Source organism: Vulpes lagopus, chromosome 12 (assembly GCF_018345385.1).
Source record: "Vulpes lagopus strain Blue_001 chromosome 12, ASM1834538v1, whole genome shotgun sequence".
Lineage (NCBI taxonomy): Eukaryota > Metazoa > Chordata > Mammalia > Carnivora > Canidae > Vulpes > Vulpes lagopus.
The window spans coordinates 4,598,125-4,740,581 of NC_054835.1; the positions used below are offsets into that span (position 1 = coordinate 4,598,125).

Genomic DNA, 142,457 nt, shown 5'->3' on the forward strand with positions numbered 1-142,457 from the left:
TGGTTTAGCGCCTGCCTTCGGCCCAAAACGTGGTCCCAGAGTCCCGAGATCGAGTCCCGCATCAGGCTCCCCGGGGCGGGGGGCCTGCTTCTCCTTCTGCCTATGTCTCTGCCTCTCTCTCTCTCTGTCTTTCATGAATAAATAAATAAAATCTTTTTTTTTTAATAAATAAAATCTTAAAAAAAAAAAAAGAGTGAGGGAACTGAGGGATGCCTAGGTGGCGCAGTCATTAAGCCTCCCACTCTTGGTTTCGTCAGCTCAGATGGTGATCAGGTCCAGATTGAGCCTGGCATTGAGCTCCACGCTCAGTACAAGTCTGCTTGAGATTCTCTCTCCCTCTCCCTCTGCCTGCCACCTCACCCCATCATTAAATAAATAAATCTTTCTTTTAAAAAGAGGGAACAGAAGCATAGAGAAAGGAAGTTCCTTCCCAAGGTCACACAGCCATCTCGGGTGCAGCCAGGCTTAGATTGAGTCTGACTCCAGAGCCAGCCTTTAATCACATGTTCTGATGCCTATCATAGTTCCTCTGCAGCCAAGAGAGAATTTTAGTGATACCTACAAAGATTGGAACTGTAAAACACAAATGATAATTTAACTCCAAGTGTTAAAGGAGTCAGATAAGACGGATGCCTCATCAGCAGCTAACATCCTCATGGCATTTCCCTGGGCATTGGCCAGGGAAAGATTGTGCAGCTGAGGCTGAGCCTAGTGCACAGTGCACAGCCTAGAAACCTGCTAAATATTCTTGTTGTGATTTCAGCCTTAATCTTGAATTTATAATTATTGTGTATAGTAAAGAAAATCATCACTGGTAAAAATAAATCCAACCTCTAAGTAGACACTTAGGTTTAAAAGGATGTTCAATTAGGAGAATGTTCATGATACATTGTTAGTGATTTACTTAAATGCAAACTTTTTTGCATTTTAAATGCAAATAATATATATATATATATACATATATATATATATATGGATCTAAATGTTGTTTCTTTCTTTTTTTTAATGTTGTTTCTTTCAAAAAGATATCCATACATTAAAAAAGACCAAAGTAATAAACAAAAAGGCTAACTCTGGGCACTAGTACTATGGATTATTTTTATTTTCTCATTTGAGCTTTTCTATATGTTCCAAATTTTCCAAAATGAAGTAGATTATATCCATAATTTAGAAATTATTTATTTTTTCAAAGGTTTCTGAGTATAAGAGGCATTAGATTTCCATAACAACCTCAAGTTTTGTTTTTCTTTTAATTTTCTTTCTTCATTTATTTATTCCTTCAACAAACACCCACTGGTTTTACTGAACTGGGCTCATGCTCAGAGTGGACCAGATGCAGATTCCCTTAAGGAGCTCCCAGGGCAGCAGGTGGACCAACAACTGAACAGACAGACAGTCCTATACCACAATTGTGGTTCATCTCTGTTTCCCAGTTCCTGGGATGGGGTCCAAAATAGTTAGGGGCTGCAGAAATACTTGTGAACCAATGGGTAGAATCAGGGAGACCCGAGTTCAAATCCCAGCTCACTGAATTCCTGTTTTGGCTTCTGCAAAATGGGGGGGGGGGGATAATTCCTACCTCATAGGGCTGTCTGAAGGCTCAGTTAGCATGTGAAAAGTCTTCTATACAATGACTGAGAAGTAGTACTAGGCCCTCAACAAAGAAAAGAAATACTTTATTTCAAATCGGGTAGATTATGATGGTGTACCAAGTCTGGAGTCAGGCCTTCCTCTGCAACTATCTGGAGCTTGACTAGAAAGAAATTTGGTCTAAAATTTGGAGAAAAGTGTGCAGACTAGACTTCTACTTATCTAAGAAGGGGCATTATATTTTAAAATGAAAGGAAAAACCAAAAAGTTGAAGCAGCAAAAGTTACTGAAAGGTAGAGGAAGGAAACAGGGTTGATGGGCAGAAACAGAAGTCAGGTTGTTTCTAATAGCCCATGTTTTGTAGACCTGACTTGGAAACCAGGCAAATATTTCACACAATCATAAAATAATGTCAACTGTTTCAAAAATAATTCCAGATATAAAAAGCAAAACAAACAAACAAAAAGCTAACTTATAGTAAGTTGTGATAACCACATGCTGAGGAATCACTCCATGACTAACGCACAGTAATTTTAACTGTCTATCCCTAATAAGGTATTTCCTAAAGGCAAAGCAAAAATAAATAAGTAAACTGCAAAAGAAAAAAAGACTCAATAATTACATTGTTGGTGCTATTGATGTTCTTATCGGAGAACATTATGTGGAAGTGGGGCTCAGCAAGTAAGTATATCTTTCACTGGGAACTGGAGAAAAGGACACCCAGCATGCAGGAAAGGATATACAGATTTAAAATAGATGAAGCTAGGGACACCTGGGTGGCTCAGTGGTTGAACCTCTGCCTTTGGCTCAAGTCGTGATCCTGGGGTCCTGGGATCAAGATCCACATCAGGCTCCCTGGGGAGCAGGAGAGCCTGCTTCTCCCTCTGCCTTTGTCTCTGCCTCTCTCTGTGTGTCTCTCATGAATGAATAAATAAATAAAATCTTTTTAAAAATAATAAAATCAAATAAATGGATGAGGCTAAGTGGAAACACTATAGTCCTGAATTTGAAGTATCACTATGAACCCATGAGACATTTTTAAATAAGTATACTTTATTTTTTTGAGCAGTTTTAGGTTTACAGGAAGGACAGAGAGTTCCCATATGCCCTTCCTCTCCCTCTATCCCCCTAGTTTCCCCTTTTATTAACATCTTGCCTTACTGGGATACATTTGTTACAACTGATAAGCCAATATTGATACATTATCATTAACTAAAGTCCATCGTTTACATCAGGCTTCACATCTTTGTGTTGTACCTCCTGTGGGTTTGGACAAACGTAGAATGACATGTATCCACCACTCTAGCATGGTACAGAATAGTTTCCATGCCATAAAAATCCTCTGTGCTTGGGGTGCCTGGGTAGCGCAGTTGGTTAAGCATCTGATTCGTGATTTCAGCTCCTGTGGTCTCCAGGATCTCATGATCTCCAGGTCATGAGATTGGGCCCCGACATCAGGCTCTGCGCTCATCGTGGAGTCTGCTTGAGATTCTTTCTCCATCTCCTTTTGCCCATCCCCACCGTGCTCTGCCTCTGTCTCTCTCAATCTATAAATAAATAAATAAATAAATAAATAAATAAAGTCTTTAAAAAAAATAAAAATCCTCTGTGCTCTGCCTTATTCATCTCTTCCTCTTCCCACCTTCCAACTGCTGGCAGCCACTGATCTTTTTATTGTCTTCATAGCTTTGCCTTTTCAAGAATGTCATATACCTGAAGTCATACAGTATGTGGCCTTTTCAGATTGGCTTCTGTCACCTAGCAATATATATTTCAGGTTTCTCTATGTCTTTTCATGCCTTGATATCACTTTTCTTTTTAGCACTGAATAACATTCCACTGTGTGGATATATCATAGCTTATCTGTTCACCTACTGAAGGGCACCTTGGTTGCTTTCATGTTTTGACAACTATGACTCACGAAATATTTTATCTTTAAAAAAAAAAAAACTGTATTCCCTAGCTCCATCCACTAAAAATACCCAGAAATAGTGACCAACCTGCTAGCAATGAGCATTACTTAAACCTCCACTGTGGTCTCTACATACCACCCCCCACTCCAAGAAACCCTGGTTTCTTGGAGAAATAGCGGCTTCCAGGCAGAATATATACAAGATGAGTCTAGGGCATCTTGTTATTCCAAAAAGCAAGGAAGTTATCAAAGTCTTCTGGGGTCAGAAGTCCTCGGGGGCCAACCTATGAGGCTCTTTCTGGCCACATGAGATCATTTGAGCATCAATAGGAACAATAATTGCAGAGGATTAAAAAAAAACAGCAAATAACATTAAATCCCTCTGTTCATCGTGATACGTTTAAAACTCAATTAACAAAAAAATAACTCCAGGGACACCTGGGTGGTTCAGTGGTTGAGCATCTGCCTTTGGCTTGGGTCATGATCCGGGGTCCTGAGATCAAGTCCCACAGCAGACTCCCCATAGGGGAGCCCTCTGCCTGTGTCTCTGCTTCTCTCTGTGTGTCTCTCATGAATAAATAAAGTCTTAAAAAAAAAAAAAAACCTCCAAGGTGGAGAGGTGTGGACAGAAGGAAGGAGGGAGAGAAAGAGAAGGAGGGTGGTAGGGAGGGGGAGGGGAGACTACAGATTGAAAGAGGCTTAAGAGACATGTATGGTCTTTTCTGTAAGGCATAAAAACATTTACGAGACAATCAGGGAAATGTAAACATTGACTAGGTATGTGAGATGATAATTTCTACAGGTGTGATAATGGCATTATGGCTGCCAGCTTTTTTTAAAAAAAGACATCCTTATTAGGAGTGGCTAAGTGGTTCAGTGGGTTAAGCATCTGCCTTGGGCTCGGGTCACGATCTCAGGGTCCTGATATCGAGTCCTGCATTGGGCTCCCTGCTCAGTGGGGAGTCTGCTTGGCCCTCTTCCTCTGCCCCTCAGCTCATGCTCTCTCTTTCTTGCTCTGCTCTCTCTCAGATAAATAAATAACATCTTTAAAAAGAAAAAAGGCATCCTTATCATTTGAAAAGATAAACCAAAATAGTTATGATTGAAATATTAGAGAGTCCAAGATTTGCCAAACAATCCATTGGTACATTATACTCTCTACTTTTATTTATGTTTGAAATTTTCCAGAATAAAAAACCTTATCAAAAATAAAAAATAAAAGCACTTTTTACCAAGGCAGAAGCAGGATCTCTTGTGTCTCTGATGTTTTTATGTGGTCACCTCTGTGTAAATGTGGCCTGAATGGCTATTCACTTTCCAATACTCTTTCTTTCTTCTAAGTACCTTATGGTGAGTTGGTGTTAACCTGCCTGAGCAGGAGGGGACATGGGTGATGCCCTCTCCGCATATCAGCTGCACCCTGGGAATAAGCACCAACCACTGGGTAGAGGGAACCAAGCTGAGTTTGCAGCCAACTTTCATGAGCGAGGTAGGAACATTATAAACCCAACATTTCAGGGCGGGCTCCTCTCTGGGTCATGTGCAGCACTGGGTGCTCACAGACAGATACAAGCCAGGTGGATGAAAGCAGGCTCATGTAATGATTAAGAGTCTGGGCTCTGAAAGACATGGATTAAAATCTCAGCTCTCCCAGCATGTGCCTTCACCTTTCTGAGCCTCAGTTTCCCCACCTGTGGATTGAGAACAATCTGAGTACCTTCCTCATAGGCTGTCATATGGATTCAGCATTAAGAATGGTGGTGTACTGAGCTCAGCCAGGCTGGAGCGGTACTCAATACATGGTGGTCACTGCTGCTCCTACTCCTGCTGCTGTTATTATATATTAATTATTAGATAGCCAAAATATAAAGTAGGGTTTTCCCCCAAAATTATTCCTTATATTTGCTTCCTTACAGGGTATGCTGTGTTATGGAGCACTTTCTCAATTATTTCATTTTGACCAATGCAATGCTGTTTGGGAAAGATGCATTATTCTGAAATGACCTCAATTCATGCTCATTTTGGATGTTAATCACAGTAACCTGACAAATGGGCTAAAAGAGATAAAGTAATTTTGTGTAGCTTTAGAATCTCTCCTGGGAGTGTGGCCTTGCACACACAGGGACTGGATGCTGTTTCAAACAAGCCTTTTACAGTCCACTTTATAAATGCATTATAGAAGCTGTACAGATTATGAATTTATGCCAACAAGCAGAGTAAGTATATAACCTGTGGCATAATGTTTGGCAAATAGGTATCTGTGGTGAGGGACAATTAGAGCACCACATGTGATTTTGTATGACAAGCAACTTAGAAGTGGACGCTGATGACAAAATGCAAAATGATGCTGGGCATCTTGAAAAGTGGTTTAGTCAAGACAAAGGACACAGATTCAAAAATGCAGGTGAAGCACAGGCAACACAAGCAAAAATAGATACATTGGATTTGAAGATTAAAAACGTCTGCTCAGGGGTGCCTGGATGGCTCATTTAGTTGGTTAGGAGTCTGCCTTCGGTTCAGGTTATGATCCCAGGATTCTGGTTTCAAGCCCCTCAGTGGGGGGTTTGCTTATCCCTCTGCTCCTATCCACACTCATGCGCTCTCTCGCTCTGTCGAATGATTAGATAACATCTTAAAAACAAAACAAAACAACTTATGTTCATCACAGGGCACAATCAACAGAATGAAAAGGCAACCCAACTGTATGGGAGACAATATTTGCAAATCATAGACCCAATAAGAGGTTAATATCCAGAATATATAAAGAATTCTTACAACCCAACAACACAAAGCACCAAACATGGGCAAAAGACTTGAACAGACATCTTTCCAAAGAAGATACACAAATGGCCAGTGAACACATGAAAATATGCCTTGCTTCACTATTCATTAGGGTAATGCAAATCAAAACTGCAATGAGATACCTCCTCATGCTCATTAGGATGCTACCAGTAAAAAAATAAGAGGACATGGAGAAATTGGAACTCCTGTGACCTGCTGGTGGGAAAGTAAACTGGTGCAGACACAATGAAACACAGTATGGTGGTTCTTCAAAAAATTGAAATACAACTGCCATATGATCCAGCGATCCCACTTCTGGGTATATATCTAAAAGAATAGAAAGCAGGGCAGCCCAGGTGGCTCAGCGATTTGGCGCCACCTTCGGCCCAGGGCATGATCCTGGAGACCCAGGATCGAATCCCACATCGGGCTCCCTGCATGGAGCCTGCTCCTCCCTCTGCCTGTGTCTCTGTCTCTGTCTCTGTCTCTCTGTCTCTGTCTCTCATGAATAAATAGAAAGCAGGGATTCGAAGAAATATCTGTATACTCATATTCATAGTAGTCTTATTCACCATAGCCAAGGGATAGAAGCAACTCAAGTGTCCATCAACAGATAAATGGAAAAACAGAATGTGGTATATATGTACAGTGGAATATTATTCAATCTTTAAAAGTAAGGAAATTCCAACACATGCTATAACATAGATGAACCTCGAGGACATAATGCTAAGTGAAATAAGCCAGTCACAAGTGAACAAATATGCATGATTCCACCTATTTGAGATATCTAGAGTAGTCAAACTCATAGAGACAGAAGTAGAATGAAGTGGTTTCCAGGGGCTGGGAAGAGGAGAGGATAGGGAGTTAGTGTTTAATGGGAATATGATTTCAGTTTTGCAAGATGCTTAGAGCTCTGGAGTTGGATGATAGTGATTAATGCTCAACAAATATGACTCTACTTAATGCCACCAAACTGTATGTTTAAAAATAGTTAAGTGGGGAGCACCTGAGGGGCTCAGTTGGCTGAGTGTTGGACTCTTGACCTCAGCTCAGGTCTTGATCTCAGGGTCCTGAGTTCAAGCCCCACACTGGGTTCTGCACTGGGTGTGGAGCCTACTTTTTAAAAAAAGGTTAAGATAGTAAATGTTATGTGTATCTTATCACAAAAATAATAAAAAGGAAAAAATACAAGAGCTTGAAACTAAACTGTCTCAGAAATTACAAGAAAAATAATTTATTTATAATTATTATCTTTTTCTCTTTTTGTTTTAAGGCAGGAGGCAGAGGGTGAGGGAGAGAGAGACTCTTAAGCAGTCTCCATGCCCAATATGAAGCTCAGTCTCATGACCCTGAGATCATGACCTGAGCCAAAATCAAGAGTCAGATGCTCAATAGACTGAGCCATCCAGGCATCCCCTATGCATTATCTTTCTTTCTCTCTCTCTTTTTAAAAAATATTTTATTTATTTATTCATGAGAGACACACAGAGAGAGGCAGAGACACAGGCAGAGGAAGAAGCAGGCTCCCTATGGGGACTCCAGGATCACGACCTGAGCTGGAGGCAGATGCTCAACCACTGAGCAACCCAAGCATCCCTATATTATCTCTTTTTAACCCATCTGTCAGGTTACTGATATAAATATCTAAAAGTATAATAAAAATTGTGATTGGGATGCCTGGGTGGCTCAGCGGTTAAGTGCCTGCCTTCAGCCCAGGACATGGTCCTAGGGTCCTGGGATCGAGTCCCACATCAGGCTCCCTGGGGGAAGCCTGTTTCTCCCTCTGTCTGTGTCTCTGCCTCTCTCTCTGTGTCTCTCATGAATAAATAAATAAAATCTTTAAAAAAAATTGTGATTGTAATTTTGCAGGTAATACCCACCTTGTAAATGTAATATTTTAAGTAGGCATGTGACAGTTTCAGCATCTTCAGTTTATATACTCAAACTGGCCAAATACATTTGGGGTATATCTTCCCACTAAAGAAATATGAGGGTGCTTCTCATCCCTTCGCATCTCTTCTCACATGCTCAGGGCATATGTGGAATCCTCTGGCATCAGGACTGTTTCTCCCAGCCAGGCTCTCCTTGGGACAGCCTGGCCCTCTCCAACATTCTGGGCTCCCCTACAGCCTAGAACCCAGCATTCAGGCCTCAAGACTCTCACAAAGCCTGCCCTACTCCCCAGTGGGATTCTTCATAAATGCAGAGAGTATTTGGTATCTAAAAGGCTCATGTTTGGGATCCCTGGGTGGCGCAGTGGTTTGGCGCCTGCCTTTGGCCCAGGGCTTGATCCTGGAGACCCGGGATCGAATCCCACATCGGGCTCCCGGTGCATGGAGCCTGCTTCTCCCTCTGCCTGTGTCTCTGCCTCTCTCTCTCTCTCTGTGACTATCATAAATAAATAAAGATTAAAAAAATGTTTTAAAAAAATAAAAGGCTCATTTAACCTGACAGATGGGTTAAAAAGAGATAATATAGGGATGCTTGGGTTGCTCAGTGGTTGAGCATCTGCCTCCAGCTCAGGTCGTGATCCTGGAGTCCCCATAGGGAGCCTGCTTCTAAAAGTGTTTGTTGTGCACTTTTTAATATTTTTAAAAGAAATGGCTGGAAATGAAGTTTTAATTTTTTTTAAGTTTATTTATTTTCAAGTAATCTCGACACCCAACAGGGATCCCAAGATCCCATGATCCCAAGATCAAGAGATGCATGTTCTCCCAATTGAGACAGCCAGGTGTCCCGGGAAACAGATTTTTAAATGTGTTCCTTTATCTCAACACTCTGAAAACAGTTTTCCTTTCACAGGGTCCCCTTGGGGCTGTCATCTTCCAATTGGCCCCATAGTGAGCTCCCAGGATGGGAAGCTGGCCTGCCGGTCCTCTGCTCACAAGTGGCAGACAAGGTAGCCTTGAAGGTGGAATTCTGACAGTCACCACTAGGCACTGGGTGCTTATGAACGGGACCAGGGCCCTGGCCGCATCCGCTTGCCCCCTTGCACTGTGAGACCATCACAGCCACCCCCCCCCCCCCCCCCCCCCGCAGAACTGCCTTTATGGCTGCCTTCAAGACTCCCCAGAGATCATTCCCTCCTTTCCTCATGTTCTCTCATCCCCACCTCCAGCCTCTTAGCTCCTCCCAGTCTCCAAGTCTCTGCTGCCTTAGTCTCCCCAGACTGTTCCACCCTCCCCCAGAATCTAGCAGGCCCAAGTCTTCCTCTGCATCTTCTCTAGCATGGGCTGTGAATCCACGCATCTTCAATCTTATCCTTAGTGCTCCTGGGTAGAAGGGAAGGGAGTAAGGGGGATGAAGGAAATAAGATGATCATTCAGTACAATCAGATTCATCTTCTGCCATGAGAATCCATTTCTTGCCTGGCTGGAGTCCCCAGCTGCTCTACATGGGAGAGGCAGATCCCCAACCATCAAATGAGCACAATGTGGACCACGTTATATTTCAAGGGCACTTGTCCCCTCTGTGTCTTGTAGAATCCCTTCCATTGCTTTGACACTGAGTGCTACCCTCCCCATCACTCCTCTCTGATACTTCCTGGGTTTCTCCTTGAGACTGTGGGGGGTGGGGGTGGGGAGCTTCCATCTTATCCTGAAGGAGCCACACGTGCTGCTGTAAACACTGAGGGGGACCGAAGCTGGTCCAGAGGGCAAAAGAAGCCTTCTGGGAGGCAGTGATGTTTACACTGAGGTGAGAAGGATGAATAGGAGTAAGCTAGGGAAAAGGAGCAAAGACAGCCTTCCAGGCAAAGGGAAGAAACAGCCTGATCACACACTGCAAGCAGGAGAGAGTATGCGCTGCTTGAAAAGCTAAAGTAAGCACAATTGCTCTGTGAGTGACACAGGGAGTAAGGGGGAAGGAGGTGGAGATGAGGCCAGAGAAGTGGACATGGGCCAGGAGGCCTTAGAGGCCACTGGGAGGATCCTAGACTTGGAAGCTTTTCCTGGGTTTGGAAAAGCTCTTCCAGGGAGAATAACTCTGCCAGGCAGATTGTGTGGGCTGATGTGTAGATGGAAGTCCGGACGCGGGGACCAAATTTTCTGCCTCCTCTGTGTGCTGGGAACAGTTGCAAGACTACCTGAATCCCACAGAGCTCAACAGCACGCCCAGCTCACCACCCTTCTGAGGCTGCTCAGTACCACACGTGAGAGCATAAGGGCAGTAGCTACTGGCCTGGCTTTGCCATTTAATGACCTTGAGCCAGGCATTTCCCCCTCTCTGAGCCTCGCTTTCCCCATCTGCACAATGGGCATTGATGCCAGCTACCTCACAGGCTTTAGAACTCTATAAGATCACAGATCTTGCAGGCTTCACCAAGGGCCTGGTATCACAAGTCATCAATAAAGATGCGTTAGTATCGTCGCTACTATTAGTATTGTTGATGCTTGCAGCTTATCCCAATTCCTGAGCACCGTTCTGTCTGTTGCTTGCTGAAATGTCTCTGGATCAGATACTGCCAAGCCCTGGGACTGGGATGCTCTACTTCTTTGCATAAATGTGCATATCGCACTGAGGAGAGCCCCTCCTTCTACGGAGGGTCCAGCGGGGTTGCTCGGGGGACACATTCCAGAAAGAATAACCGTGTAACATGAAACCCTGAATCTGGAAACACAACCTCTATGGGAAATTAGAGGGTAAGGTCTGCTCTGCGGACCGCCCAGCCTCATTCCATACAAAAGGGATATTGAGACCCAAAGGCCTGGTCACTTGGCCTCCTGCCGGAGGCCTTACCACAGTCAGAGAGATCTTCCTAAAAGAAATCAAACTTGGCCATGGCACGGTGCTGTTGAAACCCTCCTGTGGCTCCCCACAGCCCTCAGGTTCTAGCTTATTCTCTTCTTCATGACCAACAATGCCACGTGGTCAGCCTCCTGCCCACACCTGTAGCCACATCCTTGTTCTAACATAGCCATACATGCTTCCAATAGAGCAAGTTCTTTCCTGCCTCAGGACCTTTGCACACCAATGACCCTCTCGCCCTCTCTATCAGGTCACTGCCAATTCTTCCAGATTCAAAAGCCCACAGACCTTGTTGAACCTCCAAATAGTAGTGGGAAGTAGTAATATCATCCCTATTTTCTAGCTAAAGAAACTGAGGCCCTGAGAACCACCACGTGGCTACTCAAACTAAACTCCAAACCATGTCAGCCAGACTCCAGAATCTTTGCTCACCCAAGAGGAAGCACCTGATTACACCTCCATCATAACAGGAGAGTGAAAGTGGCTGAGCCACTTGGCTCCATTGAATCAGAATAGGACCAGTGTGGCACAGAGCAAAGACACTGAAGTCACAATTAATGCATTCAAAACCCAATATGGCCACTCGTCCACCTGTGGTTTAAGGCAAGACATATGACCTCTATGAAGCTCAGTTTTCTCATCTGTGAAGTGGGGCGCACTGTGAGTATTCAGGAACCACACATGGGAAGCGCCTGGCATGTGGTACATTCTCAGCGGATGGCATGACACCACCCTTCCTTGATGCATCTGGGGAGGCCGCACCAGTCCAGACCAGCCCATCCCAGATGAAACTTGCATCACCCGAGGTTAGGCTGCCGGGGCCTGGGAACCATCCCTGCCCTGTTTTCTGTTTTGGGTTTTGTGTTTCCCAGCGTTTCCTTTGGAAAAAGTCCAGCTTCCTCCCTGCTGGAAGGAGGCAGGAGGGAATTGTTCACGCCTGGGCCTGGATGCCCAAGGGAGCTGTGTGGGGAGGTGACAAGAGCCTGGGGTTTGGAGTCCAGCCAGTCCAGGTCTGAATCCAGAATCTGACACTGAAAGGCTGTGTGACCCCGGGCAAGTGACTTTACCTCTCTGCAGAAGATCTCCTCACCTGTTAAGAGGTCTCAGGACTTCTACCTCAGAGAGTATTGAACACAGATGAGGGACTGGGATGAGAGAAGATTCTGGATGTACTTCCTCAGTGTGTATACAGTGATTCCTTTTGAGGAGGTGTTGAAGATGGGGAAGGAGCTTACATCAGGAGTTACCACTGCTAAACAGAAGAGGGTGGGTGTCCTGTACCAGGGGGAGGGAAAGATTGGGGGGAAGGGGGAAAGACATAATTCAGCTCTAGATTATCAATCACCCTGCTGGAATGAGGGTCCAACATGATCACACCTCTGATTTTTCAGCAGAAAAATCTATATTTTCACCCAAAAATCTCATGATATGATAAGGAGTATATCCTGTATGATTCCACTTATATATAGTTCAAAAATAAGGCAAAACTCATGTATGGTGCTGGAAATCAGGATAGTGCTTTCCTTGGAAGAGGGATGGGTAGTGCCCTGGGAGGGAGCACAAGGAGAGATTCTGGAGAGCTGGAAATATTCTCTTGATCTGGGTATTGGGAACATGAGTGTGTCCCCTTAGTAATTTTATGCTTTGCGCACTTCTCTATGTGGATATTATACTTCAATAAAAATGCTAAAATAATTTTAGAACAAATAAATCAAGGCTGCAGTCCTGGGAAGAGAGATAGTATGGGCCCAAGCTGAATGCACCTGCAGGCTGCATCCTGCACACCAGCAGAGCATGGACGCTCTTAGCCCCTGACACCCTGAACTGAGTCCTCGCCCTTATGGAGCACTTCTGCTTTCCCAGACACCCAGGAGGACCGCCTATTCTGCCCCGCCCCAGCTGCCTCAACAGAGCGGGAAGCCACATCTCTGTTCAATCTGCCTGTTTGGCCAGATCCTGCTGAGCTCAAATTCTAGAGAAATAGGCATAGTCTGTCACTTCAATGATAAAGCGACACCCCAAGACCACCTTTATTTATTATCCATCTCACTTCATTAAGAATACCCAGGGCACAGTAACCAAAAGGCAGGCATAGTTCTGTTTCCAAGAACACCTTTCTAGAATCTGGATTTCACAAAGCCTGCCACCAGCCCTGAGCAGCTCCCAGTCCTGAGTGGCAGCAAACTCAACTGGCAGCATCCCTGGCGCCCACAAGCCCTGGTGTGAGAGGGTTGGCGGTGGGACTGCCCCCGCTCCGCCCCTCTGCCTGCTCCGGATATCTTAGTTTTATTTTTATTTCCACTCTCATTCTTTTCTTTTCTGAGGGCCAACAGAAGACGCACACGCCTCCTATATAAAGCGGCACTCGCCAAAACAAATGCACATCAAATGCATTTATTTGCACAGACACTCATAAAAACTTTACTAGACACCAAATAATTACAGGAAGGGGCAAACCTCCAACTCCGCCAATCCCCAGCGTTTTGAAGTGGATTTAAGATAAAGATCAAATAGGATGGGTGCTGGCCTCAGCATCACACCCAGCCCCCTTCCCAGCTAGAGACCCTCAGGGTGGAGACGAATGAACTTTTTTTTTTTGCTTTTGTGAATTTGTGTCCAATTCATATAAAATGTTTTTCTGAAAGTTATTCTTAGTGTCCTAATGGGACTTTTATGGCTTCATATACAGTTCTTGGCTTTTTCTTTGTTCTGGCTCAGGTTCTTGGTAGGGGAAGCCCCTAGTTCTAGATGGGTTGCTGAAATAACTCAGCCCATCCATTTGGCAAGAAATGCAAAGATGCTTCAGGAAAGTGCCTTTTAAAAAATAAATATAAATGGCACCTCGAGAGTCCCTCCCACCTGGTCAGTTTTGATGCACTAGGCTGAAACCCCTAATTCTGTTGCCTTCCAAAGCAACTTTCAGACCCAGGATTCATAGCCAGGGCAATCAGAGAAGCCTGAGGCTGTCTGTGCTGGACATTGGGGCACCCCCCTGGGGCACCCCCCCCACAAGCCTCCTGCACCCAGCCCACAGCTGTCTGGATCTGAGTTTTGCCTGCCCTAAAGAAAAACAAATGGCTGAGCTCAGCATGTGTCTTTCCATCTCAGGTCCTGATAGGGAGGGGAGGAGGCAGCTGTGATCTTCCCAAGTCCCAGGGACTCCTTTTATCCAATTATTTGCCAAATATTTATAGAGGCCTACTATGTGCCAGGCACCATGGTAAGCACTTATATTTCACCATCTCAACAATCCTGTGGGATAGATGCTACTACTCTGCCCCCTTTACAGATGAGGAAGCTGAGGCACAGACAGAGGGCAGCACTTTCCAGAGTCCCATAGCCAGATCCTGAACTAGACCTTGGTGACTCCCCAAGACCTGCTCTTGACCACTCCAATGTACTGCCTGGCCAGTGGAAGACCTTAGCTGTGAGCCACCTGGCCAGGGCACTGTCCTCTCCTGTCCTGAGGACAGACAGAAGGCTTTAGATCTGAGCCTGAGCTCTTAACCCGCCAGGGAGGAATTCCATGACTAATGTCCCACACTTTGCACTTGAAAAGTCATAGGCCTGTAGCCAGAGACCCCACTAGCTGGTTGAGGTGGGATTGGGCCGCAGGAGGATAGAAGGACTCCGCCCCGGGGCTGGGAAGTCCTCCACACTGCACACAGGCATGTACCAGCACAAGGCCTCAGAGCCACTACACTGTATCTCACCAACAAAACGCTGCCTAAAATCCTGTTCTCTGCCACGTCCTTCTCACTAGCCTTAGAAAACCCCGGATGGGAAAGTGAGAACCCACTCTCAGCCCTGGGTCAGCAGGACCCCAGCTTGGGCCTCTCCTCAATCATCCCTCTTTTTTTGACCTCCACGTGGTTCAGGGGCTCTGTGAGCTCTCCACAGGCACAAGAAGACCACAGAAACTTTTCTCTGGGCTGTGGGAAGATGACCGGGTTACTTACCACACACACTCTTCTCTCTGCTGGCTGAGAAGGGGCCTGAGCCTTTGCTCCACATGTCCTGAGGTCAGGCCTGCTGTGGTCCTCAGGAGAGAGCATGGTCCCCACTGGCTCTGAAGGTGGGGGCATTCCACCTCTGATATTGCTGTCCTACCCCACTTCCAGAGCTCCTGGATTCCCAGATCCCAGCTGCCACCAGGGAATAGTGGGCCCCAAGCCAGGCCATGTGTTGGGGTGGCTCTGGTCCAATCTGCTTCCAGCAGATCTGAGGATTGTCAAGGCCAATGGTATGGGGGGGGGGGTATCACTGGACAGGTCTGAGCGCTCACTCTGGCAACCCTGACAGCCCTGACTCTCCTGCAGGGTGGAATTGGGCATCTGTGCAGCCCCTCCTCCTCGCCTTCATGCTCCCCAGCACTCACTCCGCTGGGCATTGGCGGGTACTTCATCCCTGCCCAGGATCCTTGCTTCTAGCTGGGGTTGTAAATTGGGAGGGGACTTGGGTTCAGCTCTGGTCAGAAGCACAGATGGGGAGGATGGACAGGACTCCACTGTGGGGAGGGGGTGGTCGTACGGCCGCATTTGGAAGGCCAGTAGCAGAGGCAGGCGCAGGGAGTGCAGGGCCCCAGCAAGGGGGTATAGGGAAGGGCTCCGTGGAGATGAGGCATCAGCAGGATCGTGAGAGCTGTGACTCCCGCCTAGAGCTTCCCTCTCAGTTCTTGCTTCCTTCCAAGCAATTCCAAAGAGCCAGGCTGGGTCTTTCCTTAGGTGGAGAAAATCTGAAACTGTTTCTGCGGCTGAAGTCCAAGCCACAGAAAATCCCAGACAGGCGGGAGCGCCTGGGGGTGAGCCGCTGGGGGCGTCACAGGTCCGTGGATGCCCCGGGGGGCGGGGGGGGGGGGGGGGGGGGGGGGCGGTGGTGGCCAGATCCCGCTGGCTCGATCCCGCTGGCTCTGTTGCACCGAGCAAGATGCCGCTAGCTATCTACAGATGGCACCTGACGGGGCCTAGGCTCCCCATTCTACCTGTCCAGCCGGCCACTTCTTCAGCAAGGGAAATGGTTGGGAGGGCAGGAGCCGGGACTGTGCTTGAGAGAGACCTGGGTGTTCTGCGCCTCTGTGTTTGGAGGAGCCAGACCGGGGACTCAGCTGGGAGAAAGAAGGACCCCGGAGCAGGGACAAAGGGCAAAGAAAAGGACTCACATGGCGATGGATCAGAGCGTGGAGGTGTGGTGAGGGGATGGACTGACACAGAGCAAGGGGGATGTGGAGCGGGATCCCAGGTTTGTGGGCTGAGCAACCCCAGTCCTAGACCAGAAAAAGCAGCCGCTGCCTGGGCCGGACAGGTACCTAGAAGCCTCGGGTGACTCTGAGCACCTTCTGTGGCCCTCCAAGTGTCAGCCCTGGTGGGGTGGGCTGTGACTCCGGCAGGGGCGTGGGGGTGAGGCACCAAGATTGTATGTGCCCCAGGACACCAGAGCAAGGCTGCTAGTACGTTCTCCTGCTCTGAGAACTTGCTTTTGGGTGGCCCTAGGAACGCGACCCCAGCTCAGTCTGCGGCCCCAACTCAGCTCTGGACATCAGACCCAGGGTCACAGAAGTCACAGAGGCCAGGCCACAGGGGCCCCCATTTGGCTGACGGGGAGAAATGAGGAGAGGAAGAGGCTGGTTACAGGGAAGGTGGGGGAGACGGGAGGAGGACGGAACGCTGCATCCAGAGCGTGGGGTCCGGGATGAGTGCGCAGGGCCTGAGTTGGGAGCGGATTCCCAAGTGCGCTCTGAAGGTAAAAGCGAGGGTCTGGGCCTGGAACCGGGCCGGACCCTCTAGCCCACAGGCAGCCGGTGCAGGAACGCAACGCTGCCAGCAGAGGGCAGAATGCGCCCGGTCGGTTCGCCAGTGGTGCGCCGGGCAACGCGCGCCCGAATTTTGCCTGCCCGGCTTCTCCCACAGCTCGCGCCCCGGCCCCCAGTTGCCCGAGGAAGGCAGCCCAGGCCCAGGCCCAACCTCGGGAGCTCAGGGCCTTCCAGGCTGCACAAGGACAAGGCACCAAGGGCGTATGAGAGAAGCCACATAGCCCCTCACCCACCGTCCCGGAGACAGACACACAAAGACGTGGAGAAATGCACGGAGCACGACACCAAAAGCCACGCGCAAACACACACATAAACCCCCCCAAAAAAACTCTAACAGACACGCAAGCACACAGAGCCATTCAGAAACTCAGAGATCCACTGAGGCACGCAAAGACGACACGAAGACACGTAAACAGAAAAGTGCCCCGGACACAATACAGTGGCTGGGAGACACACAAAGCCGTCGGCTCCCACGTACAGCGACACCGACACCGGGACACACAGAAAGGCCTAGAAACATACAGAGGCTACAGAGGCGTGTTAGGACCTGCAGATGCACGCGCACGTGTGCACGGGAATCACGCCCGGGTACACATCCACACACTCCGAGCCCAGAAAGTCTCGGGCGCCCAGCACGCGGCGACTCCGGAGAGGGCGCACGACGCGCGCACAGAGGCCCGCCGACGCGCACGCAGGTACCGGGATGGCGCGGGAGCCCTCGAATCCCCCACAAAGCCGGGCCCCTCCGCGGGGCCCGGCGGCACGGGGGGCCACTTCTGAGCGAGCCTCCGGCAGGCTCCAAATCCGACCCGCCCTCTCGCCTCCAGCGGGGTCAGGGGACCCGCCTCCCTTGCCCTCCGCCCCCGCCCCGCTCCGCGCCGCTGCTCCGTCCCGGGAGGGGTCGGGGCCGCCCCGCCGCGGCCCGAGGGGCCAGGCACTCCTGCCCCGGGCCCGCACCGGCCCCTGTTCCTGGGCGAGCCGCGCCTCTGTGGAGACCCAGGAGCCGAGACACAGCCAGCCTAGGCGCGGTGCGCTGCAGCCCGACGCCGCGGCCTGCGCTGCGAGCGCGGGGGCCAGGCCGGGTGGGTGCCGGGCCTTTCGCTCCCCAGCGCCCACGCCCGCTTTGCCCAGTCGGACCGGGATGCTGTCCCGGCCAGGCGCCGCCTACGGACCCCTAGCCCGGCTCCTCGGCCGCCAAAACCAGCCTCTCCCGGCCGCCGATCCCGTTTCCATCGAGCAACCCAACACACATGGTCCAGGGCCTTGGGTTACCGACCCCAGGGCCACCCCCACCCGCGCAACTGCAAATTCCGCCCGGCCGGGTTCTCATCTACCGCCCCAACCTCCGAGCAAGGGCCCCTTTCTCAGACCTCAGCGTCCTCTAACCTCTCCGCGCCTAACCTGGGCCTGACCCTCCTCGCCTGCCCAGTGCAGACGTCCCCCATCCTCGATCGCAGCGCTCCTCCAGGGCCTTCGCCCCCCCTCCACCCGACCTCTGCCACGCCAGAGTCTTCTCCCGACCCCTCACCCCAAATCCGGGGCCCAGCCCCTTCGCCCTGGGCCGGGACCCCGTTCGGCCGTTCCTGGGCCAGCAGCCCTTCCCTCCTGACGGTCCCCGTCCCTCAACCAAGCAGCCAGCCTCTCCGCGGACCAGAAGGGTCCCGGGGAGGCGCCGCCGCCCAGGGGACGTCAGCTCAGCCCGGAGCGACCTACCTCGGCCGACAGATGGGGTCCCCGGGCGGCCGCTCCGGGCCGGCGCCTTCCCCCGCTGAATCGGCTGCGCTCCCCGCCGTCCGCGCAGCCTGGCCTCGCTTGGGGCCACTCCCCTTAGCGCCGAAGCTTTACAAAAATGCTAATAATAAAGACGGCAAGAAAGGAAGGAGAAAGGCTCATTCCCCAACTCCCAAACCAATTTTTCAAAGGGGTGGGGCAGAAGGATTCGTTTCGAAGGCGAGACCCAAACTTCTTGCAAGGGGCCAGCGGGCGCTCGATCTGGCCGGGGAGCCGGGGGGCCGGGGGCCGGGGGGCCGGGGGCCGGGGGGCCGGGGAGCCGGGGCCCGCTCTGCGGGTCGGGCGCGGAGCGGGGCGCAGGCTGGGGGCGCGGGGAGCCCTCCCGCGGGGGGGGCGGCGACGGCACTATTTGACGTGGAGCCGCCGGCTCATCCCGGCGCAGGGATACGAGGCGCACCAATGAGTTCAAATGTCAGGAAGTTTGAGGAGGGGTGAGGCGGCTCCCGGCCGGAGTATCCCTCCGCCGCCAGCCCCAGCTCTAAACCCGGCGGCTCCACGGGCGCACCATGGCACTGGAGTAGTGCGGGGAGCGCGCCTGGAGCCCCGCGGCCCGCTGCGCCCCGCCCGGGACCCCGCTGCGCCGCCCGCGCCCCCCCAGCCCGCGGGGCCGCCCCTGCACCCCCGCCCCCTCCCCCGCCCGCCGCCGCCGCCGCCGCCGCCGCCTCCTCCCCGCGGCTCCGTCTGCCGCCGCCGCCGCAGCCCGGCTCCGGGGCTGACAAGCAGGTGACAGAGGAGCCGGCGCGCGTGGCTGCGAGTGCCCGGGAGAGCGCGGCGCGGACTGCAGCGCCCCGGCCGCCCGCACGACGCCGGGGCCCGGGGCCGGCGCGCCCGCGCTCCACGCTAGCCGGGGGCGGCCGGCGGCCCCTGCCGCAGCCGCAGCCGCAGCCGCAGCCGCAGCCGCAGCCGCAGCCCCAGCCCCAGCCCCAGCCCCAGCCCCAGCCCCAACCCCGCGGGGGCCGCGCCTCCCCGGCTCCTGGGCGGCGGCGGCGGCGAGCGGGCGGGCGGGCGGGCGGGCGAGCACCCTGGCCGGCGGGGCCCGCGGCGCGCCCCGCGTCCCATGGATATAGCAACAGGTCCCGAGTCGCTGGAGAGGTGCTTCCCCCGTGGGCAGACGGACTGCGCCAAGATGCTGGACGGCATCAAGATGGAGGAGCACGCCCTGCGCCCCGGGCCCGCCACTCTGGGGGTGCTGCTGGGTGAGTGAGGCATCAGAACGCCCGAGTGGTCACGGGCAGGGGACAGGGGCATGCTCCCGAGATGGACACAGGGGTCCGGACCACCGGAATAAGGAAATGGTTTGCAGGACGTGGGGGTGCAGGGGACACAGATAGACTCCTGCAGCGAGGCACCCCTAAACAGGCATCGTGAGGAGGCAGAGGTTGGCAGGGACACCACCAAGGAGGAGGGAGGCCAGGACAGCTCCAGCTGCCACCCGCCATCCTCCCTGGGCCTTGGTGCTAGAGCTGCCACTCCCGAGGGGGTAGGAGGCGGGTGGCAGGAGTGATGGAGGACTCAAGTGGTCACCTTAGCAAGCTTGGGAGTGCTGCCAGGTCACTTGGTGGGGGGGAGCTTCTAAGAGAAGAATGTCCCCTGGGCCTCCCGAACTACAGGTTTTGGGGAGATTGGGGACAGAAGTCCACGAACGCCACCGTGGGGCGTGTCAGCCAGCAAGCGCCCCAGCCTCACCTCGCCTGTCTTGGTCCCAGCCGGCTGCTCCACGCCGAGCGGGCTCTCTTACGTAGTCACACCGAGCGCTGATCTCCGGAGAAAGGGAGAGTGCAGCGCCGAGCCAAGGCTCGAGACCCGTGGCCTCTCCACGCCCAGGCTCCCTGGCCCGAGCCCGGGTGCGGCGACCGGTGGAGCGCAGGCGGCGGATGGCGCTCCCGGGTTGCCCTCGCCTTTGGGGCCCGGGCTGCAGGAACGGAGCGGCCGGGCCGCTGGGGCCAGGCTGGTCGGCGCTGACCGCTCCACTCTCGCCCTGTGCGCTGCAGGCTCCGACTGCCCGCATCCCGCCGTCTGCGAGGGCTGCCAGCGGCCCATCTCTGACCGCTTCCTGATGCGAGTCAACGAGTCCTCCTGGCACGAGGAGTGTTTGCAGTGCGCTGCGTGTCAGCAAGCCCTCACCACCAGCTGCTACTTCCGGGATCGGAAACTGTACTGCAAACAAGACTACCAACAGTAAGCGCCTCTCGTCCTCCTCCTTCCCCGCCGCCGCCCGGCACTCGAGCCCGGCCATCCCGACGGCCTGGCCAGGCCCGTGGCCGCCCAACTGCCGGCTCTGAGCGCCGCCGGGCCCATCAGCTCTGAGGGCTGTGCGGGCTGCGCGACTCTCGGCAGGGACGAACCATCCCCAGCCTGGTTGCCACTAGTGGGGTGGCCAGGAGCCTCTGGCGGTCTCTAGTTGCCATCTTTTGTCAGGAAACTTGCATTGGTTGGGGTACAGGAGAAGGCCCTCGGCCAACTAGAAGTTACCAATTCCTCTGTCCAGGGACAGGGCCTGACCTCACTGAGGCCTAAATTGGGGACCAAGAATTGATTCCCAAATGAAAACTGTTTTAGGGAGCCAGGCTCTGGCGGTGTGCTTCCCCAAAGTAGGGTTTTATGGAGGTTTGGGGTTTCTGGAGCAAGGAAGTAGAGTTGGCTGGGGGGGGGGGGGGTGCTGCACTACTTGAGCAGGTCAGGATGCCCCCCTCCTGCCATGCTCCCTGTTGTACTTTCAGTCCCCGCCAGAAAACAAGTGTCCATTCTCTGCAAACCGTTCCATGCGGGAATTTTGCACTTGCAATTTTTGCTGGCTGGAGGAGCTGTCTAGGAAGAGGACCTCAAGAGGTGGCAAACCACAATTTGGGGCTCCTGGGGGCAAGGGGTGAAGAACTGCCCAAGTCAGCCTTCCCTAGCAGGCCCTCTTTCTTGCATAGTGTTTGTGTTGGAGAGGGGTTAACTTGCTCTGCCCTGGCGTAGCCTAAGTAAGCCTCAGGGTTGAGTCCAGACACTATGGGTTGAGCCCTATCTGCTGACTTGTTTTTTAGCTGAGACTATGCATTTATCTGGCAAGGTGCTGGGACAGATGAGAGCAGATGCAGGCTTTTTCTTTTGACCCTCTGGGTTTGTGCCTGGCAGTGTGATTGGGAGGGAGGCAGAGGAGCAATAGCAGGAAGAAGGGTGTGGGGACCCCCAGGAAGGCATTGTGGAGACAAGTGGGTGCATTCAAAAACTTTCTAGTGAGGCCCAAAAGACCCTTTTATATGGGACTTAGAATGAGTAGGTTCTCAGGTGGTTCGGGGCTCAGAGGGAGCTGTGTGTGCCCAAGCATCCAGGAAAAGGTTGGGCTGCCAGTGCCTGGTGATGATTGCAGCCTACCTGTCCAGGCCCTGATGGGAAGTGGAGTAGCTGGGATGCCCCATCTCCATCTCTCTAGCTGCTTGGCTGAGGCCTAGAAATAGTGAGGCTGTAGGCTAGAGCCCTGGAGAGAGTATTACGTTCTATTCTGAAGGGTTCTGGCTGAGCCCCACAAAAGCACCAAATTTGGCTGTGCTCCCCGCTGGTCTGGAGGTCCGATAGGACCTGCTCTTTGCACCTTGCTCTTTGTGCCCACTGGGGACTCTTCGGGCAGGAATTGGAGTACATTTCAGAGAGTCGGTTCTTTTGTTGATCCCAGAGTCTTGCTGAAGCTTCTCCCTCTGTCTGGTGCACCCCAAATTAGGCACACTGCTGTTGGTAGGGTTTTGTGCTGTGCTCTGGACGGATATGATTCTAGGTCTAGGACAAAGTGTGGCTGCCAGTCAGTTCGGCCACGGGCAGGCGTAGAGCAGCACAAATAAAATGGGGAGAGTAGTTTGGGGTAGATGTGGTTGGGGGCCCTGGTCTGGCCAAGGGGCAGGGCTCACCAACTTCCAGCCCACCCACATCCTGCCCTCCTGCACCTCTGCCTGCCTGACCCTTAGCTCAGCTCTGGCAGTGCCACTTCCAACTTAGCCACCGGCCTGGATGACTCAACATGTGGGGGCAGGAGGCCCAGGAAACTGGAAATGGGCCTCCAAGTCATTTGGATATTGGCAGATTTTTGAAAAAAATTTTTTTAACATATTGGAGGGACCCTTTCCAATATCTTGTACGTATCTGCCAGGTCTCTTCCCCATCTCTCAGTCCTTTATGGAGCTTCTGTTTAAAACAAGGAGAGGATGCTCCCTGATCCTCCGGAGCTCGGAACTGTAGTCACAAAATTTGAGCTGGGTATTTCCTTACAGCAGAGCGGCCAACCCCCTAATTTTACAAAACAATTAAACATTTGCGTTGGCTTTGTTGAAAGCATATTTGTTTAAAAGAAAGAGAAAGAGAAAAGAAAAAAGGCGCCTGAGAGCTTGATGCTTCACTGCAGTTGGGATGTGTTTGCCCGTGAATTTTGGCGCTGGGCAAATCTCAGGTTCTGAGTTCTGAGTCGAGGTCCTGCAAGGCAGCAGCCTCCAGGCGGGCATTATTCACACCTCTGACGGTGCCCTCCTCCTCCCTCGCCCCCTCTTTCTTCCGATGAGGCCAATTAGGTATCTGCACTAGGCCGGCTGAGGGCTGAGGAGGGGTTGTTATCAAGACAATCCTATGGACAAATATCCCCGGTGGGTCTCGTCTCAGCGTTTCTCAGGGAGAGCCAGCGCTGTAAGACAGGCAGGGACTCACTGGGGAGGCGACGTTCTTTGCAAAATAAAAGTGTATTTCACAATTCTTTTTTCTTTGAGGATCGCAGATGCATATTTATTGCATCTGTGCATAAATGCTTTTCAGACAAGAATCCAGGCAAGTGGGCACAGAAACGTGCCTTCTTGATTTTATAGAGCTTTTGTGTCAGTGGTATAGGGAAATTAACAACCTCCCCCCCTCCAAAGGAAAAAAAAACAACTTGAAAAATGTATCCTTGCCCCATGAGGAGCTTGCCGGGCTTGGTCCTTAGAAAGAGGTTGCTTATTTTTATTAAGCGTCTCTTATTTCGATTTGTTTTAAAGACCTGGGACATCCAGAAGCGCAACGTGGTTTTACGCACCATGGGGGTGATTAATTGACGTTCGGGCACTTTTAATAGTGTTTGGTAAAATCCAACCACACGTCCTGGACAGGAGAAGCAGAGCGCCGGCCTCGGCATTTGAGCATTTTCACGCGTAGCTCGAAAAGTTTACTTTTTCTCCATACGTGTTTTTTGGGACTCCTTTAAAAAAAAAAAATCATCCGATCGTTCTGCGCCCGAGGCCCTGGCCCCTTGACGGCCAGAGCTCCTTCTGGATCTGCAAACCTGGTTAGAAAGCGGGAGGAAACGGGGCCTCCAAATGTGAAATCACGATCACCTCTCTCTCCTTCCTCCACCGGAGAACATATGAAAAGAAAATTGACAACATAATTCCCGCCCCCCCCCCCCCGCCCCGCGCCCCATTTTTTTTTTCTTGGTGGCTTGGCCAAATAGAATTATGTAAGTCTTTTTTCTTGCCGTCTGTCGCTCGTCTGGAAAGCGTTTCTATCCTGAGGAGGTGGCGAATTCCTGGAGGAGGCTCCGGAAGGGGGGAGGGTCGGTGGGAGAGTCCAAAAATCTGTCACAAAATGGAGCCTAATCGCTTGTAAGACAGCTCCCAGGCCTGGCAACCTGGGACCCGTTGGTGTGCAAGTGGGAGCCTGCGTGCCCCAAAGACGCGGCGCTCCTGCTCGGGCCGTGCTCCTGCCGCGGTGCCGTGAGCTGGCGGCTCCCTTGCACCAGCCGGGCCTGCCTGGGCGGCCTCGCCCCGCGGCAAGCAGAGCTGCAGAGCTCCGCTGAGCCCATGAGGGTCCCTTGGGGCTCGTCTGCCCAGGTAGGATGCGCCCACTCGCAGAAGATGAGGGGGGAGCAGTGAGACTTTGATTGAGTTTCAGGGGAAAAAAACTGATTCCTGGGGTGATTTTTTTTTTTTTTTTTTTTTTTTTTTTTTTTTTTTTTGTAAATCTACCCCAGCTGGCTGAGGCTCCAGTGGCCCAACCTGGCTCTTCCCAGCACATTCCTTTCCTTCTTTCCTTGGAAGTGTTTACACCGGGAAAGGCCTTCCAGGGAGGCTCACCTCTCCTCTGAGCGCTCCGGCAGAATAGGGGTGTGGCACCAGGAGAGCAAAGCAGGCTCCAGCCTTTTCTGCCTGCTGTTTCTCCCAGCTTGGAGGGCCTCCCATAGACCTTACTGCAGGGTGCCAGTTACCAGCAGCACCTTCTCCACCAGCGGGTATCCCAGCTGGCATGGCCCCCATCTGTCTAATCCAGAGCTGCACACATCCCTGCCCACAGCCTGAGCTAGAGGGTCTGTCCTGGAAATGGATTTGCTTGGGAGGAAAAGCCAGTGCTTTGCCTCATAGAAAGGCCTCCATAGTGCTCCCTCTGGGGATTTGAGGGCTGAAGGGCTCTCACTCTGCCAGGCCAAGTCTGAGGACCCTCTGGCTCCTGGGAGGGCACCCTCCTTTTAACCCTGGTACCTCGGCTGCAGGTAGAAGGGTAAGCAGAGGCCTTCCTGAGGCTGCAGTCATCTGCTGCTGAACGGAGGCATTATTCACAGCTGACTCCTGGCTCACCCTGTATTCCCCAGGCTCTGGGCTAGTGTAGCCTAATTTGTTTGCCGGATTTTTCTTGAGTCGGGGAAGAAGGCTGTGAGGATTTCCTCCGGAGTAGGTGATTGTCAACCCTCAGCTCCCTCCTACCCCATCCATTGGTACCAGGCTTAGGACCACACAGTCCTGGCATCCACCTGAGCCTCTTCTGTAAAATGGGGACATATCCACCTAGGGGAAAGGATTCTAATAAGGATTTGAGATAACATGCCCCAGAGGACCTGGCATCTCGCCTAGCATGTTGTTAATACTCTGGAAATTATTGTTACCAATACCACCAGCAGTATGGCAAAGAATGCCTTGTCTCCAAGGAGACACCAAATTGCCCGTGGGTTCTGTCAGAGAAAGGTGCAGCTGGCATGATAGGCTTGACATTAGCTTCTCTGTGCGGGGAAGATGAGGGGTACCCCTGAGAAAATCATTCCCTTTGCCTGAGTGAGGGCACTGTGAGGGCCATGCCCCCTTTAATGAGGAGAAAAACTCTAGGCTCTGAGACAGAGCTGGGTGTACCTCCCAGCCCCACCATTCAGCAGCCATGTGATCTTAGCCAACTGACTACCTGTTTCAGAGCCCCAGATTCTCCATCAGCAAATTAGGGGTGATGATAAAATTTCCCAGGATGGTTGTGAGGATTACACAGGGTACCTGGTGGGGCCTTAATAAATGATCCACAATCCATGGGATCCAGTATCCTCCTCATTACCTTCAGCTGTGAGAGGCAGAAAAAACATTATATAGGTAAGAACAAATGCCAACTATGCATTATTAGGAGGGGCAGGTAGCAGGATGGGCCTGGTGTTCTGGCATATTTCTCCTCGGGGGCTGAGAGAGGGAGTGGAATTGATCCACAGCAAATATCTTAACAACTGGGGAGCAATTGGGATCTTCAGGTTCTGAGAATAGCTTGAAAAAGCATACTCAATAATATAATTTCTTATTTAGAAAACCCTTTGGGCTTACTGTTTTTGTGACTCAAATGACAAGGGGAAAAAGGCTCAACCCAACACCTATGAGGATGAGTGAGAATCCATTAGGAAAGGGCGGTGGGGCGTGGGGGGGCGGTGGTAGAGAGCGAAGGATCTGTATGTTTCTCTAAAAGATAAGGTTGAAAAGGTGGAGAAACACCAGCTCAGGTGGTCAGAAAGATCCTTCAGCCCACAGAGGTTTGTTCTGTCCACGATGGGCTGGCTGTGCTCCCCCAAGGAATTTCCTCTGTCCTGTGGCTATGAGGTTTTTAAAACAGAAAAGGGGAAACAAAAAATCCCAGTCCTACTTTGGCATTAGTTAGGCTGAGAAATGGAGGATACGTTCAATGACATGAGTTATAACTTCCAATTTGTTGGACACCACAATCAGGCCTCAGCTTCAAGGGAGGGAGGAAGAAAGGGATGGTCCACTCATCCACGGAGGAGCTCATATGAGCTGTCAGTCAGCTGGGGCAGGAGGACCCAGGGCCCTTGGCTTTGTGGCTGACCCAGCCCTCTCCAACTCCCAGATTCTGTGCTGATGGCAGCAGAGAGCAAAACCAAAATTATATATATTTATTGCTACTGCAGTCAGAAGTGGGGAGGTGGTGGCAGTGAAGGGAGGGTAAGGCTGAAAACCAGATTTGAAAAAGTTGATTCACGAAAGCAGAGGAAGCAAAGTGGCAGACGTTTGCCATTTCATCGACCGGCTGGTGTTCTCCATTCATGTCATAAATGTCTCCTGTCATTTGAAGCCAAAAGCAACATGATTTGGTTCCCCGGTGGCCTATAGGGTTTTTCTCTTTTTTTGCAGTAAATGTTTATTTGTTAATAATATACTTTAAACAGCCTAGCTTTGACCTCAAGTCTCCCGAAGCATCCATCTTCTCTCAGAAAAATCTTTCAAAGTTTGTGTAATTTTGGGGGGAAGGTGTAACTGACAGGGCAGTGAAGGGTCTGTGTTTGCTTTAACTACCGCTGTGTTGTGGAGTGGTGGGGTATAAGGGGCCACTGTGCTCAGAATGGCAACTTTCTTGGGTTTCAGGCCTGGCTGACAGCACTTCCTCGCTGCCCTTTACCTTTGCTTCGCCTGATCAGAACAAATAAATTTCTGCGTGGGCCCTTCCTTTGTTATTCCCGGGGCAATATTGTATCCATTTCTGTTCAGCTGCTTGACTGGCAGCCACTGGACCTGCCCTGTGGACCCTGGGGCCCCGAAGGGGGGTTGGGGGAGTAGAGGGGTCCCAGGGATATGTGAGTACATTGGGTGGGGTGGGGTGGGGTGGGGGCTTTGTCTCCGTCCAGAACCTGGCTCAGACTGGCCTGGACCAAGTGTGCTGGCTGATTGCAGAGCACCTGGCTTGCCCAGCACTTGGTGAACTGGGGGTGGGGGGCGGGGGGGGGGAGTGTTGCTGAAGGAAAAACCTAGTTCCTGGAGTTTGGTTCCAGAAGAAACAAAGATGTTTGCTTCCTGGCCCCTGCTTAAGAGGTTTCCCTGGGAACTGTTAGGTGGTTGCCAGCCGGAGAGGGTTCTGAGGGCTGCCCGGAGCAACAGAGGTGCCCACCGGGGCTGGCAGAAATGAGGAGACCACAGAGCTGCCGGCTAGATGCAAAAAGCTGAGTTAGAATGCTGGAACACAGGACCGCCACGGGCTCCTCCATTCCCCAGGTGCCTCTGTGGGGTGCTGCAACAGCAGTGACAGGAGAGGAGGTCCAGCAGCCCTGGGTCAGGACAAGCTGGGTGTGACTGCTGTCCTCCCCTTCTCTCACCTCATGCCCTGCTTTCCAACAGGACTCAGTGACTGTTGTCATGTGATTCCTGAATTGCCATAGTTACAGGTCTGGGGGGGGGCTCCCGCCCAGGCTCAAAACTGCCCGAGCCTGTGGAGATGGAGAGGACCAAGGTGCTTGGGAAGCCACCTCCTATGAAGGAAGGAACGAAGGAACGGAGGGCCTCCTGGGTGGGGCACGTTTTCTCCAAGGAAAGAATAAAATTGCAAGTACAGAGCTGAGATGGAGAATGTCCCTGGCCAAGCTTTAGGGGCCTTTAGGGAAAGGCACATAGCTCCTCTTGAGCCTTAGTTTCCTCCTCTGAACTAGGGGTACTAGTTACAGTTTCCCAGGATAAAGTGAATCAATGTCTGAGGATAAAGTGAAACAGACCCAAAGGTGCCAGCCTCCAATGAGCATTCAGTCCATGTATGCTTCCTTCCTGCCTGCCTGGGAAGTGAGCTGGAGACGCCCTGCCTGGCAGGAATGCATTGTCTGCCTTTCATACAGAGCGTGGAGCCTCCTAAACAGGCCTCCTGAAGTGGCCTAGCCCACCCTCCTGCCCCTTGCCCAGGTCTGGAGCCTGTGTTTTGAATTTTTCCCTTGAAAGGGGAATGAGGCAGGTCCCTCGGTTCTTGGAGACAGGCAGGCAGGCAGCAGCCTGTGAATGGCCCCCCATTATTACTGAGGGACAGAGGTCCTGCTTTTTTATCCAGCCTACTCTTGAGCATGGCCAGGGTAGATTAGATAGGAACTCACAGGAACAGAGTCCTATTGACCTAGAGGGGCAGGTCACAGTAGTACATCTAGAAAGAAAAGGAATTGACATTTCTGGAGTACTGCGATGTCTACTGGCCTTTATTGCTTTGGGTCCCTGTATAGGTGAGAAAACTGAGGTGGAGGAAGTTAGGTAACTTCTCTCAGGCCCAGTGCTACTATGTAGCAGATTTTTCCCAGGTGGGTCTAACTCCCAAAGCTGATGGGATTCCTAAGTCCTGGAGTTCTGTTCCTCCCAAAGCCCCAGAGTCTGCTCTGGGCAGTTGTGATTCTCCTTAGAGCGCCCAGACTGAAAGGTGAGTGTATGTGTTGGGAGGGGGGGGCTACTGCCTCAGGGTTGGGAGGGGTGAGGGTGGAGGTCACTGCTGTCTTCGCACCAGAATGTCGGTGTAGGGCCAGCCCTTGCCAGAGAAGGAAAAAGGTTAGAATAACTGCCTTCCCCCTGGCAGTGAGCTTCCTTCACTGCTCGAAGCCCGTGTGCGCGCGCGGGGCGGCTCTCAGAGGTCTCCACCCGTGCCCTCCAGGCCCACCTCTTGGATGGTCCCTGCTCCTCATTCTTTCTTCCCCCAAGTGGAGCAGCGCAGTGCACAGGCTCCTCGGCTGCGCCACGGGCGCCGGCAGTGGTTGATGAATTTCGGTGTCACCAGGGGTTTAGCCCGGATTTGGGAACCGCGCGCTCTAATACGCGCACACGGTCCTGCCCTTTCTAAAGCGCAGCCCTTTCACCCAGCCGCTGATTTATGAAGGAATCCGATCCCGGGACGGGCCGTGCTGGAGCCGGGAACCGGGGGCCCCGCCGCAACTTTCGGACTCCTTCGTGTTTCGGGGGCCCCTTGGCGGCTCCGGGTGCTCTCTTAAGCTGGACTCAGGGCACCCTGCTGGGTTGGGTCTCCCACGACCCAGGAGGAACGAGTCCTCTTAGAGTCAATCAAACCTGCCCGAAGGGAGAGAAGCGGGTGGAGAGAGTTCACATTTTCTTTTGGAATGGAGCAAAGACTTCACCCTCCACAAACCCTCCCACCGACCCCCTAGGGCAGGCCCAAAAGCAGCAGGTTCGGGAGGTTTGTTTATCGAGAGCACAGAAAATTGAAAAAAGAACCTAAGACCTTTCTTCCGCCTGAAAAATGTGCAAAGTCCCTGGGCTCCGTCCGAGAGGAGGCAAGGCGACCTGAACACAGGGTCCCCGATGCAGACGCTAGGGCCGACCCCGGCCCCCTCCCTCCTGTGCCCTTGCCGAGCGCGGCGGGAGGGCAGATTTTTTTCAGATTTGGTTTGTAGGGGGGAAATGTGGTTGTATCAATCCACAAATATTTACTCTTAACAGACTTGTATCTGTGGAGATTTCGAACAAAGACAGTTTAGGGGGATTACAAAAACCCTAAACCCCGTTTTTCTCTCGGACTTGGTGCTTTAAATGCCAATTACAGGCGAGCCATATCCAACAGCAACGGGAGGAGGCGGGCAGGGTCGGGAGGGATTGGGGGGCGAGTCCAGCCATTAAATGTAACTTTTCATTATGGAAAGGATTTCACCGGTTTTATCTTCTAATAAGATTATGTCACGAACACAAGTACCTAGGATGGTGCTGAGTGACAGGGCTCTGTCGTTTAATCAGAGACTGTGCCGCTCTGACCGCGGGGCCCTTTGTCCGTCGGACTGAACGACGGAAACTTGCCGTCCTAATCCCCTTATTCATGTCAAGCAGAGAAAAGAAGCGGAGCACCTTACAACCGTGTCCCCTCCACCCCTTCCGAGGGCGGCGGGAGGAGGGGAGCTCCAGCCCTGTCACCCCCCCGGGCGACTTTCGTTTCCGAGGGCGCTTGGGTCTCCTGAGCCCGCCAAGCGTTGCAGCGGGGATGGGGGAAGGGGTTGCTTTTCGGGAGCCTCAATTGTCAGCTTCTGGAAAATGGGGGCAACGGCGTCACAGCCAGAGGATGCCAGTTGGGAGGGGGAGTGGACTTTTTGCCTCCACTGACTGAAAGCACCGGCCGCTCTGTCCCCTCTTCCCAGGAAAGGTGGCGCTGGGGGGTGCACACCCACCATCCCCATGAAAGTGGGATTGACAAGAAGGGAGAGGCCGAATGGAGATGCCAGGCTGGGGTCCTGCGCGGGGCAGATTTCGTTGGATCCCTGGGACCGATGTGGCGACGCTCGTACTCCTGCGAGTCTCCGGGGTTGACCATTCCCGGCTGCTCGCGCAGCCCCTTTCTTCTGAGGGCGAATTCCTTTGTTCGACCCCCGCGGAAGCCCGCTTCTCCGCCGGGCCCGTGGCGCCTTTATTCTCGCCAGGGCCGCTTCCACCGCCCCGGTCCCACCGAGCGAGCGAGCGACCGCAGCTCCGACCGGCGGCCACCCCCTTCCCCCGGCCGCGCAGACCCAGCTGGGTCTGCCGACCGGCCCCTCGACGCGGCCGCCGCCTTGCCCCAGCCCGGGCTGCTTTCTCCGACAGCTAGAACTCGGCGCGCACAGCGGGCACCGCCGGCGCGGACTTTAGCCACCGGCGTCCACCTCCCAGCCCGGTCGGAGGCGGCGGGCGTCGGAGGATCGGCTGGGTGCGGTTCCGGGTCGCTGCACCGGCTGAAAAAACCAAAAGCAAAACCAACACCCAGCAAATGAAACCTGCGTGCCCCCAGGCCTCCACTCGGCACCTCTCCTGAGGACCCAGGCCGGCTACCTCCTGGCCAGTTTCTAGGATCTCACTCCCAAGGCCGCAGAGTCAGAGGAGACTTTGGGGGAATTTGTCTCTAGTGTAGCCCGCTCTTCAGCCTCCTTTTAAAGCTCTGTCAGTGCTCTGGGGCAGCCTCCCAGGGACCCCATTGCGTCCTGGGAGCTCTCTGGAGATGCCTGACTGCTCAGTCTCCTCCCTCCCGAGCCCAGGCTCCAGTGCGGGGAGGATGGGGCTGAGAGCTGGGTGTCACCTCGTAAAAGCGACAGGCAAAGGCTGTTTTATGGGGAGGGAGAAGGGGCAGGAAGTGATGCTTCCATCTCTGGCCCCACAGGGATGGAGAGCCACGATGGGCAGGGGACTATCTGGGCAGGGGACCAGGGGGACAGGGCACGGTCAGAGACAGTTGGGTCCGTGACCATTAACCTCGGGAAGGACCAGCAGACCTGGGAGCTGGGAGCTCACCTCCCGCGGGTTCCCTCCCAGAGCCTCTCTGCAATCCCCAGCTCAGCCAACAGCTCCGGCCCTTCCTCCCAAGCTGGGGCGGGGGAGAGACTTTCTCCCTCGAAACACTTGATACCAACTTTGGTTTTTTGGCAAGAAAAATAAGCCTTGTTTGGAAAGGGGAGGGGGGTGCCCGAGTGAACGAGGGAAGGAGTGAGCCGGCGGCAGAGCAAACTTTGCGGATTAGGTTTCAGCGCCTCCGCCCCACCCCCAGCCCCGCGGCAGTGATTTGTGTGCGGGGGTCTGTGACCCTACGAGGCATCAAACGGCCCGCGGGAACCGGCCGAGTTCAGAGGGACAGTGGGCAGAGGGGCGGCCTAAGACAACGCAGATGGTTCATATCAGCCCGGCTTGGCCAAGCCCTGGGCCCACCGGCCTGGGCTGCTCAGCAGGGAAGAGGTCTGGGGTATTCCGGGGAGACCAGTGCCTGAGCGGTAAGAGGGGGCCAGAAATGCGCGGGTCAATGCCCAGTCCATTCCAGCTGAAAGGAGACAGGGGGCTGGTGACAGAGTTCTTCCCCAAAGTGGTCCTGACCACATCCAGATTAGGAGAAGCCTGACCCTCCTTGTCTCCCCAGAGGAGCCTCGGTCCAGAAGGGAGACCCTCCAGCCTGTGCCAAGAGGCCAGAGTTTACCCCACCCCTGCCCTGGAGGAAGCTGAGGCTCATCCAGGTCACGGTACCCTTCCCCCAGGGACCCTCTAGTGGCCCTTTTCTTCTCAGGGAGGTACACTGCCCTCAGCTTGCCTGCTGTGATGGGTTTGGAGGCCCTCACCTCCTTCTGACATACATTCATGTATTCATTTGTTGATTCGTTCGTTTGTTCGTTCATTCATTCATTCATTCTACCACAGTCGTAGAATGTCCTTCCCCTTTCTGTCCACTTGAGCCCTTCTACCTAGCCTGGGCTAACTGTGAGGAACTCCTTCTTTCTTGCTTCTAACCCCCCCCCCCCCAAAAGCTAAGAAGTAGACTCATTCATACCTTCCTTAATCCAGAGCTTTGCTTTGGGGTCAGTGGGTCCTGCTTGGTTGGGCTGGCAGGTGCTCTTGCCTCAGAGATTGTCTCCCCAGAGCTGGAGTTTGGCTGATTGTCAACAACAACAAGCCCAGGCTTCCTTACCCTATTTCCAGGGCCTGGCTTTCTCTGCGGCCTCCAAGAACCCTCTTCAGTGACCACAGAGGGTGTGCCAGAGTGATACTCACCACCCAGGCCTTGGGCTGCTTTAACAGGTCTCAGCTGAAGAGCTTTTCAGGGTCCCTGTAGAAATGGGAAAACTGAGGCCCAGGTGTGGCTAGTTAATATTTGCCCTAAAGCTCACTCAGTTGTAGCACAATGGAGACAGGAACTCCAGTCTACCCACTGCCAAGTTAGGGGTCTGTGTGGCAACTACACAATTCTTTCTAGAACCCGCTCCCAGACTCTGGCTTTAGCACTGGCTTACTCTTTTCTCCTGAGGCTGAGGTCACTGGGAGGAGAAGGTCCTTCAATCCTGGTTCCTGAGGAGGGTAACAGGCAGGTCTCCATGATGGAATGAGTTTGAGAACTTTCCAGATAGCATGGAACCATGCACAATTTGGCAATTTTATCTTCTAAATTGAGACATTGAAGGACAAGAACCAGGTGACCATATTGCACCTTCCTTTGTCCTTCTAGTATCTGACTCCCCAGACACCCTGGGCTTGGCCCTTCCTCTGTACAGTGGGTCACGGGGAGGCCAGGGCCACAGAGGGCCAAGGGACTGCCGGAACCTCTCCGGTGCCGTCTCCCAGGGTCCCTGCCTCAGGGGAGCAGCCGGCTGGGTCATCTGTACACGGAAGACACATCTGTACTCCACATGTTGGCGGCCAAGCAGAGGACACGTGGTTTGGGATGTGTTATCTTAATCATATTTATTAGCCAATCCTGAAATTAAAAAAAAAAGTTTGGTATTCACATTGGGAAAAGATCCCCAAATCTACATGGCGACAGATCGGCAGAGGCCGCCGGCAACAGCCAGGTTTCTTTCAGCTGGGATCAGGATGCAACTTTGGAAGTTCTTTGGGTTGTTCTAGTGCGATGGAATCTCTGTGCTGTGAAACAACACTTACTGCTTTCATTTTCCCAAGCAGAGATCTGAAGCAAAATTAATTACCCCGCCTTGACTGATAGTTGTTCTGTTGGAGTATGGTTCTAATCCTTATTAACATTCTCTAAAGTCAGGCATGAAATATGACTTTTACACCACACTCTTTGGCATATGTTTTTCTTTTCCAGGATATTTTTCAGACTATCTCCAAGCCTCACTGCTGTTCATTATTTTTGCCATAGGTCTAAAGTTGCCAGCCCCAAAACCAGTCCCGCACAGAGAGCACAGCCAAGGGGGTGGGAGTGGGAGCGACATCTCTGCTCACGATGCAAATTGCTTCTGATTGAGCTTTGAATGTTTCTCCATCATGCTTTTATTAAAAACTCCAGCATATTTACGCTTGATGGTGTCTTCAGTTAAGTTAAAAAAAAAAAAAGTAGGGGGTTCCCCTTTCTATAGCAGTATGTAAAGAAAATAGTTGTTATGACCACAGAATTATCGTCCAAAGCTGGTTCTAGTAAAGCTGGCCCTGCTTTGACAAGCCCAGCAGGCTGGGAGCTTTTTTCTGAGTGTTCCAGCTGCTGGGGAAACAGACCAGAGAGCAAGCCCACAGAAACCTCCGTTCTGCAGGGTACTCGCCGCCTTGCAGGAGCTAACACTTCCCAAGTTTCTGAGCTGCAGAAGCTTACCACCGCACCGCCCCCAAGGCTGCAGGGGGCTTGCTGATGGGCAGGCCCCGCCCAGGGAGCACACAACAGCAGCAGCCACAATAAGAATCATAGCGGTTGCTTCTTGAGTGCTCATGGTTTGTCCAGGCACCGCTCTAAGCATTTCACAGTTTTTAAAGGTTCTGTGACGGTGTTGTGATCATTTACAGATGAGAGATGAGATGACTGAAGCACTGAGAGGCTGAGTAACTTGCCCAAGGTCACACAGCTAGTGAGCAGAACTGGGATTGGAGCCCAGGCATTATGTCCGGAGAAAACTTTCAGCGATCCTTTGGGAGGGCAGAATCTGGCCCCTGGATGGTTTGGCGTCCTGTGGTGGCCAGGCACCAGAGCTCAATGTTATTTGTTGAATGAATGCTTCATAATTAATGGCCAGTGCTTATTATACACTACCTCTGGATTTGATGGGAATTAGCTCATTGAGTCTTCTCACTGCCCTGGGGCAGGAGTTCTTATTATCATTTCCCATTCCGCAATATTGGAGCTTGACCTGAGAGGTGCCATGATTTCCCCAAGGTCACACAGCTTAAGGAAGCAATGATAAGCTACCATCTACTGGTTACACATCATGTCTAAGCTCAGGGCTAAGCCCTTGGCACCCCAGACCTCAGTGAGAGTGCCTAAAAGAATCGTTGCTTACCCAGGTTTCCAGCCCTGAACTGGGGCTCAGAGGGGTAAGGCCATACACCCAGGATCACACAGCCAGTGGGGAGCTGCACCAGCATGCCGCTATCATCTGCGGATGGTGAAGATTTGTCCTCGTGACCACTTCTCAGCCTGGAGGGTGGATGGGAGTGAGGGTTTTGAGGGGAGCACCTGGACTGTGCACCTTCTGGGTGGGTCTCACTCGGGCTGAATGATGATCCTGGCAGGACGTGGACACATTTTAGCATTGAGGAGTTGGGTGTGTCTGTGGCTACTTGGCATGAGGCATCCCTCTCCTAGCCCTGTTTTACAGATGGGGGAAAACCAAAGCACAGAGAACTTAAATGACTTGCCCTGGGTCACACAACGAGGGAACAGCTGATGGGAATCATACTCAGGTGTTACTGCTTTGGGCTATTGTTTCTCAGAAGACTGAGTCATCATCTTTATCGTCAGCATTGTCAGCATCATGCACGACCATCCCTGAGTGCCTCCTGAGTGCTTTGCAAATATGCAGAGTGACAGCAGGGAAGTTCAGAGAGACAAGGCGATTTTCCCAGGATCACATTGCAAGGTAGAGCTGCTGGTGTGTGTCCTGCTCTGAAGAGGGCACAGGGAAACAGGCCCAACCCACGGATGGGAGTTCACCAGCCCTCACAGGGCCACCTTTACCCCTGCCCTGCGGGTACAGCAGCTCAGGGCAGGCACTGTCTGCCCTTTGAAGGGGACAGCCCTGAGTATGTCACTTTGAACTGCAAAGGGGCCTGTGGCGAGGGCTTGGCCCCCTCCCACAGGCCCCCGCCTGCCTACCCCTCCAGGTCTGGTTCCAGTCGGCAGGCCTGGAGCCGGAGGGGCGGGCAGGGCAGCGGCACCCCTGTGGGATGTCAGCCTGATAAGTGAGCAGCGGCAGAGCCCTGAAGGAGGATGGAGCTGGCCGCCCACTGGCCCGGCCATCCCACGTGGCAAGAGTTCAAGCCAGTCACCGGAGTGCCAGCCTCCCACAGACATGCCCTTGTGGCTGCAGAGAAACATCTCCCTGAATGTCAAAGATTTAAATTAAAATAACAGTAATGATAGTAATAACTGAGAACTCGTAAAAGGAAACATCTTGCCCTGGAGCACAGGGAGTATCATGGAACCGAGCATGTGCTCCACTTGGTGAGTGCTCATGGCACGAGGTAATGAGGTCTGTTAGGTAAGAGACTGGTACATCTGGGCAGCTGGGGAGCTTTTAGTTGCTCAACCAGGGTTCTGGCTGAGTGGGGCTAGGATGGGGTAGCCCCTGGGTTAAGTGGGTGGGGTGAAGGGACATAGTTAAGCAGAAATCAGGCCAGCTCAGTCCCCACAACTGGGTATGTTGACCTCTTCTATTTTGTGACCCTAGAACTTATTCTTTGGGGGACCAGAAACTTAGTTCTTAGCCAGGCAGACAGAGAAAAGATGCCTCAGTGCTTTGGACACTCGGGGTTCAGAGTTTGATCTAGCTTTGCCACTGACTGGCTGTGTGGCCTTGGATTGGATGCTTTACCTCTCTGTGCTGCAGTTCTCTCACAGTCTGCTGAGGACCGACACCTGCCTCAGAGCAACGATGAGATTTAAAAGAGAAAGTAGAGGCAGTGTCTTCAGATTAGGTGTGTGGTTCTTGCTAATATTGTTCCTGATGCTCCCATTATCCTTTTGTGGGCCTGAGCAGGTGTCTGGCTTTGGTTGTATGTGCCAGGCAGTATCTTTGCTAGGGTTCCCTGTGTAGCCATGCCTTGGCTAGAACAGGGCATGATACCTAATAGGTGCTCCATTTGTATTGAAAGAAAAATATGGAGAAGTGCTCAGGAGCTCAACTGGCATGGCTAGACACTAGGCCCCTTTCTAACTGGGCAACCCTTAGCAAGTTCCTCAACCTCTCTGAGCCTCTGCTCCCACATTGGTTACATGGAGGTACTCCAAGAACCTGGTTGCAAGGGTTGTCCTGAGGATTGGACGAAACAGTGGGTGTCAGGAACCATACTGGTCCTTGTGAACTGTTTTTGTTAGTGGGAAGGGCTGTGGGCAGGGGTCTGGTTAATAACACATGATAGCAAGAAGAGTCTATGCTGGGTTACCTGAGGCAGGTGCCTGTGAGATGGGAGGCAGGAACTGAGAGGATCTGGGGAGGGCAGTCCAGGTAGGGGCATAGGAAGCTGGAATATTAGGGGTTAAACTGGTGGGCTGGGACAGTGAGTCAGCTGGAGAGGCTGCCTAGGGGCTGCGGGGATGCAGGGCTGGAGAGGCCAGGCAGGGGCTAGTAGCTATGCAACAGGGGTTTGGCTTTTATCCTGTGGGCAGAAGGGAGCCATTGAAGATTATTGTACAGGTGGGTGACAGGATGGGAAAGGCACTTTATGGAGCTGATATTGGCAGCACATGTGTGAGATTGGGGACTGAAGACTGGCGGGGGGCGCTGCTGCCTCATCAGAGGTGAGGGCTGTAGAGTGGCTGGAGAAGGAATGGGTTCAAGGCAAAGTTAGGAGGCAGTTCCGAGGGTTGAGGGGTGGGGATGGGGGCAGAGAGACCTGGGGCGTGGAGCTGGTGTGACTGGAAGCCCCAGGTCCTGGGTGGCCTGGCTAAGGCCTTGGGGTCCTGAGCTCTCTGGGCTGGTCCCAGCAAGGGTGACCCACTTGTCTGGGTTGTTGACAGGCCAGGTTTCATGGGCAAGTGACCTATGCTGGCCCACAGGACCTCATACCTAGAAGGGGCCTGTGCTGGGTTTAATGTTCTGCTGTTGCCCTCTTGAAATTCTTTTTTTTTTTTTTTTTTTAAGATTTTATTTATTTATGAGAGACAGAGAGAGAGAGAGAGAGAGGCAGAGACACAGGCAGAGGGAGAAGCAGGCTCCATGCAGGGAGCCTGATGTGGGACGCAATCCCAGGACTCCAGGATCACACCCTAGGCTGAAGGCAGGCACTAAACCACTGAACCACCCAGGGATCCCCCCTCTTGAAATTCTTAATACGATATGGACAAGTACCCTGCGTTTTCATTTTGTCCTGGGCCCTTCAAATCATGTAGCCAGCCCCAGACCCCAAGTCTCTAAAATGGAGGGAGGCCAAGGTGTCTGAAGCTGGAACCAGGCCTGCTGGGATTAAGGACACCTCCTCACTCTACCATTGACCTGTGGCTTGTCCGCAAGTGGCTTCTCCCTCTTGGCTCTCAGCTTGGCCTTCCAGGCCTTCCTTAGGCCCTGTGCCCTTATCCTCTGCTCAGCCAGCAGCTCACCTGCTTTTCCCCACACATTCAGACACTTGTCAGTATCTGGGTCTTACTCATGCTGTGGCAGTTGTGCAGGATATATTTGCTGGCCTCCATCATCCTCCTTCTTCTTCTGGAACAGTCTTCTTCTTCTGAAGCTTGGCATAAAAATCATTAGCTTCATGAAATCCCACTGGCTCCGTATTCCCACCTCCCCCTCCCCTCCCCCACCCCCAGCCTGGGTCTGTTTTGCAGTACTTGTTAAACATGCAGATTCCTAGCTCCGTGCAAGGACTCAGACTCTCAGGGTGAAGCCTGTGAATCCTCATTCCTAGCTGTCCCCCTCCAGGGATATCTGTGTACGTGGAGTTGTGAGCACTCCTGCCCAGGATACACCCAGGACAGGCACATGGCCTTATACTTGGTAGGTGCTCAGCATGCATGTACTGAATGAACAAATGAGCTGTGGCCATCTGTCTGTCATGGTGCATGCAGCCTCCCCACAGCGTGGCACACTGCCTGGCATGGAGTGACATTGGTGAATGGGTAACTGGATGGATGGCAGGATATCACCACGTATGGACTCTGGCTAGGCCAGGGTTCTTCTCTCCCTGAAACCCCAGGATGTAAGGGTCAGGCTGCTTACAGTGGGGACCAGAATGGGGGGTGGGGGGGGCAAAATTAGTACCCTCTGGGAGGCAGGAAGTGAGCCAACGTTGTGGGGGTACAGCAGCACATCCTCTCTCCTGCTCTCTCCCTCCCTTTGCTCCTAAAGGGCTGTCTGCTCCAAATGTGGTTCTCCCTGCACACAATTATAACAGCACAATGGAAGTAAAGGGTTTTATTTTTTCTTTTCTTATACAATGTAGGCACTGAGTTAAGGACTTGAGTTATCCTCTTAAGCCCATGTAAGTCTGTGAGGCAGGGTCTGTTATCATCCCATTTCAGAGATGTGGAAACCGAGGCACAGAAAGGGGAAGTCAGCTGTCCAAGGTCACATAGCTTAGCTCAACCAGTCCACCAGGTGGCCTCTGAGATGCTTATCATTCTACAGCTCCTGCTCAGAAGGCCCCAGGTAAGTGTTCAATATGCGCTGAAGGCAGGGAGGGAGGGAAGAAGGAAGCCCAGCCCAGCAACCAGAAGGACCCCTGCTCCAAGCCAGGCCAACAGGCCAAGGTGAGCAGGATTGTTCCAGCCATGTATTCTTAGGGATGACGAGCAGGCAGGGGACCTCAGAGGAGAAGCTGTTGACCCTGCCAGAATGGGCTGAGAAGGGGCATCCAGAAAGCTCCGCAGTGGAGACCAGAAATGCCTCTTTGCCCAGTAGTGATGGAGCTCTGTTTAGAATCCTAGATGGGCTAATCTCCAAAGGTGGCATTCCAGAGTTAGGTATGGAGCCCCCTCCATGTCAGGCCTGTGTGGGCATTAGGGAGGCCTGGGGAACAAGACGGATGCAGGCCTTGCCTTGGGGAGCTCATGATGAAGGGGGCAGACCCAGCCAGATGGGTCCTGGGGTGCTGAGCTGGGTGGGGTCTTGCCAAAGGAAGACAGATGCTAGGAGCAGGCCTGGCACATAGTAGGGGCTCAGAGAATGTCTTCATCATGATTTCCAGTTGCCCACCTGCTGTAGCACCCACCCCTGTTTATCAGCACCACAGAGTGCCAGGCTTGCCCTAATGCTATCTGTGAGCTGCTCTCTTGGATGAGTCCCTCAACCTTTCTGATTCTCAGTTTCCTTATCTGCAAATGGGTACAACTATTTCTTCTCTCCAGGTCATTGGAAGGATTAACAGTAGGAAGATATGGAGCATTTAGCACAAAGCTCATTACTCAAAAAACAGCAAGAGAAAGAAATGTGTCCTATACAGCTCTTGTTACTATAGTGGTCATTATTTTTTTGTTACTAAAAGGAATTCTGACAGAAAAAAACACCAGGAAGGCCAGTTGACCCCTCCAGGCCTCCAGAGCCCAACTTGCCCCCTTCTCTTCCTCTCACCCACCTCCTTGGGGCCGGCCCTGCCCTCCGCCCTCCTCCACCCATTCCATAGGGAGCGGGGAAGCAGAGGTGACTCAGCTGGCCCAATCTTGCTGGAGCTCCAGCATCACAGAGGACAGAAGCAGGGAAAGGCTGGGGTGGTGAGGATAATCCCATGAGTGGAGAGTTGTGATGGAGGGAAAGGTTCTTAGGGAGGGGATGCCTGGAGGAAGGGGTAATGAAGGCTGTCTGGGAAGGCTGAAGAGCTTTTACCAGGCAGGGGATGCTTGGACAGAGTCAGGGAAGGCCAGGAGGAGAGTGTGGACCTGCTAGGAGAAACAGTGTTTCCTCGTCCGCTCCCCGCCCAGCTCTGTCCCTGGCTGTGCTCTCCTCAGGGCACTGCAGTTCAGCAGACTTGTTCAAAGTCCTAGCACCTGCTACATGCCAAGCTGTGGCTGAGTTTGTCACACGCACTGCACCGTGTGAAGCCCCCTGCCAGGCCTGAGGCGTCAATGTGATTATCATTCCCATTTTACAGATAAGGAGACTGAGGTTCAGAAGTTGGCGGCAACTTGCCCAAGGCCACACAGCCATACCATGACCAGGTCTGACTCCAGCCCCTGTCCCTTGCCACCTCACCCCCTTCCAGGCAACTGCTTGTTATCCCCTCACTCATCGCCCACATGTCACATGGGGAGCAGCAGGCAGAGAGCATCTTGGGGCTTACACAGAGGCAAGGGGGTGGACTGCTGGGGCCTGGGAAGACTGGGCACAGGTACAAGGAAGGGGGCATGAGAAGATTTTCACAACCACGAGTAATCAGAGGAGATGCTGTGGCCAGGGCATTCCAGGCTTAGAGGCTGATACACCCAGAGGGTCCTAGTAATTCTTAACATGTGACTGGTGACACAGCAGTCACATCCATGACCTTGGAGGGTCAAAGGGATAAGTGTGTGCTTCATTTTTTAAAAATTCATTTATTTATTCATGAGAGACACAGAGAGAGAAAGAGAGAGGGAGAGACACAGGCAGAGGGAGAAGCAAGCTCCCCACAGTGAGCCTGATGCAGGACTCCATCCCAGATCCTGGGATCACAACCTGAGCTGAACAAAGGCAGGAGCCTAACCACTGAGCCACCCAGGCGTCCTGATAAGTGTGTGTTTCAGAGGCTGTTGGTCCCAATCTTGCATCTATCTCTTTCTGCCACTTAACTTCAATTTCTTCCCGTATAAATTGGGCAGTCTGAACACCTAAACCAAGATTTCCAGCAAATGAAGAAATGGAAGCTGCCATTTGTCATTTTTGCTCTTATTCTATCATTGCTCTGAGGTCACCCAGCTTGGAAGTGGGTGGGTTAGACTGGAATGCCCACCTGCTGGTAGCTCCTTAGTGCCACACTGCTTGGTGCTGTGGGCTGCTGCCTCCTGAGGGGAAGGAGGGGAGAGCCCCAGCCAGAGCCTGCCCCATGGGCTGCCAGCCCTTTCAAGCTGGACTGTGGAGAGGCATCCCACTCCACAGCCCAGCGACAGGTACTGGGGATGGTGAGTGACAAAGTGACAGCCACTTTCTGCAGAAGGGCAGCCTGATGATGGCCTGAGGGTCTGCTGGATGTCCTTGATGCCAGCGCCTTCTCCAACACCCCAGCCCATCTCAGGCCTTGGTCTCACATAGGAGCTAGGACCACAGGGCTTTCTCCTTTCTGGTGTTGACTGCAAGGCTACTGTGTCCTTGTCCCAGGTGCTGCAGACACAAGTCAGACAAAGCACTGTCCCCAAAGAGCTCACTGTGCAGTGGGAGAGGCATGTCCCTGGTGGTACCTTGGTAAAAGCTCTGATGGAGGAAGCATGGAGAATTATAGACCACAGGAATGGGGCTCCTCTCCCAGACTGAGGTGTGGAGGAGAGCTTCCATGGAAGCTCCATGCTGAGAGCAGAGGGATTATCCTGGCAGAGGGGAGTGGAGCAGTTTTTGGGCAGAGGGACCAGCATGTGCAAGGCCTGGAAGCAGACTGTGGTGGGGGTGCAGAGAGAGGTCAGATCATGCAAGGTCTTGAAGATTGTGCTGGAGAGCCTGGCCTTTACTCTAGGGGCCACTGGAGGTCATGGAAGAATTCTAAGCAGGAAAGTGTCAAGGTCAGAGTTGAACATGAAATTCACTCTGCTGTGTGGGTTGCAAGGGGAGTAGGGCAGGACCAGAGAGGAAGGGGCCCTATGAGGCTGTGTTGAGTGCAAATGGCTGTAAGTACAAGTGTGCGTGGGTGTCTGTGTGGGTATCACCAGACCTGAGCTCTGTGAGGGCCTGGCCGTTGGGATCAGTGGGCCTTGGGATCCATGTGTGTGTCTCTGTTGTGTGCATGTGGGCACACATCTGTGTGGGTCCGTCAGCAATTGTGCTGTATGTCCCCGTGTGTGTCTGTGTCTGCAAGGATATTTGTGTGTGTGCGTGCACGTGGCAAGGTGTGAGGTGGCAGCTCTGTCCAGATGTGCTGCCTAGCAGAAGCCCAGGGAGCCTTGAGCAAGAGGGCAGGAAGCTGCTGGCCAGAGCTGGACCAGCCCAATCTGGCATAGATACCACCTGGTCTTGACACCCCATCCATGGCAGGGGGCTGCTGTCCCCACCTCTGCCTGGCTTCCGTGCCCGGGCTGCCAGGGGGTTACCACTGCTGTCAATCGGCATCCCAGTCTAATCACTGCAGTACCTGCTCAGCTCACTGCGACGGAGCCCATGGCAGGCGGGTGGTGGGCGCAGCGCTCTGGAACAGGCAGCATCTGGAGAGGCAGGTTCAGCACCTCCTTGGGGAACTGTGGTTCATCCTCCTGCATTTGAATGCCGGAGCATCCGTTGGAGAGCTGGTGCCAAGAGGGACGGTGCCTGTGTGAGCATGTGTGTCTCTGCATGTGTTCCTGTGTGCCTGGGTGTGCTGCTGCACCGTGGGTGTGTCTGTGTATCTGGACATCGTCCATCCTCTGTGCCTAAGACAGAGTGTGCCTGCTTGTCAGTGAGCTCACGTCTCCGTGCACATGCCTGTTTGTACCTGTTTGCCTGTATCTTTGTGTGTCAGCGTGGGAGGGTACGCTGTGCGTGTGTGGACATTGGTAATTCCATGGATGTGGTGTGTGTGGATGTCCGAGTTAGGGTCCCTGTGTGTGGGGGGGGCTGTTGGCCATTATGTGCTGATAATAGCAGGGCATGGAGGGTGTATACACATGTCAGTGGGGGCACTACGTGTGTGCATGTGTGTGTGGGGGGGTATGGACAGAGGGGTTGGGTGTGACGAGTGGAGCTACAGATGGCTCCTCCTGGACTGTGACCACAGCTCGTCCGTGGCCACAGCTCCAAGAGCCCAGCCCAGGTTCCAGCAGGAATCTCCTCTCACGGGCAGCCCCGGTGGCTTAGCAGTTTAGCGCTGCCTTCAGCCCAGGGTGTGATCCTGGAGACCTGGGATCAAGTCCCACGTCGGGCTCCCTGCATGGAGCCTGCTTCTCCCTCTGCCTCTCTCTCATTCTCTGTGTCTCTAATAAATAAATAAAAGCTTTTTTTAAAAAAAGGAATCTCCTCTCACCTATATTGTAGAATGGTGGGTGGAGGGTGCACTGGGATCATAGGTGACTGACTGCTCTGTGGCTGTTGCAGCAGCAGGCAAGCCAGCCTCCGCCCCACTCTCTCTCAAAGGTAGGAGCCGGTGATAGGCCCTCCACATCCCTCCATCCCCCCTCCTCTCCTCTACCTCCTTATTTCCTTCTCTCCATCTTCTCAGGTGCTGGGGCCAAGCTTAGCTTTAGGGCCAAACATGTGGATACTTAGGACACCCTCCCTCCCAGCTTGAACCCAGAACCTGGGAGGAGACAAACACTTCCATGGCCCCTACTGGGGGTCTACTGTGGGCCGGTGGTCAAGGAGCCTCATCATTGTGCCCAAGCTGGAGTCTCAGGGCCTGGAAGCTCATGAGGAAGGGGCCAAGATGGTCCAGTGCCAGGTCAGGGGAGCAGGTTCCTAAAAGCCGGAGGAGCCCCCAGCCCAGGTGAGCCCCTGCTGGTGTCCTTGGCAGGTGGGTCAGGATAGGTGTGCTCCGGTGTGTGTGCCCCAACGCATGGCCCCCAACAGGTGTACCGGTTTTCCTGGGAGGAATGAGCAGAGCTGGCTCTCTGGGCCCAACAGGGGGCAAGTGGCGGGGGGCCTCCAGGTTCCTGCGGGCTCCCTACAGACTGCACCCACCTCCAGCCCAAAGGCCAGTGCCCTGCCGTCACTGCCACTGCCCTGCCGCACCCCCCTCCTCCCGGGAGCTGACCCCGACCCTGCCTGGCTCCCCATGTCTCAGCTTGGGGGCTCACAAAGAGGAGGGAAGAGAAAAATCGCAGAGATTTGTCTTGTCTCGGGCTGACAGCGGAGCGAGTGATTGCCAGGCCCGCTTGGCAGTTTTTAATCATTTTATCTCTGTTCTCGGCTCTCCGGGGAGACAGCCAGTGCTTAGCAGTCTGCTCAGAAAGACCTCGGGGCGCGTGGCGCAGCGGCGGCTCCGAGCTCCCATTATTAGCTGTGCTCTTCGGAGCGCGCTCCGATCTCTCCCGGGGGAGCCGGTGAAAAATTAACACGGGCCGGCGGCGCGGGCGCCCGATGTAACTGTAATTACTCCATTGATATTCCTCACACAATAGCGCTGTCATCAGTCATTTACATAAACTTTCTCTCGCTAAGACGGGCGGAGGTGCCTAATCCTATTGGGTGCTTCCACTGCATGCATTATACATGGCAGCGAGGCTCCTAGGTGAGGAGGAAAGGGAGGGGAGGGAGGTGGGAAGGAGAACCGGAGAGGGAAGGAAGGAGAGGGGAAGGAGAGGAGCTGAGGGCCGAGCTCCGGGCCAGCCAGGTGGGGCGGGGGGCCAGAGCCAGCAGCCACCCTGCCGAGGCTGGGATACCTGTGGGCTGGGGTCCCACTGGATCGGGCCCACCTGCCCCTCCATCGTTGTCTATCGTCCTGGGGCAGGTGAGCCTGATGCCTGATCCTGGGTGGGGGGCTCAACAAAGCCTTGCTCCCATCCCCTGCCCCCACCCCTTTACCCACACCACCCCGGGGGGGGGGGGCCCAGGCCCTAGCCCCACCGGCTCTCTGGGCTCTGGCTGGAGGCTCTTCAGCTGCTAAGGATTTAAAACCTCTCTGGAAATTACCCCCTTAATGACCTAATTAAAGACTTCAGGGCCACCTACTCCAGGGTGAAAGCTAATAACAGCCGCCCAACAATAATAACCCGGTGGAGCCCCCTCCTCTTCCCACCACGATAGCCTGACCCCCTCCTCTGGTCCTGCCTGTGCAAGCTGCTGGTGGCTGGGGAGGGCCAGGCCCTGAGCCCCCAGCTGGGCAGAGAAGGGCTCAGGATGGGACCAAGGGGAGAGGCCTGAGATAGTCAAATTTCCGTTGCTGAATATTTAATGAAGCCTGCACGGTTTATTTGGTTGGCCTGTCGATTTTTATTCCTCTGTCAATAGCTTCTCATATGTGGGGCTGTGATGATCTTTAGCAGGGCCTCTCCAGGGACGGCTGCCACTAAATGCAATTATGGATTTTATACCTCAATGTGTTTGATATTTCCACTGATCTAATTTGCAGCCTGGTAGTTTATTGTTTGGCATTTTAATGGCGTTCAAATGCTATGGGAAATTTGATTTCTTTTTATAATTCCTCCTTAACGCAGTTAATGTGGGTGGCGGGATGGCCCAGATTTTAGGGCCCAATGTATAGAAAGGAAAAGTGGGGGGGGGGGGACATACCCTTGTATATATTTAAGGATGTGTCCATTGAAGGGAGATTTCCCCATGAGCCACGGGGCCCAGGTGCCAGGCTGCCTGCCTGCAGGTTGGGGATCTCTGATGGCTGGTGTAGGAGCTGGGGCTGAGGCATGGAGAAGCTGATTTGTGGCACCCAGGTCTAGGCAGAGGGGCCAGCAGACAGTCTATTGCTCCCACTGTCTTGAGCTCCATGGCCTATAGACCTTGTCACAGGACCTCTCCAAGTGGCTTTTAAGTCACTGCCCTGTCCTGTTTTGAGCAGCTGCAGAGTCAGGGAGGCCAGCCCTCCCACTGTCTCTGGTTTTTGTGGCCTGCAGCTGAGGGCAGGGGCTACATCAGTCCTAGATCTTTGAGACTGGGGATGACTCTGACATGCTTGTCATCTGTGTGACAAGTTCTTGTGGGGGCCTCAGCCACATTTACCAAACGCATCTATTTCCAGGTCCCAGGTCAGGAATGTCCCCACCACTCCCCTGCCTGCACCTTTCTTTCCCCTTCTGTCCTACTTGGAAAGGCTAAGCATGGGGGCATGGCCAGGACAGGCCTTGGCTGCTCCATATCCCAGACTAGGGTTTCTGGAGGCTGTGCTGTTGCTTTTCTAGGCTGTACTAGAGAGCAGAGAGTAAGCTAAAGTCCACAGAGCAAGGTGGAGGGTCCCGCACCTCCTTGGGGCAGCTCCCCTGAGCTGAGCCACCTTCTCTGACAGTGAGTCCACAGGCTGGGCACCCAGCCAGGAGTGGCCTTCTGCCCTTGGTTAGCACGGAGGACACTTGGAGAGCCTACTCCCAAGGCCTGCCTGCCCATGGCAAGACAACTTGGTCCTGCTCCCAGCAGCTCCGGATTTTTTCTTTCTTTCCTTTTTTTAAAGATTTTATTTATTCATGAGAGACACACAGAGAGAGAGAGAGAGAGGCAGAGGGAGAAGCAGGCTCCACTCAGGGAGCCAGATGTGGGACTCGATCCTGGGACCCCAAGATCACGCCCCGGGCCGAAGGCAGGCACCAAACTGCCAAGCCACCCAGGGATCCCCCTGTTCCAGATTTTCTAAAACATCTTCTGGGAAAAAGGAGTACAGCAAGGCTCAGGAGACTCTTCCAAGTGGCCTACCTGGAAGTGAGCAGGGGAAGCGGTATAAGGCAGGTGGACTGCATCTGTCTGTCCTGAGTCCCTGGGTTCCACTGGGCAGGCAGCCTGGCATGGGGCATAAGAGGGAGCTCATCTTCAGGACTTCCCAAGAGGGTCTGTTCAGGCTCCCTATGGCCTACAGCCCCCGAGTTCTGGTTTGGAAACTCACCTTTCCTGAACACAAGGGAGCTTGGAGTCCAAGACTCTGGGGGATGCAGAAATAATTCAAAGGGCTCTTTACTGGACACTCACTATGTGCTCGGCAGCATGCTAAGTGCTTCGAACACATTATCTTTTCGCACTCTCAGGAAGCGTAGATGCATTATTATGCCCATTTCACAGACTGAGGTTCTAAGAGTTTTACAACACTTGCCTTGGGTTGTGGCAACATCCTCAGAGCTAATGGCAGGGCAGGATGTGAACCCAAGTATGTGTAGCTTCGGAGGCCCTGCTCTTAACCATGGTGGCTGTGGTGTGATCTCAGGGATGCGCTGGGTGTGCCTGCTCAGAGAGAGATGGTCGGTCACTCCTTAGCTGGGACTCCCTGCCTTCTGCACCCCCTCCTCAGTATCACTGGTCCCAGTTTTTTGCATCTCTTAGAAAGCAATGGCTGTCCTTTCCATCCTCTGGGAAATTCTTACCTGCCATGTTTCCCACGCTTCTGCTGTGTCCAGTCCATTTCCCACATGGCTGCTATTCTTGATACCAGGCCCACCAGCTTCTTGCTCCCTTAAATATGAGCAGTTGTGGTAACTGCTCACACTCCCAGGCCAGGCCCTGGGTGAGCACTTCACACACATGCTCTCACAATTCCATGAGGTGGGGAACACAACCATACCCATGTTATAGATGAGGAAGCTGAGGCTCAGCACACATTCTTGCTAGGGTCATGGGGAGACTCAGAGCTTCCCCCTGACATCCACCTGCCACTTAACTAGAACAGTTCTATTATCCTTCATGGCACCTAATGCCATGGCTGTATATGTTCATATGTGTGTCCCCCAGCCAGCCCAAGGGGCCCGACAGGGCAGGGGCTAGGATTGTCCTGCCCATAGCCTGTCTTCTGCTGCAACAGGGCCTGGCATCTCCTGGATCCCAGAAAGACTGGGATCAAATGCCTGAGTGAATGAGTGAAACCCCAAAGCCCATGCTTGGACCCCTCCTTACAGCCATTCTAAGATCATCTGGCCCCTTCAGGAGAGATTCCAACCTGGATGCCAGGTGTCAAGGTTTTTCACGGCTTTCTTCCCATGTACCTCTCAGGTACCATCACCAGATGGCCAGTTCTCCTGATTTTCCCTTTCCCTGGACGCTCAACTGTCTTTCTTGCCTCTGCGCCCCTGTCCACACTGTCCCCTCCACCAAGAATAGCTTTCCTTTGCCTTCACCAGGCAAACTCCTCCCATCCTTGTAAGACTCAGCTCTGGGGTCATCCCCCTGGCAGCCTCTGCTGTCCTGCTGCAGGGCTGGCCCTCCCTTCTGGGGCAGTGGCGGTATGGGGGAGCTCTCTGTGTCAGAGACACTGGGGAAGATCTGTTGAACGAATGAATGAGTGAAGGAAGGAAGAAAGAAAGGAAGGAAACGAGAAGGAACACTTCTCTTAGTCATCTCAGGTAACTCCCCTGTCCATCCTGGAGGTTTGAGACAAATTGGCCTTTGCTTACTCAGAAACTCCCACCCTAGCATGGAAGGGACAGTGGAATGAGGATGAAACGTTGTCAGAAGGTGATGGATAAGCTGCCCCCTCAGGTGGCCTCACTTTGTCCTGAGAGCTGAGTGTTATGTCCTCCCCCTTCTCCTTGCACCCCCACCCCCACCCCCGCCAATCAGCAGTGAAATCAGACCTGAGTAATCTGATGTTCCACTTAGGAAAGAAAACAGGATTCCCCAGCCTGGGAGGAGGCTGAGGCTGCAGTGGGCAGGGGGACAGCCCGCTAGCAACAGCATCAGCCATCAGGGGCCTGATAAGATCTTCACAGCTTGTTATCCCGGGTAAGGCTGACTTATGTGCATGGCTGGCAGGGAGCTCTCCAGGTAGCTGGGACTGCTCTCTGTAACACACCTGTGTAGAGGCGAAGGGCTGCATGGGTGTATGTAGACAGCTGCAGGAGGAACTTTGATCCCAAGACCTCTGTCTGCCCCCAGGAGTTCTAGCTTTCCATTCTTGGGCCTTCCTTCACCTGCATGTCCCAATAGAGCCCAGGAGAATGGCTGAAGGTGGCAGTACAACAGGGCCACACAATCCTGGGATCAGCCTGAGCCTAGCTCAGTCACTTCCCTGCTGTGTACCCTTGGGCAAGTCACATACCCTCTCTGAACCTCAGCGTAACTGGGGAGAACAGCCCCTACTCCTGGACTATTGACAAGATCTAATGACATCTCGTTTGTCCCAAATACAGATGAGCAGCTCAACGAAATAGGGGACTGTGTCATCCACTGTCCAAACCAGGGATGCTTTCAAAGTAAAAGGGTATGTTATTAATAATGATGCTGGGACCACAGATCTAAATCAGGATTGTCCCAGGCATTCTGGGATCTACCGTCACCTGTCTGCAGATCAGGGACAGGTATGACAAAGTGTGTCTTGGGCCCTGCCTTTTCCTTCTCTAGTGCTTGTTGGTAGACAAGGGCTCCTGGGTCTTTTTTTTTTTTTTTTTTTTTTCCTGGGATCTTAAAAAGGGATTAACTAGAAACAATACAATGTAACATTTACAGAGCACTTAATGCATACTGGGTACTGTGTTTCCTCATGGAATTGTCCTAATAGTCCTATGAGGTAGACACCACTTTTATGCCCACTTCACAGATGAGGAAACAGGCTCAGAGAGGACAAGTGACCTGCCAAGGTCTCCCAGCCAGGAACTGGGACTGAAAAACAGGTCTGCTGCAAAGCTGGAGACATAGCCACTGGCCTGCGCTGCCCACTTCCCGCAAGGGGAGGCCAGGCCTTCTGTCCCAGCCGCAGAGTAGAGGAGGCCAGGTGGGAGCCGGCTCACCCTGCCAGGTAACAGGGCTGCCGGCTCTGGGTGTTCAGGCCTAGGACCTTCACATCCTGCATCCCACCAGCAGGGCATCTGCAGAATCAGTCTCCCAGGCTGGACAATTTCCCCCATCAGTTCAGCAGCTGTCAGGATTAAAGAATGAGATGAGGAGAGAAATCCATAAACTGCAGTTTTGAAAAACCTGTTTGTTGGGTGAGCTATTGATTGACTGGAAGGCTCCTCCCAAGTCACCATTTAAGCTAAATGGCAGACAGAGGATGGTAAGGTCAGACACAGGAAAGGGAGGGGGAAGATGTATGTCCCACCCCCCTACCCCCACCTCTGCCTCCAGCCTACTGCCCTCCCAGAATAACTTGCTTGGGCCTCTGTGGCAGTCCCCGTCCCTGGGGGCACTGCCCCTACAGCCTTAAGACTCTTCTTTGGGGATCCGCTGTTCCCTAAATCTGAAGCTCCCAGTTTCCACCTCCTGCATGGTGAGATTGTGGTGTGAAAGGCACAGGGTGGTGCCCCTAATGAAGCATCAGGGGGAAGAGAGTGGCTTGCCCCCTAGCTGAATGGAATAAGACTCCTGCCCTGCCATTTCCTAGCCATGGGCACTTGGGTGAGTGACTGCCCCTCCCTGAGCTTCAGCTTCCTCTGTAAAGTGGGACTACTAAACCCCTTGCAGGGTTTGAGGAGACTCAGATTTCCACTTAGCTGGTCCTGACACTGAGGGAAGTTCTGGGTGCATCTTTCTGAATCAAGTGCTGATGGAGACGGGCATATTTCACTTGGGATTCTCTGGAGCAAGACAGGCCCTCTCAGCGATTATGCTGAGTTCTTCAGAATCCTTGCCAAGAGCTGACAGGCACTGGGAGCCAGGGGGCTTCTCCTGCCCTCCCAGGCCACCTGCTGTCAATCTTACCCCAGAGAGGCCCTCTGCTCTCCTCTTCCACCTGGTCCCAGCAGCAGCAAGCCTCCGACCTCCCTGTGTTCTTCCAGCTTGCTCCTGGTTTGTGTTCATCTGGCTGGGTCCCATGCACCTCACCGGAGGTCCCTGGTGAGGAGCTTTCCTTAGATCAGGGAACCTGCCTCTCAAATAGACACCCCACACACACCACGTGGGCACCTTTCCCCAGAACTCTGCACTTGACCCTTGGCAGACCCTTCACTGGCACCTCCTCTGGGCCTCTCAGCCCCGTGGAAGGGCTCAGGGAGGACTCATAGCTGGACCCTGTCCTTAGGGAGCACTCAAGTCTGGTAAAGGAGAGAGACATGAACACTAGTGAATCAAACCCAGGGCAATCCCTACTGTGCTTGAGGAAAGTCCTAGGGCCTGGCAGGGAGCAGTACCACTTCTAACTCAGCCTTCCCCACAGGGTACATGGCTTGGCAAGCAAAGCATAGACTGAATTTCAACCTATCTACCCCTCTGAGGAGCATCTTATTCAGTGAAAAACCTATACAACCATACAGGGCAGCCTGAAAAGAGGAAGATGCATGGAGAAGACAATTCTGTATACCCTTTAAGTCAGAGATGGGGCTCACAAGGCTGAAGGTGGAAGATCTGCCCTGCAGAGCCCTTGAGTGCACAAGGAGAGGCAGGGGATGAAGTCACTGGAGAATGGCTCCAAATACACCTGGAAAGGAAGTGGGGTTTATCCTCAGAATTCTCAGATTCTGTGTTTGAGGATTCTGAGTTGATGCTAGAATCCAAAGGGAGCTATGGTACCCCAACTGCTTTGTTGGAGGGTGGGTTAGTGGGGAGAAGCTAATGAGGGCAGATGTTTAGAGAAATAGCTCCACTGTACTCTGGGATGGAAGAGCAGTGAAGGTGAGGCCTGCCCTGGCTTGTTCAACATGCTTAGTATAGTACCTGGTGCCCAGTAGACACTCACTAAATATTTCCTGAGTGGATTATTAACTCAGGGGGTAGAGGGTTAGAATTTTGGTTCAGTCCTCCTCATCTGAGACCTGAGCTTCCTGGCTTCTTGACCAGGGGCAAAACATTGGGCTAATCTCTTTTCTTCCTTTTGAGAAGAGAATGATACCCTCACTTTGCTTTCTTGTGACATGGAGTGATGCCCCAGAATAGAATGTGAATGACAGAAGGAAAGTCTGCATGCCTAGAAAGGCAGGAAGGTGTGTTGACCCCTCTTACTCACTTATCCACCCACCTCACCCTTTCCATTCACCCATCCACCTACCCATTCATCTAGCCATCCATCTGTCCACCCATCCATTTATCCACCCATCCATCTGTTCATCTACTCATCTATCCATCCACCCACCCATCCATCTCTCTACCACCTATCCATCTAACCATCTATCCTTCATTTGTCCATCCATTTATCCACCCATCCATCTGTTCAGCCACCCACCCATTCTTTCATCTACCCATCCACCTACCTATCCATCTACCTACCTGTCTATCCATTCATCCACCAACTCAGCCAGCCAGCTAGTAGTCACTGAGGGTCTACTTTATACTAGACCCCATGTAGACAGATGAAGACAAAACAGTGAAATGTAGAGATGTAGCCTGCCCTCATGTGCTCATGACCCAGTGCAGGAAACAGACGAGTAGTCACATAAGTAGGTGCAGTGCACTCCACTCCAATGACACTAGGGCCAGTATGCACATTTGTAAGACAAGCCCCTTAGCTTGTCTAGGTTCCATTTGTCCTAACTCCTAGGTTCCATTTCTGGGTGATGAGCCAGAGTCTAGCTCAGAGACAATGTTCCCAGAATCAAACTCTTGGTCCAGTCCACATGGGGCCTCCTGAGCTCCTCCCCTGTGCCACACCCTATTCTTATGCTCCTGCTGAGCCACTGCAGGCAAGACCCTTGCACTGGGTAGGGGGGGGGGAGATGGGGGCGGGGTGCCTGTTCACACTATGTACTGGATTTAGAGTTGCTGAAGTGTATTGAGCATAGTTATAGCCTAAAAGGGCAGTGGGGGGATACACACAGAGCACGATACACATGCCCTAAGAGCTCTAGAGTCAAGGTTCAGGAGTTTGCTAAAAGGGAGGCTAACACATTTTGCTTTGGTGGGTTAGGGAAGGTCTTACTTAGGTAAGAGGTAACAAATGAACTCACTCTTTTAAATAAATCCCCCTACTATTATTGTTATTATTATTATTACCAAAGTAACACATGCTAGGAAAAATTCAGGTTATATAGAATATAAAATGTATAAACAGAAATGGAAAACATCCCTTCCTTCCCATCGCCCAACCAGGACCAGTCCCTGGAGGTAGATTCCTGCAGAAGGTGGGATAAATTCCTCCAGACATTGTTCTGCACATTCACTTTCAGCGCTATGTACATAATTTTTGGATAGAACAAGATTATGCTGCATGTGCTCTTTGGCAACTTGCAGTTCCTGGACAGTGCTCTTCATGTCAGTGTATCAGTGCTTCCTCATTGTCTGCTGGCCCAGTTCCCAAATGATGGACAGGGGGTTTTCATCAGATTTTCACTATTATGCCCACTTCCACAGTGAGCAGCCACGCACAGTAGCTTTGCACAGATGCACAAGACCTGGCTTGGGATGTGGATTGGAAGCCCACAGGATGGACCTGAGGGCCAAGGCATTGGCAGTAGACAGCAGATGTGAACACCCAGGAATGTGGAGCACCTTCTGCCTGGTGTGGAGAGTGGTCACTGGCCCCGGGTGGCCCCAGTGTCAGGAAGCCCCGCTGGGAGGAAGCTCCGCTGGCAGGGGAGGGGGAGGCAGCTCTGCAGCATGTGGCCCTGACTCTATGTGGTGTGCATTTATATTTTTTCAGCACGTCGTGAAATTCATAACACTCAGTAATGACTTCCTCACTGTAGTGGGTAAAGAGAAGGAAAGGAAAGAAAAAAAAGGGGGCCTTGAAGAAAAATGAACCGTGTCGGGCGTGGACTCCATTTGTAACAATATGGAAATTGATTGTTGAGTCGGAGGAATATTTTGTAGTTTGCTTAGCTGTGCTCGGCACTAATAGCGGGGAACATTAGCGAACCCAGGGAATGAGTTATGGGCACATTAAGGAGGCCTCGAGGCAGGCCCCAGCCCCTCCAGTCTGCCTGCCATGGGTACCAACCCCTTCCTGCCCCAGGAGAACCGGGTGGGGCTGGAGTTGTACAGCTGGAGAACACAAGTGCCATCTGGGCAGAGTGGTGGGGACAGGACTTGGGTTCAGATCCCAGTCCCTCTCACTTGCTCACTCTGTTACCTTGGGCAGGTGGCTTAGCCTTCCTTTGTCTTCACTTTCTCATCTGTAAGATGCTGCTAACCATCACTTGCCTGGGGAGTTTGGGAATATTGGGGAAATAATATACAGCAAGGAGCACAGGGATGGGCAGTGGTGGCTCAGGAAGCCAGAGGGATAGGTGAATGCCCAGATGCATGGAGGGATGCCTCTCCAGCCAAAGATAGTAGCTGGAATTAGGCAGGTGGATGCCAGGCTGCCAGAGGGAGGCAGTAGGAATGAGTAACAGGCTGCCCAGGACCATAAAGGCCACCGGAACTGAGGAGGCTGCAACAGTGGAGACCCCAAATTGGGACCACGTAACTGGGTGGAAGGAGGCAATGATTCCAGCCCAGTCTTCACTCAAGCAACCTCCAGACTCAGAGCTCCTCCTGGATGAGGCATCTGGCTCATGTGAGGGCTCTGCTGACCTGAAGTCATCATCCTCACCTGTCAAGAACCCTGGATGAGAGGCAAGCATCATCCTCTTGGTTGTTTAGGTCAGATTCCTCGAAGCTTCTCTCTCCCTCACCTCCATGTCCTGCCCATTTGACCCCTTGACTGTCATTCAGATCTGTCCCCTTCTCTCTGTACCCTCAGCCATCCCCCAATGTAGACCTCTCTGTCCTTCCCCTGAACAACTACACAGACCTCCTCCTAGCTTCCCTGCTTGCCAGCTGCCACTCCCCTCTAAAGTCAGAGTGCACTTTTTAAAATGTCAGTCTGACCATGTCACTTTCTTGCTTAAAAGCCTTCCATGCGGGATCCCTGGGTGGCGCAGCGGTTTAGCACCTGCCTTTGGCCCCAGGCGCGATCCTGGAGACCCAGGATCGAATCCCACGTCGGGCTCCCTGCATGGAGCCTGCTTCTCCCTCTGCCTGTGTCTCTGCCTCTCTCTCTCTCTCTCTGCGTGACTATCATGAATAAATAAAATCTTCAAAAAAAAAAAAAAGAAAGAAAAAGCCTTCCATGCTCTTCAGCACTCTTCAGGGATTCAAGACCTTCCAGGAGCATCCCAGAGACAGCTCCCCTGCTAAATCTCCTGTATCCTCACAGCCTCCCCACCTCACGTGTGCTCTAGGGCCAGAGTTCCCAAAGCCAAGTAGCCATCAGAATCCCCAAGGGCTTGTTAAACTGCAGATCGCTACTTCCACTTACCCAGAGTTCTTGGTTCAAAGCTAGGGTAGGGCCTGAGGCCTTGGGTTTCTAGTAAGATTCTCATTGATGCTGAGGCCACTATTCTGGGGAACCTTCCTTTGAGAACCACTTTTTTTTTTCTAAGATTTTACTTATTTATTTGAGAGAGAGAGAGCATGAGCACAGAAGGAGAGAGAGAAGCAGACTCCCCACTGAGCAGAGAGTCTGAGTAGGGCTCCATCCCAGGACCCTGGGATCATGACCTGAGCCGATGGCAGACACTTAACTAACTGAGCCACTCAGCCACTCTGAGAACCACTATTCTAGGCACACAAAATGTTTTACTATTTTCAAACATGAGTTTTATTCCTGCCTCCAAAGCTTTGCACCCTGCCATAGCTGCTGATAAGAATGTTCTTCCTTTCTCAACCTGCTGAACTCCTGTTCATCATCTCCCCATGTCCCCAGGCAGAGGCCCACCGGGAGCCCTCTGTTACAACACCCATTTGTCCCTGTTGGTCCTGCACAGCTGGTAACTCTTGCCCGAGCACTTCTGAGTCTCCAAGCCCAGCCACTGAAGGTTGTGCAAGGAGACCTCAGATAGAAGGCTTTCTGCCCTGCCCAAGCGTCTGGGCAGCTTGTCCTGGCCCTTCAAACACAAAGCCTGGCTGCCAAGGGGTATGGGCCATTTGTAAGGATGCAGGCCCCAGCAGCCTTCCTGAAGGCCAGAGGGCTCAGAGGCCTCTGGGAAGACAAACCAGAGCAGCTCTGCTCTGATGGTCGGTCAGCTGAAAGACAAGGCGGGGCTCCAAGGGGGCAGTCGGGTGTTTTGTTTTAATCAGGAGTGAGATGCTGACGTGGGCCTCCCCGAGGATGACGGCGGCAGGGGGGGTGGGTACTAGCCCCATAGGCAGTGGAGGCGTTTCTGCAAACAGTGAGGAAAGCCCAAGTCAGCAGCGGTGGGGGAGGGGAGTCAGCGGTCCGAAGAAGGAGAACATTTGTTATGCCAGGGGAGAGCCCTGTGGCCCTTTGGCCCCTCCCTGGCTGCCGGGGCTGCCCACTCCGGGGGGCCTGACTCCGCACACCTTGCCCTACCCTGCCCTGCCTGAGGACCGCGCCTCATAGGAGCCCCACTAGGAGCCTCCGCACGGCTGGAAGTTGTTGGCCGCAGCAAAACTTCTAGCGCATCCTTGCGGTGGGTGCCCTGGGCGGCCCTCGGTGGACCGGGAAACTGCTCGCCATACCTATTTTAAACACCAGTGTAATGGTTTATGGCCCATAGAGGGATAATTACGGAGTGCAGAACCCGGCTTTTATGGCCCCTCCTCCCCGGGGCACACTTAGAGAACAGTATGTGTCATGTAGCCAATTTAGGTAATGATTCTGATAAAGATAAACGGAATTGTTTATTATAAGTAATTGGGTCTGCTAAGGCCCAGATGAGGCAGTGATGGGGAAAGATACACTTGGATGTGGGGACAGGGGTCTGGATGAGGCTCTGGGGTGGAGACCAGCCTGCTTCCCTCTCATTCTGTGTGTTTGTCTCTCTTCCCTCTCCCCCGTGTCCCTCTCTTCTCTGGGGCTGAATGGATCCTCCTCCATCTGCATCCTGGGCAGAGGCTGCTCCTGGGCATAAATAAATCATGGGGTTTTCTGTTGAGTCAGCTGAGTGGTGGGGAGGCACCTGGAAGGAAGACTGGGAGGAGCTGGAGGGGGTTCCGACCTGCACTGGGCTCCAGGGCTGCACACCCCATGTGGGTCCCTAGACCCCTGAGGGCTGCTGTCCTCCTGGCAGGCTGCTGGCAGGTGCAGGTGCAGGGGCGGGGGCGGGGGCGGGGTGCAGGGAACTGGGAGCAGCCCAGAACTGAGAGGCAGAGCTGTCTCAAGGGGGGGGATGGTGGCCCCCTGTTGGGTGTCTTTGTGAAGGATAAACAATATGAAGGCCTTCTGAGCCCACTCCCTCCTCACAACACACACACACACACACACACACACACACACACCTGAGACCTCTAATTATGCCTCAGCCCCAGGCAGGGCCATGGGAACCCTGCCCCTTTAACCTACCCACCTGACCCCTCTGCCCCACATCCCAGGTTCCTCTCCTGAGGCCTCCTGGGTCTCAGTGCCTGGCTCTTTTGAGGGGGAGGAGGAGGGGGAGGAAAGGGATCCTGAAGACCTGGATTCTGAACTCAGAGAGCCAAGATCTATAGGATTGCCAGAAGCCAGGCCTTTCGCTGGGGGTTCAACAAGCAGGGGTGTGCACCCATGGATCTTCTAAACCAGTACCTTTGAAGGGGGGGACCTACAAGCCAGAATCTTAGATGGAAATTCCCACATACAGGTTTGAATGGGAGCCCCACAACCAAAGCTTGAGTTTAGGTGATCCCTCAAAATAGGGGAAGCCTATAAACCAGGGTTCTTGAGGTAGAGGATCCTACATGAGACAAAAATACAAAACCACAAGCCAGGGTGCCTGAGGTGGGGGGCGACCCTTAGGTGGATACCCCATGAGGCTCGGGGGTACCCACCAGCCAGGATCTTTGAGGCAGGATCCCCACAACAGAGGCCCTCTTATTGGCCCATCAGGCCCAGGTGTAGGGGCTTGGCTGCCTGGGGCTGCAGCTCCCCCGGGTTGAAATCCAAACCGGAGGAGCAACCTGTCACTGAGCCTGTGATCCACAGTGTGATTGAGAGGGGGCGCGGTGGGGAGGGATGGGGCGCAGGCCCCCAGGCAGCCCCTCTGCGTGGAGCAGCAGCACAGCAGGAGTCTGAGGAGGAGAAAAAGCGGGGATTTTCTCTTTCTTCCCTGCCTGCTTATCTGATCAGAGCAGAGGGAAGGGCTCCAGTTCAAAGGCAGTGTCCTTATCAGCTGGGATTTGTTTGGGGCGTGATAGCTGCACCTGGCAGGGAAGCCTTCCTCCAGGTGGGGGGTGGGGGCGCAGCCTGGGCAGGTCTGGGGTTCCACATCTGTTAGTGCGCATGCATCTTTGCGCACATCCACGGTCTCTGTGGACACAGGTCTGGGTGCCCCGTGTGTCTGTCCATGTGTGCACATCACCATGCCAGTCATGCGTGACTTTGTGTCTTTGGGTGGGCATAAAACAGACCTGCTTTGTTCCAGAGGGGATAAGAGGAAGGGTCTCAGATCTGGCCTGGTGGTGCCGGTCCCTGAAGCCCGCACTTCCCTGTAGGAACAAGGGGATGAGATGGTTAAGAGATGTCATAGGTCGCTCATGGGTGCAGCAGGGGCAGGGGGAGGAAGGAGGGACATGGTAGGGTGGTGTGACCCTGGTGATGTTTATAGGAATGAAAGAACCCATGGGAGACACCAGATGAGGCGAGCAGGGCTAGTCCAGTCCAGGGCCAGGCAGGACCACAGAGGGATACCAGCTAGAGGGCCAGAGTGCCCAAAGGCAGGGACAGGGCAGGAGGCCCCAGAGTGCCTGGGGCCTGGCTCTCTTTGTGCTAGGGGTCGACTTAGTTTGAGACCCTTCCCCCACCCCAAGCCCCTGCTCCCCCTGGGCTTTTTTCCCCTCAAGTAGATGCTTTTTAATTAAACTTTATTTTGAGGTAATTATAGATTTGTGTGCGATTTTAAGGCAGAATACAAAGGATCCCTGTACCATCTACCCATCTACCCAGCTTCTCCCCCATGCAAATGTCTTGTATAATATCATAACTAGAACGTTGACATCAATCCAGTGTACCCATCTCATTCAGATTTCTCCTACATTATAGGAATGTGTTTGTGTGTGCCCACACACATGCACACGTGTTCCTGGAGGTCTGTGTAATTTTATCTCATGCGAAGGCTTCTGTGTCCACTGCCCCAGATGAGATATGGAACAGTTCTCTCATAGAGATTTCTCCTGTTGCCCTTCTATAGTCACATCCCCCCCCCCACCCGAACCCCCATCCCTAACCCCCTGGGTTTTTTGTTTAATCTTAGTGAATGACCCCTGTATCTACTAGGCTCCCAAGCTGAAAATCAGAGCACTGTCCTGGTACATCTCTCTATTCCCTTCTCCAAACTATCAGACCATCCATTCATCAATGCCTGGCCATTCACCTGATCCCCCCCCCTTTTTTTTTAGAGAGAGATGAGAGAAGGGAGGGGCGAGGGAGAGGAGACAGAGAATCTCAAGCAGGCTCCCCACTGAGCATGGAGCCTAGCACTGCCCAATCTCATGACCCTGAGATCATGACCTGAGCCAAAATCAAGAGTCAGGTGCCTAACCAACTGAGCCACCCAGGGGCCCCTCACCTAACCCTAATCATTTCTGGAACTCTCTCCCCTCCAATCTCCCATCACTGCCCTGGTTCCTGGCTCCTTTCTACCTGGGTTCTCCCCCCTCCAGGCTTGGCCCTACCAACCCACCCACTGTGCTGGAACCTAAAACACAGCTTTAGCCATGTAAGTGCAGACCCCAGATGTCTCCCAGTTCCACTGTTAGGACAGGAACATAAAACACACTGCTCACTCTGCCTTGCCCACCTCCTCTGCCTCCACTTCCTTTTGCTCTGCATTCCAGCCATTCTGGGCTCCATGCCGGCCCTGGGATGTGTCCCCGCTCCTGGGGTCCAGCACCCACCCCTGCTTCTTCCCCTCTCCTGCAGGTTTCAGCTGGACTATGATATCCAGGGAGCCTTCCCCAACTCTCTGTCTGCATTTGCTGCCCCTTGGCTAGGCTCCCACAGCCTGCTGTGCTTCCCCCGTCCCAGCCCCGATCCCATGTATTGTCATGGTCTGTTTACTCGCTAGTCGTCCCCAGAGACAGCAAATAACTCGAAGGCAGGGACTGTGTCTGTTCAGCATTGTGAGCCTTGTGTCTACATGGCAGGGAGCAGGCACCCAAATCTAGTTTGCATGAATGATGAACACATGGGTAGGCCGGTGCTAGGTACACAGGTTGGCCTGGTGTACCCACTTGGGGTGGCGACAGACAGCCGGGGGGCTGGGGCCGGTGAAGGAAGAGACTGCTTTGCTCTTGTCAAACTGCAATCACATGTCCCAGAATAGAGCCTTACCCCCGTGATCTTGTCTTTTTCCCATATCACCTGAGTGCCAAAGCCTGAGCAGCTGACTCTAGCAAGGGAAATAAAGGAACAACTATTGGGTGCCTCCTGAATGCCAGGCTCAGAGCTTGCCACAGGGAACAGGGTGGGCCGGTGGGAAGAGTAGGGGCAGTTGTGACATGGTCCTGCGTCTGTTTTTTTGCCAGCTGTGTGATCTTAGACAAGTTGCTTTACCCTGTGAAATGGGGAGGTAATGATAATGTCTTCCACATGCAGTTCCTAGGAGGCAACAGGGAAGCAGTAGGTGTAAGAGTGATAAAACCCGCTTCTGTTGTGAGATAACTACCTTCTGGGGGAGGCCCTCAAAGGTGCCCTAGGCTGGAGCTGAAGCCAGGAGGGCCAGCTAGCTCTGTCATTCAGCCCTTCTGTGGTGATGCCCTTTGATTAGAATATCTAAGTGTCCTCACTCTGCAAGACAGTGGGACTAAGCTGGTTCTCCTGAGGGGACAAGCTAGATGGGCCGGTGGTGGGTGAGGCTGAGGGAGCTTGCCAGAGCGGTAGAAGTTGGGGTTCCTTCCCAACACAGAGTTGTTCTGTCCCAAGAGGGATGACAGGCAGGCAGATGGGAAGGGGAGCCTCAAGATGATGGGCATCCTCCAGTGGAATCCTGGCCCTGTCTCCTACCAGCTGGAGGCTCCCTACAGCATACACAGCACAGAGCCAGAGGTCTTTGCCATTTTGTTCACCAGTGTGCTGCTAGCACCCAGAACAGTGTTTGGCACATGGTTGTCACCCAAAAAATATTTGTTCAATGACTAAATCAACCTTGAGCAAGTCCTTTGACTCTTCAAGCCCATTTGGAAATGAGAATATGATGTTTTAGATGTAATTCACATGACATAAAACTTCACATAAAATGCACCATTTCAAAGTGTACAGTCCAGTGGTTTTTAGTATATTCACCAGGTGGGATGCTGCTGTTTTGGTCATTGAAAGTGACAACGTGGGGCAAGCAATCCTCAAAGTGGCTCATGCTCCTCTGGGGATGGTGGTATGTTCTCTATTTATGGTTACACCTGCTACTTCTTAAAAGGGTGTGAGGCAGTTTCCAGGATATTTTTTTCCCTTTTTGAGAGAGAAACAGTACACATGCTCACACACACACACACACACACACACACACACATACACACTTGCATGAGTGGGAGGAGGGGCTGAGGCAGAGAACCCTCAAGCAGACTCCCTGCCAATGGCAGAGCCAGATGTGGGACTCGAGCCCATGACCCATGAGATCATGGCCTGAGCCAAAATCAAGAGTCAGATGCTCAACTGACTGAACCACCCAAGCACCCTCCAAGATTCTTAAAAACAGTGGGTCAAATTCATGGAGAGTATAGGGGAAGTAAATCAAGTACCCAAGCTAACATCTTACCAATATGAAGATTAAATTGAACTCTGAGCATCTTAGCAGCCAAGACAGAAGAGGAAATGGCACAGACTAGAGGATTCCTATTGTCTGACCACAGGAGTTTGTTGACTTCAGCAGCAGAGATTTTTTTTTAAATTTCTTGTTACCAGATTCATTTTTTTGCAGGTGTCTTAAATGAGGAATGGAAAACAGGCAGGTGTCAAATCCCCAATCTTTGCCTGGTGCCTGCCCATCAGAGGCTCTTATTAAATCTTTCAATGAAGTAAAATAGTAGGATCATCAGCAGAGGCTGTGTCCTCCAGCTCATGGTTTCAAACAGACAAGGACAAAGGGTTCAGAAGCTGCTCAGAGAAGACAGATGTGGGGTAACCTGCCAAGGAAGGAAAGGATATGATGTTCCAGGGAGCTCAAGGGACCTGGGGGCAGGTAGGATTTAGGAACCCAATAGGAGGGAGGTGGCATGCTGCTGCTGTCCATCCCTCAAATCTCCATGCCTTTGGCTAATTAGAGCTGAGCTCTGGCAAGAGTCTACACCACAGGAGATGGCAGTTTTGCTCAGCCCCAGCGCTATTCACCTAGCCTGAGTTATCTTGTTCTTTGGGGGGATAGGGTGGGGCGCGGGGGCTACACATTGAGAGCATCTCAGCCTCTACCCACAAGATGCCACTAGTGCCATACCCCCGGTCAGGACACTCAAAAATGCCTTCAGATACTACTGAAGTTCCCAGGGAGGTGGGGGTGTGTGTAGAATCATCCCTAGTTGAGAACTGCTGAGTTGGGGCAGTGGGTGGGGTGGGAATGCCAAGCCTTTTGACCTTTGGCTTTAATGTGGCCACATTGGGAGATGTTATGCACCGATGCCCCTAGACCATCCTCCAACCTGGATGCAGCATTTGCCCATCACCCGATGAAAGGAGGCCTCGCCCTTTTCGGAGGTGGCGCTGGCCCCTCCCAGCCCCATTGCTACCTGTTAAGCAACATGTATGCATGGTTTTGAGTATTTTATTACATTTCATTCTGAGCTTTTAAAAAAAGTAAAATGGGAAATCGGCAAGATAAAAGCACTAGAGTGAAAGATTCCACTGAGGTAGGAATTGCCAGTTTGACAAAGTGGACATAAAACTGTCTCTGGGATGGAAAATGAGGAAATTAGAAAGCACGATCATGGTAGTATACAAAAAGCACCAGAGATGTTGACAAATTAAACTCCAATTAAAAAAATATACAAACAAACAAAAAAGCACCAGAGAGCATTTTTAAAGACGGGGCAGGTATTTTCTATGACACACAAAATATGCAAAACAGGCAAAGTGCACTTGGGAATCTGATCAGACTTCCAGTTCTCTGCAAACAGAACTCTGCTTATAATGTGTAAGTTGGTACCCCCAGAGTGACTTATTTCCAGGCTTGCCTTGTGCGTGGAAGCAGGGCTGCCCATCTTCACTGAGGGCAGACAAGAGGGAAATACCCATGAACTTTGTATTCTAGAAGCCTCACCAGGGAGGGTGGCAGGGCATGCTCACTACAGAGCCTTTGACACTTCTACAGGGACATGGATGCCCAGTCTTGCAACTCCCAGGCCAGAGTTTTTTCGAAGTGGGATGATCTTGATGCTTTTGTCCAGTCAGTCAGGCAGGCATTCAGCAAGCAAATAGTGAGAATGTGCTATGTGCCAGCCGCTTTATCAGGCATGGGACATACAAAGATAAGTAAGAGGACCTCAGGGAACTCCCAGTTTTATGAGAGCACCTAAGACTGATTGTGTACTGTTGTTCAGGTTGTTCACTGCACAAGGGCTCCCAGCCAAAAGAGCATGTAGGAGACTGAAATCCACCTTGTACTTTGTTCATCTGGTACAGAACGATGTCTGGTTAGAAGGGGTGCTGCCTTCATTTAGCATCAAGATCCAGCATGGGCTAGCAATCTGGTGAAGGGATGAACAAGGGGCCTTGGGGCCTCACTTGGAGGAGATAGCAGTAAGATGGGAGAAATATTTTCAAAAGAGGGGCTAAGTTGGAGATTCTCAGATGTAGAGAGCAGAGGGAATTCTCCAAGAGGCATGAATAAGGACGCCGTGTTTAGGGTTAGTGGTGGCTGGGTTGTAGCAATTGGGAGAGGGTTAAGAGATAAGACCAGTGGGACAGGAAGGGTGAGCCTGCAAAGGGTACCCAAATGCCAGGTTTGGAGTTTGGGGGTAAGAGGGTCAGGAAAGGCCTACAGCAAGGGGGGCACTTGTCCACTCTAGATCTCTTTGGCCAGGGCATGGGGAGTGGGCCCGGAAGTAAGCCAGTCTTCCAGTTTGGGCTGCCCCCTTCCCCAGGCAGCCAGGCCTCCAGGGGTCTGGGGGCACCCTGCTTGCTGACCCTCTGCCCTCCTTGCCACCTGCCAACCCCTCCCTCTGGTCCAAATTCCCACCTCCTGATTAGATTTGGGAAGGTCTAATTAGATATAATTCATTATCCTCAAAAATGAGATCAGAAATCAGGAGCTCTCCTCAGAAGAAGGTGGCCTCGCCCCTCATCCATCATGCCTCTAAGTAACCAATTTAAAGTCAGGCGGACGCACACGGCAGCATTATTACCTTGTCATAAATAGTTAGGAGAAGGCCCCTGAACAAGGCAGCTTTATAAATGGTTTTTATCACATTAGTTTGCAGTTATTTGTCATCTACTTTGCTTAAGATAAATGCCGAACAAATAATCAAATTATCAAGCCAAAACCTTGGAAAATCATTTGCATTAATTGTAGCAGGAGAGGCCAGGCGTCCCAATCCAGAAAGCCCCTTGCCCATCTCAAGGGGTGGTAAGTGGGGAGGGAGGACTTCCTGGCAGAGGTGAGACGTCTGTACTGGGGGCCAGAGGCATTCAGAAGCCTCACCATGGAATGGGCCAGACCAGACCTGGGGCTGGGGTGCAGGATGGTGGGGAGACCTTTCCAGAGGCTAAGAGGCTCTGCTTTCCTAGGGCTAGGGCCTGAGTGTTTGAGGGTGGGTCTGCTGGGGCCTCTTCTCCCCCATATACACACAGACACACATAAAGGCAGACAGACGCACAGAGACGCACGTAAACACACACACACACACACACACACACACACAGGCGCACTCCTTACTCTGTTGCTGGGAGCTGGTGCCTTTTGTCTGGTCCCAGAAGGGCCCTGTCACAGGCCTGAATGGACCCCCTGCCCCACAGAGCATGACAGTTTCAGGCAGCTCATGCCCCAGGCTTGTCTGGTTCCTGTCCTGGCCACCAGTGCTGGGCAGGTGGTAAGGAGGGTCCTGGGCCTGGGCGGAACATATCCAGGGGCGCCTACTGACCCCACTCCCAGCTGGGCCCGGAAGCCTCCCTCCAGCAGCAGCTCCTCAGTAGAGAATGGCAATTTCACGCCTCCCCCAGGAGGCCCTCCTGTGCCCCAGCTGGACCAGGGATGGGCCAGCCCTGCAGGCACTAACCACCCTCCCTCGCCCCAGCAGGGCTAGCCCTGGCCCATCCAGCCTCCTTCACATTTAGGTCAGGACAGGGACTCAGCTCCATCTTCTGGCTGTGGACACTGGTTTCAGAGATTGTCCTGTATGTCTGCACTAACCTTAGAGGTGGTCCTGCCGTGGCTTTCTGTGGTCAGGGTAGACCCTCTTTGGAATTGCCCAAGAAGTAATTTCTGAGGCCAGCATAATAGTGCAGCAATTAGTATGGACATAGGAGTCAAGCCCTAGCTCGACCGCTGAGACTTTGGTCAGGTCATGTAGCCTGTCACCTGGAGGTGGTAACAGTACCCACCTGCACAGGTTGCTGTGAGGGTGCACTGAGTGACGACTGGTAAATTGCAGATACCAAAGCCTAGAACACACGAAGCACTGTGGCAGGGCTTGAAATACGGTAGGTCAGCTCAATCACAGGGCTGCTGTGAGGCTGGGCGCCGTTCACTTAATTCTGTCTGCTGTCCCTTCATGAACACCAGTGTTCCCTGAGCACCCATACCAAAGCCAGTCCCAGTCCATGCCTGCTGTGGCTCTTTGGGTCTGAGGACACAAACGATGAAACAGTGTTGGGACCTTTGTCATGAGCAGGGACTCACAGAGCCAGGGTGCTTAACCCGCAGAAGGCAGCCCTAGAAAACCAAGACCTAAGATCTGGGTTGGGAGAGGGATAACCTGGGGAAGAAGCACAGAAAAGCTTCCCAACGCAGAACCTCTGAGGCCAGCACGGATTCCCTGGCATAGCGTGGGGAATGACCCACGCAAGGTGATCTCCCAGGCCAGGTGGACACAGCCATGCAAGGCAACCTGAGGCTAGCGTAGACACCCAATGCAGCTGTGCCTTCAGGGCCCTGCTGGCCCCTCACAAGGAGCTCTAGGCAGGCTGGGCAGGCTTCTGAGCAAGACAGGAGGGACAGCCCAGGATGCGGCAGGCAGACGTCTCCAGGGCAGCTGCTCCGGGTGGTGGGTGGAGGGCTGGTGTAGGGGGGCCCTGAAGGGGAGCTGAAGCACATGGTTGCTGTCTGTTTATTGGGCAGTGGAGCAGGTTTAATGGCCCAGCCCGGAGGCCATGGAGAGGCAGTCCTCAGAGGAGCCATAGACCAGGGAGGCCCCCCCCCCCATCCCAACTGCCACAGCTCAGCTGGGCAACCAGAAGCCTGGGGCTCTGAGGTGGGGGGTCCTGGCCTGCCCCTCCCTACCCACCAGCCGGCGGTGGAGCTGTGGCCCCGTGACAGGCGGACACCTGGAAATGCCGGGCCCTGGTGGGAGGTGCCAGGCCTGCCCCTCACTATCCTCAGAGCCCCCAGGGGTCCCTGCAAGGTGCGGCTGCCACAGCAGGGAGGGAGGACACCTGGCCAGGCACAACCTTTGCCCCCGCTGGGGCAAGCTACAGCCCCCCCACCGCCGCCCGTCCCCACAGTGGCCCTCACAGTCCCCCTCGCAGCCTTCATCAGTCATCTCCCCACCCTCCGAACAGCTGGTGCTTCCAGGGAAATTACCTAATGAATCAACAATGCGGGGATTGTGGAGGCTGAATGGCTCTGGAGTGGGCTTTGCTCCCAGCGCTACGTCCACTGGGCAGAGGGCACGTGCAGGGCAGTGGAGCCCCCTGCCCACCCCCACCCCGCCTCCTCCCACAGGCTCATACTCCCAGCACCCTGAGGGTTAAAGAAACCTGGAGTCAGACAGCCCTGGGGACCACTGCCAGTCCCTGTTTAACCACACCCCGGCTGTGCAGCCTTACGAAAGTCACTCTACCTCTCTCAGCTTGTGTGTTTCTCATCTGAGCAAATGGGGTTAATTTGGTACCTGTGGGGAGTGCCTGGGTGGCTCTAGTCAGTTGAGTGGTTAAGCATTTGCCTGCCTTCGGCTCAGGTCATGATCCTGGGGTCCTAGGATCAAGCCCCGCCTCAAGCTCCCTGCTCATCAGAAAGCCTGCTTCTCCCTCTGTGCTCTTCCATAGCTAGGTAGGTAGGTAGGTAGATAGATAGATAGATAGATAGATAGATAGATAGATAGATAGATAGATAAAGTAGATAAGTAAGTAAATCAGTCAATCAATCTTAAAAAAATTATATGGTTCCTGTGCTCAGAGTTTGTGCTGATTGAGAGATGGCCCATGTGCAGTGCTTAGCATGGGCCTGGCATGCGTGGCTGCTCCTTACATGGAAGCCTGGGGGTTCCCTTTCAGCCTCACTTGCTCTCACCATAAAATGGGGCCAGGAGCCTCTTTGCTTGAGGGTGGTGACAAGCGACTGAAATGTCACAGCCAGTGTGTGACGTCCAGCCTGGTTCCTGCCCCTGGAGACCTGGCTCCCAGACTGTGAGCACAGCCCAGGGAATTCTGCAGAACCAGTTCCCTGGTCTAGCTGTGTGTAACTCCCACGCCCTGCCCTTGGGGGGAAGGATGCCTGCTCCCAGGGTGGGCACAGGGGCCTGGGGAGGTATGGCGGAAGTGTGTGGGGCTGGGGCTGGGCTGGGAACTGGTGGGCGGCCTGTTGAAGCAGGCCCCGAGCTGGGCACAGAGGGCCCATTGTTGCCAGGCCCAGCCAGGCCGGGCCCTTGAGAGCGGCCACCGTTGCCGAGTTTCGAGAAGTGTCTAGACAGGGCAGCCCCAGGCCCTGGCCTGGCCTTCTTCTGGGCGGGACTGTGCCATAGGGGACAGGCAGGGAGGCTGGTACCCTCAGTTCAGACAGACACAGGAGGCTGCAGTGGAGGCACGGCTGCCAAGTGGAAAGAACAAAAGGGCACAGTCCAGACACTTTTGGCGAGGAGGATGGCATCCGCTGTGTTGACTCACTTGGGACCTGGAAGTCAGAAAACCCTGGGTTCCAATCCTAGCTCAGTTGCTGTGTGACCTGAAGCAGGTGAATTCCCCTCTCTGAGCCTTGCTGGACTCAGCTAAATAACCTAAGGTTTAAAAAAAAAAAAAAAAACCTCTGGAGTCAGAGAGACTTAAGTTCACATCCCAGCTCTGCTGCTTCCCACAGCTGTGTGGCTTTCCTAGGGAACCTCTGTGAGCCTCAGTTTCCTCATCTGGGAAGTGGATATCATAACTGTTTCTTCCCCATTTCTGAAATAAGATGAAACACATGAGATGTTTAGAATGGTACTTGGCAGATGACAAGTGTGCAATCAATGTTAACAACTCTATTGTAACGACCATCTTCATCATCCCCATTTGTTTTGGAAGAACCTGAACCTGATCATACGCCAAGCAATACCTGGCATGGAGGTGGCACTTACACTTGAGAGTGCCTTTCCTGAGACAGCATGTGCGCATCCTCGCCCTGTCCTTGGCCTCAGTTACCCTGCCCATGAGATGGGCCCATCCCTGACAGGGCCACCCATGGAGGTGCAGGGGCAGTGGGCCAGGCTGGCCACGGGAATTCCCCCTCCCTGGCCTCACTGCCTCCCAGCACGGGGCTATTTTTAGCCAGGTGGGCAGGAGCTGCTGCTCTTATCTCTGCCTGGTATTTTTGGCATGTCCTGACTAACCCGGCTCCACTGCCCTCCCGTGCCAGCAGTGCCACAGAGCCTGGCCAGAGTTCAGTGCCAGGGTCTTGCCTCCCACACCAGCCTGGGGAGACACCAGGTGGAAGGGACGTCTGTCCAGCCACCTCTCACTTGCCTCCAGCGGCCTCCAGGCCACCCACAGCCGGCCCTGGTCTGAGGTTATGGGGGTCTTACATCTGTAAAGGGGAGCCTAGCACCGGCTCCCCTCCCTGCCCCACGCTCTGTGTGGTTTCCATGGCAATGAGCACAAATCCCCCAGCCCTTCACAGAGGAGCCTTGTTTGTTTTGCCCGCATAACTCCGGAGACCCGAGTCTCAGGCCCTGGCCCCCCCAAATCCCCCCCTCCCCCTGTCGCAGCCCAGTCCACTCCCGGACCTGATCAGATGGACAGGCTCGGGACAGGGAGCAGCACACTCCCCCTTCCTTCTCTGGACCAGGCTGAGGGGCCATTGACAGGGAGCCGAGTTAGAACAGTGATAGGGCCTGGTACTAGGTGCTTAATAAATGCCCAAGTCGTGCAGAATTTTTCCTGTCCTTGACCAAAGTAATGCCTCTTCTGATCTTTAAGCTCTCTTCCTGCAAAAAGGGGATCAGGGTCTCTGCCTTATGAGAAAGGGTATAGCATTAAATACAATGACACCTGTGTGGGACTAAGCCCAGTGGTTGGCACCAAGCAAGTGCCCATTCAGCGGGGATTGCTTTCTCTGTCCCCTAGCTTGTCGCTGTTGTTAGAGTTATCTCCTTGTTGGGTTCTTGTCCCCAGGTGGGGGTGGGGTGTTCCCACCGTGCCTGCCTGTCTCTCTGGCTTCCTATAGCTCCAGGGAGCTGCTGGCTGAGTCCAGCCACAACCCCCCCACCGGTAACCTGATTTGGGGGGAGGGGTGGTGCAGCCTGGCATGGCCCTTTGTTCAGCCTTCCACTTGGAGCTGGGGCTGGGGCCACGGGGGCGGGGCTGCCAGCTGGGCGGAGCTGCCAGCTGTGCGGTGACATTCCGCAGCCCTGCTAACCGCTGCTCCTGACTCTGGTGGCTAAATCGAGTCTCGGTTTCCTTAAAATGACTATTTATTGCTTTAATGCAGTATTGAGTATTTACTGAGTGTTGGCAAAAAGGCTCATCCAGTGTGGGGCTCGCAGTGGCCGCTGGCCAGTGAGGCTACTCCAGGAGGGCTTCTCTGGCAAAAGGGAGGCAGCCCCTCTTTTCCAGAGAAACAAAGGCCCCTCCAAGCACTCCCAATGCTGGGTTGCGGGGGTGGGGTCACTGAGTCTCTCTGATGGGACCACCCCCCTCCCCTGGGTGGTGAATGTTCAGGAGGAGGGGGCCTATGACCCCCTACCGGCCCTTCACCAGCCGTGGAGAATTGCTGGCCTTTGAACAGAGCAGGCACCAGCTGCCCCCCACCCGCCCCTGGGATGCCAGCCTGGGGCATCTCAGCTGTGTCCCCCTGCACAGACACCCCCCTCCCCAAGGAGAGGAGCACAGGCCCTCTCTGAGGGCTGCACCATTGTCTCCAGGGTTAATGCAAAAGCTGACCAAAACCCAGAAAGAACTTGCACTGAGAGGCTGCAGTGTGCCCCTGGAACAAAGATGGGAAGAAGAGTTCATTTTCAGGGTACTCGTGCCTCTGCGCAGAGGTGCTATATGCCCTGGAGCTCAGGAAGCCTGTACCAACCTATGAGGTTGCCCTGTTTTACAGATGGGAAAACTGAGGTTTAACAGGCTTGATCTGGACGAGGTCTGACCACTAAGGCTCCCTACCTTCCAGGGGCCCAGGGTGTCACAATGAGCAGCCTATGAAGATGCCGGACATAGGCAGGCTCTGTGGATGAAACACAAGCACGGTTGAATCCAGCCCCGAAGGGTGGAAAGCATTCACAGACAGCTGGGGTGGGGGGGCACAGACAGTGGGCATGCCCCAGAGGAGGGATGGGTGGGGTAGAGGCGCAGAGGTGGGGGCAAGAGTAGCTGAGCCCTTGCATGAGGCTGATCAAGCAGGAGCTGGGTGGGATCCCTGGGTGGCGCAGCGGTTTGGCGCCTGCCTTTGGCCCAGGGCGCGATCCTGGAGACCCGGGATCGAATCCCACATCGGGCTCCCGGTGCATGGAGCCTGCTTCTGTCTCTGCCCCTCTCTCTCTCTCTCTGTGACTATCATAAATAAATAAAAATTAAAAAAAAAAAAAAAAAGCAGGAGCTGGGGGGCCAGATGGGGGATGGGGGGAGCCTGCCTTTGTGTGGCTGGAGCCTCACATCCACCTCTGGAAAGAGGAAGGGGAGAAAGGCTGCAGGGGGATAGAGCGCAAAGGGAAGAAGGGAGCTGGGAGGGAGTTGCCAAGGTCCCAGCACAGATGACAGCTGATGTGTCCCCAGGCCCTCCCCCTGCTGGCACCTTCTCTGTGCTTTCTGCAGACACAGATGTGGAAGGAAGTTTATGGCTGGCTGAGGAGGACTTGGAGGCTACACATAAGAGGTCAGGGCTGCTCTGCCCTGTTGCTGAGTTGGAGATGCTTTGGAGACTTCTGAGCAGGGGTGTGATCCCCAGAGAGCCAGGAGGCAGGCAGGGGAGTCAGGAGGCCAGGGTAAGGGCCCACAGGGTGGGTGTCCCTGGATGAGGGGTGCCATGTGGGGAGAGCAGGAGAGGGATAGGAGCCTGTGTGAGCAGACCTATACCTCAGCCCAGGGAGGGGGTGCATGGCATTGGGGTTGTTGCCTCCAGAAGAGCTGGTCAAAGGAGACTGGGACACCTGGGTGGCTCAGGACACCTGGGTGGCTCAGTGGTTGAGCGTCTCTTGGGTCAGGTCATGATCCTGGAGTCCCAGGGTCGAGTCCCACATGGGGCTCCCCATGGGGAGCCTGCTTTTCCCTCTGCCTGTGTCTCTGCCTCTCTCTCTATGTCTCTCATGAATAGATAAATTTAAAAATCTTAAAAAAAAAAAAAAGAAGGAGGAGGAGGAGCTGAGGGGAAGTGACAGATGGGTTGGGCATTTTTTCTCTTTTTTATATGAGGCACTCTTGCTCACTGTAAAATAAATTCAGACGAAGCAGAAGTAAGGCAGGCAAAATGGGACAGTCCTCACCCCATCCCTCAGCTCCTTCCTAGAGGTGGTCATTTGACTGTTGGGTAACATTCCAGACCTTTCTTACGTGTGTGCGAGTGTGTTCTGTGCACATGAAATTGGTTTTTCATTTTTTATGGGATCCATATTCGTGTTCTGCCTTGCACTTGCTTGCTCTCCTTCGCCACATGCTGAGGACATCTGCCCACGTCCGTGCACAGGGATTTACCTCCGTCTTGGCAACCACAATGTAGCAGTCCAAGGAATGGGTGAGCTGTGATTTATTAACCCATCCACCCCAAAATCGCCCTCCCTTGACAGCCTTTGGGCTGTAGCCAGTGCTTCCCTGTCACACGCACACAATATATCAGCAAGTGTCCTGGTACATATATCTTTGTGTACATGTGCTGTGTGACGGAAATGAGGCTGGAAACATGTTGTGCTGCGCTGCCCTGGGGGCACCCACTCAGAACAGCCCAGGAAGCAGGTGGGTAAAGGGGTCTGGAGCCCAGGAAAGGACGAAGGGGCTTAAAGAATGGGTCAGTGCCACAGAACTGCGGTGGTGGCATGAGAGCTTTTGGCATCAAAGTGATCATTGGTCATTGCAGCCATAAGAGGACAGAGCCCTGGGACTCCTGGCATTTAAGAGGTTGAGAACCAGGAACCTGCAAATATGTGGGTGGTGGGGGAGGCCAAGACCATGTTCCTTCATAGTTTCCAGGGGAGAGGGATAGCTATATGTGGTAAATGGCAGAGGAGGGTCTAAGCTTAGGTGTCCAGCCCCTTACACAGCCCTGGCACATAGTAGCTGCTCAAAAAACATTGGCTGGTTGAATGAATGGATGGACAGATGGACGGATGGACGGGATGGTTGTTTGGATGGATGGATGGATGGGTGGATGGATGGATGGATGGGTGGATGGATGGATGGGTGGATGGATGGATGGATGGGACCCTTGGGTCTGGAAGGTGCTGGGTACTTTCAGCTGAATGGTGATTGGGAAAGTGAAGAAGGACAAGTGAATACGTGGTAGCAATGGGTAAGGACAGAGTCTCCTCAGGGTGTGGTGGCCAGGAGGTGAGAAGTGGGTGTGTTGAGGAGGTGGAAGAGAGCTTAGTGTCCTGGCAGATTAGGGGACAGAGGGCAAGGAAGGGATACTGAGGGAATACTCTGTTGTTTGGAGTTCAGGGACAGGAACTCTTAGTGAGGCCAAGGGCCTGCAGGGACCTCAGCATTGGGGTATGGTCAAGCTTCTCATGGGGGCATGGGAATCACTTCCTGAGTGCTGTCCTGGGCTCTTCACATTCACCATCTCATTGTATCTTCACCAGAGCCCCACAAAGGCAGATCATAACCTCCCATTTTACAGACGACATAACTGAGGCTCTGGGGGTGAAGTCACGGGCCCAAGGTCACAGCCTTGAGATGAATCCATATCTTCCAGACTCTTGAGAAGCCCCCCCCCCACTCTCACCCTGCCCAGGCCCTCCTGGGGTGGTGCTTAGCAAGGGGTGATCCTGGGATAGGGAGCCAGAAGCCCTCAGGTGGCTGGTTCCTTTTGCTCACGGCTTGGGAAAGTTTTGCTTGTTTTCTCCTTCGTTAAACCACGGGGGATGCTTTACTGGGATAGGACACGGAGATGCAATCAGACTTGTTTGCCACTTGGAAGGGACATGGAGACTGTGGCAGGCCTGGGTCCAGCCCCGGTCAAGGGGCTCTCTGAGCACTTGGGGTCTGAACAGCCCTGGACCTGGCAACCAGACAGGGAGAGGAAGGGCAGGCAGGGTGCAGGGTAGGGAGAAAAAAATCACATGTCATGTTGTGTCCACAGGTATACACATGTATCATTGGAGCATCCCTGTGACTATGTCCTTGTGAGATCATGTGGCTCTCTGCCCCCAGGATGACCCCCAAGCACCCCAGGCCATAAGGCAGGACAGGACCCACAATGACCATGGCAGAGGTGGGAGGAGGCATATGAGAGGGATGATTCCTTCAGAGGAAGCTGAAGGCCAGGTTCCTGGGCCAGGGATGGATGACACCTGTGTGGGTAGACCTGCCCCCAACCCTGCCCTGGACCTCAGCCTGGCAGCTTTTAACTTGACTCTAAGAGGTCTCCCAAGTCTGAATTCCCAAGAGTATCTCTGGTCTGTGCCTTAGCCTCCCATAGCGTAGGCCCCAGGACAGGGTTCCCAGAACAGTCACCTGCCCCCTGGATCTGGGTGACATCCCTCTAAGGGGGCAGACCCCTGAAACAGTCCCAGCAGCCTCTCATGGCCAGACATATGCCTACATGAGTAGAGCCAGTGGACATCCCCACAGGTGGAAACGTATGTGTATCTGTGTGTGTTCACAGGTGTGTAAGCAGTTGTATGTGGGTATAAATGTGGGAACCTGCTCAAAACTAGCCTGGGAAAGAGAGGAGGAAAGAGATAGATTACAACTGTAGATACAGTTGTACATGTGTGCAGTCCTCAAAGGTGTCATGTTAATACATGTGAGCACGTGAGAATGTGTGGACAACATGTGTGTGCACATGGATATAGATCCTCGTGATTGTATATTTGTGTCAATAGCAAGGTTCAGCAGAAAGAGATGATTAGGTAGGTGTGAGTAGCTATGCGTGTGTGTGGGGGTATGTCCATATATAGTGCCAACATGCACATTAGTATTGGCGGACACATGTAGGTGGACATGGGGGCGCCCTGTAGACTATTGGCACGTAGAATCTGGGGGTGTGTATTGTGGAGTCCTATGTAACAAGTGAACTCACATGGGTGATGAGTAGGCATGAAAATCAGGAGCTGGTACACATACAGACCTCTTCTCCCTAACCAAGCTGCTACTACTACTCTGGCTGCCTGGAGAGTGCGTGCAGGGTAGACAGCAGCCAGCCAGAGGGCATCGGTGGTGGCAGAGAAGAGGGTCAGGGGAGTGTGGGGTGAGGGTACCTCCTCCATTGTCACAGAGCTTGGCATCCCAGGTATAGCCCCCACACCCAGTTCACCGACACTATCCACAAGATTCAGTCCCACCCAGTAAATCCAGCTCTCCTTCACCACCACGGCCAGGCCCTGCCCTGCTGTGAGCTGGGGGGAGGGGCCCCACTCGGAAATCAGCCATAAATTTCTTGAGATGCTTTAATTTTTTAAAAGCCCCACGTAGATGCTTTGCATTGCAAAAACCCACAAATATTGGCTAAATGAGGTGCGCTAGCAGAAGGCCTGGCCAGGCCCGCAGCCCTCCCCTCCCAGCAGCTGGGCCCGGGCTCAGCTGGGGCCCCTGGCCTGGCCAGTGGGGCCGAGGGGCCCATCTTTGTTCCGAGCAGGGCTCAGACTGCAGAGTGGCTGGGTAAATAGTCGTCGCAGTAATCGCAGGCTGATTCCAACTAATTAAATCCTGCGCCAAGAGCCCACTCCAGCCAGTATCCCGAGAGGCCAGGAAAACACAGACACCCCAGACGGGGCTTTGCTCCAGGTCGGGTCTGGCTCTCTAATCCCGTATCTTTTGAAAGATAGGCGAGTCCGGGGATGAGGGGTCAGCGGGCCTGCCCTGCACCGAGCGGTGGAATTTCTCAATAACCAGCAGCTGGGTCACCAGGCACACAAAGGCAGTGTAATATCCTGTGGGCTTACGAGGGGAGAGAGTGCGCGGCCGTGCAGAGCCAGTTCCCTCCAGGCCTGGGGTGGTGGCCCCCCACAGCCTAGGCCCCCAACAGCCAACAGAGAGGCCACTGGGCCAGGCCTCTGTTCCCCTACCACCAGAAGGGCAGAGGAAGCCTCCGTGGGGCAGGCTCTGCTGCCCCCTCCCTGCCCCCAAACCAAGGCTTCCACAAAAATTCATCTTTCTTATTAAAAACCAGCCTCGGTGCTCTCAGGTCACAGCTGTGGTAGTGGGGGGACCTGCCCAGGGCAGTGCTGCCAGGCCCAGGCCCCTTCCAAGGAGCAGCGGATGTTCCTCACCTGGGGAGGCCACACTGCATAGTGCAAAGATTTCCAGCTCTGGAGTCAGAAGGGCTGGGGTTCAGATTCCACAAGGCCTGTCTACCCAAGGAGATCCTGGCTGATGACCATGAACAAGGCACCCACCTGTCCCCATTTCAATGGGGATCATCTCGGTGTGAGATTGCGGAATTAAAGGAGACCCTGTGTCTGGCATGAAAAGGGTAGGGGACAGGACATGGAGCTCTCTATTCTCTCCCCTCCCAGCCTCAGTTTCTTTCCCTCTATAATGGGGATACGGGGCCTCCTTCACAGGCTCTGGGGAGAAGAAGCAGGGTCTGTGCCCATGAGGGGCTCCTACACTGTCCTCGCTGGGAACCACATAGCACATGTGAGAGTGATTAGAAGCTGCAGAGACCCGGTTTATTTTATTTTATTTTATTTTTTTTCCCAGAGAAACAATAGTTGCCCCTCTCCCAAGTCTGGAATGCTTTACGCCCAGGGTCTGGGACCCCTCATTTAAATTGACTGCGAAGGGACAGGCGCTGTGAGCCCCGGGAGGGGGTTGTTAGGGATGGAAAGCCGGGGGCCCAGGAATTTACAATCCGTTACTTGAGAGGTGTCCTGCCTCCCCCTCACCCCATCCAGGCCTTCACAGACCCAGCATGTGCCGTAAAGATGTCACATTGGGTGGGGGTTGCTGAGGAGAGGTCTAGGACCTGGCCCCAGAGAGGGGGGGCAGCGGTGGTCCATGGCCCGGACAGGATCCTGGCTGCACCATGTCCCAGCTGGACCAGCATGGACAAGAGCTTCCCTCTCTGAGCCACAGTGCCCCTCCGAAAAGCAGGACACATACAGCTCCAGGGAAGTGGGAATGTTTCCATTGTGCCCCCCCACAATAATGCCAGCCCAGCCACAAGGCAGGTGACAGCCCGGGAGGGGTGAGGCCCACAGATCCACGGGGCACTTTGCAACAGGGATTTGGTCAAAGTGGTGCCCCTCTCACTTCTCACCTGTGCCAGACACTGCACTAGGCACACAGCTTATATACCAGGCAAGAGGCTCTCTTCCTTTACCAAATCCCACACTGCCCTTCTCTCTTATTTGGGGTTCTGACGCTTTGTAGCTGTGAGGCAGGGCACAAGGTGTGGGACCTCTCTGAGCCTTAGTTTTCTCATCTGTGAAATGGCTGGTCATTTCCCCTGCCCTATAGGGTCGAGGGGGAAAGAGAGAAATAATGCCTGAGCTCTGCCCAGAGCCAGGCACACAGCAGACGATCAGTACACACTGCTGGAGCAGGTGGAGAACCTGACACTGCAGGGGGTTCTCCCAAGGGAAGGGGCATTTGCAGGAACCTGGGGAAGTGAGTGGGGACACTGATGAGGGGGGGCGTGGCATGCTGGTGGCTGGGCATTGTGGCCACCCCAACTCTACGGGCAACTCACCACCAGTGGAGAGAGTCAGATATGAGAGCCCCTTAGGAGCGGGATGATAGGTCAAATGTGGGGACAGGTGTCAAGGGAGAGAGACCCAGGCGGCACTCAGGCAGAGGAGGAGACATGGGTCTGGAGGCTGGTCAATGAGGTCAGCTTCTCCTGAGGCATGAGGAGTGCTGGCACACTGATGCAGAGCTGTCCTGTCCAGGGCGGGTGGTGGTGGGGAGGGCCTGGTATAGGGCCCTAAAAGCCCTGAGAACCCCCACTGGGAGCCATGTCCACCCTGAGCAGGCATTCCCAAGAAGTGATTTGAGATGGTGGTGCTCCAGGCACCCCAATTTCACTGGCTCCCCAGGCTTCAAGGCACTCAGTTTTTGCTCTCCCCAAAGAGTGGGCTTTGGGAAGGCTTGCCCACTGGGCATACCAGCCATTTCAGCCACCAACCCTTAGAGATTCCCCCCAGCCCAGAGCCCTGAGCAGGGACATTAACTAGTCTCAGAGAGGAACATTTAGGAACCTTCTGGCTCAGAAGCAGAGGGTGCATCCCCAGGGCCGTATTGCAGGGAAATGCCCTGCCAGGGCGTGTGGGCTGTGGGCCTGTGAGTGTGACTGGGGGGAGGGGAGCAGAGTAAACAGCCACTGCCCTGTCCTCTCTGCGGCTGTGGCCAGGTACACAGGCCTGTTTGGACAGCTGCCTTGTCTGTCCGTCTGTTTGGGAGATGCTGGCTGATAGATGGGGGTGGGCGGGCTGTTAACCCCTCACTGTCTTCAGTGCTGCAAGCACCCTGCCTCCCGTGGCCTACAACAGCATTAGAGAGTGGCCTCGGCTGTCCCCCACCCCAGCTTCTCTCCAGGAGGACAATTCTAGCTTGGAGCTGGGGACAGTGACTAAGTGACAAGGTGAGAAGAGCTCCAGGGCATGGACAGTCTGCTCTCCACCTCCACCAGGGAGCCAAGAGCAGAGAAAGGCATCTCTTCCTGTGGTGACCAGGGGCAAAATCTGTCCCTCTGTGCAGAGCCTTCCTCCTCACCCCCACATCCATGCCCCAGGGAGCCTCCTCTATATTTATTTAAAAAGCCAGCTGCCAGTGTTTCTAGGGGCTGCCCGTCTTCACAAACACCCGCTCAGCCTGGAGTGGAGGAGGAAGGGGGGTGTTCAGGGCTATTGGCATGAGGCCCCTCTGAAGAGTGAGCAGGCTGAGATGGGGCTTGGGGCTGGCTGGGGTGGAACCAGGCTCGGATCCTGAGAGCCTGTCTTAGTAGGAGGTCCCAGACTCAGTGATGAACTGTACACCTTGCAGGCTGAAGTGCCCTGAGATGGAGCTGACTGTGGACCTGGAGTCTCTGTGGGGTCCCCCAACCACTGCCGTGTGTCCCTGTCTCAGTACTTGCTCATCCATCCCTGGGTAGGGCTCCTCCCACCCACCCCAAAGCCCAGGCCGTCACTACCCCGCTCCTTGACTACCCCCCCCAGCTCCTTGACAACCTGCCGCTTCTCCCACTCCTGCAGCACCCCCCTCCCAGCAAACCCCCCCCCCCCCCGCACCTCTCCCCTGCAGCACCTCTCCCCTGCAGGGCACCACTGATGTTCCGCTTAGCCAGTCTTCCAGATTCCACTCTGCTTCCCCACCCAGGGTCCCTCTCTGCAGCCAAAGTGATCTTTTAAAAATGTAAATCGCTCAAGCGACTCCCTACTTAAAACATTTCAATGGCTTCCCATGGCTCAAGATTAAGACAAAAATCCTTTAAACGTCCCACTAGGCTATCAACAGGGCACGGGTTAAATAAATTAGGGTTTGCCCAGACAATAGAATGTCGGGCTGCTGTAAAAGGAGGTGCTCCAGGCCAAGATAAGGAATCCTCTCTCACAGTTATGCGGTGGGAAGGGGGTGCATGGAGAACAGTTTTAGAGTAAGTTAGTGTTTATGTAAAAAAAAAAAAAAAAAAAGACAAAATCCCAACCAGTCCCCATTTAAGAAAAAAAAGCCGGGGGGAGGGGAATACAGTATACCCGCGGGTTTATGTTTGTGTTACATAGGTATTGCATTTCTTGGGAAGGGGGCTCAAATGTAAGACTTTGGTTGCCTCTGGGGACGGGGCCTCAATGGCTAGGGATAGGCCAGAGGAGGCCGAAGACAACACCTTTTTGTACATTTGAATATTAAGCCATGCAGTGCATTACCTGTTCAAAAGTAAATTCAAATTTTTTTTAAATAACACTTTTTTTTTTTTTTTTTTTTTTTTTTTTTTTTTTTTACTGGGTGATCGGCAAGAAGACCCTGTACTGTCACTCTGCAGCCTCCTCTTGTTCCACACACACCTTCTGCACCTTTTATTTCTGGTTAATTCTGCTCCTGTCTCTGGGCCTTTGCATTCACTGTCTCCTCCACTGCCTGGTCCGTCCATCACTTCCCTTCCTGGTCTGGCTGATTCTCCCTCTCTGGTCTATGCCCAAACCTGTCTTCAGGAAAGTCTTCTCGGATGCGCCACCAACCCCCAATCCCCAGCCTGGGCTGGATCAGGAACAATTGTTTCCATCTTCACATTTGCGTGTCTCCCTTCTCGGCTCATGAGTCCATGTGGGCTGAGCCCACTCCTGGCTTGGTCATAGCTTCCCCTGTGCCCGGCACTGAGCCTGACCTGGGCATTTGGGGAAATGGGTGAACCAGCAGGGAGGAGAGGATGCCGTGAGTATTCCCAAGGGGCTGTTGCCAGGGGTGGAGGAGGTGCCCACCAGGGCCTTAAAGTGCAAGAAGGATTTTGCCAGACTCACAAGGCGGACGGTGCTCCCAGCAGAGCTCAAGGAGCTGGATGTCTCTAGCCGTCAGTCTGCCAGTCCCTGCTCCCCCATGCTCAAGCTGTGCGTCTTGGGCAAGTAACGTCCCCTCTCTGCGCCTCAGTCTGCTCCTCCGCAAAATGGAGGCATTGGCGGGGACCTGCCCTAGTTGCCCGGGGGGGGGGGGGGTCTGGGAGGCCCGCGGGGAAGGCGCGCACAGTCGGTGCTGGATAAATGCTGGGGGAACGTGGAGGGCGCGGGAAAGGGTTAAAGCTGGGCGCTTTTTAATTGTCAAATGACTGCGGGCGATTAGCGCTGGCAGCTTCCTCAATAATCGCTCTTCTCTGTACCTGCTGGGAGCTTAATTAAAAAACAAAGAGGCTCAATTTAAAGGCCATTACTATGCTAATGCGGCCGGGCGGGCGGTGATTAAGCGGCTCCGGCGGGCGGCGGGCGGCTGGGGCGGGGCTCGGGGCGATCAGTTACCCACTAAACGGCCGAGCGGGCGCCGGGGAGCGGCCGAGTGCCGCGGTGCCCGACCCCAGGCGCCGGGGCCTGACCTGCCGGGCTCGCCCCCAGCCCCGCCGTCCTCTACCGGCCCGGGCGACACCCAGCGAGGCGGTCTCCCAGAGCCTCGTCTGCTCCCCAGCGAAGGGTCTGGCAGTGGGTAGGAAATAATGCCGGCCGCACCTCCGAGGGCTTCCTCTTGCAGAATTTCCCTGCTGCCTCCCACCAGCACTGAGTCCTGTGGGCTCTGGTGAAACCTACTTGTCGGCTTCGTCGGCCAGGTCCCTCAGCTGGGGGGCATGTTGTGCCCACGCACTGTGGCTGGGTCCTGGCACCCACAGGTCTCAGGCTCACACACCACTGGGGCATTTGCTCCCTAGTCCCCAACCACCTTCCCAGCTCCCAGGAAGGAGGATGGGATGGTCACCAGCCAGGTGACCTGGGATGAGGCCCTGGCTCTACGACTCGCTGGGTGACCCTTGTAAGGAAGAGACTCCTTCCTGCCAGGGTGGTCATGCCATCCACCTATGTGTGAGGCCCCTACATGTGGCGAGGGGCTACTTGAGAAGCTCTGAGCACAGGGCTAGTCTGGTTGCTATGAGTTGGACGTTTAGTACCAACGTATGCCAGGGTGGGGCTCAAAAATTTGACTGCAAGAGCACAGGTGGGGAGGGCAATCTGGGGAGTTACTTAGTCCATGAGAGAGACTGGGTGGTGAGGTTCTCAGAGATTGGGCTGACATAGTTAATGTTCTCTTCTGGTTACATTAAGAGGAGTATAGTGTGGGGAATGAGGGAGGAGATGGCTCTTCTTGCCCCTGAAGCCTCAAGTCTTTACCCCATGGCTTTGACTCTGAGCATGTTTTCATTGACTACCTGATAAAACACGTGATTGTAAACTTTGGTGATTTTGTTGGTAACACTGAAAACCACCCACCCTACCTGAGCCTAGAGGATATTTTAACTTGGTAAACTAACCAGTAGTAAATACAATTGACAACAGTGAAACTACCCATGGTAAAAACATGTGTCACTGTCTACAAATTACCCGGAGAGTCAGATCTCTACAGTCAGTAAGATGCAATTCGAGCACAAACCTGTTTGTAGAGCAAAACTTTATTGAAAATTGTTCATGGAAAATAATTTATCTCAATGAAAATAATTTCAGTAAAGTAAAAATGGAAATGGAAAAAGTTGTAAATTATTTAACTGCACTAGAAAGAAAATTGATCAAAAAATTAAATTGCCTTAATGGAGGTTGCTCTAGAAAACACTTACTCAAAGGAAGTTTATCAGTGTCGTTACAACCCTAATTAAAATGCTGTGGTCTGTGTCCAGGGAGTCCAAATCCTTGAGGTCAGAATGATGAGGCCAAATGTCAGCTGGTCAGCGTTAGGCTCTCCAGCGGTGCCTTGGATTTCTCCTTCTCAGAACTCCTTTCTTCTGGAAAACCTTGTTCCCCATCACACCGGGAGCTCACTGAGGGGAAGTGACCCTGTGTCTTGTCCCCCGATGATTCCTCATCGCCTGGCACAGTGTGTGGCCATGGTGGGTTTGGACAGTGCTTACAGGTCCACAAGTCTTAAAACAGAAGCTTAAAAGGCAGTTTCTGCTTTCAAGAAGAGGAGTGATGGCACAAGATTTGGCCGTGAGCAAGTGCCTGAGTATGTGTGCAACGGTTGGATGGGTGGATGGCTGAGAGGGCGGCTGCATGAGCAATGGGTGGATAGTTGGGCAGGTAGATGGCTGGCTGGATAGGTGGTTAGATAGAAGGGCTAGCAGGCTGAGTAGGTGGGTGGGTGATGGATGAGTCGGTGGAAACAAGAGAAAGCTGATCTGGCTTCTTTAGCCCAACATTCAAGGCTTCCAGCCTGACCCTTCCATGACTGACCCACTCTCTCCCTAACCCTGGAAATGGCCTCTCTGCTTTTCTGCCCCTACACAGAGCCCAAACTTTGGAATCAGACACCCCTCTATTCCTATCCCAGCCCTACCATTACCCCCCTTTCAATCTTTTGCACTCTTTATGGCCCCTTCCTCCAGGAAGTCTTCCATGATTCCCCTATCCGTCGCCCTGTACTTCAGCAGGCCCTCCCTGGATCTGACAGACTTTCCTGGGCACACAGGTGTGGGCCTGGCATTTTCTGACCACTCAGGACCTTGGAGAGAAGTCCAGAGGTCTCTGCATCCTATGGTGTAGTCTTTCCTCTTCCCCCTGCATGTCAGCCCCTCACTTCTCTGTAACCTTCCAGCCCAGGTCATGGGCCCAACGGCTCTGAGCTGACTGCTAGTGCAGAGCAATTCCAAGTGGTGGGCAAGGAGGAGGAGGAAGAGAAGGCTGAGGCAGGAGAGGGAGATCTGGGAAACCATGCAGTGAGGCAGGGAGAATGCGCAGGAGCTCTGGAGCCCAACATTCCAGCTATGATCCCAACTCTGACCCTGAGCACCACTTTCCTCCTTTGTGAAGAGAGAGTGGCAGTGCCTCCCTGTGAGGGGTCTTTTGGGAGAGCGGTCTGTGTGCAAATGCCACTCAGGGCTTGGGATGTAAGAAACAGTCGGTAAATTTCAGCGAGTAACAGTAACAGTAACAATGGCTGCTGGATTTGGCAACCAGGAGCTCCTGATCCCTGGTGAGAATGGGAGAAAGGAAGCTGGGATCAGACCCCTCAGAGGGGTCTGAGGAGCCAATGGCAGGAGAAGGCTCCTACTGTGAGCTCAGCAGGGGCCCAGCTCAGAGTAGGTGCTCAAGGAATGTTAGGTAGGTGAATAACTAAAAGAATCATCAGATGAATTAATCAGGGAAAGGCAGAAAAAAGAGGGGAGAGCTTCAGCCTAAGGGTCAGTAAGTAATACAGGTAGAGCCCTTTGCTTGGGGCCTGGCCTGGAGCCCACAGACCTTCTGATTGCTGCCCAGGCTAGGGAGCAGGAAGGGGCCTGTGGGAGGAAGCCAGGCGAGGTGTTCCCCCTTCCACCTGCCGTGCCACGTTGTCTCTCCCTGATGTCACTAGGGGAGGTCTGATCCCCGGAGAAGCCCAGTAACACCACCACCACCATGGAAAAGAGCCTCCTAAGGCAGAGGCTGGGCAATGCCTCCATTTACTGCAGGGTTTGTAGCCCCAAAAGTGAGAGGCTAGTTATCAGACACCAAGCCATGTGTGCACACAGCAACTTACTCTTAGGAGTGTGTATGTGTGTGAGAGAGTGTCTGTGGGTATCTGTATCCTGATGGCTCTCAAACAGTATCTCCAGCCTGGGCCTCTCTCTGAACTCCAGACTCCTATATGCAGCTACCCCTGGATGCATCCTCATGGCTGTTCAAAGGCAGCTCACATGCAACATGTGCAGAACCTCACCCGTCGTCCTCCCCTCCTCCACCTGGCCTCCCACTCCATTTCATTTCATGGCAACTCCATCCTGCCCATTGCACAGGCCCCAAAATCGTATGTCCATCCTTTCTCTGTTATCCTTGGGTGTCCCTGTCTACCTGCAAAATACCTCCCCAGTTGGACCACTTCTCAGCACCTCCCTGGGTCTAAGCAGATATTATCTTTTGCCTGGATTATTCAGATAACCTCCCAACCCATCTCCCAGCTCTGACCCCTACCACTACACAGATGCCTGAGGAATCAAGATGTCAGATCATATGCCCGCTCTGCTCAGAACCCTCCCACAAAGTCAAAGCCCCCTGCTTCTACTCACACATCCTTGTCATTTCTTCAACACCCTATATCCACTCAGCCTCAAGCCCTTTGCACTTGCTGTTCCCTCTGTTGGGAACCCTCCCCCGCTGCCCTGCCCCTCCAGATCTCTCAGTAAGGCCTCTGACTGTTCTTTTTAAAACCCCTGGCCACCTGCATTGGGCTTCCCCCTCCATTTTTCTTCATCACATTGTCACCAATTGTTACACTCTATATGCTACAGATTTAACTGTTGCCTGTCTCCTCACCCATTAGACTGGAAGCTGAGCTGTCCATTTGCTCACTGCTCTATCCCCAGCCTCCAGAGAGTTGCCTGGCTCCTAATGGGCACTCCATAAAGGTGTGCAGATTACCGAATGTACACCCGCCTGGCCAGGCTGCCCCCTGGATGGTACCTGGGGCTCCCGGCTGTGTCCGTCCCTCCCTGCCCCTGGCTACCAGCTCCCGACAGCGCCCCCACCCCTGGGCCTGGATCAAAGGAACTTGGAATCAGCACCCCCCCCCCCCCCTGCACAGCTGGGAGCTGGGTCTGTGGCCCTCAGGAAGCTCCGGGGCAGCCCTCGCTGCAGGCCCGCCCCGGCGCAGTGAGGCCTGAGCTCCCGGGGCCACCGGTCCGAGCGCCTGGCCATGCTGCGCATTCCAGCCCCGTGATTGACGCGCGCACCGGGGCCCCCCCCCCGCCTGCGGCTCCCGCCGCCCGCCTGGCCCGCTGCCACCGCAGCATCAAAGCAGATGTTTGCAGCTGGTTTGAGTTGGATCCCCATCAACAGGCCCCTTTTTGTCTCAAAATAAAAAACAGCTACGCCCGGAATGATAAGGACGCGGCAGGCACGTGGGGGAGATGTCAACGAGTCGGGAGGGAGGAGGCCAGGCGGCTCCCTCTGCCTGCTCTCACCCCATCAGCTCCTCCAAGTGACAGGCAAACTCTCGCAGCAGCATCTGGACCCCCAAGCGTGTCTAGGGTCCTGTCCCCTGGGCCCCTGTGAACTCCAGCTCATCTCTCAACAGAGAGATGGCATCCTCGCAGCCGTCACAGCCCTAGAGCGAGGAATAATAATGTTAGCCGCCGTTTGCAGGACTAGCTGTGTAGGAGCCTGCCCTACGTGCTCCACGATGTTACGTCCCGGGATCCTCGCCACCAGCCTAAGAAGGAGCTGGGGCATGGAGAAGCTAAACAGGTTACAGTGACTACTTGTGAGGTGGGGATTGTGGTCCTTGCCCCAAGGTCGGACAGTCCGTGTTTGCAGAGCTGGCATTCAGACGCTTCACACCTTTCCTTTTGACTCCAGAACCAGCTTCTTGATTATGTGTCATGTCATCTTTGCCAGGAAGTCCCCAGCCCTTTTCCAGGTTGACTTTCATGATTTCCTGTGCCCCTCAGCTTGCCAAGTGTAGCCTATCAAAGCTCATATTGTGCTGTGCCAGCCTCCATGGGACCAGATTTGGCCCCATTCTGTCCCTCAAGCGTCTGTCAGGAGCTTGTTTCAGTCAGCCTCCGTGGGTGTCTGCTGGGTGAACCTGAGAAGGTATAGCCAGTGGGATGGAGGGCTGAGGTTCCCTCCCCATGGAGGGAGGGTTTCCAAGGACTGTGGGACTTGGGCCTGCAGATACCCTAAAGGAAGCCAGGCTCAAATCTGCCTGATCCCCTCGCCCTGGGCGAGGATCTGATGGAACCCTGTACCTCAGAGGCACAGACAGACCAACAGACAGGGATAGCATGGACCCAATGATGTGATTGGAGGCTTCATACTGAAATTGGAAGTGAAAAAGAGAAGGCTCCAGAGCCTGTGTCCCAGCACCATGCTGAGACTCAGGCTGGGGAGGGAGTGGGATGCACACCTGCCAAGATGCCCTCTGTGCCAGGCACTGGGCTAGACCCTCTCACACAAGTTAAGACTCAGAGGATCCTTAGTCGCCAGGTGAGGGAAGATCAATACCCACTTTTTACAGAAGGGGAAATAGAGGCTCAAAAAAGAGATGTGACGGGCACCTGGGTGGCTTGGTTGAGCATCCGACACTTCGATTTCAGTTCAGGTCATGATCTCAGGGTCCTGGGATTGAGCCCTACTTTGGGCCCTGGGCTTAGAAGGGATTCTGCTTGAGATTCTCTTCCTCAACCTCTGCCCACTCTCATACTCTCTGTCTCTCTCTCTCTCAAATAGATAAATCTTTAAAAGGGGTGAGGGGAAATGTGAATGACCCGGGGCCACAGAGCTGGTGCTGGAGATGTGTAAAGTGCACCTCTAAGCTGAGGGGGCTGACAGAAAGCTCTTTATAAGCAGGAGAAGAGAGGGACCAAGGACAGAAAAAGGATTGGTCTACCCTGAGCCAAGTGTCCAGGTCTGACCCAGTCACAGATGGCTGGGGGAGTCATTTAATACCATTGTGGCCCTCCCACCTGGAGGGCTTTCCCTGTGTACTAGAGATAGGTGTGCAGTTGGACCCCAGTACAACAAGAGGTACATAAATAAATGATGTAGAAGTTAGGAATTGATTTCTGGATTGCATGGTTGTGAAGGGGGCCAAGAGCAGTGAGTTCACTTATCTTGCTACCTGCTGGCATTCTCAAACTCCTGGAAGCAGGGTATCCAATGTTCTCTTGTCCTGCCTGGCTGCCTGTTTCATTTCTCACAAGGTTACTCATTCATTCAGCAGACGATCACTAGTCCCCTTCTAGATGCCAGAACCCAGCATGGAATGGGTGTGTGTGTGTGTGTGTGTGTGTGTGTGTGTGTGAATTAGACCCAGTTTCTGAACTCTAGGTCAGCGAGGGCTTCAGACACACAAATATCTGGGTCTCAGGGAAGGCTTCGCAGAGGAAGGTACACTTGAGTCATGAAAGTTGAAGAGGAGTTCAACAAGTAGCAAAGAAAAGGGGGAGAGAAGACAGGCTGTGGGGCAGATGCAATTTTAAGTGTTAAGGAGGCAGGAAGGACTGGCTGTTTTCAGGGAGCAATGAGACGCATGGCAGCTGGAGCAGAGGATCTGGGGCTGGAGTTGAGCCTTGAGTGCCATGATTAGGTCTTTGGGCCTATCCTGAAATTGTTGGGCACTCTTGGATTGAGGACCCAGTGAGGGGCTACATAAGCTGCAAGACGCAGCCATGGGGTATGGGAATGGTAGTACAGTGAGGTAGGGAAAGGGGAGCTTCCACTCAGGGAGGATGGTTAACAGGTGCCAGAAGTCTTGAAGAGATAATGACAGCAATCATGGTGCCTCCTTACTGAGCCTGCCTCCTGGTGCCCAGCCATTATTCCCATTGAAGAGATGGGGCCACTGAAGCTCAGAGAATTGGGGCCTGGCTATTTTTCCTGTGCTCGGAAGTGACAGAGCCAAGATACCAAGCCTAGTGAACACTTATAGACTTGAAGAGCTGGGGTTGAAAATCTGCAGGGAGAGGCTGGAGGGTCCCCAGGAAGTTAGGGAGCCAATTTTATTGGGGGTAAAAGAATCAGATGTACTGCATCGCCTCTCTGCAGTTGTCAGTGGCTTAAGAGAAATTAATTAATCAGATTTGTAATCCATGTTCAAATGCTCCAGAAAAAATTGGTTTTCAGAATTTTGTTTATTAGCTTTATGAGTTTAATAAATTGAGCATTAAACAAATAAACCAATAAAAACTCAGAGGAGACAGAGATGTGTTCTCATAGCAGGGACTCTTCAAGGGAAGGACATCCCTAAAAAGGGAATTTTTTTTACTCAGAAATCACAGATGATCCTGGGAGAGGGAGGATGTATTTGTGACGGGGAGAAGTTCAGTTTGGTTTAAGAGAAACCCACTCAGCAACACCTGCTGGGTGCTGGCCGTATGCTGAGTGATAAGAACTTGGTCATTCAGAGCCTTGAGGGTAAACAGACATTGGATTGGCATGGAACTCCCAGCAAAGGACAAGGGTGATTGATGGGCAGAGAAATACTTGGATGCACAGACCAGGGAGAGAGTGGTGCTGCCATGTGACCTTGAGCCTGCCATCTGCACTTTGGTTTTTATATCTATAAAATGGGAATAGAAACAGTGTCCTCCTTTAAGGGTTCTTCAAGGACTTGATGAGGTGATGGTGGTGATGATAACTGAGTCCAGTAACAGGGAGATAGACAAACATACAGAGAATTGAGCCAGGAATACTTTATCCAGCTCATGTCATGACAGAAGCTAGAAGGACCCAAAACCCAGGGTCATGAGGGGGACACCTGGTTGGGACCTGTAAACCTGGTGTCAGGAAGGCTGCTCCCAGGAGTGATGGAGACCCCAGTGAAGGTGACCAGCAAGAGAACAAGAGAAAGGCAGCTATGTGGGGTGCCTTCTTCATGCCTGGAACAGTGCCAAGGGCTACACATGCAGTAGGCCCTTCCAGCAACCCTTTGGTTGGTAGGTACACCATTCCCATTTCATAGGTGAAGAAACTGAGGCTCAGAGAGGTTAAATGTCTTGACCAAAGTCAAGACACAGGGACAAAGTTATGAATCCAGGATGGAACCCTGGGCTGCCGGTTCCAGCACACCCCCTACCCCTCCACACGCACTGCTGTCCTGCAGGTGCTACTCACTTCCCAGGGCAGGTGGTGACTGCTCCCACCAGACCAGGTTGGGGTGAGAACCGACTTGCCCTACCTCACAGGCAGAATAGCACTATATTGGTTGGTTCAGCGTTCATTCAGCAAACATTTTGCTGCTCACCTTAACCGTGAAGAGGGCCTTGTGCTCAGCTCTGAAGATAGAGGTGACCCTGGGGAAAGTGCACCTGGAAACAGATAAAGTAGATTCCTTAGGATAAATACCATAATGGGGAGGAGATGTGAGGATGGGGAACTCAGAGAGGAAGACATCTAAGACTGGAGAGGAGAGGGAGGGCTTCCTAGAGGAAGGGATAGCCATGCTAAATCCTTCAGAATAAGCAGGTGTTTGGCTGTCAAAGGTTGAGGGTGGGAGGAATGGTGTTCTAGACACTAGGGAAAACAGGAGGAAAGGCTTGGCGGTTCACATGGAGAATGGGGAAGGGGGTTGTGTGGGTTGCTGGCAAGCCTGTGCACCTGTAGTGGGGTCATGAAGCTGCCCTCTGGATTTGGAGCTCCTGGACTGGGAACCTGGACCAGGAGATTGGCACCTGGAGGGTGGTGCAGCTGGAGGGGAAGCAGGGTGTGGGAAGTTTCAGAGCCTCCCCTGACACCCCACCATCCCTCAACCCCAGGGCCTGCCCCATCTTGGCCTCTCAAGCCCAAGTGTGGGAAGCAGAATGCACCCATCTGGGACACCCAGCACAATTCTGGGGAGTGGGGACTACTATCCCCATCTTATAGATAAGCACACAGACTCAGACTTGCCCAAGGTCACAGAGCCAGTGAGTGGCTGAGTCAGGATTGAGATCATGACCTGAGCTCCAAATCCAGTGCCTTGGGTGCAGTGCGCTGGTAGGGCCTTTCACATCAGGCTCCAGGGCCCCCGTGGGGCAGGAAGGCTCAGAGCCCCTCATCCTGAGCAACTCTGTCTCTGGTCGGTATTTGTAGCTTCTAGGCAGCCTTCCTGGAGAGGCCCACTCCCGGCCTCAAAAGGCCTGCCCAGTTCACAGACCTCTCCCTCTGTGCTCACTGCTTTACACTGACAGCTCCCTGCATCTTCACATGGAGAAGTGGGCAGTGCCATTGAGCCCATTATACAGATAAGTAAGCTGAGGCTCAGAGAGAGGAAGCTTACTTGTCCAGTCGCTAGCCAGGAAGTAGTGGAACCAGAAGCTGAACCCAAGTCCATCCAGTCCCAGTGCCACCTGCATGTGGCTGGGCCTGCTTCTCAATGGCCGGGTTCACCAGCCCTTCAGGGTGGGAGGGGTTGAGGGGGGGCCTCTCGGACAGGAGGGGACCCCCGCTGGTGCCCCCAGCCCCTCCCACACGCATGTGAGTTGTGCTCACTGCAGCTCCGTAGACAAAGGCAGCCCCATAATCGGGAGTGAGTATTTCATGCGTCCCCCCTGATGTTTTATTGGGTGGAGAGATGCTTGGAGACCAAGCGGATGGCACATTCCGTTTATAAAGTGTGTGCAGTTTGCTTTATATGCCGAGTTTTTGCAATCTAGATAACAGATGACGCCCCGAGTGGCTGGCACTGCCTCCGTAATGGCGGCACGGAGCCTTTGGAGAAGTATTAATAATAGATTGTGTTGATGAGTTTGGAGAAAGTAGCAATCGACCCCCTGCTGCCAAGGCATTAGCACGGCTGTTCCGAATGCAGCCGCCACCAGCCTGCATGGTGGCGGCGCCTGCAAATGCGGGTCACCCCAACCGCTGCCCCCCTCTGCTGCCTAAGAGGACCTCCTGTGGCCCCGCCGTGCCAGCAGAGAGCTGCAGCCAGTGCCCGTCGGCTCTTTGGTCTCCCGAGGCCAGGCTGCAGACAGACGGTAGTGCGGTGCTCAGACCAGGAGGTAGAGGTGTGGGAAGGGGACAGAGGGGCGGTGAGGGGTGGCGGGCAGGGCAGAAGCATCCTCCGTGTCAGAACATCAAGTTCTGGAAGACTGGCTCCTTCCCCAGCCCCTTGGCAGAGCTGGATGGCCAGCCAGATTGCTAGGGGCCCCTGCCATGGACAGTTGGGTAGGTTGTACCTTGAACGATGGTATCCAGCCAAAGGGCCAGATCGGAGCTTGAAATCCAGCTCTTGTCCCCCTTGCAAACCCAGGCACTGTGTCTGCCTGCAGCCGACAGCCCAGCCTGAGCCTCAGGCCCCCTGAAGCCTTCACTCACCTGCTTTGGCAGCACCCATCAAGGCGGTTTTGAGGATCAGATAGAGCCAGGCCCTGTCTCATGGAACCCCTGTAGAATTGAAGCTGACAGGGGCATGTGCTGTCACTGTCATGTGACACTTACTTACTGAGTTCAGTGTCATTGGACCCTGCCAGCAGCCCCGTTAAGGGAGGTCCTGTTGATAACCCCATTTCACAGTAGAGGGAACTGAGGCCTGAGGGCAGCCCAGGTAAGCACACAGGAGGCCACATCCCCCTGACTGGGGTATCCAAGAAGGCTTCCCAGAGGAGGTGGTGTTGGGAGTTGGGCACTGCAGGATGAGTAGGAGCCTGCTCGGTAGACTAGAGGTAGATGGCAGGGGTTGCTGAGGCTGCCCCCAGTTTAAGCAGCCGGAGCCAGTGCCAGGGCAGCAGGCAGGGCTCAGATTGGCCCTGTCCACTGCGCCCTACTAGCTCGTCATGGGCGGCGCTGATAGCAGCCCCGGGAAGGGAGGCAGGCCGAGTGCCTTGCATTTATGGCCATTTCTGTTCCAGAACCGATTAGTAGAGAATTGCAGCTGTAATCTGTGCCTGTGATGGCGGGCCATAAAGAGGGATGGGATGCGCACAGCGCTCCCAAGGTGGCGCCCGCAGACGTGGCCCAGGGATGTAGGGAATGAAAAATGGTTTTAATTCCCTCCCAGCAGCAATAATTTGATTCTTCATAAATTTTTCCATCAAAGTGTTGTTGAGGCTGAGTTCCCACAGAGCAAGGCACGTGATGGGGAGCGGGGAGCCTGGAGGAGCGGTCAGTAGGTAAGGGCAGAGGAGGGGCTGTGCTGTTCAGACCCTTCTGCACACGCTGGCCGGGGGGCATGGAGACCCCCGCCTGGCTTTGTCTCTAGAGATGGAAGACGGATCCAGTCTGTCATAGAGGGGCTGGAGCAGGCCCAGGCTCCACGTCAGCCCCATCACTTAGGACCACATGACCCCGAGCAAGTGACTCCGCCTCTCCGCCTCTCAGTTTCCTTATCTCTAAGATGGGGTTCATGCTCGTTCTGTTTCATAGGGTTGTTGCAAAGACTAAATGCATCTCTGTGTGTGGAGTGCTGGCACTCCAGCGGCTGGCACACTGTCCTTGCTCAGTAAATGTCTGCACGTGGTAAAGATACTTAAGTCAAAATGAGGGAAAAGTAGGGGTTAGCCCAGCCAAGGGGCCAAGAAAGAACATGTGGAAGGGCCGGTGTGAAGAAACTGCAGGCTGTTCCATTGGGCCACAGCCTAGGAGAGCAAAGACAGTACGAGAAAGAGGCAGGATGTGAAGGGCCTTGAGGCACCAGGGAGTCACAGAAGAGTCTGGAGCAGGGAAGCAGCATGAGCAGATGTGTGTTTTAAACACCTTCCCCTGATTCTCCTCCTGGAAGACAAATTGAAGAGTTAGAGGGGCCAGGAGCCCAGGAAGGAGCCTGGGGCAGGTGCCCAGGCAGGAGAGGAGTGGCCCAGGGGTTGGGTTGGACAGGGCTAAGGATTGGTTGGATGTGGGGGGGTGGGAGGAGCAGAGAGGAGGTGGAGCAGGTCCTGGAGTGAGGGTAGATGGGACTGGTGGGCTGCCTGCCCTTCTCAGGCCCAATCCCACCTGGCTCTTGGGGAAAGTTGAGGCTGACCTTGTGCTCTGCCCTCTAGTGGCCACTGTGTCTCTGAGCAGGAAGGGCCCTGAGATGACACACCCAGGAGAGGGCACCTCTGGGAAGGATGCCCAGCGGCCACCCTTCCCTTGGGCCACCAGAGCCCTGGGAGCCAAAAGAGTGGGGCTGCAGGGCCTTCCCACTGTCTGGCTCTGTGCAGGGGGCGGGCCTCTCCTACCTGGAGTGGAAGGTCAGGGTGGCAGGAGAGAGAGGCCCTTGGTGGGACCCTGAGCCTAGCCAATGTGCCCCCACTGTGCACCTGCAGGCTCTTCGCAGCCAAGTGCAGCGGCTGCATGGAGAAGATAGCCCCCACGGAGTTCGTGATGCGGGCGCTGGAATGCGTGTACCACCTGGGCTGCTTCTGCTGCTGCGTGTGTGAACGGCAACTACGCAAGGGCGACGAGTTTGTGCTCAAGGAGGGCCAGCTGCTGTGCAAGGGTGACTACGAGAAGGAAAAGGACCTGCTGAGCTCCGTGAGTCCCGACGAGTCCGACTCTGGTGAGCCGTGGCTGGAGCCAGGGGGCGCCGGGTGGGGAGGGGGCCCTGCCGCAGAAGCCCAGTGCCGACCCCAGGATCCAAGCTGCATACGGACAGTGCACCCACATCTTGCGCCTGTGGCACTGTTGTGTTCACATGCATGTGTGCAGGTGCACATGGACACTGATATGTATGCATGCCCCCAGGCTCACAGATGCACATGCAGGTACTACCACGGAGTCACATGTGCTCAAGCACCAGTGTACATGCTTGTGACCACACATACACACAAGCACAGACAATGCATGTGTGGATACCTGTGCCCAGGAGCATATATGTGCAGACACACGGACCTATGTAGGTATGTGCTTAGATGCCCAAGCATGCACCAACCCACACCCAGGAGCACACACGTGCACATACACTTAACCAAGCCTACATATGCACACATGACCCAGATCACACATCACACATGCACTGAGCAGCTGTGCATATGGCCACACATGTTTATCCACATGTGCAGTAGTTTACGCACATGCACACACACACACATGCCCTGCTCCCTAGCTCCCCACCCTCAACTTCCCTTTGCCTTGCTGTGGCCCGCACTATGGCACAGCACCACAGGTGTCTCTGCCTGCACCAGGTCTGCAGGCGGCTGGTGCTGAGAGGCAGGGCTCTGACACGTCCTTCAGCAGCAGGAGCAGCTAATTGGGGGAATTGGGGCCTTCTGTGGTGGAGGCAAAGACCCCATTTCCCAGGATGAAGGCATCTCTCTACTCTGTTCCAGCCTCCAAAAAGACTGTGCCAGCGTAGAGCCCTCCTGGCAGAAGGGCGAGTACAGCTAGAAATGAGTCTTAGAAGGGGAAGACCAAGGAGCACTCTGGGGCCCTGTCATTCCAGGATAGTGGGGAAGGACTGGGGTAGAGGGCTTGCAGAGGAGATGCCCTGGTCTTCTGAGCCCTTTGGGGTAACCTAGAGTCTGTAGTCACAGGACCTACCCCCATCTGGAAGAGCTTTGTGACTCTAGGGAGCTCCCCATCCATCCGTCCCTCTGTCCACCCATGGGCAGGGCACCATGGTGGCTGCCTGGACTCTTAGGACAGAGTAGACACTGGCCAGGTGCCATTGGCCCATTCATATTAGGCTTAGGGAAGGAGTCTTGGAGGGAAGAGACCCTCTCTTAGGGCCTGGGAAAAGGAGACCAATTCAGACTTGGGGGAGCAGGAGGTGCATGGTGTCCACCTGGGGCTGGCATCTCTGAGACCCACAATTCTGGGACATGGAAGTGGCCGTGTGTGCATGGTGGTTGGGTGTGTCTCTGGGTGAATACACATGCTTCTGTGTGTGTGTGGGTGCGTGTGCCTGTTCAGGCGTGCCTGTGCTTGTATGTCCCCCATCTATGAGCATGTGCTTGTGTGTGTCTGAATGTGACCACATGTGCCCAGTCCTCTGTGGGCCCAGGCACCAGTGCACATGTGCATCTGCTAGTGTTTGAGTGTGTAACTCTGTGTGTGTGGCGTGCATGCCATGGCCGTGAATACTCCTGTGTGAGAACATCTGTGGTGTGTCTGTGCCTGACAGTTCTTCATCCCTGGAAGCGTCAAGGAAGAAGGCTCCCTGGTCTCCCCTCTGGGTCCTGGGGCCTGCTGGCACCAGGCTAGTGCAGTGGGAACCAGTTTACTCAAAGGCTGATATGTGCGCTGGGGTCTCCAGAGTGCTGGGGGGCCAGCCATGGCTGGTGTTGGCAGGAGGTGATGGGGTCCTGCCAGGCAACAGATGGCCTCAGGGGACAAGACTGACGGGCTGGGTGTGTCCCCCACAGTGAAGAGCGAGGATGAGGATGGGGACATGAAGCCAGCCAAGGGCCAGGGCAGCCAGAGTAAGGGCAGTGGGGACGACGGGAAGGACCCCCGGAGGCCCAAGCGACCCCGGACCATCCTCACCACGCAGCAGCGAAGAGCCTTCAAGGCCTCCTTTGAGGTGTCCTCCAAGCCCTGCCGAAAGGTGAGGGGCCACTGGGGTGGTGGGGCAGGGCTGACACCCCACATCCGCCACTTTCCCAGACAATGCCCCTACTTCTCTTGCTGGAGATGGGGACATCCCTCCACCCCACCCCTCCCCTCTTCCTCCCCTCCACTCCCCTATCCCTCCGCCTTCCCCCCCTCCCCCAAACTACTGCCTTCCTGGCCTGCTGCCCTGCCCCCCACCCCCAGACCTGATCTGTTTCCCTCCATCGGGCAGGTCCGAGAGACGCTGGCAGCAGAGACGGGCCTCAGCGTGCGCGTGGTCCAGGTCTGGTTTCAGAACCAAAGAGCCAAGGTGAGAGGCCACCTGTCAGCCCTGCTGCGCAGAGTTGGAGGGATGGCGTAGGGGTACAGGCAGAAGACAGGGTCCTGGTGGGAGGTGCTGGGAAGGAAGGGGGGAAGGGGGGGCAGGGCAGGGAGGTAAGGACTGGCATGACCTGTGTCCCCTGTAGATGAAGAAGTTGGCACGGCGGCACCAGCAGCAGCAGGAGCAGCAGAACTCCCAGCGGCTGGGCCAAGGTAAGCCGGGACCAGGGGACAGGGCCCAGGCTCAGCCTCCTGTAACAAGACCCCCCCCTCCCCCATCCTTCCACCAGGGGGAACAGGGCTCTGGGAACTGTTGCCTTGGAACCTGCTGTGATCAAGGGAGGCCATGGGATCACCGGGATGGGATTGGGGCTGGGACACCAGCGAGATTGCTGGGGGTTGAGGGGTGGGCTGCCTGAGGAGTGACATAATATTCGCATGCAAAGCTACAGCCATCTGGGGCACCCGGCTGGCTCAGTCAGTGGAGCACAGGATTCTGGATCTCAGAATCATGAATTCAAGCCCCATGTTTGGTTTTTGGTGTAGAGCTTACTTCAAGCCATCAAACAAAACACTGCGACCATCTCCCACTCTCAGGGTGTGCCAGGCACTGTTCTCACCACAGGCAGTGCTCCGCCTCACTAATTCCCACAGATCCCAGAGGGGAAGGGCATTGTCAGTGCATTTTACAGCCACCGAGGCTGATGCTCAGACCAGGGGACTTACTGGGATCACTCAGCTAGTAAGGTGCAAAGCCACCTCCACCCCAAGGGTGGGGCCCCAAGCTTGTGTTTTTAACATGACCATACACCCCACTGCCCAAATTAGAATTCAGCAGAAATCTCGAGAGAGTCTCCATGGGGTGGGGTGTTGAGGAGTTCAAGGTGGGCTCCTGCTGGATAGTAAGGAGCCAGTTTGAGGGACAGTGGCCAGGCCCCCAAATGCTGGGCTTTGCCAAAATGCTTTTACCATTTCTTGGGCCGGGGCTGGCCTCCAAGCCCCATGGGGACATTGAGCCTTGAAGAGAGGGCACAGGGAGCTTCTTGGGGGTGCCCACATGGAGTGGGGGCCCCAGGCTGCCTGTTCCCAGGTGAACCAGGGGCTCCAGGGCAGATGCCAGGGTACTGACCGGCAGCCCTTCTACTCAGGGCTCAGGGCCAGGCCAGTGTCCCCGGCTGTAGCTGACCCTTGGAGCCCAGTTATTTCTCTCTGCACCCTCTGCTCTCCTCTCCTTAGACCACCTAGCCCCCTGGGGCTGTGGCCACTGTCTCTGGTCTCCCAACTGCCTCCAAGATGCAGCCTCCCCGAGGATGTTCCACAGTCCCCCTTGAGCTCATCACGACCCATACTGCTCCACATAGCAGCCCCTGCTACCACAGCCGCACAACACCCTCTGCTCTTCCCCACCCCCAGCTCAGCAGATGGCACCAGCCCCCACCCTGTGCCCACACCAGGAACCTGGAAGTCACTTCTGACCCTTCCTGTCCTACAGTCACTGTATCCGCTCCGCTGCCAAGTTGGGCAGTGATTTCTGGTCCCATGTCCCTCATGCCCCTCTCAGGAGTTTTCATTCCCACGTCCACCTTAATAGGGACCCCAGCTTCTCCCTCAATATCCTCCAATGGTCCCTGCCTCCATCCTCCATCCCCAGAGGACCATCTTCCTCCCCATCCCTGGCCTTCTCTCATCCTCACGTGACAGCCCCATGCACATGGCTCCCTGCTTTCCTCCCCACCTTTGCTGCTTTTGGGGGGACATACCTGCCCCCCTGGAACAGTTGAACCCCTGCTGATTCTTTAAGTCACATAGAGTCAGGGGATCCCTTCCTCCAGGAAGCTGTCCCTGAGCCTCTTTGGCCTGGGCGCAGGCCCCACCTTGTTGCTGCTGGATGCAGGGAGCTCACTGCACCCCCATGTTGGACATTACTGCCTGCTTAGTGTCTGTCTCCCCCAGCAGTGAGCTTCTGGAGGGCAGGGCCATGGGAGGGAGGGAGGAGGTGGGAAGAGGAACTGATTTGAGAACGGATTCCTGAAGAGGAGCTACCAGGTGTATCTGGGGACAGGGGCTGGACACCCGGGTTCAAGTGGCCCTGGAACACTGTGGGCAACTAGGGAAGGCCAGAGGCGGTCAGAGTCAGAGGGCCCACGGTGGGGGTCTTGGCCTGCAGGGTCAGGTGAGAGGTCAGTGGGAACCCCTGTGGTACATCTGTGAGGGCTCCCTGGGGCAGGTGCTCCAGGATCAGGCAGACAGGGCTGGTGGGTGAAGGTGTGTTCTGTCCCCAGAGGTCCTGTCGAGTCGCATGGAGGGCATGATGGCCTCCTACACGCCACTGGCCCCACCGCAACAGCAGATCGTGGCCATGGAGCAGAGTCCCTACGGCAGCAGCGACCCCTTCCAGCAGGGCCTCACGCCGCCCCAAATGCCAGGTGACCACATGAACCCCTATGGTAAGCCGCCCCACCCCCTGCCCACCCCAGCACCGCCCCTGCCCACTGCCTGACCTGGCAGTCCTGGGGCCGTGACAGCACATCCCGCCCCAGGGCCCAGGCAGGCCCCACCAACACAGCCCACCTGCCGCCTCCTGACAGAAGGGGTGCCCTCGAGACCCCATCCAAGGCTCTCAGCACCTCTGGTCCTGCGCTGCCGCCGCAGGTCCTCCCATCCCTCCTCACCTCCGGCCACACAGCCTGCAGGGCTGACAGGGCCCCCTGGAGCTCCTGCGCCACCTGGGCTCCTGACGCCCCCTCTGCCTCCAGGGAATGACTCCATCTTCCACGACATCGACAGCGATACCTCCTTAACCAGCCTCAGCGACTGCTTCCTCGGCTCCTCGGATGTGGGCTCCCTGCAGGCCCGCGTGGGCAACCCCATCGACCGGCTCTACTCCATGCAGAGTTCCTACTTCGCCTCCTGAGAGCCAGCCGGCCGCATGGACGCTTGGGCCAGGGTCCTGGGGTGGGCCTGCGGCCGCCGCGACCACCCCACCACCCGCACAGACTCTACACACAGCCATACGGTGCCCTTCCCCTGGGCTGGCCGGGCAGGCAGATGGGCGCAGCCTGGGCAGGGCTGTGTCCTGCCCACAGAGACCGTGTCACCCCAGGGGCCCAGAGTCTTGGAAAGCCACTCGCCTCCCAGTCCCACCTCGGCCTCCATCTCCTCATTCTCCCTGCCCATCTCTTTTTTGGGAAGCTTAAATTCTCTCTATTTTTTTAAACGTCTTCTCTGTGTCCAGCCAACCTCCATGGGTGGGGCCTAAGCCCAGGCGGGGGCCCCCGTGCATGCCCCCCAGGAGATGATGTTGCGTGCGGTGCCTGTTACCTAGAGAAGCGTGGGTCCCTGTCCGGAGGGCCGGTGCCCACCTCCCCCACCTCCGAGGGCGGGCCCACCAGTCTGGGTTCACCTGTCCCAGCCCGAACCTGGAATAGAAGTGGGGAAGAGCCTGGCAGGTGTACCAAGCCCACCTCGGGCTCTGCCCTGAGGGCAGTCCCTGCTCTCACGCACGCACACTCGCACACTCTAAGGCACACCTGGGTGGATCCGCACGCAGATACAGAGACCAGCTGAAGAGGCACAGAGGCGCTGTGTGGGCCAGCCCTGCCGTGCCAGGAAGGGGAAAGAGGCCAGACGGGGCAGGGACCCCCTCTGCTTACAGCAGCAGGAGAGAAGGAAGGAGGGGAGGGAAGGAGGAGTTTGAGGCTTGAAACACGGGGACCCAGGTGTATCCTGGCATCAGCCTAAACAGGTGCTGCCTGAGCAGGCAGGGCAGACACAGATCCCCCAGAACCAGGTAGGACAAAGGGCAGAACTTCCAGGTGGAAAGGAGCCTCACAAGTCACCTATTGGGCACGTCATCTGGACTTTGGCTCCTTCTGCCTCTCCTCACATACCCCCAGCAGGGCGAGGAGGCCACCGCTTCATCGGGCCCCAGGTCAGCTGCTGTTTTCTGCTGATTTTGCCTCTGCGTTTTTTTTGGCCCCAAGTCGTCACTTGTGAAAGCCAGGCTCTTCCAGTTTCTGCAGCTCTTTCTCTTAAAACTGTACCCTCAGCTGGGCTCCAGCTTTCCCTCTAAAGGTGGGACAGAAATAACCCAATCTTCTGACTGACATCGGCCAGCCACCTCCCACTTTAGGTGCCCTGCCTGTTAATATGGCCCAAAATGCAGTGAAGAGTTGATGCCGAGTTACCTGGAAACTCACCCTACCCTTCTGTAAGTGAATCCCCTGACCCTCACTCACGGGACAGCTAAGCCACATCCCTCTTCTGTGTGTATTTGGGGGCAGGGGCATTTCTTGTTCAGACTCGGTGGAAAGACCTTGACTTTTTTTACTTGCTACATTTTTTCTTATTGGATTCAGTCCAGCCTGTGGAGTTTCTCTGCACCCCCAACTGTGTGACCACTGGCTTGCTGTCCCCACAATGTCGGGAGCCAGCCCTGTGTTTCTCACCCGAGGCACAGGAACTGCCTGGCCTCCCCCTGTCCCAGTGTCAGCCTGTGACCCAGTCCTCCTGGGGTGACGTGGTCTAGTGCATTTCCCACCCTGTTTTGTCAGATGCCCCGCTGGGACATGGGAGCCAGGGAGACAGCGTTAGCCCCTACCCTGGATCCACTAAGCCCTAATCCTGTTAGAAGAGGAAGCGAGGTCAGGCTGATGGGCCCTGTTCTCGGTGACTCCTTGCTGGTCTCTGGTGGCCACTGTACCCTCCGCCGGGTGCGCAGAGCCCTGCCTTTAATTCTAATACCAAGCCCTAGGCCGCCGCCCCGAGACCTGCCCAGTCTAGCCTTGGAGCAAATAGGATGACAGGGGTATCTCTGCCTTTGGGTGCCTCTGCCTGACCCTCTCTGCGACCCTCTCAGTTCCCAGCCTGCTCCGTGGTTTTGCTCCTCTGTCCAGTGGGGACCCTTAGGCTGCCCCAGAGCGTCCCGTGCTGTTCATCGGAGCTGTCGGTGGGGCGATGTAGCCCGGCAGCCCCCTCGGCGGGGCAGCCAGGCAGTCCTTCCCTGAGCTCCTTGTTCCACATGAGCTCCCACAGGCTCTCAGCTGTCCCGGGTTTCCCGCAGCCTCAGTCCATGTGGGCTCTGTGCCATCCCCCGTCCTGGGCCACCAGCGGCCCCTGTAGGCAGCCAGCTGGTTTCTTGAGAGAGGCTCCCTTTCCTCCTCTTGGGCTCACCTGGTCCAAATCATGCTGGGGCATTTGGGGTGGGCCCGGGGCACAACCCAGGCCCCCAGGAGCCCCGGTCCTTCTCTCCCAGACTGTTTCAGTTGGAAGGAAGCTCAGAAATGGGCATCTGGCCCACTCCCTTTATTCCCCAGCTGGAAAGCCCGGCTGGGAGAGGGAAGGGAGTGGGGGCACCATGCCAGCCCCTTCTCTTTGCTGAATGGCCTCTAGGTCAGGGGTGTGTGATTTGTCCTAGGAAACTCTTGCCATCCCCTCCCATGGTGGGGGGGGCACCTCTTCCACTTGGGGGCCTCACAACCTCCCAAGTCTAACCCAGGCTCTGCCCCCACTGTGAGCTGCTCCTTGCAAAGAGCTGGTTCCAAGATACCCACACTCATGTCCCAGAGGGGGTCTAAGCCAGAGGGAACTCAGACAGCCCCGTGGGCCGGACACGCCTCATCAGCAAAGCTAGGTCATTGCTGTGGGCTGCGGCTCACTGCCCAAGGTTCCCAAGGCTCCCCGAGATGCCAGTGTCCTGCCTGTCCAGCCCCGGACTGGTGTGGAGACACAGATGAACAAGATGTAGGGTCCACCTCAAGGGGCTTTCTTCTAGGAGAGGCATCCACACTCCGACCCAGCTCTGTCCAGATGTGAGTGGTGGACCCATTTCCCGGATGAGGAACCTGAGGCTCAGAGGAAGGACGCAAGTGCTCAGGGTGTCCCAGCAGAGGCACTCGGAGGCGGAGTGTGGGCTGAGATAAGCAGGCTCTTCCCACCTGGTGTGGGAGGAAGTGCAGCCCTGACTTGGGGGCACAGCAAGTAGCCAGGAGCACTCCCCACCCCGACCGACTGACCAAACCACCGACAGACCTGTCATCAGTGGTGGCTGGGACGGGAAGCCGAAGGGAAGAAGTCTGGTCCCGAGGAAGAGGCAGGAAGTGTGAGGTGGGCAGGGGGAGTGTTGGAGAAAAACCGAGTTCCCTTTCCCTGCTGGCGAAGGTGAGGCTCAGAGAGGGGAAGGAGTCTGGCCCAGGTAACACAGCATGAGGGCAGAGGCACGGGAAGGTGGGGGCCTGCCCCAGTCACAGCCTCATCTGCTGGCTCCATGGAGCCTCCTGGAGGGCCACACGGACAGAGGGACGCTGTGTTCCAAAGGTCGGACCGTAGGGCTAGCAGAGCCTGTAGGAGAGGGCCCCACACCAGGGCACGTTGGGAGGCTTCCTGGGGGCGGGGGGGAGCCCACCGCTGCAGCAGGGCCCACGCCAGGCCAGGCCCCTGTCACCACCCGGGCAGGCGGGCAGGCAGTAAGGCTACCTCACCCACCGGGGGAGCCTCGGGGGAGGGGGCTGGCCAGCCCCTGCCCGGCCTGAGCTAGGCATCACCCGGGTCAGGACCTCACCTCCTGTCCGGGAGGATCTGGGGCTCGCTCTGCCCTGAGGGGAGGAGGGTCCACATTCGCACGCGCACACACACTCACACCCGGACGTACACGGAGGCTCGCACACCCACACTCCGGGCACACGAGGCCTGCGGGCTGGGGGAGCAGGGAAGACCCTCCAATGCTTGGCCTTCAGAGGGTGCAGTTTGCAATGAGCCTGTCTGCTGGCGCCCCCACCCCACCCAGGGCCCCAGGGGGCCCAACCCAGTGTGGGGACCAGCCACTGGCCATTCCTCTGTTTTCCTTGTACAGACTCTCACTGCCCACCCGCCATCCCCAGACACATTTTATTTAATAACTTGTCATTGTTAAATTATTTATTAGCGTTTACCACATCACCACCCCCACCCTGCCCTCCACGCTCACCTTCTGCCTCTTCCCACAAAAGCAGAAAATGCAAACACCAACAAAAGATGAGACATCAGTATATTTGTAAATAAACCAACCTGTACACGCCTGTGCTGCCTCTCCTTGGGGCGCGGGGGGCGGGGGGGGGCAGGCCGCAGCCAGTCTTGCGCGGAGGACAACAGGCCCAGGAAGAGGGAGGGCTGGTGGGCCCCGTTCTCACCCCAACCCATCCCTTGTCCTATCCCATAATCCTCACACCCCATCCTGGGCCCATCCCAACCCCAAACCACCTCCACACTTAAAACAAATGCATCCATCCCATCCCACTGTCTCTGGTTCCCCAGCACATTCATTCATTCAGGCAACCGACATGAAGGGCCCTTTAAGTGCCAGCCAGCAGGCTGAGGACCAGAGCGCAGTGGTCTGTGCCTCAAGGAGGTAGACTGTGATGCAGGCTCAGGCGAGGTTTGGACAGGCCTGGTTGCAGGGGTCCCCAACCTCACCCGGAGGGGCAAAGCATCATGAAAGGCTTCCCGGAAGAAGCTACATATTAAGCTTCGATCAGAAGCCAGCCAGCATGGAGGAGACTAGGTGGGGAGCAGTGTCTGGCAGTGCTTCAGTCTTGCGCAGAATCTCAGAGGCAGGCAAAACCCTGTAAATCTCCTGAACTCAAAGAATAGCTAAGTTTGGGGGTGGGAGAGGAGCAGGTGTTCTCCGCCTCTCCCCACCCCTCTGGTGGCTCCTTCTCAGCCTCTTGCCCCCACCCCTGCAGCCACAGGTCACCTGGAAGCCACCTGTGGCTGCTCTCCCTCTGCCCTCGGGCACCAGCGCCCCCTAGGGGCACACGCCTCCCCGCACCCCCTTCTGCAGCCTCTGGCTGATTCCAGCCACGTGGCTTCCAGGAGTCTAGACAAGTTGAGGCGCTCGGGCTCATGGCTTCCTTTGCACCCACAACACCCTGAAGAGCAAGTATTAAGGTCTCATTTTTCAGAAGCGAACCCGAGCCGCAGGTAGTGAGCGGCTCAATAGGACAAAGCTACCAAGGGGCGGCGGAAGCAGGGTTCAAGAAAATCAGGTTCGGCTGCAAACCCGTGGCCTCACCTCCAGTGTGGCCTCACCCCTACTGTCTCCTCAAGCCCACACTCTCTGGGCCTGTGATCTGGTCCTCCGAGTTCAGGCTCAGGGACCTGAGGATCCAGGAGACTCTCCTACCTTCAAAGTGGCCTCACTGAGGCCCGGAGAAATGGAGTCCCTTAGCCCCGCAGCACAGCAGACACCGGACCAAACCGGGTCTTCACGGCCAAGCCCCGGCCCCGGCTCCTGTAAGAGGGGCCTCCGAGCTCCACCTCCCCCCACACCAGCAGCAGGCTGCCGACTCTCTGCCTACAGCAACCGTTTAAAATCCTGTCACTAAAAAATGTGTGAGGGGTGGAGAGGAGGGGCTGTGCTAATCCAGTGCTCCCCGTCTCCTGCCTGTCTTCTCCAGGCCAGCTCAGATGTGAGGCACCGGGGGTGGGGAAAATGGGGAAATAGGGCATGGGAGGAGGGATCCCTCCAGGCCCCCCTTTCCAGGGGCGGGGACAGGACAAACGCCAGCCATTCTGCACCACTGCTGGTCACAGACTTCAGCCCACTGACTGGCCTTCACAACAACCTGGAGCAGCTCTCACCCCATTGCACAGATGAGAAAACCAAGGCTTGCAGAGCAGCCACTTGCTCCAGGGTGATCCTCCCAGGAACCTGGGGTTGGAGTGGGAGTTGAGAAGCCTCTGGTCTCAGGAGAGGAACATGATTACGATCCCATCCAACCAAACTTGTCTTCAGGGGGACTGAGCCCCTGTGCAGTGCTGCCCCTGGAACACCCCACTACTCCCGGGCCCCTAGCTTTCCCCGAGAACCCTGCTGGGCTGGAGAAGGTGAGGGATGTGGGCAGCTGCACAGAACCAGCAGCCACTGGGACAAGGTGTGGGGAGGCAGGGGGCCCGGCAGGCATTAGGACAATGGTCGGAAGGAGGGCCACCGCCCCGCGGTCCTACAGTCCCCTACCGTGAAGTGAGCAGTGCCCCGGGCACCCCGCCGTGACGCTGGCCTGCTCCCCCGCATCGCACTGCCCCTTGCACATTTTGCTTTACTCACTCCTCACAGCCCCTCAGGACAGGAAGAACCGTGATGTCCACTTAATAGATGAGGACACTGCCATCCCCATTCTTCCCAGGAGTTCCTACCCTACAGCCAGCCCCACTCTGCCTCAGATGCCCTCTCTGCCTCTAGTGTCCTGGGACCCCATACCAGGCTGATCTTGACCCCAGGGAACTGACAGACAGGGGAGCTCTGTTTATGGCTTTGACTTCAGAGCCATCCCCGGGGCTTGACTGGAGAGCAGAGATAGCCTCCTGATTGCTTGTTCCCTTTGATCTTCATCTATTGCCTGGCAGGTGTCCCAGGACGTATGTCCTCCTGGGCAGAGCTTAAGTGGGAGCTATATAAGTGGAGGAAGGAATAGAGGACTCGAAGCAAGCACAGGCAAGGGGGTGGCGGGGCCTTGTCAGCTGTGCCGAAAGTGTAGGGAAAAACTTCCTGGGGGGTACAGACCAGCAGGAGCAAGTGTGCAGAGGCGGGAAGGGCAGGGCATCAGTGAGGTGGAGACACACCTGGGTTGAATTCAGGATTCCAAGGCCAGAGATGGCAGGAGCTGAGATCCCTGGTGCTGCCCGTCCCACACTGGACATGTGAGGGGGCAGGGCTGGAGACCATTCAGGCCTTTGGCCCTGGCAGGACACCTGGCCCAAACCGTTCCCTACTTTAGCTGAGAATAAAGTCAGCACACTATGAGATGTTGAATGCAGAACACTATATGCAATGTATCTATCTGTGGGATAAAGAGAATAAACAAAACCCTCTGTGCCCACTGTATAGATCTAAAAAATGCACATCTCGATGTCTTGGAACCCTTAATGTGCCCATTGGGCTCCAGGGGCCTTTAATTTAGAAAACTCTGATCCCAATCAGAGCCAAATCAGTACCAAAGTGGTGTGCGGAAAGTTCTTAGCACAGAATCTAGTCAGAATGGGCCCAATGGTAGGCAGCCCCCGGGGCAGCTTTCCTCTGTGACAGAGCACCTAGGACCTTTCTACGAGCAGGGCCTCCCTTAACAAAGCTGGGGGTACTTTGCTCCTAAATCCCCAGGACCAGAAGCTAGTTTGAATTTCACTTCCGAACATGAAGTTGCCCGTCAGGCCACGAGGTGGCGACCGGGAGTCAGGGAGGTGAGAGCCGGAGGGGCGGCGGGCCCCGGAGGTGTGGGGATGGCTTCAGATTACGGCAGAGAAAGAAAAGAGGAAGAAAAGTCTTCTGTGCGCCAGGCCCTGTGTGGAAGCTTTACAGGGATGATGCCGTGCATCCCTCATCACAACTCTAAGAAGCAGGTGTGAGCATTCCCATCTTACAGAACAGGAACATGGGCTCAGAGATGTCAAGTGACCTGGCCGAGGCCACATAGCTAGGAAATGGCAGACCTGGGATTTGAACCAGAGCTGAGTCAGCGACAAAGATACAGGAGGAGGAAAACAAGGGGTAGCAGAAGGGGGTAAAATATCAACCTCTTCTTGCTTTAGCCGCTCCCAGCAGTTTTGTGCCTCTTCACACTGACCTGTGAGGCAGGTAGTGTCACTGCCCATTTTATGGATAAGGAAACTAAGGCTAAAAGCCAGAGAAAGGCTACTTATTATCACTGCCCTAGCTCCTGGGGATTCAGCCCTCCCTGAGCCCTGAGGGAGGACCACAAGGGTGAGTGCAGAACTGGTGAGCTCCCCCCCACACACATACACATGCAGCCTGGCCCCTTCTCTTCCTCTGCTCCTCGAAGATGAAGAGCAGGCTCAGGCCTTGCCCAGGACTCAGAGCAGCCTCAGCTTCCCCAGGGACACCAGGGGGGCTCCCTCACTGGAGCAAGATTCAGGTCTACCCCCATAGAGCACCAGCCCCTATGGGTGCTTCCAGAACAGGGGACCTGAGTCATAGCTAGAAGCTCCTGATTGGGAGTCAGCGTTTCATTCTCATCATGTCAGTCACTAGGGCCCTGGGGCTTGGAGTGCTCTGCCCCCGCTTCCAGCTTCGGGGAGTGTGCAGTGCAGCGCTATTAAGCTCCAATCCCGGCTCTGCTCTTCACTGTCCATGTAACCTTGGACAAGTCACTTAACCATCCCACGTTTCTTTATAAACTGAGGGGTGAGCACAGAGCCACCATGAGGGTCACATGAGCAAGTGAACCTGCCTCAGGATTCGGCCAAACCCAGGCACTCAAACAACAGGGCTAAGATTATTTGTGGGTGCCCCTACTTCTGTCTACACAGGAAGCTAACTCTCAGCTCCCAAGAGGAGCCCAAGGGCCTGCAGGGAGTGTTTGGGGTTGTCCGTGGCACTGGCAATGGCAAGGCTTCCTCTCAACCCTTTTAGGCCAGAGAAGCTTCTGGGAGCTGAGTTCCCTGAGACACCAGCCTTCCTTCCCCATGCTCCGAGGTTCAAAGGCTCCTGGCCCTCCCGTGACCTCAGGGGCCATCCAGAGGAGGCATCGAGGCATGGGCAGTGGGAGCTTGTCCCTGCCAGTCAGCGTGAGTCTTGCCGCCTCCTTGATCCAAGGAGGAGGTGGGGGCACCTTGGATCCGAGGGACTGAGATGCTGACAGCTCTGCTTCATACCACTGGGGGGAGCCCTAGAGACCGTGGTCCGTTCACAGACAGAAGGTTACAGGCAAGAGGGTTAAAGACAGACCAAAGTTTCAGTTTATTGGGGCATTAAGGGGCTAACAAATAAATGGTTAATAAAGCCCTCCACTGTTCAAGCTACTTAGAGTTAGGTCTCTGTCACTTGCCATCAAAGTCCCGACTAAAACCCATACCATCTTACAGGGTCATCGGACAAATTAGTGAGATCGTATTTCCATGTTTTTGGGGTTTTTTTTTGTTTGTTTTTTTATTTTTTTTATTATTTATTTTTGATAGTCATACAGAGAGAGAGAGAGAGAGAGAGGCAGAGACACAGGCAGAGGGAGAAGCAGGCTCCATGCACCGGGAGCCTGACGTGGGATTCGATCCCAGGTCTCCAGGATCGCGCCCTGGGCCAAAGGCAGGCACCAAACCGCTGCGCCACCCAGGGATCCCTATTTCCATGTTTTTGACACAAAGTCAGGGCTCAAAAAGAATAGCTAAGATGATTCCCAACACAACACAATAACCACCCCTGTACCTCCCCCACCGCCAGTTCTGCAACATCGCCCCCCTTCATTCATACAAATACAGTTTGTGAGAACTCTACCTAACATGTACACAGATTTTGAGCTGACATTTAAAAGAAGACATTGTGTTGGGGGCATTTTCTTCCCCTACAGATTCCATTCAACTGGACATTGTCCGAGATTCCTGAGAACAAATGAAACCAATCACTGTTGGCACAAAACACACGTATAGTCACTGCGAGTGTGGTTCCTGCCATCAGAGCTCTTGTGGCCAGGAGCACCTGCCTGGTGCCAGATCCCCCTCCGGGTCACCCATACATGGAACTTAGAGGCTGTCATGGGGCTGGGCAGTGGGGTACTTCATAAGCCAGAGAGTTCAACTGGAAAAGTGAATTACTGGTGCTGAGTTGCTAATGAGCAAATAATCAAGTTATACTCATCACAAAAATGTCCAGCAACAGAGTGCTTATGTCAAGGGCAGAAAACTGCAGTCATGCTCTGCAAAACAAAGGGAGGTGGCAGCTCTAGAAGAGGTCAGCTCACTGCAAAGGATCTTTTGGAAAAATTCCCCACCAACACCAGCACCTAGAAATATGGCCCTAGCAGTGATGGCCAGGACAGTTATAACAGCTGCTACTTGTGGGTACTTATCACAGGCCAGTACCTCTAGGCATGATCTCATTTCATTGTCTCTCAAAGTGTTGTTATTATCATCCCCATTCTCCAGGTGAGAATACTGAGGCTTTGAGGGGTACAGGAGCTTGTTCAGTGAGTGGCAGATCCTGAGAGCAAGTTACCAGTATAAACAAGCAGCTCTGCCCAGAAGGAAGGTTGGGACAGACAGGCAAAGCTCCCAATTTTTCGCAAAATTCTGCCCTTTTGAGGGGTGGAGCGGGCTTCACCAGATTAGGCTCCAGGCCAAGGAGTGAGTTGGAATGGTTTGAAGGATGAATGAGAAAGGCCTCTTCCCAGGGGAATGGGAGGGAGGCTTCAAAGGCAGGGCTGGTGCAGCCCATCCTAAACTGCTTCCCTGGCACCTGCCAGCAGCAAGTCAGCAAGTCGGCTGGCTTCTCAGGACACGAGAAGCAGGGAGAGAGGGAGACTGATGGCCAGAAAACCACCTCCCTCTCCCGAGCCAGCCCAGCCCTACTGCAGGCACGACCTGTGCCTCTTACATCATTGTCTTGTGCTGTCTAGAGGGGAAGGCTGAGTTCGGGCGTGGTTAACGGCTTGCCAAATTCACACAGCCAATTGGCACAGCTGGGAATATAGGAAGAGGGAGGGAGGAGAATGGGTTCATTTTCACACATGAAAGACCCCACATCCCCACCACGTCCCCCTCCCTCCTCTCCTACCCCAGAAGAGCCCCTAGAAGAAATCCTGTAGATTAGAAACCTAGAATGCTGACAAACGGCACACCAGTAAGGAGAAGAAGCAGGGCTCATCCATGGGGAGGCTGGATACAGGAGCAGGTGCACAGCGGGGGACTGGGAGACAGGATAAGACCAGACTGGGACCCCTCGGAGGCCGACCACACTCTCTGAGCCCTTTCCAAATTGCTGGAGAAGATGGGCCCCTGTCCCAGTGATGATTCCCCTAAAGCCAGGGCATGGCTTGGAAGTGGGCTCACCCAGCAGCACCCTTGTGGGGAGGACTCTCCGACCACTGTGCGGGAGGAGTGTTTCTGGCAAGCTACTATGATGATGTTCTTCTCGGAGTTTTCGCCTTAACCTACGTGGCTGCTTTGCTGTTGGGTACAGCCGGTTTATAATTGTGCTATCCTCCCCAGGGAATGTGTCTCCCTTCATTAAATAGTGTCCTCTTTGTCCCATTGTAATGCTTCTAGACTTGAATTCTACTTGGATGGCAGTGGTGGCACTCCTACATCCTGTTGCGTTTGTGTTGAACTATTCTCTTTATCTTTGTCCAGTCCTTTATTTTGCTCTCTTTCTTTGTCCTTTTTTGGTGATTTCTTGTTTCTTAAAAAAGCATGTAAGTGGGATTCAGTTTTATTTTCATTATGTTATATTTGATACATACACCAAGCAAATATATCAAATATATGACTGATATAAGTGAGGAAGCACAAGATGAACGCCTATGAACATGACCAAAGATAAGAACTAGAACATTACCCAAACCACTGAATCTTCCTCTGTATTTCACCCCATCCTTTCCCCTACCTCACTCCTGAAGATAACCACTATCTTGTATTTTATGTTTATCACTGCCTTGCTCTAAAAACAAAAACAAAAACAAAAACAAAAACAAACAAAACAAAAAAACTTAGGGGTGGCTCAGTTGGTTGAACATTGGACTTTTAATTTCAGCTCAGGTCATGATCTCAGGGTCCTGGAATCCAGCCCCAAGTGGGGCTCTGTACTCAGCCAGGAGTCCCTTGAGGATTCTCTCTTCCTCTGTTCCTCCCTTTGCTTCTCCCCCCTCACTCTCTCCCTCTCTCTCTCTCTCAAATAAATACATAAGTCTTTTAAAAATCCTAATCCCCCCAAATGATATATCCTTCAATTTTCCTTGTTTTGAGCTTTTTACAAGGGATATCATGTTATGCATAGGCTTCCACTAGCTCCTTTTTAAAATCAGTATCATTGCCAGCATTCACCTACATTGTTGCTGTAGCCACTATTTGTTGCAAGATAACATTCCGCTTCTTTATTAATTCTCCTGTTGCAGACAATTGGCTTTTTCCAGCTTTTCACTAGAATGAACAATGCGGCAATGAGTGTCCAGCTACACGACTCCTAATGCACACATGCCAGACAGAGTCTTTCCAGAACATAAGCTGGTTAGGGGCGTAGCTGGGGATATGCACAAAGTCAGCTTTGTAAGACAAAGTCAGCGTTTTCCAAAGTGATTTTACTATTCACGTTCCCACCAGCAATGAATAAGAGTTCCTATTGCTCCCTCTCTGACAACACTTACCAATTTTGACCTGCCCCAAATGATTTGAATTTGCTTCTTACTACCTTAGTGTTGAGGTTGAGCATCTTTTCTTATGTATATTCTCCATTGGTGTTTCCTCTTTTGGGAAATGCTTATTCATGTCTTTTGCTCAATTTTCGTTTGGGTTATTTGTCTTTTTCCTTATTTATTTTTAGGGTTATTAGTTTGGCTTTTAAAAATTATATTCTGAATACAAATCCTTTGCTAGTTATATGTGATATAAGTAATTTCTTCCAGTTTGTGAAATAGAAGTTCTTCATTTTAGTATAGAGTAATTTATTATACATTTTATGGTTTGATTTTTTTTTTTTGGTCTTATTTACAAAATCCTTCCCTACCTGAGTCATAAAGATATTCTCTTTTATATTCTTAAATTTTGAAGTTTTCACATTCACATTTAACATTTTTAATCCATTAAGAATTTATTTGGGGGTTGTGATGCCTGGCTGGCTCAGTTGATGGAATGTGTGACTCTTGATCTCAGGGTCATGAGTTCAAGCCTCACGTTGTGTGTAGAGATTACTTAAAAATAAAACCTTAAGAAATGACTTATTTGGGGGTACAGGTGAGATAAGGATCCAATTTCGTATTTTTTCCTATGGATAACCAATTATTCAGGCTTCTTGCATTGAACAGTTAATCCTTTCCCAGGGGTCTGAAAAGCTAGTTCTACTGTATGTCAAGTTTTCATGCGTGTGAATATTTACTACTGTCACATTAGCTGGGCTAATCCTGTGCCAGTACTACAATATCTTATGTATGAATACTTTATGTAAGTCTTTTTTTTAAAAAAACATATTTCATTTATTTATTCATGAGAGACAGAGAGAGAGAAAGGCAGAGACATAGGCGAGAAGAGGAGCAGGAGCCTGCAGGGAGCCCGATGTGGTACCCGATCCTATGACCCTGGGATTACAACCTGAGCCTAAGGCAAGACATTCAACCACTGAGCCACCTAAGTGTCCCTACTTTATGTAAGTTTTAATTGCATTTAAGGCATGTTTTACCACCATATTTTTTAAAGATTTTATTTGTTAGAGGGAGAAAGCACAAACACGTGGAGTGGCAGAGGGAGAGGGAGAAGCAGACCTCCTGCTGAGCAGGGAGACCAATATGATGCCGGGCTCCATCCCAGCACCCCAGGACCACGACCCCAGCAGAAGGCACACACTTAACCGACTGAGCCAACCAGGCACCTCCTTACCACCATTTCTTCTCCAGAATTGTACAGCTAGTCTTTTGTTCTTCCCTATAGATTTTAGAATCACCTCGTAAAGTACTTTTCAATATCTTTTTTTTTTAATTTTTTTAAATTTTTATTTATTTATGATAGTCACAGAGAGAGAGAGAGAGAGAGGCAGAGACACAGGCAGAGGGAGAAGCAGGCTCCATGCACCGGGAGCCCGACGTGGGACTCAATCCCTGGTCTCCAGGATCGCGCCCTGGGCCAAAGGCAGGCGCCAAACTGCTGCGCCACCCAGGGATCCCACTTTTCAATGTCTTAATGGGATTTTGATCAGAATTATAATCCCTCTATAGATAACACAGGGAGAATTGATAAAATATAGATAACGAGTCTTTCCCTCCTTGAACAAAATCAACCTCCCTGTTTATTTAGGTCTTAACATCTTTCAACACAGTTGTAGGATTTTTTGCATATCAGATCTTACACATCTTTTATTAGCTTTATTTTTAGAATCCATCCTTTGTCAGTTTCCTAAATTTTGTCTTTTTCTGAGTCATTTTATAAGCAAGTTTAGAGAAAGGCAATTTAGTTTTAAATATTATCGTATATCCTGCCATCTTGAGAAACTCTTATGAATTCTAATAATCTCTCAGTATATTATATTATTTTGTTTTTTTATGTAGATGATCATCTCTGTGATAGTTCATTTTTTTATTAAGATTTTTTTTAATTTTTTAATTTTTTATTCATGAGAGACACAGGCGGAGAGAGAAGCAGGCTCCATGCAGGGAGCCTGACATGGGACTCAATCCCGGGTCTCCAGGATCACACCCCAGGCTGAAGGTAGCACTAAACTGCTGAGCCACCCGGGCTGCCCCATTTCTTTCTTTCTTTCTTTCTTTCTTTCTTTTTTTTTTAAGATTTTATTTATTTGAGAGATATAGAGAGAGTGAATGAGAGAGCAAGCATGGGTGAGGAGGAAGGGCAGAGGGAGAGGGAGAAGCAGACTCCCCAATGAGCAGGGAGCTGGACACAGGACTCTATCCCAAGACTCAGAGATCATGACCAAAGGCAGATGCTTAATCAATTGAGCCACTCAGGTACCCCTCATTTCCTTTTAGTCATAACATATATGATACTCTAATATGTAATATAGGATTTAGATATATAATTATTATACATGGTATTATATATTAATGATACTGGATTATAATTCATATACAATACATATTCATGTTAAACCACTCTCATATGCATGGTATAAAGCCAGTTTGGTCATGATTTTACATATTTTGTTGCATTCAGTTTTCTCCTATTCTTTCTTGATTTTTGTATGTAGGCACATGAGGTTGTCCTGGTTTGGGTATTAAAATCAGACTGGTTTCTCAAAGTGAGATGAAGAGTGCTTCCTCTTTTTTATTCTCTGGATGAGTTTGCATAAAATTATAATATCTGTTCTTTGGATGCTTGGAATCATTTGGGCTTGATATTTTCTATGTGGAACTATTTCAGTTATATATTCAATTACAGTTAGTGATTATGGGACTATTCGGGATTTTTATTCTTCTTGGGTCAGTTTTGCTAAGTCATGCATTTTAAGGAATTTGTACATTTTGCCTGCTTTAAAATTTATTAATACAAAGCTGTATAGTGCATTCTCTTTCTTAATCTTTTTTTTAGAGTTTTATTTAAGCCATCTCCACACCCAACATAGGACTCAAACTCATGACCCTGAGATCAAGAGTCACTGAACCAGCCAGGTGCCCCTGTTTTTTTTTTTTTTTATCTTTTTAATCTCTGCTTTACCTGTAGAAATATTTCCTTTCTCATTCTTAATATTATTGATTTATGCCTATGTCTTTTTATGCTTTAAATTTTGCCAATATGTATCTGTTTCATCAGTCTTTCAAAGAATCAGTTTTGTCCTTTTTGATTCCACATCACTTTATTTTTCTATTTTATTAACTTATGGTATACTTTCTTCTACTTTCACCAAATTCTGTTGTTCTTTTCCTAATTTTGTGAGATGGGTGCTTAACTCGCTGTCAGCCTTTTTTCCCCTAATATAAGTATTTAAGACTCTATTTCCCTCAAACTACCACTTTTGCTGCACAAGTCTGGATATGTAATGTTTTCATTCAGTTCTGAGTACTTTAAATTTTTCCAGTGTTATTTTTTTCTAATTAACAAACATGAAAATTTTTTTCACTCATCATTTTATCATTGACTTTTAACCTATTTGCATCATGAGTTATGGAAACATGATTTGTATGATACCAGTTATTATAATTTGTTGAGAATTGCATTATATTCTAGTGTGATCACTTTTTATAAATTTCCCATGTGCACATGAAAACATGTATTTTCTAATCATTGGATTTAGGATTTCATCTCTAGCTAATTGTTCAGGTTTGTTAATTGTGTAGTTTAAATCCTCTATATATTTTTTGATTGAGAGCGTGCAAGAGAGAGAATACAAGTGAGAGAGAGAGAGAGAGAGAGAGAGAAACAGAGAAAGCACGAGCAGGAGGAGGAACAAAGGGAGAGAGAGAAACAGGCTCCCACTAAGCAGGGAGCCTGATGAGGGGCTCTAACCCAGGACCCTGGGATCATGACCTGAGCTAAAGGCAGATGCTTAATCAACTCAGTCACCCAGGTACCCTTAAATCCTCTATATCTTAATTTTTTCTTTGCTTGACATATAATAATTACAAGAGATGTTGAAATCTTTCTTAATAATCATAGATTTATCCATTTTTCTCTGTAGTTCTTTCATTCTTGCTTTGTGTATTTTGAGGCTGTTTAATTCAATTGTTTTATCCTCCAGATGCACTAAAACCTTTATTATCTTTATCTCTTACAATAATATGTAACTTAACCTCTATTTTTTGATACTACTAAGGCCACTCCAACTTTTTTTTGGTTGGTATTTTTCTGGTGTATCATTATGAATGGCTTTATCTTCAGCCTTTCAGTGTCGTTATGTTTTAGGAGTGGTTCTGTAGACCACATATGGCTGGTTTTAAAAAATATATGCGGGGGCATCTGGCTGGCTCAGTCAAAAGAGCATGGAACTCTTGATTGTGGTTGTGAGTTTGAGCCCCATGTTGGGTGTAGAGATTACCTTAAAATAAATAAATAAACTTCAAAAAATATATGTCATACTTTCTGCTTTTTAACTAGAGAATTTAGCACATTTGCATTTTTTAAGATTAGTGATAAATTTGAACTTATATCTGCCAACTAATTTTGTGCTTATTTTTAACCCACCATCTTTTCCACTGTTCTCATTTCTCCTTTCTTACTTTTTTAAAAACTGAGTTTTCACCCTATTTCTCTTCCTCTACAGTTAGTAAATACATACTTCTTTTCTATTCTTTTAGTAATTGCCCTTAAAATTATATTTTTCAAACTTAAAAAAGCCTAAAGTTAATAATTATCTTCTTCTACCCCCCCCCAAAATAATTCAAGGACCTTCAACTACATTAACTCCAATCACCCTTCCAACTTGTACACAATTGATGTCCAGTATTTGAGTTCTGTCCTTTTTTTTCCCCACAAAGTAGACATTATTATTACTATTGATACTATTTTATACATTTTTAAAAATCTAGACTTACCTACATATTTACCACTTCTTTACTCACCATTTCTTCTTCTTCTTCTTCTTTTTTTTTTTTAATTGTTCATTTATTTAAGTAATCTCTATACCCAATGTCAGGCTCAAACTCACCACCTTGAGATCAAGAGTCGCATGCTCTTCTGACTGAGCTAGCCAGGTGCTCCCCATTTCTTCTTTCTTTTGAGATCATTTTTCTTTACTTTCCTTTACTGAAAGTCTAACAGTGGTGAATTCCTTCAGGTTTTGTTTGTTCTCATTTCCAAAAGATAGTTTTCAAAAGATATGAGTATATAAGTCTTCGGTCAATAATTGTTCTGTATTCCATCTTGTATTTCTTTGAACATTTATACATGATTGTTTTATACTCTGTATGTTGTAATTCCAGTAGCCAGAGTATTTAGGAAAGGTATCTAAGTATAGTGTTTATTATATTACTAACTCTCACTCATAGTGGCTTGTTTCCTTGTAGTCTGGTAATCACTGATTATGAGCTCATATTTTGCTAATTTCGTTTCATTTTAATTTTTTTTAGAGAGCAAGAGCAAACAGGGGTGGGGAGAGGTGGAGAAGGGTAGAGGGAGGAGGGAGAAAGAGAATCTAAAGGAGGCTCAGCGCAGAGCCAGATGCAGGGCTCGATCTCATGACCCTGAGATCATGACCTGAGCCAAAACCAAGAGTTGGACACTTAACTGAGCCACCCAGGTGCCCCATGTTTTGTTGATTTTAACCTATGAGAATCCTGAGGGCCTAAGCTGAAGATGCCTTCCTCCTGAGATGCACTTGTGTTTGCCAGGAGTCAGGGGCTGCTATTAACCTGGAGCTACATTAGAGACCCTGGCTCAAGAATGAATGAATGAATGAATGAGTGAGTGAATGAATGAATGAATGAGTGAGTGAATGAATAAATAGATTTTAAAAAGAGAGAGGGACCATGGCTCAATGCAGGAGTCTCACACCAAGTTCTCTCACCTTGCCTCTGCCCTTGATTTATTTGCCTATCAGAGCACTTATTTCAACAGTTAGCCTAATTTCCCTGCTACCCTGTTATTCACGACTCCAGTGCTTTAGTTATAGTTCCCCATTGTCTCGTGTTTTTCTTGGTAGAGGGTGTTCAGTGGAGATTTTCCCTTACTTTCTAACAAACCCAGCAATGCATTAAAAAGGCTAGTTTATTTCTTTTGTTTTGTTTTCATAATTCATGCAGAATCTAGTTGAATTTTAGTGGGAGGGCCTTTCAAAGCACCAGTTCACCATCTTGCCAAAAGTAGAAATCCCATGATGCTACTATTATCCCCATTTTCTAGATGAGGAAACTGATGCTCAGAAAATTAAATATCCTGCTCAAGACTACACAGCCATCCAGTGGCAGAATCAAGACTAGAAGTCATTCTGTCTGACTCCAGAGCCCAAGCATGAGCACTTGACCAGTGTTGCTGGTCCCCAAAGGAAAAGAAACATCTTTACAGGACTGCAGCCCTGGAGCGTGCAGTGCAAGCCTGGAGCCAACACTCTGGGATGAGCTCAGGAGCTTCTGCTGGGGAAAGAATAAGGAGACCCAGTTTGGCTCAGAGTGGGGCAGGCCCCACGCTCTGAGCGGTCCAACACCATCTCAGGCTGACTCAACTAGCGCCTGTCCAGGGCACTCGGCCTGCTGCTCCCACCCTGGGAAGGGAGCCAGCAGGCACTTCCTGCACACAGGTTTCCATGACAACCAGTCATCCTATGAGATGCAAAAGCCACAGGCAGTGAGTGAACATTTCTGAATCTTGAGACCTCATTGCAGGTAGGTCTTCTGCAGCCTTGAGGGGCAGTGTGAGGGGGGCTCAGAGGAAAGAGAATTTGTGTGAAGCAGTTATGTTCAAACAAGCCACTCACCAGCCCCTTTCTCGTCACCCACACCTCAATTATGGGGGCCTTGGGGCCGCAGGTCCAAGGAAGTCTAGAAATAGGCTGGGGGCAGCCTGGTTCCCCTTTTTCATTCAATAGCAATCCCCTCATGCCTCCTTCCACCAGGTACTCAGGCTCCTATGATAAAGGACTTGAGGGCACCTGGGTGGTTGAGCCTTTGGTTGTGATCCTGGGATTGAATCCCGCATTAGGCTCCCTGCAGGAGCCTGCTTCTCCCTCTATCTGTGTCTCTACCTCTGTGTGTGTGTCTCTCATGGATAAATAAAATCTTTATAAAACAAACAAACAAAAAACAGGGACTCCCTGCCCTCAGTGAGCAATCAGTCTAGGGCAAGAGCCAGACGTATCCTAACAGCCCATTACAATGAGCAGACAAGGGAGCACAGAGGTCATGGGAGTACAGAAAAGGGTTTCTCTCCAGGAAGGCTTCCCTGAGCAGAAGGATACATTTGATCTGGGCTTCAAAGGGTGATGAGAGAGAGCCCAGCCCTGTAGAGAAAGGGGGGAAGGACACAGCAGGCAAAGGAAACCGTGTGCAACGGGCTCAGGAGCATGTACGAGCAGCTGCAGAGGGGAGTCAGGCCAGAGCTCCAAGGCCTAGAACGCGATGCTGTGAACTCTGGCTTAATCCTGGGAGCAGCAGGCAGCCCTTAAAGCGTTTTTATGAGGATGTGACATGGTCCAACTGTCATCACAGTAGGGAGAATGGATAGGAGCTGGGGACGATGACTGTTGTGGCAGGGATGAGGGAGAGGGGGACAGATTTGAGAGATGTTTAGAAGGGTAAATCAATGGGATGTGGTGAGAGACTGTGCGTGAGGAGCGTGAAAAAAGATGGGAGCGTTAACCAGGAGACAGAACGCAGGAGCAGGGGTGGGAATAGGGGAGGGGTGGCCATATCAGACCTCTGCTGGGTCATGTGGAGGTGACCAGTTTTCCTCATAAAGATGCTGGTGGTTGAGCTCCCTAGCGTGTGATATCCAGGACATTTCCTCTCTAGGTCAATGGAGGAAAAAAAAATGTTTCAGAGCCTTCTTCAGCCTGGAGGCTTCCAGCAGACATCAGTCACCAGGTGGGCAGTTCCAGCTCAGATCTGCCCCCACACTCACCCCCCACCCCTGCTTTGGACTGCACCAGCCCTGGTGTCCCCCAGCCCCTGCAAGAGGGATCCTGGGTAGCTTGGTGTCTCCCATTGCAGGGCCTTGTTTGCCTCTGGTTGGGTAGTTGTCACAGTTATGTGGGTGGCTGCTTGGTTGTGCAAACTGGGGCTCTCTCTATTAATAAGGAGTGAATTATAGAGAAATCAAGGTGATGACTGCAAAGCGAAGAAAGGTGGCCCTGGAATCAGACAGAGCTGTGTGCAAATCCTGACTCTACCCTAATTGTCTGTTTCTATGGGCAGTGTCTCCCCCTCTTAATGAGATCCACAGATACTCCATATCCTTACACACCGGGCTCACACTTATCTCTCCCTCACACCCCCTCTCCTGTTCCTAGTCATCTGCTGTTCCTGACCCCTCTTCTCCCTCACGCCCCTCCAGGCAAGACTACACTCCTCCCCCTTCGCCCAGACTGACCCTCCTAGGGAGTCATCTCAGGCTCCCTCCGGTGGGGGCCAGTGGCCTCTTCACTCCCCTCATCTCCAGCCCCCATCCTGATGATCTCCAGGCAGGTGCTGGGCCTGGCCGTCAGCGGCCAGAGTTTGCCAGGCCCGTGTACTTGACCCCGTCTCTGGACTTGCGGGCACCACTGTGCCCCCCGGGGAAGCTGGGAGTGGTAGGGAGGAGAGTGGATGTGGCAACGCGACGGGCCCCAAGGTCGGTATCTTTTTCTGCTCCTCTTATTCCCTCTTCCCGCAGTCCCCCACCCCCACCCCCAGCACTCCGGGAACGGGAGGAGGGAGGTGTGGCGGGCCCAGGAGTCTGGAAAGGGGACAGGGCCAGGCCCGAGACGCTCCGAGGCAAGCCCCGCTTTTTGGGCCAGGACAGCCCAAACCCCCTTCCCGACCATAGGGGGGTCGCCGGCCAGGCGCCCCGCAGAGTCTGGGCGCCCCGGCCTGACCCGCGCCCTGCCCGCTGGGGCCACCCCTCGGCCGGGACAGGCTCCCAGACCCGGCACCCGCTTCCTCCCCGGGGCGGGGCCCGGCGGCCACAAGCCAAGCGCCGTAAAATTTAAAGAGGTGAGAGAGACACTGCGCAGAAACCTCAGCAGCGCGGGGAAATGAAATAAGGCCTCCCTTTGGGGACCCCGCCCCCGCGCGCGAGGCCCGGGCCCGGGTCGCCCCGCAGGGTCCAGGTGCGGGCCCCGCGCCCAGCACCCCGTCCCCGGGCCTGGGGTACAGGCCCGCTCCCCGCTCCCCGCTCCCCGCTCCAGCCCCTCGGCGTGGGACAGAGAGGCCGGGCACCCAGGGGGCCGGACCCCAGCAACCTGCCGCGGGTCCCGGGCTCGGCCGCGGCCGCCCCAGTCCCTCGCCCGCTCCCGGGCAGGCAGCGTGCCCTCCCCCGCGGGCCCCAGCGGCCCCAGCGGCCCCAGCAGCCCCCCAGCCCCCCCGTCCTTAGGCGTCGGGCGGTACTTCGGGTTCCTGCTGCCCCTCCTCTCCGCGGTGTCTGAGAGTCCCCCCACCCCGCGCAGCCCCCCGCGTCCCCCCATGATGGATGGAGCCTTCAGGGAGCCAGCGCGGGCGGGCTGGGCTCAGGCGGAAATGAAGAGGATAAGATCTGCGAGCCGAGTCGCCCGTGACACCGTGATATCCGCTCGGCGAGCTGCGCGGGGTGATGGATGGGGCGCGGCGCCCCCCGCCCGCAGCCCCGGAACCCCGCCCCCGGGACAGCCGCGGCGCGCGCGCGCACACGCACGCGCACGCGCACACGCACGCGCGCACACGCACGCGCACACGCGCACGCGCGCGCGCACACACGTGCACACGCGCGCACACGCACGCGCCGCGGCGGACGGATCCCGGCGCCGCCCGGCCTCGCACGGGGCGCGGTCGTCCGCCAATCCCCTAATGCAGTCGCCGCAGACCCTTCCGCTGGCGCCCACAAGACCAGCCTTGGCGCACACTGCGCCTTACACCTTCGCCTGCGCGCGCACAGCACGCAGACTGCACCCGCTCATCCCCACACGGTCTTCCCAGAGTCTCGTGGACCACTGAGAAAGAGGACGCGATCGCTGTGGAGACTCAGCCCCGGGAGGGAGGGGGCGTTAGGGGGCAGGACAGCAGTTGCCGCTGGCGTTCATCGTCTCATTTGGCTACTGAGCAAGTCGGGCTTGGTCCGGGCAGGAAGTGGGCAGCGCTAGGACTGTCCGAACAGGCCTCCCCGTCCGTGTTGCCATGGTTACCAACCTCTAGCCCTGTCACACAGCAACATCATCGTTACTATGGTTACAGGCACGCATCCCCCTCCGCCACCGCTACCATTTGCTTGTCATCGCCATTACCATTCCTTCGTTCATTCGTTCGTGTATTCGCTCATCCCCTCACTCTGCTCATCAGCTGGGGGTACAGAGATGAGTAAATCGATGCCCGCTTTGGGGAGTGCACAACAGAATGGGGGAGACAGGTAAGCAACCACCGGCGTTGGACATTCTGCAGAGCCCTGAAGGATAATTAGACTTGCCACGTGGATGTTTTGGTAGAAAGAATACTGGGGGGTGGGGGGTGGGGTCCCGGCAGGGAGGGCAATAATAAGAAGGGCCTAAGGGCATCGACAGCATCTCCGCCACCACGTGGTGCTCCGTGTGCTTGGAGAAGAGTAGACTCTGGGGTGTCATTGGGGGCAGGCGTAAGGAGGGGAGACTGGTTGCTGCCACACTATGGAGGATCTTTAATGACCCAAGATTCCCCATGCTACGGCTCTGGAAGTCTGATAGACCTGGGTTCGAATCCTGAATTTGACACCCCTTAGTTTAGGGACTGTGGGCACATCATTTCTGCACAGTCTCTAGCATTTAATAAGTCCCGGGATAGCCATTGTTTTACTTACTGTTGTTTTTAACCACGAGGAAAAGCTTTGGAAAATCACCAACGTTAACACTTTTGGCCTCTAGAGGGAGCTCGAGTTCCTCTCTCCCTAATCTGCCTCTTCATGCCAAATTCCAGAGGAACCAGGATGGGTGCTTAAGGCCAAGGGTGTTGGAGGATGAAGTCTGGAAATGGGGCGTTCCTAGAAACTAGTTCACTTATTATGTGTGTCCTCTCCTTTGTCCACAGGCTGTATCTCAAAGGGAAGGAGTCCCTACCCAGGCATGTGGTAGGTGGGTAAAAGCTTGGGTCCCACTCACCTGAGCTAGGAATTCAATTCCGTGGTTTGAACCCAAGGCCTTTGATAACTCACATTCTTTAACTAGGGTTTTCCATCAGAACCAACTGGAAGGCTTTTCTGAGACGTGAATGCCTGGAAAATTCTGACTCAGCAGGTTTGGGTTTGATTGCTGAAAGAAGCTCCTTGGGGATTCTAATGTGGCCCCTGGTTAATTTCCCAGATACCCCTGGCTGCCTATGCCCCGGGGACCAGCACACAGTAGTCCTCTTTGGTATTGTCTTTGCTACTTCTCTTCCTTCTCAAAGACACTATCTGCATCCCCAGAACTCTGCATATATACAGCTATAGCAGTATATCCAATTGATTGGTTTGAAATGGACAACTGACCTAGGATAGACCAACTGCAATCTTTCCCTAAGATTTTTAGAAATTATTTTATTAAAATTTTAAACATAAAATATTTCACACATATGGAAGAATAGGGGATAACAGAATAAAACCCTTCTGCTCATTATCCAAGTTTATTTATTTTTAAAGATTTTATTTATTTATTCATGAGAGACACAGAGAAAGAGAGAGGCAGAGACATAGGCAGAGGGAGAAGCAGGAGCCCGACATGGGACTCAATCCCGGGACTCCAGGATCAGGCCCTGAGCTGAAGGCAGACACCCAACCGCTGAGCCACCCAGGAATCCCTCATCACCCAAATTTAGAAATGATTAGCATTTCACTATATTCTTTCTGCTTTTGCTTTCATCCTGATTCCTTTTCACGACTCTCTTCACTGGCACTTACTCATAGGTAGCTCTAAATTGGTGTGTATCCTGCCCGTCCAATTATTATACTTTCACTATGGTGCTATCCTGCCCGTCCAATTATTATACTTTCACTATGGTGCTGTCCATAAAAATATAGTATGATTTTGTATATTTATTTTTAAGTGAGCTGTTTTATGCCTTTGGGTACATATTTACAGGAATGGGATCATTCTCAACTTGCTTTCATTCAACATTATTTTCCCAAGATTGTTCATGTTGCTACATGTAGCCCAGATTCATTCATTTTACCTGAGGAAGAGTAGCCCATTGCATAAAAACACCACACTTTATTTATTGTTTCTTTCTTTTTTTTTAAGTTTTTATTTTTATTTTTATTTATTTATGATAGTCACAGAGAGAGAGAGATAGAGAGGCAGAGACACAGGGAGAAGCAGGCTCCATGCACCAGGAGCCCAACGTGGGACTCGATCCCGGGTTTCCAGGATCACGCCCTGGGCCAAAGGCAGGCGCCAAACCGCTGCGCCACCCAGGGATCCCTATTTATTGTTTCTTAATTTTGCTGCAACTGTAGATAATCCTCCAGCGAGCGTCCTTGAGCACCATGTCTCATTGTGTCTAAGAGCAAAATGTTTCCGGCGCATATACCAAGGGGAGGAATTGCTGGATCCCAGGTGTGTGTATTGTCAAGCTGTATTTCCAAATCATTCTCCAAAGTATTTGCACTAATTCGCCCTCCCACCAGCAGTATGCAAGGGTCTTCATTTCTCTACATCTATACTAATAATACTTGGTACTGCCAGACTTTTAAATTTTTGTCCATTTGTTTGATGTGATCTGGTATCTTACTGTTGATCTTTGTGTGTATGTGTGTGTGTGTGTGTGTGTGTGTTTCCACAATTATGAGTGAAGTTGGGCATTTTTTAATTTTTTTATAGGAAATTACATTTTCTCCTTTGTGTATTAATTGTTCATATCCTTTGTCTACTCTTCCACTGGTTGTTTACCTTTATCTTATTGAAGTTCGTTATGTAATCTGAATCTTAATCCTTCCCAGTTTTTTACTTTGAGAATGTTTTCTCTTACTTGCGGTTTAAAATTTTTTTTCATTGAGGACACCTTTCTTTATAGTGGTTTGAAGCAGGAAGGAGAGTCAGATTTATCAGTCTTTTCCATCATGTTTGGTGTTTCCTCCTTGCTTTCTCTCTGTCTTTCCCATTTTCTTTCTTTTCTTTTTTTTTTTTTTTTAAGATTTTATTTATTTATTCATGAGAGACACAGAGAGAGGCAGAGAGAGACATAGGCTGAGGGAGAAGCAGGCTTCCTGTGGGGAGCCCGATGTGGGACTCCATCCCAGGACTCCGGGATCATACCTGAGCCAAAGGCAGACACTCAACCACTGAACCACCCAGGCATCAGGCATCCCTGTCTTTCCCATTTTCAAGAAATCTTTCCCTATACAAAACCATGAGATATTCTCTGATACTTTCTTCTAATTATTTTAAAGTCTTCACTCTTTTACATTTAGGACCTCAAGTCACCTAGGTTTGTATAGATGGCCTTCCATATATATTATTTTATATTGGCTCCGATAGAGATTGCCAGTTGTCTCTGCACCATATGTTCCATGGCTCCCCAGTTCCCCATTGACTGTGAAGCTATCCCCATCATATAGAGACTTCCCATACACGTATAATTCAGCTTCTAGACTCTGTTTCCTGTTCTGTTGATCTATTTGTTTATCCCTGTGCCATTCCACACAGTTTATATGATTATATCCGTATAAGAAATCTTAACTTATGGCAAATATGACAGAGATTGGCTAGCTTTTAACCATTCCTGTTTCCTCTTGTTTTGGGGACCACAGGTGGGCTCTATCCCACAGCCTCCCTGGCAGTAGGTGTGGCCACGTGAGTGGGTTCTGACCAGTGTTGTGAATGGAAACAATGTATGCCATTTCTAGGCATTGCTTACAGAAACCTCCATGTATGATCCTTCATGCTCTTTCCTTTTCCACCAGCTTGAGGCAAACATGCATGGCAACCTTAAAAGATGGGAACCAAAAATGAAAGAAGACTGGGTCTGCAACTTGCTGCTTGAAGGAGAGATGCCCACTGATCAGGAGCATCCATTTTGGATTTATAGAAGCCAGACGTAAGGGAACCTGGGTGGCTCAGTGGTTGAGCATCTGCTTTTGGCTCAGGTCATGATTCCGGAGTCCTGGGAGCCCAATGTGGGCCCGATCCCAGGACCCTGAAATCATGACCTGAGCCAAAGGCAGATGCCTAACCTATTGAGCCACCCAGGCACCCTATTAGATTTGAGTCATAAAGATGTTGAGATTTGTTTGTTTGTTTCAGCTACTGTCATTTGTTTGTTTGTTTCAGCTACTGTCATATAGTTGGCTAAGTATCTCCCTATCCTCTTGCTCCTCTTCAAAATTGTCTTAGATATTCCAGCCCTTAATCAGTTTACCAAGTTTCTTCAGAAAACCTTGCTGTGCCTTTGATTGGAATTCCATTTAATTTCTGTATCAATATGCGGAGGCTCACTATCTTTTTAATACTGAGCCTTTCCATTTATAAACATGATTTAGACATTACTTATTAGATGTTATTAGATCTTATTTGATTCAATTTTATTAGGTCAATACAGATATATAATTCATTTTTACATAGGTCTTGTGTATCTTCTTTTTTTCTAAGATTTTATTTATTTTTTCATGAAAGATACAGAGAGAGGCAGACACAGGCAGAGGGAGAAGCAGGCTCCTTGCAGGGAGCCCAATGAGGGACTCTATCCCTGGATCACTACCTGAGCTGAAGGCAGATGCTCAACTGCTGAGCCACCCAGTTGTCCCTGTCTTATGTATCTTCCATTACATTTTAGTCTTAGTTATGTTGATTTTGTTGCCATTGCAAATGAAATCTTTTTCACATATTGTGTTCTAATTGGTTGGTGCTATTGTATAGAAGCCCCAGTAGTTTTTGAGTATTTATCTTTTTCTGGCAACCTTGATAGATTCTCTTATTAGTTCTAATGATGTATATTTTTTGGATTTTCTACATTAAAAAATCATATAAAAGATGTTATTCTATCTATTGCTATTTCCACTGCCTAGAACTACCTTATCCTACCTCATTCATTCCTTCATGAACTTCAGGTCTTTTTTAATTATAATTGAATCAGTAAGGCCTTCCCTAGCCCCTGTATAAAATAACACACACATGCACATACAGACAGCTTTTTTTTTTTTTATCACCTTTCCTCTACATTATTTATTTTTTTAGGACTGACATATTATAAATTATTCGTTTGGTTTTGTCTGATTCATCCACTACAGTGTAAGCTCTGTAAGAGTAGGAACTTTGTTTTGCTTGCTTCTGTTTCATCCAGTGCCTCACTTAATAGATATATTTTAATTTTTATTATTTAAAAACTTTTTTAAGGAAATATTTTAAGATTTTGTTTATTTTTAAAAGATTTTTAAAATTTATTTGAGAGAGAGAACATGAGCCAGCATGAACAGGGGAATGAGGCAGAGGGAGAGTCTTCTCTTTTTTTTAAGATTTTATTTATTTATTTACTTATTTGAGAGAGTGTGTGTGCAAGGGGGGGGAGCAGAGGGAGAAGAACAAGCAGAGCCTGATGTGAGGCTCGATCTCACGACCCTGAGATCATGGCCAGAGCTGAAACCAAGAGTTGGACGCTTAACCTACTGAACCACTCAGGCACCCTTAGATTTTATTTTCTTAAGTAATCTCTACACCCAATGTGGGGCTCAAACCTACAAGCCTACGATGAGAGCCACATGCTCTACTGACTGAGCCAGCCAGGTGGCCCTTAATAGATAAAAAAAAATTTTTAATGAATAGTGTCAAATGTATTCTTTTTTTTTTTAATTTTATTTATTCATGAGAGACACAGAGAGAGAGGCAGAGACACAGGCAGAGGAGAAGCAGGCTTCATGTAGGGAGCCCGATGTGGGACTCGATCCCAGGACATCTGGGATCACACCCTAGGCCGAAGGCAGATGCTCAACCGCTGAGCCACCCAGGCGTCCCTCCTCCATGACTTTTAATGGTTTGATAGTTGGTTTGGTTGTTTTTTTTTTTTCTTTCTTTTTTTTAAGCACTGGATATTATTCCATTGTTTGGATGATCCTTTGTTTATTTATTCATTCACCTTCTGAAATACATGTTGGTTGCTTCCATGTTTTGGCAATTATGAATAAAGCTGCTACAAACATCCATGTGCAGGTTTTTGAGTGGACATAAATTTTCAACTCCTTTGAGTAAATACCAGGGATTGTGATTGCTGGGTCATATGGTAAGAGTATTTTTTGTTCTATAAGAAACTGCCAAACTGTATTCCAAAGTTGCTGTATTATTTTGCATTCCCACCAACAATGAATTAGTTCCTGTTGTTCCATATCCTCACCAGCACTTGATGTCATTTTTCCAGATTTTCATCATTCTTATAGATGTGTGGTATCTCATTGCTACTTTATTTTCTTTTAAAAGATTTTATTTATTTATTCATGAGAGACACATAGAGAGATGTAGAGACATAGGCAGGGGAAGAAGAAGGCTCTCTGCAGGGAGCTTGACTTGGAACTTGATCCCTGGATCAGGATCACAACCTGAGCTGAAGTCAGACTCAACCACTGAACCACCCAGGTGTCCTCGTTGTTTTCATTTGCATTCCCCTGATGATACAGGATGTGGAAAATCTTTTCATATGTTGATTGGACATCTATATACCCTCTTTGGTGAGATATCTGTTCAGGTTTTTTGCTCACTTTTTTTTTTTTAAGATTTATTTATTTATTCAGAGAGAGCGAGAGAGAGGCAGAGACACAGGCAGAGGGAGAAGCAGGCTCCATGCAGGAAGCCTGACGTGGGACTCGATCCCTGATCTCCAGGATCACACCCTGGGCTTCAGGCAGCGCTAAACTGCTGCGCCACCGGGGCTGCCCTTTTGCTCACTTTTTAATTAGGATGTTTGTCTCCTATTGTTGAGTTTTAAGAGCTCTTTGTATATTTTGGATAACAGTCTTTATCAAAATAACTCTTTTGCAAATATTTCCTCCCAGTCTGTGGCTTATTTTATAATTCTCTTGATATTGTCTTTCACAGAGCAGAAGTTTTCCATCTTTTTTTTAAAAAGATTTTTATTTACTTATTCATGAGAGGCATACAGAGAGAGAGAGAGGCAGAGACACAGGCAGAGGGAGAAGCAGGCTCCATGCAGGGAGCCTGACGTGGGACTCAATCTCGGGTCTCCTGGATCCCGGGCTGAAGGCGGCGCTAAATCGCTGAGAAGTTTTCCATCTTAATGAGGTACAGCTTGCCAATGATTCCTTTTACGGATCGTATATTTGGTATTGCACATATTTTCTTTTCTTATTTATTTATTCATGAGAGACACAGAGAGATAGAGGCAGAGACATAAGCAGAGGGAGAAGCAGGCTCCATGCAGGGAGCTTAATGTGGGACTCGATCCTGGGACTCCAGGATCACGCCCTGAGCCGCAGGCAGACGCTTAACTGCTGAGCCACCCAGGTGTCGGGCACATATTTCTTTCAGTACAAAATTAAAGATATTGTCTCTAATATTTCGATGGTAGGTTAAAAATTTTTCTTATATTCATAATTTTCTAAGAGTTTAATTATTTTACTTTTATTTCAAATGGTTTTTTTCCGTCTATTGAAATTTAAAATAATTTTATTTTTAATCTGTTAATGTGGTGAACTATACCAATAGATTTACTAATATTACATCATCATTGTTTCCTCTAATAAATTCAACCTCATCTTGGTGTATTTTTAGTGTAAAACTTAGGATTCATTTGGCTAACATTTTTAAAGGATTTTTGCATCTATATTCTTAAGTGAGGCTGACCTATCATTTTTCTTTCTCATATTCTTTTTTCCAATTCTGGTATCAAGGTTATCTCAGCCACAGGAAAGGAGATGGAGGTGAAGCGTTATCCTCTTTCTATTCATGAAACAATGTAAGACAGGACTTACTTGTTTCTTGAAATTCTGGTAAAACTCATCTGGAAAATATCCAAGTTCTGATGTTTTCATTTTAGGTCAAATTCTTAGGTGGTTATAGTTCTATTTGTGTTTTCTATTTTTTTTTCTGAAGCTAATATTGATCAGTTTTAGATTTATAAAGCAGATGTCTACTCCATACAAGTTTTTTAATTTATTAACATATGGTCATCCAAAGCATTCCTTTATGATCCTTTTCATCTCTGTTGTGTCTATACTTATGTCCCTTTTTAAACATTTCTTTTTTTCCCTTCATTAACCTTAACAGAAGTTATCCATGTTATTAATCTTTTCAAATAGTTAACTTTTGATTCTGTTGTTAACTTCTGTTGTTTTTTAGTTCTAGTTCATTTTTTAAAATCTACTTGAGTTGAAAATTGGTTCAAGTTATTTCAAGGCTGTAATTTTCTCTCTCATTTCCACTTTGACACAATCTACAAGTTTTGACCTGTAGCATTTTATAACTATAAACTATATATGTTTGGAGTTTTTTCAATTATAAATATTTATAATTGATGTTATAATCTCTTATTTAATCCATTAATTATTTAGAGATATTTTCCCACTCTGGCTAGCCTTTATTATTAAATTCTAATTTCATGATTTCTGTGGGATACTGTTTCTTCATTACTTTTTGAATCTTCTTTTATGTGATAGAATGGGTTGATATTTATAAGCATTCTCTATATACATGAGGAGAATATATAGTTCCCATTTGCGATGTTCAGAATTCTACAGGAGCTCTTTATATTAATTAATAGTTAATGCTATTGTCTAGTCTTCTATATCTTCTTTGTCCTTACTAGTTTTCTTTTTTTCTTATTCCATCTCAAATGTGTTAAAATCTAGCATAGTTGGGGATTTGTCAATTTTTGCTTAATGCATTCCAGGCTATATCAAGTTCAGTGTTATCTTTTCCTGGGAAATTGTTCTTTTCATTATTAAATATCACCTACTTTTCTTAATAGTGTTTTTTTAAAGCTTATTTCATTTAGTATGAACATTGTTATACCAGCTCCATTTTGGTTAGTATCTACTTATTACTGTATATTTCTATCTAAACATTAGCTATTACCTATTTTATTTTTCAGGTGCAAACAGGATATGTAACTGAATTTTTTTTAAAAATATTTTATTTGTTTATTCATGAGAGATAGAAAGAGAGAGGCAGAGACATAGGCAGAGGGAGAAGCAGGCTCCTTGCCGGGAGCCAGATGCGCAACTTGATCACAGGACCCCCGGATCATCACCCGAGCCAAAGGCAGGTGCTCAACCACTGAATCACTCAGGTGCCCCCCCATAACTGAATTTTTTTTAAGATTTTTTTAAATTTTAGAGACAGAGAGCATGTGTTAGTGGGGGGAGGGGCAGAGGGATAGAGAGAATCCCAAGCCAACTCTGAGCTGAGTGCTGAGCTCATGGGCGGGGGGGGGGGGGGGCAATCTCACCACCCTGAAATCATGACCTGAGCAGAAATCAAGAGTAAGATGCTTAACCAACTGAGACACCCAGTGCCTTGGATATGTAGCTGCATTTTTTTAATTTTTAATTTTTATTTTTTTAAAGATTTTATTTATTTATTCATGACAGAGAGAGAGAGAGGCAGAGGGAGAAGCAGGCTCCATGCTGGGAGCCGGACGCAGGACTCGATTCCGGGTCTCCAGGATCACGCCCTGGGCCGAAGACAGGTGCTAAACCACTGAGCCATCCAAGGATCCCCAAAAGATTTTATTTATTGATTCATGAAAGACACAGAGAGAGAGAGAGAGAGAGAGGCACAGGCAGAGGGAGAAGCAGGCTCCATGCAGGGAGCCCGACACAGGACTCCACCCAGGTCTCCAGGATCAGGCCCTGGGCTGCAGGCGGTGCTAAACCGCTGAGCCACCCAGGCTGCCCTCTAACATCTGTTTTGTGTCTGTATGTGTCTCTTCACTGTTTTTTCCCCCCCACTGGGTTTTCCTTTGTTCTTTCCTTTCTTCCTACGTTCCATTGAATTAATCAGTATCTGTTTTCCTTTTAATTGTTTCGTAAATTATATATTCTATTTCTCTTATCTGAGTAGTTATCGTTACATTCTAATATAAGTAATTGAAGTCAAGAGTTAATAATATCTCTATCATTTTCCATAACAATGTAAGGACAAAGATATTTATCTATCAACCCCATCATCTATTTTTTTATTGTCTAGCATTTAGTGTCACCTTTTTAACTCTCCCATTAGTTAGTTAGCTGTGTTTTACAGCTAAGGCTTACTATATTTTATCGAATCTAAGATGTCATCAATTGTAAGAAACACTATTATTTTATGTACTTCTAAGAAAAAGGAGGAATGACATCAGCAAAAATGGCAATCTTAAGGACCTCTGAAAATTCTCTCCTCCATAAAAGTAGTGAAAACACTGGCAAAAATTGTCAGAAACAACTTTTTCAGAACTTGGGAAATTAACCAAAGGCTGCAGCAATCTGGGAAGCATTTATTATTATTTTTTAAAGCCAATAACTGCGTCTCAGTAGGAACAGCAAGCTTTATGGCATTTTAACTTTCACTATTCTCATTTCCCCCTCCCTGGCTCTGCACTGGCCCTTTCCCTGTAACTACAGTAAAAACCTGGCAGCCGTTAGAAGGGGCAGAATGGGTTGATGCCCTTTCAAAGTCAGAAGACTCAAATTATAAAACTCAGAAATTAAAGAGGAGACAGCCCTATCGATCTTGCAGAAATAAGAAAGATTATAAAGGAATACTACTCACAAATTAAATAATCTAGATGAAATGGGCACATTTCTAGAAAGACACAAACTATTGAAACTAGCTTTTTTTTTTTTTTCTTTTAGAGAAGGAGGGAGATGGTCTTAAGCTGGATGCATGCCCAGCACAGAACCCAATGCAGGACTCAATCTCACAACCCTGAGATCATGACCTGAGTTGAAATCAAGAATTGGACACCTAGGGGCAGCCCGGGTGGCTCAGTGGTTGAGTGCTGCCTTCAGCCCAGGGTGTGATCCTGGAGACCGGGGATCAAGTCCTGCATTGGGCTCCCTGCATGGAGTCTGCTTCTCCTTCTGCCTGTGTCTCTGCCTCTCTCTCTGTGTGTCTCTCATGAATGAATAAATAAAATCTTAAAAAAAAAAAGTCGGACACCTCACCAACTGAGCCACCCAGGTGCCCCTGGCTTCTTTTTCTTTTAAGTTTGAATAGCTAAATAGGCCTGTAACAAGTAAACAGGCTGAATTAGTAATCAAAAACTTTCCACAGAGAAAAGCCTAGGAGCAGATAGCTTCACAAGTGAATTCTACTGAAGTTTAAAAGAAAATTTAATACAAATCCTTCACAAACTTTTCCAAAAAGTAGAAGAGGAGAAAGTATTTCTCATTCATTCTGTGAAGCCAGTATTATCGAGATACCAAAAGCAGACAAAGACATCACATGAAAAGAAAAGCTATAGACCAATATCCCTTATGCATATATATGTAAAAATCCTTAACAAAATACTAGGAAACCAAATTCATCATCTTAAAAATTATTATACTCCATGACCAAGTAGGATTTGTTGTAGGAATAAAGACAGTTTCAAAATATGAGTATCAATGTCATACTCCATGTTAATAGAATAACGAATGAAAGTCACATGATCGTCTGGACACCTTGGCATCTGTCATCACCATATTTGATGACAAAGAGCACCATAGAGTAAGTGCAGCTAACACATCTCCACCTCCACATGCCAGTTTTAGACAACTCTACTCTGGAAAGAGATTTCTGGGACAGGTAGTTCTTAGCTTAACCAAGTTAACCACAGAATATTCCAGCACAGGGAATACAATGGCTCTTCAGCTTGAAGCTTTACAAGTTACCATTTCAACCATTGATTAAGACTTCTTTGCTCAGTGAAAAATCTCAGCTTGGGTCATGTGTCCACACGTATTCCAGTTAGCAATGCCCCAGAGGGCACGACTCTCTTGGTAAAACACAGCTGGGTGCCCTCCCATGGAAATCCAGGGGCAGTTCTCAGAGAATGGAGTTCATGCAAAATCTCAGCACAAAACTCCCTCAGTTGATATTGTGTAAAATGGAGAACTTTGGAGAGTTATTCTTTACTAGTGAGACGTACCTTGTTCTCAGAGAGAGTAGAGCTATATCCATGGAAGGAGCTCACACTCCATTCTTGCATGCCGGGATGGCAGGAACTAAAAAGGAAAATAGAAATCCTTGTCATCAACTCCATAAATTTTCACCACATGCCACACACTGCTTTAGGCTTTAGCACTAGGCGCAATGTCAACTTTCGTGGAGCTTACATATTAGAAGGTTTTAATGACCCCCAAAAGGAATAAGGGATCAGAAAATAAATTCAGGCTGCTGGTACCCCCGAGACAAGTAGCTTTTCAGCTCACCAGACCTAATACCCACCAGTGGGGTGCTCATCACTGAGCCAGCTGCCCAGGCACCCTACACCACCATCACCCCACAGACTCATGCAGTTCACTCAGAAAAGATACCCTATCTGTTGCCACGTTCAGAGATTGTTCTGTGTTCTTTTAGGCTATGGTCAGTCAGGTGTGGTAGCAAGAGGGTGCCCAGAAGAGGCTTAGAAAAACGAAGTGTAAGATACCCATGGGTCCTAGAGAAATAAAGCTCAGGGGAGCAAGTTCAACTAAGCAGGTGGGGAGTCAAGATAGCAAGGACCAGTGGGCTAATGCCTTTACTGGGGGGTCAGGGTGGGTACACAAGAAAAGGAGCAAGGGGATGTCATGGTGCGGTCCATAAGTGTATTTTCCTTGGTATAGTCATTTCCTTGGTGCATTTGAAGGTCAGGCCTTGGGGGAGGGCAGGAAGAGGAACTTGTGACAGAGGTCACCTTATTACACTTGGTGCTCACCTGGGCCAGGTACTCACAACCTGTGGGTGATGTTGAAGCCCCGGGAAAAACAACAGGGGAGGGGTGGTGGACTATGAAGTCTCAAATCAAGGATGCTAAGTTGGAGAAAGGGTCTCTGGGAGGATGTGAGAGGATGGGAGGCAGAACTGGATCTGCCCAGTGGTTCGAGCTCAGGCAAGCCCACCCAGGGTCGTCTGTCCCTCTTTCCCTTCCACTTCCCTTCCTCCCCGCGTCCCTCTCCAGGGGAGACAAGGAAGTTGGGGCAGGCTGTGGCTCAGTGGTTAGCCGTTATATATTACTGGTCACATATTTTACACTCGGCAGCATGAAAAAAGGGCATAAAATGGCAATTAAATGTCTGAACTGTTGCTATTTTGGAAATTAAAACAGCCTACATTATCCTTGGTGCAACTCCGATTACTGACTCAGGGCAGAGGAGCAGTTATTCCCACCACTTTAGCCGACTTCTTTCCCATAAAAACCCGTTGTTAATGGGTCCCCGGGGACCTCTGAAAATAACAAGATCTGTAATAAAGAAATTAATAACATGCAGAGCAGGCCACAGCTAAAAAGCTTTTTAGAATACATTAATGGTTCTGTTCAGAATGAGGAATACTTGCTCCCAAATACCTCCTGTGTTTGATTTCTTGGTACCGGGGGAGGGGGGCTTCCCTTGACAGTGGGGGGGAGGGTCGTCTCCAGCCCAGGGTGGGGGGGTTGGGGGGGTGGGGTGGGGGGGACAGTCGCTGCCCCTGGGGGTGTCAGCCTCCTTGCAGATGGCAGAGCCAGGCCATCCCCAAAGTCCGGGTCCTCCTCGGGCTGCCTTCTCCCTTCCCTCCTGCCTCTGTCCTGTCATTCCTTCCTCCTTCCTCTTCCTCTCTTTGTCTCCCTTCTTCTCTCTCTCTCTCTTTTTAGCTCTCTCTCCCTCTTCCCTCTCTCTCTCTTCCTCTGTCTCATGGTCATTTTTGGTCTCCATCTTTTCTATTCTTTCTCATTATGATTTTCTCTTTCTTTCTCTCTACCCCATCTCTCTTTTCCTTTCTTGCCATCTCTCTCTCTCTCCTTTGCTCAGCTCTGTGCCTTTATGTGAGACTCCTCTCCATCCCTCAATTGCTGCTTCTGTATTTCTGTACCTCTGTTTCTCATTGTTTTTCTCTTTCTCACTCTGTTTTTCTGTTTTCTTTTTTTTTTTTTTTAATTTTATTTATTTATGATAGTCATACAGAGAGAAAGAGAGAGAGGCAGAGACACAGGCAGAGGGAGAAGCAGGCTCCATGCACCGGGAGCCCGATGTGGGATTCGATCCCAGGTCTCCAAGATCGCGCCCTGGGCCAAAGGCAGGCGCCAAACCGCTGCGCCACTCAGGGATCCCATGTTTTTCTGTTTTCTTTCTCAATTCATATTCTATTCCTCAATTTCTATCTTCAGTTAAATGCTTCTGTGACTCTACATCCCTATATGTCATCTATCACCTAGCTATCTTTCCCTCTCTCTCTCTCTCTCTCTCTCTCTCTCTCTCTTTTTTAAAGATTTCATCTATTTATTCATGAGACACACACAGGGAGAGGCAGAGACACAGGCAGAGAGAAAAGTAGGCTCCCTGCAGGGACCCCGATGCAGGACCTTGGGATCATGACCTGAGCCAAAGGCAGCCGCTCAATCCCTGAGCCACCCAGGCACCCCTCTTTCTCTCTCTCAATCACTCTTCTTCCAACATCTTGGTCCCTTCTCCTACTTCCTTTTGTTGGTCCTCTCAAGCCCTGGCTCTCTGCACCCTCTTGAATCTGTTTGTCTGCTACTTCTCAAAGCTCTGTATTAATTCATCTAACACAAAGTTAGTATTTTCCTAAAGATATTTCATTTGGAAATTAAGCGGCCACTGAGAAAACACAGCTGCCAAGGAAGGGTCAAGCTCCCCTGGAATTCTGTGTTCCCACTCCACGTGGGGGCCAGGGCAGCCTTTGGGGGCATGTGATCAGCCTCAAGAGAGGCGGGGTGATTCTCCACATTTCGCCCTCCACTAGCATTAGAATTAGACAGACTACGTCCCAGTCTCATGTCCTTACTTACTTCCTCACTGCCTGTGGGACCCTAAGCAAATCACCAAAACTCTCCGAATCTCAGTTTCCTCACCTAACTAATGGGGATAAGAATAGGGAGGCGAAGAATTTGAGCAATCTGCCATTTTTACAATCTACCATGGCATGGTAAATGGGGGAAAACAATAGGGTGGCAGAAATCTTTTGCAAGTGACTTTGCAGCTCCTTCCATCAAGAGGTGGAGACTAATTCCCCATCCTTATGACTCCTGGTCTTGGGCTATCCTTGTGACTTGCTATGACCAGTGGAATCCAGTAGAATGACAGTACTCGGGTTCCATGACTCAGAACATTCTCTTCCCTGCTTTGAAGTATACTTCTTTTTCAATTAATTTATTTTATAACCCTTTTTCTACCATCCCCAGGGATTGGTGAAAGGTGATGTGTTTCAGTGCTCAATTAGTCTCTACCAGAGAAACAGATCTCCTGGCCCACTGGTAACTGAGCATGCAGCAAAAATGTGACCCTAAAGGTTCAAGTGGGGAAGCCCTCGAAAGTCTCTGGTACAGTTCCATCTGCATCTTCATTGTCAGAACCTAGAATCCAAGAAGGATCATCCACAGCCTGGGAAAGGTCATGATGAATCCCAAGAGATGCCCAAGGGGAGCAGGGCAGCCCTCAGCCACAGCTCTTCCATATTCTCCTCCTGCCGAGCCTCTTGTCTCTCTTGTGCTGCTTCCATTTCCTCCCGCCCCAGAAGATCCTCCCATTATTGGTTAAGAGTCTGGGGTTATAGTGATTTTTTTTAATGACTAGTTTAAACAAAAGGGAGGGGATTTATTGGCAGACTCTTGGAGAAGAGCATGGTGAACTGCCAGGCTGGGAAGGGCAGGGGGCAGGTAAGCCTTAACAACTGGCACCAGGAAATGAGTGTTGTGCGCTTCTCTCAATCTCATCATTTCTCCTCTCTGTGCCCCTGCTTCACCCTCCTCTCCCCCAACAAACCTGCCTCCCCGTCCCTCAGCCCAAATGTCCACGTGACAGAACACAGCCACCAAGAGCTCCAGAGTTGGCCATGTCACAGCTTTGGCTGTCCAGAGACAGACTCAGTTCTACACCCAAGATCCTAAGTCCTAGGAGAAGACTCACCAGTTGAGTGTGGGCAGACAGCTGTGGGGACTGGGAGACATCCTGGATTAGAATTCCCTTCAAGGAAAGAACTTGCTGCCCCACTGCAGGGAGGGAATTCGCTGTTAGCCTCCAGCTGTTAATTTTTTCAGGTCTTCTCAACTTTTTTTTTTAAAGATTTTGTTTATTCATGACAGACACAGAGAGAGAGAGAGGCAGAGACACAGGCAGAGGGAGAAGGCTCCATGCAAGTAGCCCGATGTGGGACTCATCTGGGTCTCCAGATTCACACCTCGGGCCGAAGGCAGCACTAAACCACTGAGCCACCAGGGCTGCCCTCTTCTCAACTTTTGAGCCAAGGTCATGTTTTTCTTGGGGTGGTAACAACCAATGACTGTGTCTCACAGGGTTGTGGTAGAAGGATCCAAGACAAGATTCCTCCAACTGACAGCCTTTGTCCTGGAGCTTTGGGCTGGATCAGCACAGCCTGTATGGGGCCTAAACCACCATCTGTGTCCACCCCCCTCACCCCCTCTCACCACCACCCCCCTGCACATCTATTTTCTCCTCCTTTCTCCCTTCCTCACTCCTCAAAGGATCATTTGCATTCCTAACCCTCTCAGTTTCCACCTCCCTGAGGACCCAAGTGACACAGCACCCACCCATTGGCATCTTTGAGTACCTTGCACATAACAGCTGCTCTCACAGAGACTGTGCTCGAGAAGGGGGATTGTCCAGAAGAAGTGCCCAGGACACTCCTTGTCCTGTAACCTCTAGTTCTGGATTTTTAAATTTTAATTAATTAATTCTAAATTGTGATAAAATACAATAAAATTTACCATCTTTTTTTTGTAAAGATTTATTTATTTGAGAGAGAGAGAGTGCGCGCACAAGTGGGAGGAGGGGGCGAGGGAGAGGAAGAAGCAGACTCCCTGCTGGGCAGGGAGCCAATGTGGGGCTCAATCCCAGGACCTTGAGATCATGACCTGAGCTGAAGGCAGATGCTTAACCAACTGAGCTACCCAGGTGCCCCTAAAATTTACCATCTTAACTACTTTTAAGTGTATAGTTCAGTGGCATTAATCACATTCACACTGTTGTGCAGCTCTCACCACCAACCATCTGCAGAATGCTTTCATCTGGCAAAACTGAAACTCCGTCCCAATTAAACACTAACTCCCCATTCACCCCCAGCCCCTGGCCATCAGCATCCTACTTTCTATGAACTTGATGATTCTAGGGACCTCACATAAGCAGAATCATACTCTATTTGTCCTTTTGTAATGGGCCTATTTCACCTAACATCATGTCCTCAAGGTTCATCCGTGTTGTCATTTCTTTGCTTTTTAAGGTTGAATGATGTCCTGTTAAATATATGTATCCCATATTGTTTATTCACTCATCCATCAGTGGACACTTGGGTTGCTTCCACTCTCTGGCTACTGTGACTAATGGTGCTATGAACATGACTGTACAAATATCTTTGGAGTTCCTGCTTTCGAATCATTTGTGTATATACCTAGAAGTGGAATTGCTAGATCATATGATAAGTCTATTTTAATTCTTTGAGGAACCACCAGTCTGTTTCCCATAACAGCTGCACCATTTTATATTATGACCAACTACAACCTTTTTGTACAGGGAATGTACTCAGTCACTGGTACGCTTTACAATTAAGATGATAAAGCTTATGTGATGTGTATTTTACCCCAATTTCTCCACATCCTCAGCAATACATGCTATTTTTCTGGTTTTATTGGTAGTAGACATCTTAATGAATATGAAGTGGCAGGTCTATTTTCACTGGAATGGGCACCCAGCCATTTCCCCTGACGGGGTGAGGCTGGTGTCCTGGATGCTATGGGGAGCTGCCAAGATCCCCTTGGGACCAGGGCATTCACTATCTCAGCTTCCAGGAGTGTTGCCTGCTGACACTGCTCACAGTGAAACTCGTGCCCAGGAATCACCCTTGGCTGATGGGACCTTCTTCCTTCCCTCAGGATGGACCACATCCAGTGACTACTTGGTGCAGAGATTCAAAGCTTGGCTTCCTTGTTTCAGCCTAGTGTGACTCTGAAGGGCCATCCCAGTTCCAGAGCTCCTGCTGAGATCAGCTGAAGTCTCTGCTGTAACCACATGGCAGTTGAGCTTCACCTCTGCCCAATCCTGCTTCCCTGACTCCACCTCTTGGGGCCCAGAGGGACCAGGTAAAGGCCTGTATCAACCTGATAAGAAGCCAAGTTGGAGAACCACTACACTAGCCCTGAAGCCATTCCAGTCAGGCTGGCGGGGGTCTAGCTAAGGGTTGAGGTCAGCCTGCAGCAGTGTCTGGGGGCTTCCAGCCTCACACCTCTGGGCTGCAGGCTCTGGGCTGAGACTGGCCCCACCTCAACGGACATTCCTTCCACCAGGTCCCCAGGCCCTGGGAGGCACTCACCAACACACCAGTTTTCTGAGGACCTGCATGTCTACCTTGACCACCAGAAGCTTCAAGGAACAAGGTTCCTCACCCAGACACTGACCTCCATTCTTGGTACCTGTGAATCATGCATTTCACACTCTGTGCCTTGGTTCATGCTGCCTCTCTGGGAGGAATGCCCTTCCCACTCTGGCAAACTCCTCTTCACCTGTCTTGATCCAACTCAGGACACACCCCGCCCCCGCCCCCACTACCGCCCTCAAGAAGCCTCTCTGGACTCATATCCTTGCCAATAGAAGCCCTTCCTCTGTTCCGTGTCCGCCACAGCCCCCGGCCCCCACATGCATGCCTGTGAACACAGGCACAACTAGACTGGGCATTCCGTGAAAGTAGAGTCTAGGTTGGACTTGCCCGGCAAGTACCTGGCACAGAGCAGGCATTGGTGAGCAGCAGCCGAAAGCTCCAGCCCGGCTTGGCCCTGGGAACACCAAAATTCATCTAATCTTATTCCAGCAATGCCTAGATCTCTAAAAGGCATTGCTTCCACCAATGGTGAATGCTGCTCCCACTGCCTGCATCCTGGGGACTGCTTTTGTTCAACCACTTCTGCATACCTGCCAACACGAAAAGAGACCCTGGTAGCAGGACCAGGGCTGGAGACAGGGCACAAAATGTAAAGAGGCCTCGCTCTCAGGCACCAATCCTGCACCTGCACCCCTCTGAAAGGGAGCTCTCCTTGCATTTTGCTCCCTGGGCACCTCACCTTGCTTGCCCCAGTCCCTGCCCTGCCCATAACAATAACGAGAGCCACACCTGACATTTATCCAGTTACTATGTGCAGGGTAGAGAGCTGGGCATTTTGCAGGCATGAAGTTATTAATCCACACAACACTGCTCTGAAATACGAACCTCAAGGTCTCCATGGCATGAGGACCCCAAAACACAGAGAGGTGATTGAATGCTGAGCTGGTATAGGCACGCACTCCCAGCTTGGCCTGGCACCTTGCAATGCTGCCCTGGAGAGGAAGCCCCTTCCCTCCACTGTTCCCACCTCTGGGCCTTGGCACATGCTGTGGCTGGCACCAAGCAAACACTCCTGGTGCCACGTGTTCCTGGATCCTCACAACAGCCCTATCCAGTGGATGTTATGGTTCTCCCTACTTACTGTACAGATGAAGAAACAGCCTCAGTGAGGTGTGGTGCCCCACCCCCACCACCCAGCCAGGCCTCCGGCCACCCAGGGTGTCTGTGGCAGACCAAGAGAAGGTTCTTTTCTCCTGTCTTCCCCTAGGACTCCTCTGTGAGACCTTCCACCAACCCTCACCTCATCAGGTATTTATGGTTTTGCCCGTAAAAGGACAAGCCATCCCGATAAGATAGAAACGTTTTATGGGGCAACAAAAATATAGATAAAATTTTATAGTGCAAATCAGGAGGAGGAAAGTATTAAGTTCCATAAACACCTTTAAATTTTAAACAGCCCCCATTGCAGGGTCCCTGGAGCCAAACTTAAATAATGGATCAGAAAGGGGATAAATCTCCCTGGTCCCCCGTGTGGCAGTGGGAGAGACCTGATCGACAAACAGACAGGAAGGGGGGTATGGGCGGCCGCCCGGTGCAGTGCTGGGTCCTTGCGGGCCGCAGTGCGGGCAGAGAGCCTTGTCTTTATTGTACTTATAAAATATACATGGCCCTTTATTGAATTGCCTGCTGTCGAAATCTGCAAGAATGTTATTGCCTTTTACTGTCCTGGAGAGAAGCAGAGCAGCAACATCTGTGTAATTTCATAAGATGCAGGAGCCATAAATCTGATTGTGCCGGATATAAGATCGATCGTAAAAAATCACGCATTGAACAGAGATCGGGGATGCCGGGAAGCAGCAGGGGCCAGTGCAGCTTGGGGGGCGGGGGTGGGGGTGGGGAACGGAACTGCTCCACACCCTCCAGGAGCGGCGTCCCAAGTGGGGCTCTGGCCAGCAGGTGCTTTGGAGGAGTAAGACCCTCCCTGTGGGGTCAGGGCCTCTGGGGTCCTTGCCCTCTGCAGGGAAGGGAAGTGGGGTCAAAACCTTCCCAGACCCATGAGAGATCTACTCAGAGATGGGAAGCAAGAGCTGGAAGGGGGGACCCAGGATTCACTGTCCTTATGCATAAGAGGTCCAGATGGATGTAGACACACCCAGTCACCCCTAATATCAGGTACATGGGTATAACCAAGACATCCTCCTGCCTCACACCACTACCCACAATGACCTCTTAATCCTTCTCTTGTATAAAATTTGTCTTGTATCTTCATAAAAAGTGCAATTGTTTTGGAGACGGATAGATAGATAGATAGATAGATAGATAGATAGATAGATAGATATTAGGGATGGAGACAACAAATAGAACCCCTCTTTCCCTCTGGGCTTGGAGCCAGTGAGAGATAAGACACAGTCTTATCAAACCAGCCTAATCATTCATCAGATCTGATTGGAGGGCATGGCTGAGATGAGCCACCCATTGGGCTTTCTCATATGGTCCTTCTGATCTGAATTGCCCTTTCTATTTCTGGACTCTCCCCCAGGGCAGAGCCTTCTGAGAACCTACACCCCCCGCAGCACTCTCCCTGCAGGCAGGCCTGCGGAATTGAGAAAGCCCAGAAGAGGCTGGGTGAGGCATGCTCAGTTCCTGTCCCCAAATGCACCAATCCGTCTCACCTCCCTTGGGGCAGAATCAGTGAGGGGTGCAGAGAGAAGCCAGGAGTGTTCCTCACAGAAACCCAAGTCCACGTGGCAATGACGGTATCTCCATCCCTGGCCTCTCCTCTGAGATGAAGTCCCAAGAAACTCATCAGAAAGTGTGAAAGCATGGGAAAGGTTTGCCCAGGGCTTCTCTGCTCTCTAAATGCCTGTAAATTACCTTTCCTTGTCAACCAAGCTGCCCTTGCCCTACAGCTGAGTGAGAAGGGGTGAGTTTTTAAAGAGCAAGAAAATAATACAGAGATGGGAATTGGTTGCTCCCAAAGAGATGGTCTTCCAACAGCACTCTTATCAGTTATCTGTTGCTCTATAACAAATAACCCCAAAACTTAGAGGCCTGAAATAAGAACATTTGTTATCTCATAGCTTCTTGAAGGTCTGGAATCCTACAAAGTGTGTCTGAGTAAGAAGTAGCTAGTGCCATCCACCTCTCC

At 52.0% G+C, this 142,457-nt stretch overlaps 1 protein-coding gene across 2 annotated transcripts; it reads left to right on the top strand.

The window, feature by feature from the left end:
- The first annotated feature begins 19,645 nt into the window (after positions 1 to 19,645).
- LMX1B (LIM homeobox transcription factor 1 beta) lies at positions 19,646 to 102,902 on the top strand. Of its 2 annotated transcripts, none has more exons than XM_041723997.1 (8): positions 19,646 to 19,825; positions 20,621 to 20,807; positions 93,324 to 93,556; positions 95,361 to 95,542; positions 95,780 to 95,857; positions 96,015 to 96,081; positions 98,151 to 98,315; positions 98,625 to 102,902. In XM_041723997.1, exons 1-8 carry the CDS (start codon positions 19,687 to 19,689, stop codon positions 98,780 to 98,782), a joined length of 1,209 nt encoding a protein of 402 aa, XP_041579931.1. In that variant the 5' UTR covers positions 19,646 to 19,686; the 3' UTR covers positions 98,783 to 102,902. The 2 variants fall into 2 exon arrangements, with proteins under 2 accessions (XP_041579931.1, XP_041579932.1); XM_041723998.1 differs by having other exon boundaries at positions 98,151 to 98,294.
- Positions 102,903 to 142,457: the final 39,555 nt, after the last annotated feature.

Excerpts from the sequence above, each read along its gene's own strand:
- LMX1B (XM_041723997.1), top strand. The coding sequence starts at position 19,687 with ATGGATATAGCAACAGGTCCCGAGTCGCTGGAGAGGTGCTTCCCCCGT. Across the intron at positions 19,826-20,620 it reads CACTCTGGGGGTGCTGCTGG|GCTCCGACTGCCCGCATCCC; the intron begins GTGAGTGAGGCA and ends TGTGCGCTGCAG. Across the intron at positions 93,557-95,360 it reads TCCCGACGAGTCCGACTCTG|TGAAGAGCGAGGATGAGGAT; the intron begins GTGAGCCGTGGC and ends TGTCCCCCACAG.